General features: G+C 40.0%; 1 long non-coding RNA gene across 2 annotated transcripts; it reads left to right on the top strand.

Annotated features, from left to right (window-relative positions):
* Positions 1-43,855: 43,855 nt before the first annotated feature.
* Positions 43,856-115,033, top strand: LOC139592465 (uncharacterized). Of its 2 annotated transcripts, none has more exons than XR_011680017.1 (4): positions 43,856-43,998; positions 46,119-46,155; positions 51,439-51,585; positions 114,679-115,033. It is a non-coding gene; the product is annotated as an uncharacterized lncRNA (long non-coding RNA). The 2 variants fall into 2 exon arrangements; XR_011680027.1 differs by lacking the exon at positions 114,679-115,033 and adding an exon at positions 94,225-94,844.
* The last annotated feature ends 12,580 nt before the right edge of the window (positions 115,034-127,613 follow it).

Genomic DNA, 127,613 nt, shown 5'->3' with positions numbered 1-127,613 from the left:
GCATATAGATACTACATGAATATCGATACTATTTCAAGACAGATACTATTTAAAATGCATACATACTATTTAAAACAGACTAAGCGCACACACCCGAAGCACGCAGCAGCACCCGGGGCCGCCACCGCCCCACGGCGCAGCGCGCACACGCCAGCGCGGTATGGACAGCGGGTTGCGCGGCAGGATGCAGTGCTGGGGGACACGGGGGGGTCATGGACGGTGTTGCGTCACCGCTCGCAGTTTTGTGACGCGCGGCAGGAGGGGCTAATGGGGGAGCGCAACGACGTGACGCGCAGCTCCCTCAACCGAGCACTTCGCCGAAACGGGGGGGTGGGCGACACAGCCCGACAGGGTTTACTGCCCCCTCCCCCCATTTTTAGCGCGCCCCCCATCTTCTCCCGCCCCGGGATGTGGTTAGAGGTGTGGGGCCGCTCGGGAACCCCCGAACCCTGCACTCCCCCTCCCTCCGCACACCCCGGGCGGGGGTCCCGCCGCGCTGCGCCCGCCCCGTCGGGGCGCTCCCGGCCGGCGCAGCGCAGGGCACGGGCGCCCCCTGCCGGCTGCCGCGGGGCCGGCGGGGCGGGGGCGGCTCGGGCTTTGATCCATTGCCCACATTCCCTATGGCTTCATTGCCTCCATTCCCGATGTGCTCCTCACGCCGGGGCACACACGGAGCGCGGGTGACTCCGCCCTGGGCCCCGTCGTGCGGCAGTGCCGCCCCCTCCCCGTGCCGCTCAGGGGGCGATAAAAGTGTTTGTATTGCTCTGTGTCAATGTGTTATAAGAAAAAAAAAGAAAGTAGAAAGCTTTTAAAGTACGAAGTGTACAAGGGACTGCAGCTTAACAGCAGAAGCAGAACGTTGTACGTCTGCCAGCATATTGAATAGGGTTTGCCAGCTTATTCCTTTATATAAAATAAACATTCAGAGTAAGCGGCCGGCTGGCAGGGGAGCCTGTTGAGGGGAGCCTGCAGCTGGCTGCCGGGAGCCTGGGCCACTGGCTCCTGCTGCTGGGCACAGGGAGCCCCCACTTTGCCCCTGGAGCCCCCACTCTCTCCATCTCCTCACACCGACCTGGGGCCCAGCCGGTGACAGGCGAGGGCAGGGGCTCCCGGGAGTCCCACCAAGGGCACTGCTTGCCTGCAGCACTGAGGCGACACTGCCCTCCCTGTGCAGCTGGAAAGCTCGGAGAGGTTAAAACATAACCCCATTCCCAGACTGGCATCACTCAGGTGAACCACAGTTCACTAGGGCACACGATTTAATCTTTCAAAAGGGGTAACTATCACCTTATTTATAAGCAAATTGCCATTATCAGTAATCAGCTGGATTACTGATTTCTAGAGCAAGGACAAAGATCAGACTTGGAGTCTCATCCCATATTAAGCAAGGCCAGCTCCAAGAAACTGAGACAATTTCCTGTCTGGGAGTAACCAGCATTTCATTTAAGTTGTGTTTCTCAGCATGTTGAAATGAAATTTTAGCAGTATTTTGAATACTGCAGAATGTACCAGTGCATTCACTACATTGGTCAGTAGGATTTAATGCCTATTTTATGTTGATCTTGTTTCATTCCCCCATGAAGTGTGACTTTTGACCTCTTTTAAGTTGCTATCGTTTGCCCACTTGAAAAATGGGCAGAAGTTCATAGTGGAGAACACTGATTTACTAAAGGTAAGGTGAATGCAATCTCAGAAGGAAGACCTTTACACTGCTGGGTTTTGCTAAAGGAGAAGGGCTAGCCAAGCCCTCTCCTCACCTCAACCTCCCTTTCTCAGTGTAAGCACCTGCAAATCACCTCCCACTCACTGAAAGAAGAGAGGAAATAATTTTCAGTCAGAATCACTGCATTTACATTTTTTCAGTTCAGAAATCTGCAAAGGAGGGTAATCATTACACTCTTCATATAGATTAGGAATTATTTGCTCTGATGTGCAGTTCTTTTCACTTATCTTCCCTTAATTAATGGACACCAGATAAAGGGTATTTTATATATATCTATTTTAAGTAAACTGTGTAAATAGAAGAGAAATAGAACTCTATCAGTGCAGTACTTTACCTAAGATATATACTCATTATAGATTTTTGCTCCTCTATTCTACTTGAATGTGAAAGCCCTCATCACTTTAAATCAGTAGAAATCATTAAGAATTGTAGCAAGAAATTAAATTAGGGTGAATTACATTATGAGAAACTTAGAAATATTTGTATGAGTTACAGAGATTATTCTAATTACAACTGATACTGGTAATGCTGTTGCTAATAAAAACATTAATTCAGATCGTGAGCACGCTCTGTCCCTTTAATGACAAACTTACTTTTGGAAGGAAAAGGTGGGAGTTTCTAAATTGTCGGTGTGAGCAGTAATTATTTGACAGAATTTTGATTGTATTACTCATTCAGGTTGTTTATGCTGCCCAAGCAATTAGTAGGAGCACAAGATGCGTGATGTGAATCATGTCTTTCTGTATGTTCGCACAATATTTTTCAATTAGTCCCTTCATTCCCACCCGTACTCTCAGTCCTGCTCTAGAACAAATGAAAATTAATAGCAACAAATGTGTTTCTCATGTATGCATTTGTGTATATTTGCCTAATAAAGTCCTCAGTGTGAGCTCTTCATTCAGCTTGGCCACGTAGCAGAGAGTGTACTCTCCAGGTGAGCTCTGCTGAATTTAGGAATTTAAGTAATTTATTGACTGAACTACATCAACTGTGACTGCAAGGTTGTTCTGCCTTCCTTCTGCCCGAGTCATGGTGCCTAAAACAGGAGCGTGCTCTTTCTGGCAGAAAAAAAGAGCCAGAAACTGTGACTCTTCGTCTGTGCCTAGTCTAGGAATTGGTTCCTGTTTGGTGCCCAGCAGGGGAAAACTTCCAGTTTAGTTTTTTCAAAGAGGAAATGAGTTGGTGTGACAGCTGTCTGCCAACATGTGTTACCTACAGACAGTCAGGGGATTCACTTCTGAGCAGAAACACTACTTCAGTCCAAAAATTAATGTTAACTCGGACAGAGGTGTTTGTTTTTTGTTAAAAACCTAACAAATATCACTGCTACTATCATTACTATGCATTAAAAGCAGCAGCCAGGATTGGTTTGACAGGAACAAAAAAGTCTAGGAATTCCAAAAAACAGCCTCAGAAGGAGTTCAGAAATAAAGATACAGCACAATTGTATCACAGTTGTGTCATGAAAAGTTTGGTAATGTCATTCATCCTTTCCTTTATTTTTTTCTTAATCCTTCTGTTAAGAGCAGTTATTCCTATTGGAGAGACAGACAGCAGGTACCATCATGTTGATTTTCCCTACATCCTTTTGACAAGGTTAAAACTGCAAATAGATGTTCATAATAATAAAAAAGCAGTAGTCTGTAGCAAGATGGACATCGAGAGCCCCATTTTGCAGGTGGCTGAATGTGAAGTGTGTCAAGTGTGGATGAGCAGGCTGTGCAGGGGAGCCCTGGGGCCCCTCGGCAGCCCTGGCTGCAGTGGGAATGCTGGCGGGATACAGCAGCACTGCAGCTTCCCACCCTGGCCTGGCACGGCAGCTCTTTCTGTCTCTGCTCACAAGTGCCTGAGCACAGCTGGCTTCCCCTATCTCATACAGAGGCCAACGGCAACTAAAACACTAAAAATCAGATCTTGACCTAAATTTTGTTCTCTGTTGAGATGGAAAGACATTGCTGGGCAGCAATCACCGGAAAAGTTCTTTATGTTATTCACTGTGTTGCTACACAATTATCTTGCCGGAAAGAGCAGCTATAGGACTGAAGAATATTCATAGTTGCTCTCCACCCAGATAGCATGTGAATGTATCAACTCAGCTCCAGATACCAAATTTCTGGAGAATGCAGGCTGCTGTACCCTTTTCCCTCCCTCCTCATCACCCCATGTGCAGCTGCTGGCTCCATCCCACTCGCCCCTCTGCTCGGCTGGGCAACCCACCAGGGTGCTGAGTGTGCCACAGCTCTTCTCTGCTGCTTGCTGCCCCAGACCAGAGAGTGGGCAGAGCTCAAGGAGCCATCAGCCAACAGGACAAAAGTTCAGAGAACTTGGCTTGGATGGGAAATCCTGGGAACTAACACAAAGTCATTAGATTCAAACAGAGCCCAGCCTCAGACAATCTGAAAATTAGTTTCATGAAAACAGTAAATGGACACTTGCTGGAAATACCTTTGAGTACCAAAAGGACTGGTACTGTTACTGACAATAGCACAGAATAAAGTGCCTTCAAAATAAACTCTTAAGGTGTTGTCTATACCAGACACACTTGCAATCCATTCCAAATTTTGTTTGATTCATATCTTTCCTCAGAATTAGTCTGGGCAAAGTTTGAGCATGGGTGCGGAAGCAGAGCTCCAAGTCTGGTTTTGCTGGGGTTTTCTTGTTTTGGGGTTGTTTTATTTTTGGTTTTTTGGGATTTGTTTTTGGGCTGAGGTTGTGGGGGTTTTTTGGTGGGGTTTTTTTTGGTTATTGGTGTTGTTGCTTGGTTTTTTTGGGTTTCTGTTTTGTTTTGGTTTCTTGGGGTTTTTTTAAATTTTTTTTTATCACAAAAGTATTCAAATCTGATTTTTTTTCTTTTTCCCAAGGGTTTTGTCTTTCTCTTGCATGCATGCACAAAATAGTCTTGATATTCTATAATTCACAATTATTTATTTCCAAAATTTATTTCCGTGTTTGACATTTTGTGATGGAATAATCAATACAAGGAATCAGTACTAGAATTATCAACTGCTGGAGTAGTCAATACAAAGGTACTTTGAATAAAGTGAAAATCAGAGATACTAGAAAATGGTCTTTCAAAGATAAATAAAAGAAATCTTTGTGCTTTCAAAGTACTTCTCTTTTATTAGTTTTATTTTCCTTCTGCCAGATTTTACTGGAAAGATGTTTTACTCATCCTGGGAAAAAAGTCAATGTTTGGACTAAATACTGTGATGTTTTGAAAAGGTGCAGTTTGAAGAAGGCCAAATTATCAGAATTTTCTGATGGGCCTGCCAGTTGCTTTTTGCAATGCTGCTGAGAGCGTGTTAAATGAAATAGTAGTATTCAACATGTGCATTGCTGCAACAGCCACTGGCCAAGTCAAGAGATCAGAGTACCAAAAAGTTCATCTATCAAAAGACCTATTCCTGCCTCATCTAGGAAATTCACAGCCTAAATACAACAGTACATAGCAGTAACTTATATTAGACAAACCCATCAGCATTTGTTCTTGAGTAGGATTTTTCAGAGCTGGTGCTGAAACAGAACAGGAAATGGCAAACCTCTCATCTCCTCCATGCCAGGCTGGCAGCCATCCCAGCCTGCAAAGCACAGGATGGTGTGGTCCTGTCAAATCCTTTTTCTCTAGGTCACCTGCCTAAAAAATAGCCATGCTCTCAGGTTCAGTTATGTTTTTCACCCAGATATTGTTATGATTTTGCCCAGGTTGGCCTTTGGGATTGAAATGCAATAAAAATGAACTATACAAGATCTTAGATATTCCTAGTCATATGGAAGTCAAGATTAAGACTTTCTTTTTCCTTTTTTTTTCTTTTTTTTTTTTTTAAGAGGCCACATTTTTCATTGGTGTGTAGGAGAGTTTAAAGCCTCAGTATTTCTACCCCCATAGGAAAGACACCCCTGCAATGTTTCATGACTCATGCTTTCATGCAACCCCTTTTGCTTCTGACTTCTAGGATTTTATGCTGATTTTACCTTTCCATGTTTTGTTTACCCTAAAATGCATTAAGCTCTTGTGGGAATACTCCATTGGATTTCAGCATTCCGCCTTTTATTTGGGGGAGATGAAGAAACTTGTCATTTCAGATTTAAACAAGCTGTTCTGCTTTTGGAACAGCAAACTGAACAGTGAAAATACTCAATGTGAACTAACAGAAATTGGGTTACTGTTCATTCAGACAGAATTGGTTTCACAGAGTCAAAGACATAATGTAGTTTCACCCACTACAAAACAAATGCTGCTTTACCAAGTGCTTTCACTTCCAGGACTATGACTCCTGATGGAGTCAGGATACCTTTCAGTCTAGATTACAGTCCATAAGTGCTGGAAATTAATAACTGGATTGCTACTGAAAATGTGGCTTATTACCCAATTAACCTCACTGTTAAAAATGTGCATTATATTCCTAGTCAGAAGTCAAGTTTGCACAGAACAGGAGTGTTTGCATTGAAATTTACTGTACACTGAAATGACATGCTTATTCCCAGAATACTATTCTTAGCATCTATAAAAAAGTGAAATATAATCTCCAGATTTGATGTTCCTCCTGTTACACTGCCTGTTGAAGTAACATTGACAATACCTGCATAGAGGCACAATAAGAATTCTTTAGCTGTGATCCCACATGGCTTTTCATCTCACCCAAGTCTGCTGAAGGTAGCAGGCTGCTCTTAAATAGGGTTGCCTATCTCTAGCTCTTCCCAGGGAGGCAAAAATAGTTTAGAGCCAATATATAACTGTTAACACATATTAGAGCAGATTTTGGTTATCTGGAGTTCTATGGATGGATTTTTGGCTTAAAGGCAAAGAATCAAAATGCCATGAAGATGAAAGAAGGAAACCCAACATGTTAGGACTCTGCAAGTGGGAACACAACCGAACTCTGTTGGACCTAAAGGTGTGAGATCACTCATCCAAAGAAGCAAAGAACTGGAGAGTATCACAGTCTGTTTGTGCATCTTACAAGGGATGACTAGGGCAGCTGATGGCTGGAAAACCACAGTTTGAGTCAGATGTCTTAGTAAGCAATAACTTTGCTGGTGCCTATGGAATGCCCCATGCTGGGCCAGTGACCACTGTCATTGTACCTGTATCCTGGTGCTGCCTTGGCTTTTCCAGAATTGTGAGATGCAAAGTTGTCCCTTTTCAGGTTTTTTTTTTTCCTTCTTCTTCTTAATTTTTTCTTCTTTCCCCATCACCAATTATTCTCAGCTCTCTCTATGCTGATGATGGCAGCTGGAGCAAGGACCTGGTTTGGAATTGCACTGCTCTCAGAAACAAGAATACAGTGATATACTTTGCCACAGCACCAACTACAATGCTGCTTTCTTCTTCCATGTGTCTCCTTTTCTTTCACAGGAAAACCTGCTTCTCCATACCATGCACTGTTTTGGTACACTAAGTTCAAAGAGTAAAATGATGACAGAGACGAGTGTTTAGTCAGAGTACGGAGAAAAAATGAACTAGGCAATTTATCAAGTACATTTCAAAGCAAAAGCAGGGTATTGAAACAAACAAACAAAACAAAACAAAACAACCAATTTTTTTCCCTAATTACAAAGGAAAGCATGTCATGGGTGCCAAAAAAAAGAGGATTTTTTCCCATGGAGGATTTTTCCTTCAGGAATGTGAAAATTATACAGAATAGTACCTTAGGCAGCTTATTTTGTAGCAGTATGCCCTGCCACCACCTCAATAGAAGGGAAGAGAGCCACCTCTAATGAGGAGAAGGCTCCAATCTTTGCTGCCAGTTCTCTTGCTGAGACCCTGCAGGATCCCAAATAGAATGAGCTGCACCAAGAGCCATCACCTACCACATCTGCAAGTTACCACCAATGTTTGTGCAATGCAAGCCAAGGACCCTGGGGCTCCTTCAGCCCTTCCTGAGCACCATCAGAGCATTGCCAGCACTGTTTACTGCTGGGAGGGATGGGCAGTGGCACAGCAGCAGCTGCAACCCAGTTTTAGCTCAGAGAGAACTACAGACTCTTGCTGTGCAGATGGGAGAGTTGTTGCTTCCCTAAGGAGCAGTTGCCAGAGCATAGATGTCTTGACTGAGCTGTGCTACAAGACATTGGTCTCACTGCCTTTGAAGATCTCAGAAATCAGCAAGACCCAGGAGCCAGGAGCCTTTCCCTGTCTGGGAAATGACCAGACCAGCTCCCATGGCCAGCTCCCACTGAGTTTGGAGATCAGCTGCTGCCCCCTTCCCAAGAGGCAGGAGCAGCCTCTTCTTCAGAGCAGCAGCTCCAGCTCCTCAGTCCTGCTGAGCTCAGCAATAGCCCAGCTGAGCTCTGAACCGTAAGCTGGCTTTGTGTGTGGATAAAAATAGTGCAGCACAAATAACATTAACACCAAAATAAGGGCAACTGTCACATTTATGCTCTTTTTTTTTTACTGTGAAGCCCTCACAAGGATAAAAGGTCAGAGACTAGAAGCCCGAGTGCAAAAAGTCACTTAGTTGTAGCACTTCAGAGTACTTTTAGCTCTCTTATTTTTTTTCTGGACAGGTTCCTTGGACATGCAAACCTTTAGGCGGGCTCTGCTAAGGAGTGAGGAGGAGTCATCACAGTGTGTAACCTCAGCACAGTGGAATTGCAAAAAGGCACTGAACTGGGAATGGAACCTTCCTTTCCAGCCCTGATGTTTAAATGTTGCCCATCACAGTGAAAATCCTCTAAGCTTATCTGAGCCAAAATGCAGAGAACAGTTTGTGAAATTTTGTCCTTCTGAAATAGAGCCCTGAGCTTGCCTCCTACTCATATCAAACCTAATCTTATCCTGAGCAACAGCCTCAGCTCCCTTGCAGTCCAGACTCCTTCTCAAGTCTTTTCCCCCAACATTAAGAAATTTCTTGTGATTGTACCACTATGCATCTGAAAGAGCTGCCTGCAAAGTGACCTGGTAAATGAAACCAGAGTGAGTGGTGTGTGAATATTATAGGTCTATTTCTTGTTCCACTGCTGAAGAATAGTCTTTGTTTTCAGAATTAACCCCCAGAGGTTCTTATTTATCAGCATAACTTTTGTTTCATTTGCCACTGAATTCCAAATATTGCTTTGCCCTGGGGACCTGTTGTACTAATGCAGAGCCTCAGAGAAAGATTTCTCTTCCACATGCCAAATGTTGCTCTGATTCCTACTAGAATAATAGGGGAACTATTTTGGCTCTACATACAGAGAATTTTATGAAAAGACAATATGTGCTTTTACACAGAAGACCCCACAAACAACCCTGGATTATTTCTTGAGGTGGTGCACAGAATTTCTGTATGTGAGAGGGTTGATTCCCCATCAGTGTCTTCCCAGCAATCTGAGGACATGTTTTTGGTAGGAGTCTTGTGTCTCTGACGAGCCCACTGATGAGGCAGCTTCATATGAAAAAGCTCCCTGTGGTAGATGTTGCTCTGCCAGCCATCCAACGTCATAATCCACAGCAAGGAATCAGAGGTGCATTATTCCTTTTCTGCTGCTTCCATCACACTGTGTGCCCACTTGAGGCAGATAATACATTTTTATCTGTCTGTGATTTTAATATCCACTACATAATTTACAGCTCTTTGTTGCTCTGAACAATTGCACCTTGATTGCTGTTAAGCAGCAGATGCCCAATAAACGCTGGTGTTGCACACATCCTTCCAGCATCTGTCTTAAACCACATCATCTTTTTAAGTAAACTAGGAACCTCTTAAAAGCAGCCAATCCCCTGCAGGCAAAGTCACTTGGTGTTCCTGTTAATCAAAGTGTGCAGCTTTTCATCACTCACCATCTTCTTCACCTAAATTTCAGTCTTACAGAAGCTCCGTGTTTAATTACTAACCACAGTTGCCCTGGTTGTCCCCAGAGGTCAAAGAAGCCCCATGTCATTCTGTGCCAGTCCTGTGAAGAGCCAGGGGAACTGGCATTCCTCATTGTGCCTCCACTGACCTCATGACAAGTCAAAGAGAAGCCCAAAGCAGGCAGCAGGGCAGGTGAGCAGGCAGAGGGAGGAAGAAGCCCTGAGGCTTAGGAGAGTGGGCTGCTCCGAGAGGTGGTCGCCAGGAGCAGAGGAAACCCAGATCTAGCTGAGGAAAATACCAATGCCATTTCTGCTTTCACAGCAGCTGCAACTGCTCCGCCAGCTTTCATCTCTGGCTGCCTCCTCCTACGTTTTCTCTCCCATGGGCGGCGTGCCGGGGACTGGGATGGAAGTGCCAGGAGCCTTCTCGCAGCGCTTCCAGCAGCTACTCAGCGGTGGTTGCCTCTGATTGTTTACATGCTCATGTGCTAAAGGCACAGAATTACCATGTGCTCTTCGAAACACCACACCTGGGGAATGCACAAAACCAGGGATGGGCAAAACTGCTCCGTGCTAACAGCTGCATGGGAGTAGTGGGACAAAATCACAGCCTGGAAATGATTTCGCCATTTTGTCTCTCACAAACTGTAATCCTGAGCTGATTTGTTTTTAAGGAGTTCTGGCGTTACTCCAAAGGGCTGCATTTTCCAGAGATGAGCTATCCATTTCCTCTGGTCTTTTTAACATGGCTGCAGCTGAACTTTTAAGCCAGATTATCCCAATTTACCGGGCATGAGATTATTGCTGGTGTGCAAAATGAGGCGGAGAATTAAAAATAACCATGCCAGTAAATGTGCAGTCAGTTGGTTTAAGGCTTAGAGGTTTATGTGTCTTTTGGAAGTACATGAGCTCCAGAATAGATTGTTCAGTAAGTCTGTGTGGTAGGGAGCCATGCAGAACTGACTCCTTTGATTTTCACAGATCATCTTAGGATATAGAAGCATGAAAAAACACCCAGGCACTCATTTTAGAACTGAGTAGGTCATTGCTTTAACTGCACGTGATGAAAGCCAGAAGTGTACTTGAGTATTCTTAGCTCAGCTTAGCTCAAAGTAATTGTACTGTGCACATGTTAGGCTGTATCATACAGTGTAGAATGTGAAGTCCTCAAAGGCACAAGTGACTGACTCCAGCCATGTAGAAAAGATGCTGATGAAATTTCAAGAATCTGATTTCCCGTTGGTTTGTTCATTTTTGCAAAAAATTGACTTTTTAGATGAGACCATTTTTGAATTCCTGCTTTTTACTGCTGCACAAATGCCCTAGGTTTAAGAGCAGTTCATTAACCTTTTGTACCCACTAATGAGGAAAATGTTTGTAGCCCTCAGAACACAGCCCAGACAAATAACAGTCACCCAGCAGCCACAGCTTTTCATGTATTTTAAGTCCCTCTTAATCATCATCTCTTTTTCTGGTGTATGTGTTTGTATTCCTGTATAAAGAAATGACACTTTCTCTGGTCTTTCAATGCAAATTTAGTGCAGAAGATATTTACTTCACATATCTCTTGTGCTGTTGAAAAGAGGCTCCTTAAGCTAGTTTTGGACACCAGAATACATTAGCAATTCATCACAAAACATATGTAATTTAATATATCATTTTGCATTCAGATATTGGTCCCTTTTCTTAACATTAAGAGGCTTGCTACATTACAGTCAGCCTGCTGACAACCCAGGTAAAGAGCTCCTTGTCACCTTTTGTTTTTGATTATGGCTACCTAAGGCCTCGTGTGCTTGGACACCTTGGTCACTCTTTAGCCAGCAGTGGTCATTTGGAGCAGAAATGAGGAATATTTATCTCCGTAAAACAGTTTTATTGGAGCTGAAGTCCTAATTTAATCCTTTTTACTTAATAATTGTGCTTTATTTTCCTCTTCTTTTGGTGTCTGAGATGTCCAAAATATTAAAACTAAACTTTTTACTCACCCTGAATAATACAAATGCAGCAGTCACCGTTAGACATCTGTCAGTTTCTGCCCTGTTCCATCTGAAATATCCACCAAGGATTTAGTATTCTGATCCTAATCCTAAGAAGTGGCACAAACCACAAGTGTTTGGGTTTGTTGTTACTATCCAACAGAGGAAAACACGTCAGTGCCCCAGGAGTGGACCCAGGATTTAATAATCCTTCTGCATGGATAATTTGACTTATAATTATTTAGTTTTTAGGGGCTTTCCCCAACCCTGGTCCTCCTCATCCTGACCAGAGTGAACACACATCTTTACAGCCCCTCTTGTTCCTGCCAACATTCTGGGAGTGGCACCTGCCCAGCCTTTGTTCAAAGCCGGGGTGTGCAGATGCTGCAGCCGCCAGGGCACTGGCAGCTCGGGGCAGCAAAGCCTGCAGGAGGGGTGACACAGGATCTGCACAGGTGGGTTATTCTGAGCAGCCCAGGCAAAAATACATCCATTGTTCAGCAGTCCCCAGAACAGCTAATCTTGCTCCCCTGTGCCAGTTGCTGTCCTATTAAATGTGTACTTTTCACAGACGTAGTTCTGCAAATTCCATGTGATACATCAAGATCAGTAAAAATAAGGTCATTTATAAACACTGCCTTCTCCTTCTTCCTCTCCCTCTCTGCCCCCCTCCTAAGATATGCCTGTGGGCAGGGTGAACCCTGCCTGTCACACATTTCACCCGCTTCACCCAAGACCAAGCAATGAGGCATGAAAGGCATAACAGTGGTGAAACGTTAAAAGTAAAAAGAAAACAGAAAAAGTAATATAAAAGAAGCAGCTGTAAACCTGTTGGTGCATTTACAGCTCACCCAGTATGCACTAGAACCACCAAATACATTTCTGCTGTTCCCATCTATACTTATTGAATGAACTATTCTTTTTGGACTCACATGTATTTTCCACAAGGTCTCACCTTCCGTTTTAGTTAATGTAGCCCACTGATTTCAAAACTTGACATAAAAAAAGGCTCCACTGAGGCCTCAAAGTTATAGCAAGCTGTGCAATCTCAATATCAGACATTTTGGTAGAGGCTTCCTGACACACAGTGGGTTTCAATTCTGCCAGGCCACTGCTATTCTGGAGTGGTACAAGGACTGTGTACAGAAATATACCATTGGCTTTGTCTGCCTCTCCCATCTACAGTCACACCAGCTGGAGACTTGGGCTTCTGACAAGACACCTGGACTCACCTGGCAGGGACTGTGCAATGTCAAAGTGCCATCTGGGTGCTTTAATAATTCTGATAATTCACGTCATAGGGAAACCCTGAAGAATAAGACAGCATTTGTATGCTGTCCTCTTTTTTTGCTCTTCTACCTTTCTGCTCATGTATTGTATTGCAGAGTTGCAAAGGGTTGTCATTCATAACAGTAATCTGGTGCCAATCATGTAAAAACTTCCTTTTAACAGAGATAAGATTCTTCAGTCTACCAGTTCTTTAACTAAATAGGATTAATTAGCAGGAAGCCAGCTGCTTAATTCACCACTGACCTGTAAACCTGATAAGAATGAGGTCACTGGACATAATAGAGCTATTTAGGAGTTTAGGTCAAACTCTAATAACATAGTTATTATAGTTATACATATAAACTATGGAAAACATAGTTTAAAGATCAGTCTGATATAATAAAATTCTGGGGTAACAAAATACTGCTTATTAAAAGAGATCTAGTCTTTAAAATAGTGTGCTCAGTATACTCAAAAGTACATTCCTTCCAAAACAAGCAATTGCAACATCTAAGCACAGTCAGTGGACACCAGACTTTGACATTCAAACCCATCAAGCTTTTATATCCTTTCCCCCCAAATTGTTATATAAAGCTCACTTTTAGTAACCTTAAGATCTCACAGGAGCTTCACATTATGAGAGCCTTGTTTCATGTTTCAATGAGTAGGAACCAGTGCTCCTCTGAGCTTATCCTGAGTAATTGTCTTGATTAAAAGAAGCTTGTGTAAGGATTAGAAAAAATAAATAGTGTGCATATATTTCTACAGCTCTCCAATTTTCCTCCAACTTCCACCTAAGTTTTCACTATTTTTTTTCCGAAAGCAATTGTTTGCAAATCGCAATTTCTATCACTAATACACATGTGTATTTGTATATTTCTGCTAAAATTATGTTCCTGTTTTCCCCCAGAATCCCTGATTTCTTCCCCAAAATTGTGTCTTGCCTCTTCTCCTCATTATGTCAGGAATAACAGGCAGGGTTTCATTGATTTACTGATAGTGAATCATATTATAGTGTGCAAACTATAGTTTGCAAATATAGCAAATTGTAGTTAGTGTGCATGAACTTTCAAAGAGCTTGGTCCAGAACCATGTACAGATCAGAAATACCAACTGAAGGCACTTTTGGAAACTAACTGGATGTATTTTAAAACCTTGCAGTCACGTAAAAACCAGACACAACATCTGAGACAAGGAACTCAAAAAAAAAATTGATTTTCATGTATCAGGCCAATTTGTGCTTCTGATCCCAAAGCAGAAAGAAGAATGGTTACACCTTAGCTACCCATCTGGGAACAAGAAGATTTTCCTCTTTAATTTTTCTCCCCTTTTATTATTCCCTCCATCTTCAAAGCCTTCCTGTAGTAACTGGCTAGTGTCCCACCTTTCCTTGGCAAGGAAGTTTAAACATATTTCTTCAGATAGCCAAAAAGGTTGTTATGGTTTGGAAGAAAACATTTCTTCTACCCAGGAGCTCAGCACACCATGTTCCCATTTCTTCAGACTGCTGCCAATACTGAAAAGTGAGATTGCTTTTCAAGCCCACAGCTCAATAACGAACAGTTTTCTGAGTCTACTACAAAAGATCAGGAAGCCAGGCCCACTTTTTTATTTAATATACAGAGCCAGATTCTCAGCTGGTGTAAACTGAAGCAGCTCTACTGGTGTGAAGGAAAATATACCGATTAACACCTGCCAAAGTTCTGCTCTACATATTATGTTTGCAGAGTCAATGGCATAAATAATGGAAAATGTACTTAGTTTTTCCATTTTGAGACATTCTTCTTCCAGTACACCCTGGGAAAACATTGTACCCTTTAATAAAATGCTAAAGAGTCAATTAAAAAATGTAGGGCCAAAATTAAAGAATATTCAAAAAATATTCTAGACCAATTCATCACAATTACCTCCACAGCCACAGAAACAATGGGATGAATAGTTTCTCATCCAGAACTTTTCGCTCCTGTCTAGTATTAATATGCCAGAACTGGATTTGTGAGAGGAGGGATGCACACACATGATACACTCCTTCTTGTTATGCACTGCTGTCATTCTGTCTGGTATACAGGGCTCAGCTACTGGAATTCCTGTTAGTTCAGTCTCTTCAAATGGCCAAATGATTCATCCACAGAAAAGGAAAACTTATAAAATTTGCCTGTCTTTTAGAGAATGTTATTTGTAAAAAGTGTTGCACATATGAAAAAAACCCATGTGCTGCTATCTTTTATTGAATTAATCTGTCTTTCATATTAACAGTGCAGAAACAATATATATGCAACTTTAAACAGGTGATGTCAAGGGTTGTTAGAGCTGAAAACTAACATGTTTTTTTAGTCATATAGAATTTCATATCTTCAGAGTCTGCTACTCATGTAACATTTTGGGGTATGGATGCAACTTTACAAAGAGGAATGCTACTTGGTGGTATATTATTAATCCTTTGATTCGATTTTTTTTTTAAAGTAGACATACAAATCACTGCAACAATAACAGTGAGTAAACAAATACTCCCATGCTGCCTGAGAAGATAGGGATATGTGCAAGATGATAGCACAGCTAGTTTACTTTGAACTTCAGATTAAATAATATTTTATTTTTACCTTTTTGTAGATACCTGAGATGGCAAAATGAGAAGGAAGAAGGAAAGACAAAGCCAGGTAATGGAAATTTTGAGAAAGACTGAGTAGTCTTTCCAGTCATTCCTGCCAGCCTGGGATAGGGGAAGAAGGAAGTAAAGACAGAAAGGGATCATCCTTGTGTTGCTACAGTCTGTCCATGAACAGAGAGAACCTTTCCAACCATGCTTTGAAATGGACACACTCGCAACATTTCCAGTTCCTACACACATATGTCTGTCATCCTAATTAAAAAAACAAACCCAAACAAACTGTCAGTGACATGAAGTCTCATTGCTTGAGATTAATCCTCCCCTCCATGCTCCAGTTGCTCAGGCTATAGGTGGGAAAAGTTTAATAGCCTTTGAGAAAATCCTGGCTATGCCAGATGCAACACCAATCCTAGGAGAGAGCCAGGAATTCAGAAGTGACTGAAGTCTGCTGACGTGCCTGGTTCATGCAGCACCTCACATTCAAAATTATTGTTTGCCTCATTCCCATTGTTACGAGCAGGACTCAGCTTGGTGAATTTGTTCATTCCAGCAAGGCCATCCATGATTATCCAGGCCTTGCACACTGAAGTTCTTGTCCAGGGCTGGGCTGCATCACGCCCCAAGCCACAGCCAGGACTCGTAAATTGGATCAGCTAATGGGAGACCTTTCACTGGTGTCAGCAACTCCCTAGACACTTCCCTTTGTGCTCAAACTGTTGTACAGGCTCCACAAAAGCAGAGGTCCTCATCTTGCCCCAGGATGGCCCATGCCTCAGAGACACCCTCTCAATGCCCTGAGGAGGGATATCCACCCCAAGCTCCTCCTGAGCACTGTTGGGGTACATATATAGCAACTAAATACTCAGTCCAAGGCCTGGTGGGGAGTTTGGACCTCCACAGTGGTTTAGCTTCAGAGATACACACAGCTGTTTGAAAGTCACTGCTCCAGCTCTTTCACATCCAACTCTATTTTTTTTTTCTTCCTTGCTGTCCAGGAGATATTACATTTGTCAGCTCTGTCAGCACCAAGGTTTTATTTTCCCATTTTGTTCTTCCCCCTTGTTACCCGTTCATCTGTTTTCTTCCTGCCGTTTCTCTGCCCTTATGAACTCAGGAGCCTGGAACTAACACTTATTTCAAAAGTGGTGGTGAAACCATCAGCTGAAAGCAGATTTTTTTTTTTTCTCAAGCCTTGAACATCTGTCAGCAAACATTACGGGGGAGTGCTTGTTGCCATAATAGGTTGTGTGGAAAAACACAGCCATGTCTCTATCATCTTCCCACAGTCTTCCTTGGATTTGACAAACATGGACTGTCCTTCATCTAAGGCCTACAGTAGGTAAACTGTAATGTTCATCAAATCAAGATGAGTAGGCCATACAGCTAAAGAGACTACAGGCTAAAAAAACCAGCCCTGCTCTGGCTAGCTTAAAGCACAGAAATAATTGTGGCATGCTGCTACTATCAAATCTACAAGACATATCCTCATTTATTACTCAACATGTTGTCATTTATGAGAAAATGAATGAAAATAGCAAAGAAAATCAGGTTTCAAAAGAGAAGTCCTGAAAACAGGTGAGTGATGTATCCCTCTGGGCACATGCTTGGTTGTAGGATCATTTCTGGCTCAAAGCCTTGTATGTAAGAAACCCCAGTGATGAAAGGTCATCAGAATATACAAACCCTTCAACACATCTGTTGACCTGTGTCATCCTCACATGAGCCTTTTGTTTACTTGCCTTTTTTTAATTAGAGATACAAGATACAAACAATAAGCTACACAAGATATTATACCCAGGAGGATAACAACGACCCCATCTCATGCACAGGAGCAGCCCTGGGTTTTAGCTGCAAGTTTTGTGACTAAGTATAGTTTATTTAACCTCAGTGACCTTTCACAAAGGTGCTCTGTGCTCTGCTCAGCAAAGGAAAAGTAAACATTGTCACTTTATTAAGACCATTTATCTTAGGGTGTAAATGACCAATACCCTTCAGGCGTCACTTCTTGCACGCACACTCTGAGTTTGCACTTGCACAGCAAGTTCTTTGATTTAGAAAAGGTCTTTCCCTCAAATCCAGAGCCATGATGGAAGGTCACCAGAGTACTTCCCAGAGTACTCTGCTCGTCCCCCCTTACAGGTATGTTACAAAGGACATTGAGACCAGTGTGTGATTTTCCACCCACGCCACTGGGCTCCAGACCAGGATGACTGCACCTTTGTCTCTTTGATTCCCCAGTGGATTTGGCACTGGCCCTACCCAAATGTGGAAATTGTCTGATAAAGGCTGACTGGAAATTGCATGATCTTGGCTTAGAGCAGCTGGCTTTTCCATGCCAATATTCAGCTTTTTCTGCATGCTTAGTTTAATGGAGGAGCTTGTTGTTGATAGTGTATTTACTGATAGACATTTGCCATCATGATTTTCAAGAACTGGGCTCCTGAGCTATGAAATGTCAGTTCAGAGGAGTTCTAGTGGGGATTATTGCTCCTCAAGAGTGCCATCAGACTTGCAACTGTGTGGAGACAGCAATGGGGAAGGAAGGTGGCAGGGAAGGAAAGAGATGGCAGGGAGGAGCAGAATATTAATAACCACATCAATTTCTCTTCTCATAGCTTTCTGGACAGTTTTACTGTAACTGGACTTCCATAATACCAGCAAGGTCCACCCACTTGCACTGCTCTCTGTGTCCCAGTGCCAGAGAAGAGCCAGCATTAGTAGATGACATACTTGTTTTGCATTGTGTGTGCCATAAATAACACAGAGACGTCATCATGTTCTGGGGCTGATTTTGTCCAGTTGCTGTTCCTCTTATATGAGGTAAAAAATTAAAATAACAGTGAAAAATACAGAGGAAGCATGTGACCTTTTCACCCAGGTGCTGTGCCTATGTGCTACCTGCTCCCCTTTTCCTGAGCCAGGAAGCAGCAAGCTAGATTTCTGGGGATTGTGCCAGATTAGATCTGTGGCACTACTGCAGGTGTCCAGGCTGTGCTCAGCTTTGGTAGTGCCACTCCATCCTGGGTGGAGGTCTGAGCACTTCAGCAGCCAACTTCTGGGGCAGCATTAGCACCATGGTGCTCATGCCTCTGAGCAATACAGTGCTCTTAACTTCTATGCCTCTTCCATTGATTTTTCTTAGCCTACATATGTGATAGAGCATTCAAATGCAGACTCTATTTCCAGCACAGGTCATTAATCCATTCTTTCCTTGGCCCAATGAGATGGATACACAATGCTGTTACTCAGTCTCTATTTCCCAAACTGCTTTGGCTTTCCTCTCTGTGGTGAGCTCTCCAGCCAAGGTAGCACTTGGTTCCCCATGAACAGCCCTTCAACCACCAGGCAGAGTTGTTCTCAATGGGAGTGTCCTCACTGAGAGTGAGCAAAGCCTTATTTTTATACCTGTGTTCTCAAACTTTCCTCATCAGGCAGAAGAAAAAATGCAACTTTGATTTTTTTTTCTGCCCCACAAAGTCTTAAATGACAACATAAATTCTAGAAAAAGTTAAATTTTAAAGGCTTGGAAGGATTGAGAAAACTGCTGCCTCCCATCTCTTTCTTTCCTTCAGATAGGTGAGACTTGAATTTTTTACATTGGATACCAGAAGCAGGTTTTTTCAGCAGAAATCCTTTGAGTGAGTAAAATATGCAAAATCAGACAGTTTTCTGCACGGGAAATAAGTGAATCATTGCTGCTTTTATTGCTCATTCTGTTTATTAAAACTGCTGGGCCAAGATTTATTTTTAATGAACTCTGATCAGTCACAGCCAGTGATTTCACAATTCATGTTAGTACTGTAGGCATTTGTTGCACTGCAAACAGCACATTTGCTTATTTTCTGGAAGATTTTTTTTTCATCTGAATTGAAATTGGTAACACAGACTTCTCTGGGATTTTTCAGGCTAAGTATATTTGTTCCCATGGATAGAAGCCATATGTCAGAACCCTTTATTGTCACCAAAGGAAAAAAAAATCTCGCCTTTATTCTGCTAAGTCTTTTCCTTTTTGTTTCCTTTTTTTATTTTTATACTATGTCTTGACATCCTGCCTCATTAAACTATAGATCATCCTCAAGTTTTCTCTAATATGAATGTGTGTGTATAAGGGAAAATACATACAGATGAGAAAAGATAACATATAAATCAAATTGTATGCCAAAACGGGGACAGACATAATGAAAGCTGTAGAATCACATGTCTGCATTATATCTTCCATATAAATGGAACTGTGAAGTAGAAATCAGTGTGCTCAGTCCTTGACCACAAAAAGCTAAAATTCTGCAAAATTTTGTCAGTAAAACTGGACATTTTGGACTGGCTTTTAGAATGGCAAGCTGCTGAAAAGCAATGCAGAGGTGCTGCACAGCAGGGCTGGGCTGACAGTGCCTAGCCAGCAGCACTACAGCCAGCTCCTTTTCTTCCTGCCTGTTTTCCCTGGGATCCAGGAGAATGAACCCACTCGCTCCAAAGGGATGTTTACTTTGATTTTCTGAAACAATTTTAAAGCAGCTGCTGGAAGATGATTAAACAAAGTATTTCAGAAATGCTTCAGATGAGGTGAGGATCACACTGTGTGGTGCTGAAACCAGATGCCTGTTTGGGACCTTGGCTGCAGGTGCTGATCAAAGTCCCCAGCTGATGATAGGTGGCCACCTGCAGGGCTTCACTCACAGCTCAGGTAGCATCATGTCAGTACCCTCATCCTCTCCCAGAGTGCTATTAAAGTTTGTTTTAAAGAAACAAACGGTACTACAGCTCTGCAAAAAAAGCACTGCTTTAATAGGATATTCTTGCCAAACCTCCCTTATTTCTTTTCCCTTGCCTCCTCCTGATACGGTGCAGCCTCATCCTTCATGGGAAACCATGGCAGCTGGATCATTTGGTGCAACAACTGCTGTATTTAGTCATTTTCCACACCTTTTTCCCTATTTTACTCCCTGAGTGTCTGTGCCAAGGTTGCCTGCACAGCCAACAGCAGTGGTATCTAATAGTGTGACCAAAGGGAACAGGATTGACACAAGGATAATTCATCTCTTTGTCTACTCAGAGGCTGAATTGTAGTCAAGATACAAATTTGGAGGATGTTAGAAGTTTAAATTCCTCTACCCCCACTGTAGAGTCAAATACCTGCTTGCATCCCCATAGACTTCAGCATTTATTATGTTTTCTGTGTCATAATGGGTATCTACTAGTCATTTGAGTAAACTCTCAGAGAATGAAGTTCTACCCTCTCTGTGTGGAGCCTGACTCTGTCAAGGCCTCAAGTAGTGAATTATCCCCTCTGTATCCAGGAAAATGAGCTGGAGTGGTATTCAGAGCAGAGTGGAGTTTCCAGCCTGCCTCTGAGCCATGGCCAAGGTATAGACACCTTTTATGTGGAATGGGTTGCATTCTGTCTTAACATCTGGCTATCATCACCCTGAGGTGCACAGAAACATGGGCTCCCCAGGTAAAACCCAAATATTTGGCATTTCTAGCTTGTCACTTGGGCTTTGTACTAGCTTACATTTATTTAGGACTACCAAAACAGACAGTTGTGCAAAATGTAAAGAAAATAAAACTTACAAAAATATTTAAGTATTTAAAATTGTATGTAACACAAGTATTTGCACAGCAGAAAATTATTAAATAGATATATCCATCTATTTAAAACACTAATATTTGCTTTTACATTATAGTACTCTAGCACTTTAGAGATTTGGGAAAATTAAAAAAAAAAACATGTTGGCAGCAAAAGGCGTGGCCTTGCTTGTACTACAGAAAATAATGCCTCTATTTTCAGACACCACATCAGAGACAGTCCTCTGTTTTGACTTTTAACATCAGTGCATAAGTTCACTTGACATGGGAATACTCAGACCTGGCTAAAATTCTGATTCATTCTTACTCTGTTTTCACAAAATATCGTTAACAGAGTTTTTCAGCCTTTCTTTTCTAAGACGTTTCATATTGTCTCTCAAAGAAAACTCCACATTTTTCTCTTTTTAGAGTTCTTTCAGAGAAAGGTTTACTTTTAAAAATGTTAAAATAAACAGTGTAAACTTCTAGCCTGAGAAGTAAGTTGCTGTGGGTGCTAGAACTACAGCTGTAGCCACAGGATGACCAGATATTAAGGGACAAGAAAGAGGACAACTCCTTCTGCTTTGTGGGATTGCAGGACTGACACTACACCAGCAGTCTGGCAAAGGGATGTAGGACCAGAGTAAAAACCACTGCCATTTTAGGCACTCCTTTTCTCCCAGAATAGCCTGTTAAAGTCTAATGTCATAGAGTGGCTGAGTAGGAGTAATGCAAACTGAATTGTTCCTGACGCACATGCAGATCATCAGTGCCGAGTTAAGGGATAGCTCTCCTAAACCTCTTCTCACGTGGGTAAGTCCCTCATCCCTTGGGTAATCCCATTAACTTCCTCAAAGATCTAAATTCCCAGATAGTCAAAGATCTCAGAATGTTTATACCTATGGTCATTTTTCAAGTTGGGAAATGGAGAAAAATCATATGGGCTTTAGGGAATATGGGTCATCAGGTAGAGAACAGCCTCTGTACTGGAAATCTGGACTATCACAATTTTCTCAAAGTTAATGCTGGCTGTGTTTGACCCGAATTAAGCCCTGTTTGCCAATGAGAGACTCAATGAGAAAAAGGTCAGAAATGAGGAAACACCTTGTGCTCTGAGAACCTCATCAGCTTTTTATTGCAGAGTTCATAGTTCTCTGTTGTCTCAGATAGATGTAACTTTTGGCCGAGGCAGAAACTCCAGTTCTCACTTGTATGCTCAGCTTTATTTAGAGTACGGGAGAAGTTCTCATAAACTTTTCAACAAAACCCAACTAAATTTTAAATATGTAACAAACCAGCTGAGTTTTGGGTTGTTTGGAAAGTAACAACCTCAAATCTGGAAGTACTTTATGTGAAACATGCAGATCTGTTTTAAAACAAACATTGCAATAAATTCAGCATTGAAGTAGTTGGGCAGCTTAATAGACCTAACTTCCTCCTCTATTAAATGAACTGCTTACATGGGATAATTAGTCTGAGACTGCAAACAAAACTAAAAGAAGGCCAGAATTGTTTTCTCCTTTCCCTGCTTTTTCAAAGCATTGCTTGTTAGCTTTACAGAAATCCATAGGAACGTACAAAACTGTTCCAATGCTCCCCACTGCCTTTTTGTCTTCACTTCTGCAAATTGATTTGCTGCTTTATTATTTGCCTCTTAATATCACAAGGACATTAATTAATGCTTTAGGCTTCCCTGCTTGCCAGGTAGCAAACAAGTGTAGAGACTAGAAGCTCATTAGCTCAAAGTGGCATATTTTACCACTTGGAGCCAAGATTCAGGCTGATTCATTTGAAAACACTAGAATAAAAAGTGCAGTTTTGCATTGGAAATCTTGGTCTTTTTTCTATATACTACACTGATAATTTAGTGTCCTGTTCTTTCTCAGATTCAGTCTTAACTCTTAATTTTAAAATTATCAGACAAGCACCATATGACTTCAAGGCAACAAACATAATTTATTTGTGGTTTGATCCCAGAAACCTCATTCGGTTAAAACTCCTACTGTTCCCTGGGAGGTTTTGCCAAACAAGGATTCAGAACAGAGTGTGAGAATCTTCTCAAGGCACAGGGCAGAGCAGTCTTCACAGGGTAAGTGGTGGTCACCAACAGAGCTTGCTGAGAATCAACTCACTGAAGGGAGTCTCATCATCATCCACATGCCTGAGTTTCAAATGAAATGATGATCCAAGGTGGCACTTAAAATCAGAAAAGTGAGCAAAAATTGCCTGGACCAGGATATTAGACTGACACAGGAGCCCAGGATTTCAGTAATGGAGACCATGTGTTCCTGCTGCTCAGCAGGCAGAGAAGACACTTCAGTGTGACTTTGTGCAAGCCAAAAACTCTGGTTGTTGATAAGTTTTTTCCTTGACAAATTAATTATATGACTTTCACCCTAATGTAGAAAGGGCTTACAGTGTTGCTATGCACTGGAGGCAGCATGTCTTCAGTCCATGATTTAGTTACTTCTTGTGTAATTAAAGCAGCAAATAAAATTTTTAGGTGGATCAGCAACTTCTTTTGCAATGGCCCTTTTGGTGCTTTCAAGGCAGCATTTGTCCAGCATTTTCCTCTTGGCATAACAGTGCAGTTTAGAATATGGAACAGAGGGGTTGGGTGTCTGAAATTGTTTTAGTTGCAGAAGTATACTGACAGTGTAAAAACGAGAATTGTGAGATAATTCAGCCTTAGTAAAAAGTCACACATTTCAGTAAGAGCATAAATATTTTGACTGTAGTTGACATAATTTCTTTTGGAGCAAGTAGAAACAGTACCAGTGTGCAGAACAGCAGTGACCTCCCACAAGTGATTCTTTTCCGACACAGATTAACTCCCCTTTTCCTTTCTCCACTACAATATTATCTGGGTGATTCTAAAATCTGAACAGTTAATACCACTTGACAAACAACTCTAAGTCCTGACAAAACTGTGGTAATGTAGCTTTATTGAGTGTCATGACAGTTTAGCTGGGATGTTTCTGAATTAGTATTTAAGTGTTTTGGTCAGGAGATGTGCAATAAAAGTCCAGAAGAAGCAGTTTCAGCAGGCTATTGATTGTTAGAGCTGGGGAGGGGGTGGGTGCTAGCAAGACAGCAGACTCAAAAGGCCTTTCTGAATACTTGTTCAACATTGATAGATAACCAATGCTGGGAATATAAGGCACAACTCATCTCTGAAATAACACAAGACAACAGCCTCAAGCTCAAAGGTATTTTACCATTCCCAAATTAATTTCTTCAGTTCAGCATGCTGTCCTCTAAGCCTGCCTTTGTCAGGTTAGACACTCATGTAAAGTGTGCCACAGAAACAGGCCACAGAAAATAATCTGGAAATGATCAGCTGCCTTTTCTTGTGCACATGTCCAGTGGCACTCAGGGAGATCCTCAAGAAAAGAAGGCACAGAGCAGCAGTGTCCTCTACTCTGGCATGGGGCAGCCCTAGGCAGTTTATCTTTCCACTCCCCAGTTTGCTTTTCCCACTGGAAAAGCCAGAAGGACTGGAGATTGTTGTCTCATCCTGCACAGAGATGTGGACAGAGGATGCCTCCAGTAGAGCTGCCAATGTGCAAATACATGATGGGCAGGAAAATTTTGTTCTTTGCTTAGGTTCCCTTTCAGCCACGCAGAACTGATCACATTGTCCCTGCTGCTCTCTAAGCATGCATGCTCAGATGTAGACACAGCAGCAGAATATTATTCAACTTGAAAAACTCTGTGCAGACCTTCCTAGGTCTTAATCCCTGCCCCTGTTTTTGAAACAACTCATCCTCTCTCTGTTCCTTTTCTATAATTAATTCGATTTTTTGCCCCATCTACACCCATTCTGTTTAAATATTTATTTCATCAAGTATTTATTTTATTGATTTACATTGAACAATATGGCAGAGATCTGGAAGGAGTGCTACACAAAATTAAACACAGTAAAATATTTTTTAAGAGTGATTAAAGACCTTCCCTTTTTTGCTGAACTTCAGCAATAAAATGAGTGTAATTTGCTGCCTTTGTATTCAGAATTTTCAAAGCAATTTGTGAATAAGTAGATTCCTGTCTCTTTACAATATGATGATGCAGGAAATTAATTTGGTGGAAATTACTCTGGGAAAGATGGATTATACCCCTTGAAGTTAACTTGGTAGTGTTGTCATCAGAAAGGTTTACTAGCATAATTTTGCAGCTGGGCCTGAGCTCCTTCACTAGCTGGAGACAGTGTCAAAAACAGGCTTAAAGATCATCATGTTTAATCTATTTCCTAGCATTTAGTATAGATATAAGTTTATAGTATCTGGTCAGTCAGTCTATGAAAATCCTATGGCAATCACTGAATACTCAAAATAAGTCACAATTATATTAGTCAGCAGGCAAAACCCAGTAAAAGCTGAGGAATCTGAAAGTATTTGAAGTAGCTTTGAGGAAAGGTATTTACCTTTCCTCAAAGCTACCTCCTGGGTACAAGTTTGGAAGCTAACTCACAAGCTGCTGTTTCAAACCAGTGAAATAATGATTGTGAGACAGGAATTACTGCGGTCAGAATCAGGAATTGCTACACTCACTGGGAGAGGAAAAAAAAGCATCTCCTCCAAAAAGGGCTGTAGGATATTCAGGTCAGTAATCATCCACTTCATCTTATAGAATAAGTAAGCAAAAACGGAGGAAATGTGCTTCTTCTTTCAGCTGACAAAATATGTACCTACACTTGTGTGTGCAGAACAGCTGAGAGACACCAGCTAATGAACAACCACCCAGTATGTAAAGCCAAGACAGCCCTAACTTCTGAAGGCCCCTGCTTAATCCCTGCTTGTGTCCTGTGACAGAGCACAGAAGAACCCCCAGCTGGAAGGAAGATATCTGCCATGATCTTTTAGAAAGTACTAGTGGATGCAGATGCAAAATCTGAGCCCCTTATTGAGGGACTTGGTTCTTGTAGGGTGATCAGTGCTTCCTGAAATCAAAGTATCTTTAAAGTGCCCCAAGCTGAATGCCAAACCCGAGAAGTTGGTTCCAAATTACAGTGCAAACATGTGAAGCAGATAGGCACACAAATGGCTACATACATGTGGGCATGGGCCTGCAGTCCCATCCTTGGAGTGAATTTGTACTGTCTTCATATGGGAGAGTTAAAATAGGACAATGATTATTTAAATCGAGTGTGAACTACACAAATGCTGCCAACTAATTCTGAACAGCTTCAGTACTGGCTAAAATAGTTGTTTGAGGATTAGAAGGCTTAGTTGTTGAGATTCAGTATAAACAGATCACAGCAACAGTGCAATTGCTCAGAGAGCTTTGCTTCAACACAAATGCTGTGTCTGTAAAACATACACCGAGCATAAGGCATGGAATACACATGAAAAGGCAATGGCAATCAATGGCTGGATGCTGGATTTCTCTTCTAACAGAACACTGGTATTCCAAGTAATGGATATTCTCCTCTTCACATGTATTTAATTCTTTCTCAGGCTGGTGTGGCAGCCCTAGAAGACAGCACGTCAGTGAACCTGTGCCAGAGATATATTCAGTCATACCTATTCCATTTAATCCTCATTATCTGCAAGGCTTCAGGCTGGGCAGGGAGGGGGAGGCAGCCGTGTCCAGCTGCAAAGAGCAACGCTGGGCTCATGCCACACAAACAACCAGCAGAGATTGCCTCGGAGGTGATCTAAGACCTCTCTGGATCTATTCACATACACGTGCTTTTTTGAAACAAAGCTAAATCCTTGGAGACAAGCTGTCTGTGTACAGAAAGGGTCTCTTTCTTGTTTGATCTTACAAGATGTTACTGTTAACTAAGGCAAACAACCCACACCCCGTATTTAGTGTATTTTTTGTTAGTTTTAGCCTGTCTGAAATGCCTGGAGCCTGGTTGGGTCTGGCATAGACCTGTTGTGCAGCATTGCACAGGTGAAGGGCCTGAGTCCAATGGGTCTCATAGGGCTAAATTTCCTCCATGAAGAGCATATACAACAAAACAGAGGATTGCAGCTACGCACATGCAAACTTACCGAACTCTGAAAGGCCATCTATTCCCAATGAAATAACAGTGTTTGTGCTCTCAGTAGGCAGAAAGTAATTCCATTCCTTTTTAGTACTTTGTTACAATTATAGAGAGGCTTTTTGGTTTTGGATTTGCTTTGAAAAGCCATTTGGTCCCCACTGTTTGCGCCTGTCCAGTTAGATTATCTTTTATTGCATAAGAGTACATAAAAAATTTGAAAAACAAATGGAAATTCAGCTATTAGCACAGTTAGAAAAAAGAAAGCAACACAAACCCTGGACGTGTTAAGCATCTCTTTCATCAGTCCACCCTCTTGTGTTGGACTATGACCAATGAAATAACGTAGAACATCAATCTTTTCCAAAAAACAATGTAATTCTTGCAATGTCTAGATTGCTTCTGGGATTTGAGACTGTTTACTACACTTTCTGAATTGTTCAGACAATGTTTATGTAAATGAAAATATTTATCTAGGTTACTGCTGTTAAGTACCCACTGAGAAACATTTTGCATTTATAGATGACCTTAAGCAACAATAGCAGAAGAAATTACTAGCAGGCAACATTTGGGATAGGCATGAAACCCTACATAAATCTAAAAACAATAGTCCAGATTCTGCTGTGAGGGACCACCTGGTCCTCTTAGTCACACAGCTTTAATTCCCATTAGAAACATAGAATTTTGTTTCTGGATTGCAATGTCCAACCACAGAAATTTAACTGCAGCCTCTTTCCTGACAAGCAGCAATGCTATTTCATGTCATCAGTGACAAGTTTTGTAGAAAGTTACTGTCTATACTTTTAGGCAGAGCTGAGGAACTTTTTTAACATTCCAGTATATCAGAATTATACAATAACAGTACAAAAATAAATTAATATCAACTTACCTGCTGGGGACTGCTGTGATACTGTAGAGCTGGATGTCATGTGAAATAAAGTCATGACTACATTTATACCAAGGGATGCAGTTTCATTAGCCTTATAAAAGGATTTGCCTGGACGAAAATAATAAAGACAGTTAATCTAAGCATTTTAAGTGGGCTTGTAAAACTTTTTTACAACAGTGAGCAGACAGTAATGATGAGAATTAAAGCAGTTCTCATTAAATTTAATTTGTTTCACTTCCAGCTGAGCTTTCAACTGATGATAAATATGAACTTGTTTCCCTTTTGCAAATTTTAAAGAGAAAGACAGTGTTTGAGATCAAGCTATAGGCAGACAGTGCTTTATATCCACTTCTTAGATGCCTGCTTTCTGGCTGAAACAATGAAAAGTCAAGAAGTGAAATTATGGATACAGATTTGTTTATCTCACATACATAAAATGGCCATGAATCTTCTTGGGAAATGGTGATGTTGTTTTGATTGTTCTTCAGTCCAGAATAAATTGTGTTTTCAGGATGGTGATCAGAGAGCTCAAAGCAGCTCATGCACAACCAAGAGAGGAGAAAGCATGGAAGCAGCACCTACATGCTCATCTGCATCCTTCAGCCCAGAACTGCTCTCCCAGACCACTGTGCAGGATACCTTTCTCCAGCTGGTGATGGAGATCCAAATGTGCCTGCAGGAGTGGTCCACACAGACTTTGCCCATACCACCTCATGCTTCTCTGCTGCCACTGCCAGCACAACTGCTTGTGCAGCACCCACGTGGGCCAGGTGGGCAAACCATTAAGGATAAATCAGCCAAAAAAAAAAAAAAAAGAGTGTATTATTTCTCAGGCCAGTCTGTTTCTCAGTCTGCAGTAGAGAAATCCAAACACATGGTGCTGGCACTGTTGGCCAGTGGAAGAGAGGAGAGGTGGCAGAAGGTGATGGCAGCTGTGTGGATGGCAGTGCCCAGCATCAGGAGCCTTTTCAGCCCATTGTCATTCTGTTTGTGTCTCAGTGCTTGTATTTATAATCTTTTATGCCACCACACTCTTCCAAGGCTGGCATGACACCAGAGGTGTCTTTATTGGCCATATGCTTTTGCAGACAGTCATCACACTCACACCTGTAGTTTCCATGTGGCTCTTCTATCATAGAATCATAGAATCATTAACACTGGAAAAAACTTCTGAGATCATTGAGTCCAACCTTTGGTTGAACACCACCACATCAACTAAACCATAGCATTTAGCATATTAAATGCCTCATCCAGTCATTTATTGAACATTTCCAGCAATGGTGACACCACTGCCCTGGGCACACTGTTCCAATGCTTAACCATCCTTTCAGTGGAGATATTTTTCCTGATGTCCATCCTGAACTTCCCCTGACACAGCTTGAGGCCATTTCCTCTTGCCCTGTCACTAGTTCCCAGGAGAAAAGGCTGAACCCCCAGGTGGAAACAGACTCCTTTCAGGGAGGTATAGAGAGCAGTAAAGTCTTCCCTGAGTCTCCTTTCCTCCAGGTTAAACAACCTCATCTCTCTCAGATGCCCTTCTAGACCCTTCACCAGCTCCATTTTCTTTCTCTGGACATGCTCCAGCACCTCAGTGTCCTACTTGAAGTGAGGGGCCTAAAACTGAATACAGGATTTGAGGTGTGGCCTCACCAGTGCCAAGTGCAAAGGGAAAATCATTGTCCTGGCCCTGCTGGTGACACTATTTCTGGTCCAGGCCAGGATGCCATTGGCCTTCTTGGTCATCCAGAGTACCTATGAGTACATTCCCTTTGGCTGACATTTTCCCTGCCAAGGTGATAAATCCCAAAAGCATCTCCCACAGCTCTTATTTGATGTGAGAAAGAAACAGCCTACCTCCATCTATGGAGCACTGAGCTGTTCCAGGCACTGCTGCACTGCTTGTCTGCAATGTCCCTTACCCTTCCTGCCTTGTCTTGTGCTGGCAAGTGACACTGGTTGCAGTCTTGGTAGTCTTTGGGTCTGCCCATGGTGCCTTAACTTCCCAGAATAAGCTGTAATGTGTGCTGGCAGACCTGTTGTATGTGTATATATATTTACATGTATGTGTGTATATATATATTATATATTATATATTATATATATATATATATGTATGTATGTGAATATATAATATATGTATGTATGCATGTGCATATATAGATATATGTATATATGCATGTAAATATATACATAAAAATCTACAGATGTGTGGATGTAAATATGTACATCCATATATATATATTTGTGTGTGTGTGTGTACATTTATATAAATACATGCAGTCACATAGATGACAACAACCAAAGCACTTGAATTCATAGTGGTGCCAGACATTCTTATGAGATTTGTGACAATGTGGTTTTTACAGTCCTATTTCCACCTATAGACCACTCCTCTGGTGTCATAAACTGCTTTCTTCCCCTAAAATAAAGGAAATGTATGTACAATGCCTAGAAGAAAATGGAAGTGTAAAGCCATTTAACCCTCATGTTTAGGAAACTTCCACTGGCTAAAACTCTTTAAATAACCTTGCTTTCTGAGACTGCCTTTTCTCAAAAAATACCACACTCTGAAGAAGGCATTTTACAGAAAATTCTCTAGTTAAGAGATACATTTTTCAGTTATTAAACAATCCTGACAACATACTCCTCACCACGAGGGTGGTCAAAGAATGTGGCAGGCTGCCCAGATAGTCTGTGCTGTCTCCATCCCCAAGGGTTTTCAGAACTGGACTCAGCATGGCCCTGAATAATTTCCTGCCTGGAGCAGGAGGCTGGACTACCCCACCTTGCATTTTTTGTACAAGTCTGTGATTTTCAGCTAGTTACCACACGGAGGAAGCATGCAGTTTATGCTGGCCATATGGCAGACTTTTGGGCTTTAAAAAATGAAGAGCTCTTTCTGCAGCCCTCAGTGGTGACTAGCATATTGTTAAGCTCGCAAAAGATCCTGACAGATTCCTATCCTCAGTTGTCATAGAATCCCATATTGAGCCATGTCTAATTTATTATTTCCTGGCTAGCAGCATGCTGAAGGATGAGGACCTGGCTGAAGTGGTCCAGTCTTTTGTAGCTCTCAGAATCTCACTGAGGCACATGAAATGGGAGTTGGCAACAAGCTCCTCAGAAACCAACTCAGCTGTTTCAGTATCCTGCTCAGGAACAGAGACAGGAGCACATGTGCCACTTGCTGCCTGTGCTGGTCTCACAGAGCTCTGGATGGCACTTGCAAGGCCTTGCTCCCCCTGTCCAGCCTGACACAACACCTTTTCAACACTGCAGCCAGTGAAACTCGTTCCTCAAGATACCCCAAGTCGAGCTGAAGGACTGCAAGGGTCAGTTCTCTGTCAGGGGACCCCGAAGGTCCCAGTGGGTCCATCAGGAGGATTTTCAAGGGCCAACCTGCTGCCAAAGTGCTGAATGATTGTGTGGGGTACATGCTTTGGCTAAACTTCACATTTCTCTTGACACTTTCATGGTTTTTATCTCATACTGTCTTTTTGTTTCTGTATTTCCCATCTTTCATTTTCCACTTGTGCAAATAAACAAAGCATAGTATTAATACTAATTCATTTAGCAAAATTGTAGCCTTGGCAAAAAGGACCATTTTCAAAGAGAACTGGCAGCAAAATAAACATGGAAAAGAACAAAAAGGCAGTGCTGCTTTTTTCCTGAGCTGCAAAAGTTGCCTTTAATCTTACTGGAGGTAATTTTTATCCAGAAGACAAAAAGAAGACTCAGATGCAAAGCAATATGGCCAAGTTTACCTAGAAACTCTGTATCTTACAAGAAGGCAACCATATAATTCGAGGTAGGAAAAGTCTGACATTCTTCAGACATTGTGGTATTGAAGGGAGACAAATTCCCAAGAGAAGTAATGTGCAGGAATGAGCAGCACAACACCAGCCTCTAACCACTATTTGTTCTGCACTTCTTCAACAAGAAATGAAATAGTTTGGTAACAGCCAAGACAATCCTGGCTTGCATGTCACCATATAAGCAGGAAATTCCAGTAATGAAAATATAATCCTGCAATAAAAGAACAAGCAGATAAAATAAGAAAAACATATTTTCAGTTCCGAGGAAGGAAGGAGAATTATGTAAAATTGAAACACCTTTCTTGCACCTGTTAAATGCAGTAGCAAAATCCTGTAGGATATTACTTTCTTCCCCTAAAGGGACTAAATACTTTAGCTTTTTCTTATTGACAGTGACTGTTATAATAATCCCTTTGATCACATCCTCCTAACATTATGGAAAAACAACTCACTATGGGGACTAAAAATTCTTTAAATCTGGTCCCAGCCCAGAGACACTTCTAAAAAATTGAACAAGATCCTGTCAGTTGTTTCTGAATTATGTGTAAATGTCTGTCAAAACATATATTTCTTTAAGGCTTTCTTTCTTTTTTCCCTCATTCACAATTTACAACAAGGCAATTTTTTAGCATAAAATTTCTCTTCTATCTCTATATGCTTTCATGGACAAATAAATCATCTTTTTGTGAGTGATTTGAAAATTATTTTTGTTTATGTGTAGCAGAACAGTATATTCAAAATATCAAAAACTAAAAATGGCTATGATTGCCCAATGAACTTAGAAATTGTGGAAGCTGTCTGTGTCAAAAAAGTCCTTTCTAGATCTTCACCAGTTCAAAGGGGCCACAGTGAAATACTCTTTTTATTTAAATTCAAGTTTCTTTAAGGAGCTTGTGAACACTGGAGATCCTTTCCTTCCTGCAGAATTAGAAATTTTAGTGGTTATGAGTACACAATGTACATCTGCACAGAAATAACTTTTTTTTTTCACTAATTGAATCAAATTCACAAGGCCCATGCTCAGTGGAGCATCCCCAGGCTGGCTCCATTCCCTGCTTGCTGTGTCTGTGAGGCTGCAGTGTGGGGCAGAGGCAGCCTGGAGAGCCCTGACACAAGGGGTCTCCCAAAAGAGCCCCAAAATGCTTTTATTCCCAGTGAAATGTGTCCATGATGCAGGAGCTGGAACCCTGCTCTTACTGTAAGTGCCCTATGATTTTCAGTGACCACAAGTGATGAAGATCTTAGTTTTAAATTTCATCTATAAGTTGGGACAGGTTCACCAAGATCAAAAAGAAGGAGGAAGGGGAGGGCCATGGATGTCTGGGAAAACTAGTCCTTAAAGAAGAAAAGAGCTGAAATTCCCCAGGGACTGTCTAGCTTTGTGTTTTGAATGCTGTTCACTTAAATTGGTCTCCTGGTGTAGCTGTATCTGCTATAATTGCAGCAGATTGCAGTTGCTGAAGTATATCTCCTGTATGTGTACCCTTTCATTATGGCATATAAGCAGAGCATTTCCAGTAATTTAGAGGCAGCTAAAATCTCCTGTTCCTTGGAAGCTGCTTTCCCCATAGTAGCTCACACAGCATAACTGGAGCAGTACAAACTGAAGAAAAGTACAGTAGTTGCTGTGTTAGAAGTTGATGTAACTAGTTAGAAGATCTTAGTTGGCATTAAAAAAGAAAAAAACTGTTAAAATTCAAAAAAGTAATACACAGAATAGTAATACACTGTAATACACTGTACTCAATACAAGTAATACACTGTACTCAAAGTTCAATTAGAAGAAAACAAACAAACCACTGGTTTTCTCTCTGTCATTGAACTCCAGTGTCAATTTGACAGTTTCTGTCTAACCCACTGAAGACTTGTGATACATGGTTTTTCTTAGCATCCTTTGAAGCAATAACTTGGTTTCTTAAGGTTCTTTGCCATGATATGCTTTCCTAACAATTTAAGAGATAGTATGATTTATGACAATAAAGATCTAGAGTGAGCAGCTTGAAGCAACCAGATCATAGTGATCTCTTTATCATTAATTTTTTTGCTTTTCAATGTTTTGAAGAATCACCCTCTACTGAAGGTGTCCTTCATTAAAATGAGGTAAATTGCCAGCTTTCACAGTTTTGAAAGAACGCTTGAGAGTCTGAAGTGACTTCAGAAACCTTTGAGCAATTAAAAAAGAAAAAAAAATATTTTGATTCTCATGAAATCTTAAAGCAATCCCATTATTTCTTAGGATATGCTTCATGAGTTTTGTTCTCACACAGCTGGCAGCACTGTACTCTTTCCATAACTATGCTGTGGCTTATTTTCTTCTTATTGAAATGAAATATTTCATGCTTCAATAAAGAGACAGCCTTTTGAGTTATGCAATTATAAGAAAAAATGCTGGATCCCTCTTTCCTCACTCCAACACTGCAGACAAAATCTTGAAAATAGAAAGCCTAAAAATTAGGGCATGTATGAAAACAAAAAGTCCCAGGACCAAATAATTTGCTGCCTTTTTCTTTTAAAATAACTTCTCAATGCTTATAATTTAGTCTTGTGAAAAGCCAGCTTATGGTTGACACATGAGGTGAGTACTACTGTGAGTTGGCATCCAGAAGAGGAGTTACATTGTATTTTTTCTTTTGTAGTGCTTGAAAATGGAAAGCACTGTTTTCCAACAGTGCCACATATTGTTTATACTTTTATATCCCTTTATTTTTTGTGTTACTGTAGAGTCATAAAGCCTGCAATAATCAGAAGTCCATTAATTACTATGCACAGCACAAACAGGCCTCTTCCCTAAAGACCGCAGTTAAAATAGAATGTCGTGGCCAACTTGTTCAAATAGAGAGATTTTTATTTCACCTGTTTTTGATGGTTAATGGATACCAATTTTGTTTTATTCAAAAATGGCCCAGGAGGCTCAGAGGGGGAATAACTTCAGGCAGGTAAAGGGAGGCAGCACTCATCCCTTACTGGAAGAGGTTCTCAAGACTGGCTGAGTTCTTATTCCAGGTGAAGCTGGCAGCAGAAGGGAAGAGCAGAGGGCTCTGCTGACTGCTGGGGTACAGCAAAGCACAGCAGCATGTACAGGAGCTTTTGGTACTCTTTGCTATGCTTTATGCCATTCTCCAAGGACTAGATACACATATATAGAGCATAACCCAGAACAGAGCCAAGATATGACAGAATCTACCTGCTATTGAGGCAGTACCTTGTGCTTCCTACAGCCAGTGGGGCTTCTCTGTTGGCTTGGATAGGGGCATTCATGGCAGAACAAGCACAGCATACAGCCTTTGTGTCCCAAGCAGAGCAGTTGTGCCCTCTCTCTTCTGCTATCTAAAACTAAATACAGGGAGTTTAGATAGCAGGAAATTAAAAAAATACCCCCAGTGAAATACTAACCAGAATAAGGACCAGCAGTGTAATAAAGTTATTGATTTTCAGTCTGATCCTAGTTAGGTTTGGCAAGACCTTGGAGCTGCCAGCCATTCACAGGCTACTCAAAGCAGCTCCAAGCCATGCTCAGCTGAAAAGCTAAAAACTAGAACTGTTAGCACAGGAGCTACTGGTAGGGACTGTCATCTGCCCAGCAAGGAAGATATTTATTTATAGAAAAGCCTTTGAAGCAGACCACTACATTTTAACGTAGTAATAACCAGTTAGGCTGGACTCAAGGAGCAGTAGGGTGTAACACAGCCATGCATTATATACCTCATTGTAAATGGTCTCAGAGGGAAAGCCTGTAATTTAGGGAGGTTTGAATGGCAAAACCTGGGTCATTGTAACAGATACTTTTTCTTAGTTATTTTTATGGAAAGGGTGGAAAAGAAATACTGGCCTGAAGAAGTCAGGCAGCGTGTGTTTTCATTCAACCTAGCTATGAAACCTCCCAGAGCCCAATCCCCCCTTGCCCAAATATTTGTTTTAAGATTAATTGTTCACACAGGAACTAAACAGCAACTTGCTGAATGCAAAGATTTACAGAGGATTTCTTTTCCTCCTCAGGACATTTTTCTCATGTGTTGCTGGCTCTTTTATGTGTTCTGTCACCTTTGGGGAGTAGGATTCATGCAGAACCAAGGAAAGGGCTTTTCTATTTCTTTGTGTGTTTTTAAAGTTTATCCACATATGAGCTGGTTTTAGGATTAATTTTACAGGAGAACCTCAGGGCTCAGAGGTCCTTCTTGTGTTAGATCATTTCACTGCAAGCACTCAACAGGCAGCCACCACACCCCAGAGCACAAGGAGAGAAAAAGCCAGCAAGTGCTGTCCCCACAGTGCAGCACCACCTCATGTAGGTGCCCTGGTCAGGTTGAAAACCACAGGCAAGAAAAAAAATCAAAAACATTTGAGGAGGGAAACAGAAGCTCAGGAAGAGAAATCCTGGCAGCCTGGAAGACAGTGGTCCAGACCAACTTCTGTAGAGCCAGATTTTTGACCAGGGCATGTCACCTAAATCGGGCGGAGAGCATGGAGAAAAGCTTGCCCTTGCTCCTTGTACAGCCCATGGTTTTGAAAGACAGATCTTTCAAAAGTCAGCTGCACTTTAAATCCAAGCTCCTTGAACCATATGGTCAGTTTGGAGCAAGGTATCCTTTGCCTTTTCTGGCCAGATGTACATATTCCCTGCCTCATTCTAGTCCTTGTACTTGCACATTAGGGTTTTTAGGCAATTCATTTTTCACTCCCTCTCTTCTCTATGCAGAGGATATGTATCATAGGCAATTCTCCTTGTTTTGTCTGATGCTGTAAATACATATTCCTGAATAAGTACTGTCATCAAGAGGTGAAAGTTACTGTCCAAAACCCTGCTGTGGGTAGGCTTTGGTGTATGGATCTAGAAACACTGGGGCAAATGTTCCTTCACAAATATTAGAGTTTAAAAGTGAGAGAAACAACCAAAAAAATCTAAATACTAGAAACCAAGAAAGGAAGATTTCAGTAATTCCATAGAGTTCTTCCAGGTTATTATTGCAAATTAGGAAATTAAGTGTGAGCACATGTAGTACAACTCTGCTTCTTTGTCACTAGAAATTATCTTCAAAGGAATTTAAGATCTCATCATCTCCACCTGCCTCTTATTTAATGATACACTAACCAGAAGAGGTCTGAATTTTGTCTGCATTATTATTTTCAGCTCTCTCATGCTAAGTTCCTGATGATACAGAATAATCACAAGTATGAACAGAAATTCTTGTGTGAGAATAATACGAATTTAGTCTGTTTTTCATGGATTATGTTTATACACTGAATAAATTAGAAAAATAAAAGGAAATATTGACTCAACCACCACTTTTATTTACCCTTGCATTGTACAAGAATTCTGCAAAGCCCTTGTTCTCTTGCTTCCAAAAAACACTTGATTTTCAGCCAAACATTCAAAATCAGCATTAAAATATTGGGTTTTATCATTTGACCCTCAAAGTACTGAAAAAAATCACAGTCATTTAAAAACTACAGAACAAGATGCTGCCATGTTTTGTAGTTCAAATCAACATTTGTAGCATCAAATCCAGTAGAATACTTGAAAATTACAATATTCATTTTTTATTTTCTTTCCTTTTTCTTCTGGGAGATATGCCAAATGATAAAACTATGCTGAATATCAGCAGAACCATAAGCTGAGGAACCCAGTAGTCACCTACCCATGACACCAGCTGAAAGGGAAACTGTCTTTTGTAATCAGGTGTTTTAAAGTAGGACAATACAAGGCATATGCTATGGTGAGTCTGACTCTCATTAACTATAAATCAGATTCATTACTCGGCAAAGCAACCCTCCTGAAAGTGAATAGTAGCATGAAATGAGAACTGGGCTCTTGCTTATTGAAACTGAAGCCAAAACCAACCAACCAAACAGAATCCAGCCATCATTCAATACATAGGGCATTGTTTCAGATAATACCCAGAAAGTGATAATTAGCTGCTCTTCCTAGAATGCCTTGAGCCCCTGCTGTGTAGCCTATTGATATTAGCATTTTCTTTTGTGGTAAAAAGACTATTTGGATCTAGTAATTGAGTTAAAGGAACAAACCACCGATTCAATTTCACATTCACTAACACCATTTAAATGAAAAACATGGCAAAGTCCTGCCACAGCAGTCTGGCTTGAGGCTGGGAAAGGATAAGCAGACTCTAAGTGGCAATCAGCATCTCTGTGGGTTCTACTGGCAGAGCGTGGCTTCTGATGTGAAACTCATCTTCATGACTGAAGTCCAGAGTATGAGGTCTGTCTGCTACATTGTATGGTTTGATTTGGTTTGATGAGCATGCTTAAATAATTTTTTAGGATCTAAATTAGTAATATTACCATCATGCAGTAATGTCTGAAGCTTTTCTAACATTCACAGGGAAAGCACAGTTGGGTTTGTGCTCAGCATGAGTTAAAGACCTTTGCAAATGGAGACTGGTGTAGCTTCACATGCAGATCCCTGCTAATGTCTCCCCTATCTCAGCAGTCCAATTTAACAACGCACCAAATACATTATTCATACTGTTCTAATACAAACAATTCAATTTGCACTAACAATCACTCAGCAACAATTGTTTTCTACCTAATCTCATGTTAATATTGATATTATATAAATACACTAAGTGATCAGAAACTGCTAACAGCCAGTGCCCTGCAGATGACAATAAGAGTTATTAACAAGAAAACTTCAAATACATTTCTTTTCTCCCACAGCCTTCTGAGATTTAAAAAAGCAGAGAAAAACTGTGACTGCAAAGTGACTTGAATTTGGCATAGCTAGAGACTGAGATCTGCTGTGTGAAATATGGGCTTTATTTAAAATAGGTCATTAGTGCAGCTGTTGAAAGTGTTTAAATCTAATTGCTACTAAGCTATGTTTTCAGAAAGTAGTATTTTGTGGGTATCATTCTGGTCATAGAGCTGTGACATGGAGCTAAATATTATTTAAAATATTTATTTTACACTCCAGAGGCGCAACAAATACATCTAAATCAGACACAATTCCTAGCCAAGATGATGACTGGAATTGATCCAAATACAAAAACAAGTGCAACTAAAACCATGCAGCTATTTTCTTGATTTGTGAGTGAACATGTCAGCCTTTGCCTTTTATATGCTGCTAACTTCCTTGCCTTGCCTAGCCTCCCTTTTTGCATACAATGCATGCAGGGGGCATAAATTGTCAATAGAAACAGCAGCTCCAGCCTTGGTGCAGGGGAAAGATTGGCTCATGCACAGGAGAATGCTTGGAATGGCACGATAAGCAAGGTTAATCATGTCTAACCAGCTGCACTCATCTGCCCCACTGCAGCACAAAAAATCCTGGAAAACCAGGTGCTTCTGAAAATGAGACCATTCAGGGCAGTGAAACTTGTGCCTTCGATCAGGAATCGAAACCAGTAACGTCTTGTTTCTCTTCGTTATCTGCACAGGGAGACCTGCACAGCTAGGCTGGATTTGGACAGTTAATTTTTAACTTCTGAAGTTAGGTGTGATGAAGCCAGTCTGAAGTCAGCACAGGGAAAAAAACTTGCAAACTGCATCATCCAGTTCTGGGCTGCACTAAGGTGAGGGTGTAGCTGCAATATCACTCACTGGGAGCAGCCAACCGAACCATTGGTTTCAACATGTGACTTCTGCATCATAGTCCTTTTTTTGCATACATAGTGTTACATAAGTTTTGGCCCTGCTCAGGAGAGAAAAATACAGACTTCTACAGGTCTCAGACTGTACTGCCACAGTGCTCTGAGTAGCACAGTTCTAACCATCTGAATCATACTTCCACCGCTGCTTAGGCTTCAAAGTCTTTCTACACCAGCACTCCCAGTTTCACCAATACAGAGAAGCATAAAATACCACATAATGCAGGGCAAAAATGTTCTTTAAATGATGGCATTTAACTCTGAAGTAAAATCAAAAGACCTAAATGCTAGAAACTGGGGGAGGCTGTTTTAGTTGTGGGTTGGTTTTAAAACTCTCTTAAAATCAAGTAACACTGGAAAATTTTAAAATTATCTGTCCTGTAAGCTAAGAAAATTCCAGACAATTCATTGAGGGGAGACTATAAAGATATTGTTAATTCTCCAGTGAGCCTTGTTATTCTGTAATAAATTGATTAGTCATCTGGCAGCCCCTGGATTTGATCTAATCATCCACAGAACACAACTGGCAGAAGAGCCAAAACACATCTCCTGTGCATGGCGATCTCTCAAGTCTGAAACTTGATTCCAAAAATAACAAGAAAAGAAAATTAGACGTACTTAGTACCAACACCAAGATGAAGCAGGGGGCAGGGGGGAAAAGGAAAGATGGCTGAAGATTCGTTGCACATGATTTTTGCACATCTTTTCACTGGTACTGAGGTTAGTCAATGTTCAGCCTTTGTGGGTCCTCATGGGAAGGTGGATGCCATGAAAAAGCAGCTGCCTGAGTGTTTGTTATGAGGACAGCTCTCAGATGAGGCAATTCTGACAAGAAAATTCAAGTTAAGCCTTCAAAGTGGGTGCCAGGGAAGAATAGTGAGTGCAGTAGCTATATATGGAGACTCAGGCATGGGAACAGGGCATTCCACTCTGCTGCATATGCTTCACTGCTTCCCTGACAGCTAAAAATAGGATGTCACGCATGGGCATCAGTAGAAGCAAGGTTTATTAAGAGAGAGGAAAAAATAATCTTTTTTTCTAGTTATCTTTCTTAACTTAACTGCATTAAAATCTAACTGAAATCTCCATTCAAAGACCATTTTTAAAATAGAGATTTTTCTCCTATTATATTTAATTAAATTCATCCATAAATTATTCATCCATAAATTTTCTGTAAGTCCATGTGATGCAGTCCATGTGATGCTATTTTTTATATTATATCCTAGTTGATTCCAATATTTCAATTTTTTACAGCTTAAAAAATAGTCTAAAATGCCAAATTGCATTAACAGCAATATTTCCACTCATGCCATCAAATCTTAATCTCCAGATTTAAAATATATTGTTATCCAGAGAACCATTTCTTGGGAAAGAGTAGATTTGGTTTGGATCTGATTTAGTGGGAATTGCTTACAAGGAAAACAAACAACTTCAAAATTTATTTTTAAAAATAACTGCTATGTATGAACTAAATACATCCAGGAAATTATATGATAATATTTCCCCAAAATAAGCATGAAATATTTTCACCAAAATGAACACAATAATTTAGCATTATTTGATCAAATAAATCTGCTGTTTCTGAATCACCTCTAGGGCAAGACATGAGATATTGTTAATTTAAGCTTTGAAATACATACTATCCCTGAGCATTTCCACAATAAATATTGTGTATGTATGTAATACCTGTTATTAAATGAAATAGAAAATTCTGTTTTGAGAAAAAGCCTTTAGGCAGAACTATGTCACTTCTGCAGTAAGAAGAAACTTCTCTTTGCAAGATACATTTTTTACTTTGCCTTTATAGGCATTTTGTACTTTTACCTTCCTGGCTACCCTATTTTGTCACCAATATTGGTGCATACAGCCTAGCTTGACTCCTCTCTAGGATCCTTGGAAGGCTGATACAATTTGTTCTGATGCTAATCCAAGCTGATAAAAAGCTGGTAATTCACTAAGTGAACCTCACAACTGGCCAGGCTGAAGCTGGCTATGAGTGAGTACCAGAGCTTTGAAAATTCAGGGATGACATCCCAACAGAAAAAAAACTGGTTCATCTCTTTGGGTCTCCAGAGAAGAAAAGCAAATGGATAATCAACATCACCTTTGGACAAACTCAGTCCAACTCTGCATGCTCCACTTAGTACTGGTAGTGATTCGGACACTCAAAACAAGCCCTATTCTGAGTCTGAAAGTTCTAGATATTTACATAACTTTACATGTAAACATGGTGCCAGAAAGTGACCCAATGATGTCATCAGGGCTGTGTGCTGTAGGAAAGCTACAGCTTAGGCAAGTGTTTGTAACCTTTAGCTTAAATCCACTCAGGGATGGGACTGCAATTTTACTACATGGGCCCTGATCACCTGCTGAGCCTATGGGGCTTCTTCCATGATCCATTTCCACACAGAAATGCTACTCCATAGGAGTAATATAATGGCACAAGACAGAAAGTCTGAAGGACCGTCTAACAAAAATTGCATTCAAATTACTTAGGATTCCCTCTCACCTTAATTATTAAGAATTAAAGTGTGGACATGTGATTGTGTGAAGTGAACAAAAAGGCAAAGCAATGGTGGTACAAAAACAACACCATTAAAAATTAGATGTAATCATCTAAATGTAATGGCTGCAACCCTGACTAACTTACACTTTCTCTGTAACTATGCTCTAACAGCTCTCATGCGGAATTTTGAGTTATCATCTTAAAAAAATTATATTCTAAAAAGCCTTGTTCTTATTCTACTCTTCTAAAAAGCCTTGTCATGGGGAAAAGTACTCTAATTATGTGTGTTCTCAGTGAGCACCCAAAACATGCAGTAAAATGCTGAAAAAACAATGTTTTCCTGTAAGCACTTATTTGCTAGCTAATCAGTCTGGTTTTATAAATGAATGTTCCACAGGATCCTCTTTCATGGCAGCTACAGCATTTTGTTAAATTATTAAGTGTCAGACATAGAGGAATAAATTTTCATACTTTTCTATTTAAAACTTGGATTGCAGGAAAATAAAGGATACAACTCTTTGCCTGGGATTAGACCAGTCATGAATATTTCTAACACATAAGTTACTTCATATTTGTTTTGTACAAAAATATGATCCTTTTAATTCTAGAAATTGAGAGTTTCTGTCAGTAAATCCATTTTATTGCTATACTTATGGTATGTGATACTTGCTCTCATGACATTTCACACATCAGATAAAATTTTGCTTTTCTCATTTCTCATGTTGTTCCTGCCATCATAAAGTGTAACACCATTATTCAAGGCACAAGGAGGAGTTGCTTATTATCCCTTAACTGACTCACACCCTCAGCTTCTGGGTTTCAGGCACTTAAGCTCTCTCAGATAAATAACATACAGTATTTTAAATTCTTTTCTTTCATTCTCATATAGACCTTCACATACACTGAAACCCAGAGGAAGATTTCAGCTGGCTTTGCTAGGCTTTCAGTCAAACCCAAATCACTTTCAATATCAAACTAGAAGTACACCAGGAGATTCTCTGTTAAATAAGTCAGCTCTAAAGCCAGTGTGCTCCTATATTAACATCCCAGATTCATCACAGCTGTTCATCATGCTGCAGTTCTGCCCTTAGCAGATGCACACAGCAATTACTGTATGAGAGCTGAAGTGCCAGAGCAGACACACACCTGACTCAGGATTCTAGAAAACCTCAGCAGCAGCCCAGGAAGGAAAACAGGATAGGTCACAGCAAGAGTGTAGCTGTCCTGAGCCAGCTGAGGAAGCAGCCTTGCTCACTTGGCTGTGCTTGTTAAATGCCTGGATAAAGCACAAACGCCCTGGTGTGACCTCCCTTTGTGCAAGTCTACTGTGCTGCCTTATATGATCACCATACTTATGTAACATATTCTGCAGCTGAAGGAGGAGAGGAAGCTGATAGATTTATTTTCCTGGCATTCTTTGGCTCTTCAGAATTCTGTTACTGAACTGCTGAGAGATGGGGTCAAATCTATGGATACCACTACCCCTCTTCATCCCCCAGGTCTGCTTTTAGGGGCCAGGAAGCATACAGGTCTATGGGACCCAGTAAAACCTCCCCCAACACAGTTATTGTCATCAGGTTTCAAATAGGGACTTGCAAACATCTTCTTCACCTCTCTGGTACTTCAGTTTCCCAGTCTAAGTCCTGTCTTGCAAGTTTACAGCAGGGCTTATAAAGGGCTTTCACATCCAGAAATCTCAGTATTAAAAATATCAAATTAATGAATCTTCAGAATTATACTCAAGTACATCCCTGTAAGTTTTCAAAGCAAGGTTGGATTGAGGTCTGAGCAATCTGGTCTAATGAAAAGTGTCCCTGCTCATGACAAGGTGTTGGAATTAGATTTTTAAGGTCCCTTCCAACCCAATCTATCCTACATCACAAAAATGAGAAAGTTTCTTTCTTTCTTTCTTTCTCTCTTTCTCTCTTTCTTCTGCATAAGGAAGCAAGAATCAGTTCAGACAACCAAGCATGTAAATCATCAGTACAAAATTACGCTAAATCCTTGGTAATTAAAAATACTCATGAAACACTTGAATGATATCTACAACTTGCATGAAGCTGAAACAAGGTTACATTTTCCACAAGAATGCCAACTATATTCCTTCTTCCAGCTTGCTCTATAAAGAGGAGTGATTTGGCAGGTCTCTTAAGGAAAGGAGACCAAACAACTTTGTTGCATTGCCATGGAAATACAAACACAAACAGAGCACCTCCTGCTTCCACAGGCTCCCGTCATTCACAGCTCCAAAGCACCATAGAGCATGAGATGTAGCAGACCCAGGTAACAGCAGAATTCATTTGCTTCCCCCTTTCTGAAACTTTTCCTGAAGTGTAGATCACGTATGTGAGATCCAACACGCCCTTACTGCAATGCTGCCATTATTTTGAATTTGTTTGTGACTCTATCTTTCTCTGTTTCAGCTGGGAATAGAAACAGGAATACTGAAATGCCATATGAAAGGCTATGTATATTTCCTTTTTTTTGATGAGAAATAGAAAATTCCAGAAACTTCTTGAGTTTTTATAAGGTTCTTAGCCTGGTTTTTTTTGATAATAAAGTAAGTCTTTCCTTCATTAAACCACCAAGTATTTTGAGGGGTGACCAATGATCCACAATACTCAACCTTCAAGTTTTCTTCCTGTTTTTACTTCTGAAGTTTTGTGGAACCATTCCAGCCTGTTTCAGCAGGCACCCTAATGCCTCCTCCCTATCTGTATGCCATGAAAAGGAACTTAACCAAGTATTACATGGAAAAGTTATCAGTGAGATCAAAAGGCAAGCAGGTGAAAATCATTGTCCTAGAAATTAATTGGAATGGGATGTGTAAGAAGTTGTTAAAGTAAAAGAAAATTGAGGAAAAAAAGTGCTTTGTTAAATGCCTTCACTGAAACTACCTGTTGCTGTTTTTTAGAGACAGAAATTCTAAACTGCCTGTAAGTTCTCCTTATCTATATTTTCATTTATGTAGAAGGAGGAGGAGCTGTAGTGTCACCCTGCAACTAGGCAATTTGCATCCCTTTTCATACATTTTTGCTATATATAGAACTACTGATCTTGTTCAATCTTCAGGTGTGTCCAATGCTTCAGACTAGTTGGACTCTCCCCCCGATCAGTATTACGAGTGTTCACTGTGGAAATATTAAATATTTTATATACAACATTGCCCCCTACACAGCTACAATCAGCAGCCTGTAGCCTTTTAAGAGGCTCTCCTGGGCTTGGCAACACCTTTTTTAAACAGGCAGTTTATCTTCTGATAAGAAACAGAAATACTTCATTTACAATTGTTTAATGCTCTTAGAGCCTATGCACGCAGTTTCCATAACAAGATAGGAAAAACAAGCCAAGTCTTCTGCGTGGGATTTTTCTGATCTCCAGGATATAGGAACACACCTATGGTATCTTGGTGTATGAGTCATTGGGTTGCTGATGTCATGCAGTGTGTACTGTTCGGCTCAAGTAAGCGATAGGGAGAGTTCACTACAGGGCAATAGCTTCTGATACCCTGACGTATCACCTGCCTGTTGCAAAGCTGTAGCCAGGTATAAAGTTACTTTAAACATATAAAAATTGCATTTAGAAACAGGAAAGCAGCATTCTATTTTCCATTTGTAATGCCCTGTGACTACAGTGCTGAGCATGGAAAATCAAAATCTGCACTGCCGTTCGTCCGTCCCTCTACCTCGCTGCCGCTGGGCTCCCTGGGCACCCTGCAAAGCTGTGGCAACCAAGGTGTGCCACAGGCAAGGAGAACTGCAGGAAGGGTTGCCAATTTTACTTGTTCCTCAAGGTCTTGGAAAGCGCTTTTAAATATGGCTCAGCAAACAAAGCACAAGCCGCACTCCTGAAGGGTTCGCAGCATCTAAATAAGAGTCTCACGTTACTATCCAAACATGCATCGGTGTGGGTGTTGTCAGAATGTACACTCACACATCCTGACACACACAGGATGAGGAGACAAAGCAGTTTATTTCAAGAGAAAAGGCATCAAGACATTGCTGAGCACTTGGACAAGTGAAAATGAGGTTTTGCAGGGGTCCCCATAGCAGGTGGGAACACATGCAGGGTTTCAGTGGTTTGCAAGGACAGCTTTGACTACCGCAAAGGAAACAAAAATAAATGCAGCTGGCTGCTGCTGTGAAGAGGAATTGTTTGCCTACAAACCTGTTGGACATCGTAGAACATCCATCAGCCAGCTATTCTCTATGCATACACTATAACAAATCTTCTTTTAGACAAAATCTAGTAAAATACAGTGACAGTTCAGTGTCAAAGTCAGGTTTGTTTTTTTTCCTTACTTCCAATACTGTCTCTTAAACTCTCTGTCACAAGATCCAAGACCTGCTCCCTGGCATTTCCAAAGTGGTTTTTTTCTTAACCTCTTCTCTCTTATCCTATAGAAAAAGAAACTTCAGACACTTCCTTCTGGCTCTTGAGGTGAGTCCATTCCTGTATCTTCTAGGTTCCCTTTTTTTTTTTTTTTTTTTGCAAATAATCCTTTTCCCCCGTTCTTTATGCTTTCACCTTCTAAAGAATTGCCACCACAGCAAGCAACCAAATTCTCATTTGCTTAATTCACTGTTTCCTTAAAAATTAGGACTAGTAGGGAATAGTTTGAAAGAAGCCATGCACTCAGCCACATCCTAACCTTCATTCTAAGTAAAAAAATGCATGTTATGTCTTAGGAATCATCATCTTTTTCTGGATAATTTGCAAAGAATTACTAAGACTAACAAATATTCACTATTAATAGTTTATCCTTGACTATTAGATGCATGGATGATTAGATGGAGGAGCAGAATATTTTCTTTAGAGGACCTCTAGATAACTCCTTGAATACATATGATTTCACAAACTGCATAGGCCCTTCTGCATAGGCCCTTTTTACTGATAGCAGATATAAAGATATTAGGAAAAATTTCTTCGGCAAAAGAGTGGTCAAGCATTGAAACAATCTGCCCACGAAAGTGGTGGAGACCATCTCTGGATGTATTTAAAAGATGTTCAGATATGGCATTTGGGTTTTGGCAGTGCTGGGCTAAGTGTTGAATCTTAAATGTCTTTTCCAAGCTAAACAATTCTAAGATAAATTACACAAACTGGGGATGTATTGTCAGGAAAGGATCTGAACAGATTCCCTACAGAAGAAATTGGATTTCTTGTTTTGAAAGGGAAAATAATTTAAGCAGAAAGAAATAAAGAACAAATTATACCTTGAAATGAATGGTGAGGAAGAATACATTGCTTGATCTCAGGATAGATTTGCATTGTTGATTTTAGACAATTGTGAAAAACAACATTAAAAGAACACACCAAAAAACCAACCAAACAAACAAAACAAAACAAACAAAACAAAACAACCAAAAAAATACACAGCCAAAATAAACCCTTACCAAATACAACCCCAGAATGCAACAAAATAGTCATTTCCATTTCTGAATTACTAATAATATTCATTAGGCTCTCATCTGAAATACCTTGATTATGAAAGGAAGAATAGTAGCTGGGGTAGATGCAGAGAAGGCTACTGAGATGTCTGAAAAGTGAAGAGTCAATCCAAAAGGAGAAGGCCATAGAAATTATTGTACCTGTTTTCAGCAGGTTGACTAGCAAGATAAGGACTGCTGTCTGACAGTGCCAGAAGGTAAACAGGCCAGTCACAGAAGTAATCTCAGCTCATCAAAACTAGCTGTGAAAGAAGCATGGTAAGGAATCAGATAAAAATTTTTAACCTAAAGGCTGATACTCTATAGAAATAATAATAGCAGAAAACTAATTTGGTTTCAATCTTGAGTCGATAATCAGCAAGGTGAAAATGTTTTTATTGTGATAGCAGAAAACAGACCTTGAAAATTCAGAAGTTCTCCTCCAGTTGTCTTATTTAATATTTGTTGTACTATATTTGCAAACCTGAAAAGAACATCAGCAGAATGCAGAGAAAATAAAGGAACCACCCCAGTGCAGTTCATGTGACTTAGACAAGTGTTTAAATATGGCCAGTTGGACCTATATTGGAAGCCAGAGTTGCTCTCAGACTTGTGTGATCCTGGAGTATCTCTTTGTTGTTGATGGATGCCTGCTGGTTCTGCTGAGCAGGGTAACTCAGAGATGTGTCTCTGCTGGTGTTCACATGCAGATACCATCCTTCCACCTTCAGCCCCTCCCACCACCATAACCTTAGGCTGCTTCCCAGCAGGAACAGGCATCCTTCAGCAACCACAGGGTGCCTGACTCCTTTAAACTGCAGATTAATTCAGGGATTTGTTAATATTGATTTATGGTTGAGAACAAAGTGTTCGCAATTAATTTGACGAAGATACCCGTGTTCATTTTATTAGCAAAGATGGCCAGAACTCTGCAAGGCTGTATGATTTTAAGTGCTTAAAACAAATTAGGACCACTAAATTTCAGATGTCATAAGTAAAATCCAGAATTTTACCCACACATCATCTATTAACTCTTTCATAATCAAATTTCTTTGGCTAATGCTAAATTAACTATTAATACACATTTCAGAGTTATAATTCCGAAACAAAACCAGTTAAATAGATATCAGGACACATTCAGGGATCTTACTAAATCAGCTGGAGAAAACATTTGGGAACTGCTGGTGACAACTTTCCAACAATTATTCAATATGCTATTTTTACACTTCTGCCAAGATCCTGATGAGTTCAAATACAAAGCCCAGGTTACATAGTAATCTATAAACCAGGAAACTAGTGAATGAAAAACCATAGTGGAGTGAAATCCAGAGTGAAGTCATAGTGGAGAAAAAAAATAACAGTGAAATATACCACAGTGAAGTACTTAGCATTAATGGGTCCTGCAGTACGAGTGCAGAGTCTGCAGTTAGAGAAGACCTGGAGAAAGATGAAAGAAAATAGCCACTGAAATAGCAAAAATTTTAAACCTGGAAGACCTACAAAGTGTGGAACCTTAGGCCTTTGAAAAGCTTCAGAGAAGTTATGTTTTCATTTCTTGTCAGAAGAATAAGAGCAGCAAGACATTTATCTGTGTCAGGAAGTGTCAGATATAAATTTTGTTATGCAACTTGATCTTGGAATTTATTTCTCCAGGATGTCAGTGATGCCAAATATCTAGGTAAACTGAAATAGTAAATATATTTTCGGAAAGGGAAAAATATCCGGTGTAGCAATCGATGTTAGTATTACGAAAGTATATGGGTATGAAAAGAAAAGGTATGAAATAATTTTTCATAGTTTATTCCACATTTCCTAGGGAAAAAAGGAATTCCCATCAATCAGATGAGGTTATTGTATCTTTTAATTATTAATACTTTTCATTTTCTGGTTCTACTCATCTTCAGAAAAGGCAAAGAAAGCTATTCTCTTATACTGGCAATTTCAACAGTAAATCTTTCACAGAGAGTAGGAGGAGGCAACACAGAAATATGTTTGTTAGCAGAAAAGAAGATGAATAGTATTTTTAAAGCCTATTAATTCCTCTTGCTCTACTGAAGGCAAGAAAATCCTTACTATGCACTCTGCTGAGAAATAGTCCCAAGCTTTTTCTGTGTTCCAACATTACAGATTAATGAGGATATGATACAAACAGCTATGAGCATTTCCCTATTAACCTTGCAGGTTTACCAAGACACTTAATACATCAGACTTGATGGCAGTACTTGGTGATAGTAGGTCAGGGTTTTTGCCAGCACTTACCCACAAAATGCATTTTTAAAGAGTAAGAAAAGTAAGAGAAATGGCTGTCAGGTCAAAATGGATATAAATTGGAGGGACAGGTGTCTTTAAATAAAAAATCACTGGAAGAGCAGTCCTCAAAGATTTTCTAGAAGACATGTATTTTAATCTATTCATTCCTTCTCTCCAATCTCAAAGAAGTTATGATGTAAGCTTGTTTGGGGCAGGACTGGTATGTTGACTGGCCATAGGTGTGGAGTGTCCTGAGATGCCATCTGAGCTAGTGGATATAACACATGACCCATGGAAGGAAAGCAGACACCCATCTGCAAGGGTAGTCAGAGGCCAGGCAGGCTCCTTGAGAGTATCTCATGTGGCACCAGATGTGTTTGGGTGACTTAATCTGGACCCCAGGACATACAGCTTCAGTGGTTTCATAGAAAAACATTAATTAATGATGTCTGAAAGTGTAGCTGAAAATTTGATCCAAAACTATGACACTGCATAATTAAAACTCATCTGTTACCAAAATTTTGTAATAAAGAAACAGGTAGAGAAGTATGAACACCAGTCTTGTATGGTTTGCTAATGCCATTCTGGGATGAGACTTTAAAACTTTAGTCTTCATTCTGCATTAATATCTTATGCTGTTTATCAGTATAAGGATACTTCCAGTTCTTTGAAGCCTTACAAAGGAGGAGAGGGAAAACAAGAATTCTGATCATGTTATTAACCTTAGGAAACTGCTATAAAAGAAACTTCTATGAATTTCCTAACAAATAGTACATAATTCTAAAAATACTGGTTAAAGCTAAACCATACTCTCACAGAGATGTTTGTTAAAGTGTAATCTGTCAAACCTATTATGCCCAAAGGAGAGTTTTTAATGTATGTGCCTTTTGATAGCCATCTTAATATTTACTGAATTTATGACCAAAATTGTGATCCAGGAAGGCAAAAGAATCATGGATTTCATCTTAAAATACAGTACCTTTCATCAAGGGAAATATGTGTCTGGGAAACAAATTATATACCCTTCCATTGATATGATTTTGTATATTGTTTTATTCTGATAACAAGAACTGAAATCATAATTTATAGAAATCAAAGTGTTACTAAAATCTAGTTTAGGGTCAAACAATTTCATGTACAACACTTCTCTCTGTATCATGTAGGTTTTGTGGCTTAGTAATCATATTCTCATCTCCCTATTATAAAAGATACTTTCTTCTTGCTGCTATGATAAAAAACAGCACAAACAAGGAATTGAACCTCCAGGGGAAATAATAAACCAACTGTAAAAGGCACTACAGCATCAAGAAGCAAAAGCAAGAGAGAGGAATAAAAAAAGTGGAAATATGTATTCACTGCTGTTTTGTAAGTGTGTGTGGTTAATTGTGACAGAGGAAGGAAAATTTTTTTACAGAATTGAAGAATATTTTGAAAAGAAAAATATCTCACAAGCACAAGATAAGGAATTACAATAGTGCAGATCAGGAGGGTCTTCAACATGAAGCTTTTTCTTGTAAAGTGAGATTTCATTTTAGTTGTTTATAAGAAGTCACATCAGTTCGATGATCCCACCAATGTGCAGGAAATTAGTGCATAAAGACAAATAGATAAATCTATAATCAAATTGTGTGTGTGTGTGTGTGTGTGTGTACACTCACATGATGACAACACTGAAGCAATCATGAAGACTCCTGATGACAAAATTGAATAAAAGCCCATATAAAATACTGGTAACAGATGTCATCTCCTGTGAGTGTCCTGATATTTTACCCTTTTCCTCACTTGACATTATAATTTTCTGCAGCAGAACATAAAGCTCTACAAATTCTAAACATATGCACCAAGCAGCAGAAGCAGCCAAGAACCAAGTCCCTATCAATAAGTAAACTTTGAGCAGAAAAGCACACTTCTCCCTGTTTTCAACCTTTCAACATGCTTATCTGGAAATGGACTTTCCTCCCTCCCTGTTTGCCAGTCTCCCCCTTCCTCCCCACCCAGGAGCTGGAAGAGTCTTGCTGATACCAAGGTGCTTTTTCTCATTCAGTGCCTACAAAGCTGACCTCCCATCCTAGAAGAAGTCAGCTGCACTGCAAGGAAGCCAAGAGGGCCCAGTTAACCCAGGTGCATGGGGAGCATGACAAAGCACCGTGGGGCTCCTGTGGGTCTCTGCTGTCCCTCCTCTCAGGCAAGGGTAAGTTTGTTTGCCTTCACTAGTTCAGCAGCCAGCATATAACTCACTGCTGTCCTGAGGGCAGCCTGGGAGGGCATTAGCCAAGAGGATGATGGCTCTGTATAAAGCAATGTAAAGAACTTCCTTCTCTGACTTCTGTCATTTCTAATGGAAAAGGTCAAAATATAATATTCATTTTTTTCTTAATTCCCCCAATGAAATTTTGCCTACGTGTGAGAAGACAGGAGCAGCAGGTTAGGGCTCTCTGTTCTGACCACTGACCTTCCACCTGCCTTACAGAGCAAAGCTGCAGGAGTTCTAAGCTTGATGAAAAGTTGCAGCTTAGCTCTAAGGCCTCTGACATTACATCAGCAACAGCATACTTAATGGCACACCCTTGAAAGAACTGAACATCCTAAGCATAAATTAATCCACTTGGGCATTTCAGAAACATCAGGAGAAACTCTGAGCTCAGATTTGTTGCTCTTATCAAGGTAGTCAGACTTACCAATCATGATGTCATTATCAAAAAGCTAGATAGGCCAACAGCCAATTTACTAGTACCTCATGCTAGAAGAATAAATCTCACTTGAATACCATGAAGCTGTATAGCATTTTCCTTGCCAAAGCAGCTTGTGTTCACAAAACTTAAATGCTAATTATTTAAATACTAATACCTGAAAATATGTTTAGGACTTGGGAATTGTTAAGCATGCATCCCACCTCCAACAAGAAATCTTCCAACAACCTGCAAGAAATCTTCCCTTGCCAAATACAGGCAGATGCCTGGAATTAAAGACTCAGGGTTTCCAGCCCCACCTTCACAATGGCCTCTGAGCCTCATCTTGAGCAAATCCCATGTCCACTCACTTGTTTCTTTTGCTTGAAGTAGGTAAATTCTGTCCCAAGATTCACAGAGTTTTAAGGGGGATCATTTATTTGTCTCTGGCAGTGTTTTGTGTGCTGGCATAAGAATCAAAAAAAGAGATTTAAATAAGACGGCTGTGATTTAGGAATAGTATTCTTCATTTTAGTGTTCCCACTGAAGCATTCCAAACCACGCATCCCTCACTCACTCACTCACTCACTCACTCACTCACTCCCCCCTTTCAGTCCCCCTGTGGCAGGATGGAGAAGAGAATTGGAAGCACAAAGGGTAAAGATCACAGATTGAGATAAGAACAATTTACTGGAAAGAGCAATGGAATAAAACAAACAGTAACAGGAGTAATATCAGTGACAGAGGGAGTTGGCACTACCTGACCTCTCTCTCTTCATGCCACACTTACTCAACCAGAAGGGACCCCATCCTCAGAAAATGACATGAGCTGGTATAGAATAACCTCCAGGTCCTGGCCATGTCCTCTCCTGGCTACTGCAAAAATGCACCTTATCCTGGCTGGAACCAGGACAGACCTGATACAAACACACATGAACCTCTAACATTTGCACCCAGGAGAAAGAGGATGGGAAAACCAGCCCTCCTCACCTCAACACATCTGGGTAATAAAAGAGTTAACTCCTGCTCCCAGTCAGCAAAATTATGTAGCATAGCTGTCCTTTAGTCAATGCAGTTTTAGATTACCCTCTCTAGTTGGCAATATTATTACATTTATCTTTCCACTTATCAACCAAATATCTAATCTTCAAACAGCATATCCTTTCTAGTTGAGTAACAGAATAAACAGCATAATTATATTAAGGCAATTAAGCAAACATTGCACAACATCACCACCTGAGGCTGTCAGTCTACCCGATACCTCATACTGTCCCAGCTAAGCTAACTGACTCTTGAAATAATTAGGAAATAGAATGAAAGTGACTCCTGAGCTGTAGACAGGAACAAGAAGCAGCACTAGACAGGCACAGAAGATGGATGGTAACGGTGGATGTTGTGGGTCCATGTCAATGATAGATGGAAGAGGCTGGAAGAGGATGTCATACAAGCAGGGAGCACATGTCATTGCTGCCAAGTCTTCCTGTGATTTTGGCAAGGGCAACCTTTGGGTTAGGTTTTCTGTTTAAAAAATTGCCCAGTGAGCAATATCCATTTGTCTTTTGACCTTCCTATGTTCCACCCTTATGCAGGCAAAAAATTTTGAGCCTTGAGCAAAAAAAGGAATCAAATGATATGTTAGTGCATCTTTTGAAGCAAAATGTTTAGGAAGATTGTTGAGGAAACTAATTCTTGGTTTTATGTCAGTCAGAGCTAGGCTGTCATAAAGCATTGGGATAAAACTGAAGTACAAGAAGGGAGAGATTACAGAAGAGGCAGAATGAAAGACAAAGAACACTTCTGTATATGAAAAGACAGTAGAAAATGGTGCTTTATTTATCAAAGAGATAGGCAGATGTTCTCTTAACAGGAACAGAGGTCATATAGGATAAAATGGAAATACTCAGCCCAAAGGAGTGCTGTACACACCTGAGAGTCAAGCATTAACTAAGGCTGAATTTCAACCTGGGGAGACAAACAAAAAAAGCCTGACTGTACTAACCAGCATATATAAATGGAAAGATATCTAGAATTTACATAAATGAATGCACAGAAACCTAATTGATTCTTTAATCAACTACATATATCAAGCACCTCTAAAATAGTTTGATTTGTTTCTCGTTCTTTGCTTACCCATACATTATATTTTTCAATTTTGCTGAGTCTTACTTTGAATGCAATAGAGTAAAGGGTTTTCCATTTATTTCTATTGAATGTCTTGTGATCGGAACAGACTTTCTCTATATCAGCCAGCTTAAATATTCCTCTCTGTTACATTTGTCCTTGCCAACAGAACAGGTCAAAATAGGATGATTTTTCATCTCTTCCTTTCCCCATATTGAAATTCTGAAAATATTCAGGCAGTTCAAATTCCTAATTACCTCCTTTTATCTCCTTAGATTACTCATCTGGTAATCTTTGCAATCCATTTCCTTCAAATACCATAAGTAATTAGGTGTCCCTATGGAGTTATTTACCTGTGATTTTTGTCATTTTTTACCAAACCATATCCATTACAACTGCATTGCCCTCTCCAGGTTTTCTGCAAATTTTCTTGCTAAAGAAATGCCTAGAAGCAGCATTTCAGGAACAATTGAGTGTGAGCTGGCATAGTAACACCATAACACCTCACTTTTCTAGGTTCCACTCAGCTCCCCAAGCGCACATTAAAAGGGCGCACGCAGTGTATCTCCCAAGGGTGCCTCTCTGCACTCTCCTCCATTGCATCTTCTCAGCCAATGCCCTTCAACTCTGATGCATGGGAAACTTAGACCATAAATTGGTCTAAATGGGGATAAATTGGTCTGCTTGGGATAATTTAACACAATTGTAGACAAAGCCTTCTCAGCAGGCTTGGTGTCAAAGCAGCAATAGTTTTACATTTGCTGTTACACTGCAGAACTCGCAGCATGTGGTTTCTCCTCCAGAAATTTGGACCTGCCTGGGTGCCAAGTTCCAGTCTCTGAGATGGATGGATGTTGCTCTTCCTCCCCAGCTGGGGTCAGCTGCCTGTGGCAGGACTTACCCCACACTCCCAGGTGTACATGGGGTGTGACAGCACAGCTGTCTCCCCGCTACGTCCAAGGAATGAGCTTATCATCTTCAGCCATCCTTGTGGGCTCCCACCGTGCCCTTTGCTACCACCAACAGCTCCCCAGCCACAGCTCATTCCATGCTGCCTCTTCTGGAAGGCACTCCCTGCCCTCTGCCAGTCTGGGAATGGCTTTTGGTTCACATCTTTTCATCAATCTGGGTAAACGTTGCTGGTGTAAGGTTGCTGCTGCTCACAAACCCAAGACTTTTAACGTGTACCAAATGTTCCTGCAATATGACTGGCTCACCCCACATTAATATAAAAAATACACACTGTAAACACATCCAACTGCTTTTAACATCAAAAGGAAGTTTTCCACTGATTTTTATAAGGTCTGAATTGGGGTCTTGTGACCCTGCTACCATGAAGTATTTACATATATGCCAGACCCTAAGTATGTGAAGAAGCCCTGTGAATTCAATATGCTTCTCAGATGCTTAAACACTTCAGTCAAGGCCTCAATGTTTATTTTAAGCTGCTGTAACAGTGCCACTGTTATATAAAATAAAATCCATGTGAGAATTCCTTTGTTCCTATAAAAGGAGAAATAGGCCTTTACATTAGTATAGATACATACATATAATGTGCCTGTTTATATACATATGCACACATATTTACATACATATATTGGCATCTTTTCTGCTCTTCATATTCCTAAAAGTAAAAGTTTTTTCTCGTTCATAGAATTAACTGCAAAATGCAGCATTTGAGTCCACATTTTTACAGTGGAAAAAAATTCCTTTTAAATGCTCTTGTCCCAGTGCTGATGGATGCTTTCCAAACCAGGAAACTGTCACACAATAGACAAATCAAAAGTCTTAACCTGAGAAGTAGGAATATTTGCCTGGGAAACATATATACAAAAACTCACAACAACAAAAGGAAGAAAGAGAGTTGGGCAACGTAGTGAAAGATTTACCTCAGAGACCATCAAAAGGAAGAATCATTTCCTTTGCTGCTTTAGGGCAATGTTTATTTATATTAAAGTGCAAAAGGTACAGTGGAAATAAACGTCCTCATTATTGTCTATAAAACCTTCAAATAACCTTCATCTTATAATGGCATTCAGGAGACATTTTAGGTCTTCTCTCTCTATTCCTTTTCCTTCTTTTATCTCTTTCCTTTTTTTTTTTTTTTCATTTTGGTTTGATTTTGTTTTTTAATATATAATATGCAGGGTTCAGCCTAAAAATTCCCTACTGAAATTGAGTGACTTCATGCATATATATGCTGAGCAGCTGCAATCACACGTGACTCAGACAGGGCCAATGCAGCGTTTCAATGGCAATGTCTCCAAAAATTAAATAAGAAAAATGAGACTTTACCTTGGGGTAAAGGCTGGCAGACTAACACCGGAAGGGACAGAAACAGTATGTCCCCAGTTCTTCAGTCTCTGATGGAAAAGACTAAATTCTTGCATTGCTTTACAGAAGAACAGATTCCTCCAGATTCACTGCAAATCGCTTAAAGCAGTATAGAAACAGATGGTTAGGTAAATACCATTTTCTCTATACTAGCAAATTGTTTCTGCTCTATTATTATTTGATTCTTTACAATTCATAAATAAGATTAAATCAATAACATCTGTGAACATCACTGCACTTCCGCTCCTCTGAAATACCCCATAACCCTCCATAACTTTCTTTATTGCTATTGAGCCTCATGTCGGGCTATCTTGAAACTCCTAGCCCAACAGGAAATAATGTCTGAATTACAAACACTTGGGGATTTTTTATGGTGGCAGGCAGGCAGGGAGAGGACATAACACTGAAATTCAGGAGTATTAAGAGGATTATGATAACTCTTGGAAACTGAGGGGTTTCTTTGGAGTCTTATTTCTCCTTCAAGTGCAAAACACCTGGAAAGGCAGGCAGCCAGCAGAGACAGGCTCTGGAAATGTCAAATCATCAGAGAAGAGCACCAATTTATCATGCCACATCCTCTGTTAAAAACTCTTCAGGGAGTGTACTTCCCATGCAAGTGGTCTGTGGATAATGCAAAGGAAAGAGCAGCTGGTGTCAGGACCTGAGAGGTTCATCAGTGGCAAAGCCACTTCAGTACCCTCTGTGTCTGGAGAGGTAATCACCACAGCAGTCCAAGACCTAGCCCAGTGTTCCATCTGTGCTGTGCCATGTGTCATCTGGAACTAAAAAAGCACAAAAACATTTCCAGAAGGTGAAATGTTGGCAGAGGCAAAGGCTGATAGGGAGAGACTGCTGTTGCTGGTGAGTCTTGTAGTGTGGCTTAAGAGGCACGTTGTGTTACAGCACTGTACTCATGACTCTGCTGGGACTGGGACTTCTTAAGAGACAATAATATTTTTTTCTCTCTTCTCCATTTAAAGTCTCTGAAATGAGAGGGATGGGGTCAGTGTTCTGCATGCCCTGGCTCCAGCAAGAGGACATGTTTGATGGTGATGAGGTTTGGGGGGAAGTGGAAGACTGAATAGGATAAAGGAAGCTAACTTTGCTGCAATTTCACTCATATCAATGGTTGGGATCAGTGTGCATGGTGGAACGTGACATTAACCATGTTGAAGTGCTGTCTAGGAGAGACGTGGTTGGGGCTGTCAGAAAGCAAATTAACAGCTAACTGATGATCTAGGATCTAATTCTTGAGCTCATTCCTTGGCTCTTCCTGGACATGCCATTTTGCCCTCTCTCCACTGAAGGGAAAAGCTATTTTCCTTACTGCTATTAGTTTTCATGCCTTTAAATACCAGGTATTTATTTAGAGATCAAAAATCATTTGTGGAGTAGATGTGGTAATGAAATGGATCTACAGTCTGCTTTCTGGATTAAATAAAAATGTATAATGTTAATGGTCATATTTTTTCCCAAAGTTTATTAATTTCTCCATGAGAGATCTGAGCCTTTTACATCCATTTACACACATAATCTTTTTTTCCTGGGTAACTAGCTTCTGACTTTTCACAGGAGAATCAACAGCCATAAATCAAAACCATCCTACACAGTTACATACATCCATCTCTGAATATGAACAGGGAGCTAATCACGCAAAAAAGTCATAGGCAAGTCAATTTGCATGCAATCCTGATAGATAGTTGAATCTGTTCAAGCCTCCCAGACCTATGTTTGAGCCTCCTGTAGCTGTGTTAAATCAGACACAAGCATGCATAGGACACGAAGGCCAGAGAGTTTTCATTAAGAGATTGTGCTCTCCACTGTAATTCCTGAGCAAGACAAAATGGCTGAAGAATAAACACAGGCAGTGACCACCAGGGAAAAGGCAAGCCCAGCACTGGGAGCAATTTAGAATAACCTCTGCTTCTTAGTCCTCAGCCCACTTGAAGCACAGGTGTGTTAAGTTCTATTATGCGAGACTGATGCAGTAGCTCCCCAGGCTTCAGTCCCCATTTCCCAGCTGAAAAACAGTATTTGGGCAGTCTGCACTAGTCAGGCTTTGTGAATGTTAACATACAAAAGATGGGTGTATTCCAGACATTTTTCTTCTCTTGAATGACTTCAGGAACCAGCGCTCCGTGTGTAACCCTGCAGCCATATCCATTTTTAGCAGATTTTTCCAAACTCACAAGTTACTATTTGCCCCTTCAAAAGTGTTTAAGCTTTATGTATTAGCCCCCTCCTATATTGTAAGAAAGTTTGAATACTTAATTACACTGATCTAATTTGGCTAAAGAAGTTCACAAATGCTCTTATTTATTTTTATCTGTGCAGTTTCTGTTTGTCTAATGATTTTGAGCATATGCTTCAGAGACACTCTGGGGCTGGACTCTCCAGATCCATAAAACGTGATCCAGAAAATGTAATCTATTTTCAGCAAGCTTAAATCAGTTTTTGCAGACATCCACTAGAGATTTCTAGTGGTTAGAAAATGAAAGAATGTAAAAAAAAGTTAGTTCATGTCAAAATTATTCATTTCTCTTGATAATTATCAGGAACAGATGCTGTATTTAGTTATCTATATTCTGTGATGTGTTAATCCTTGTTTTTCTAGCCCTTTGTTTTTTTCACCAAACACATAGACATTCTTTCTGAAACAAGAAAAGACATCATATCTCTACAATCTGTTTTGTTGGAAAGTTCAGAAAATAGATAAATGACCCGAAGCCATGGGCTTATTTCTTCTAAACAAAAGGTTATCACAGAATGTCAAGATTATTTTTTCATGCCCCTCTTCTTTCTTACATGCATACTACCTCCCACACCCACCTCCTGGCAAATCAAGAAGCTCTGAGCAGTCAGTCCTCACTTTCGTGACTCAGTCTCAGAGCATTAAAGCCGTAAGCTTGGCAGGTGTCCAGGATGAAGAAATATTAACAAATCTCCCACAAAGAGCACTCTAATCATAGCAAGCACTGAAGCCTTGAACATAATATTTCCTCTATGTATAAGATTTCCAATTTGCTTAATGGTCTCTCAAACTTTGCACTATGATATTGCAAATGTTCTTTTAAAAACTCCAAGTCCTCTCCAAACACATAACCAGCATGTACATTACATTATAAAAAAATATCATTTACTCTCCATTTTTGGCTTCCACTGAGAAATCTTCTTCCAAGTCATCATTTATTGGAAAATAAAAAAGAAATACCATGTTCAAGTTATCGTTAAAAGATGCCTCATTTTGTAATTCCCATTGCAACAAGAGAGGCACACACTTCCATGAAACATTGTTGTTTATCTCTTTTTGGATGACCTCATCGAAGGTTAGTTGGAAGAAGATGGAAATGCAGACAGATTTATTGGTAGCTGGAGTGCAAATTTCACACAAAAGTTCAAATGGCAGATTTTATAACTACAGCTAAATGGTCTCAATTTTGTGTGTTATGAGTAATTTCCACAAGTCGTTGTTCTGTTGTCTGCCCCACATCACACACTCAACTCTCCTGCTTTCTCTTAGGATATGAGCTGACACTTTTTCCAGATAGCTACATTCAGAGCAAGGATTTTTACAAAAAAAAATGCAACTGCACCCATTTTTCTTCATACCCAAGAGGTGTGAACAACATCCAGCTAAATCCAATTTTACTGCATCATCTATATTTAGGCTATGGTAGAACTGTAGCAAATACTCTGAATATTGCTTATCTAAGGCCTTTAAGTTTATTTCTATGAATAATTACAATTTAGTTACCAGGGAAACACATATTATAGCAGTCATTCTCCTTATTCATTGGCAGAGAGTTATGTCTGCCACTTTACAGACAAAATGTGTCTGAGTGTAGAACTGCATTAAACAGTAATTTCAAAGGACTTTTCAACAGATATTTTTCCTAAAATAAAAATATTTTTCTAAAACTTTTTTCTTTAAAGTTCCCCAGTCTACACTACTGAAACTCATAAATTGTTCTCTGATTTGGAACATTATTTATTCTTTGAGAATCTTTCTTTAGTAAAAATCTACTCTATGCTGTGAATAAGAATTTTGTAACATGAGCGTGATTAGTCTCCTAGAAAAGACAGGCTATTGAAAGCAGAAGTGTCAGAAGAAATACAAAGGTACAAGAAGAAAGAAAAGCATTACAATAATTTATGCAGTGTATAAATTCAAGTCACTACAAAAGAGCACAGCTCTCCCGCTCATAAGGATGCATGCTAGTCAACCTTACTTAGCTGGGTTTATTTTAAGAAAGCAAGGACTATGGCCAGCTCTGGAGGAGCAGGAGAGAATCCAAACTCTTTCATTAAGGAGGAATTCTGCACATTCAAACCATGTGAAGTGGGGAACACTTGCTATGTCAGCTAGTATTAATGGAGAGAGGAACAACTATGCTTCAGTTACTTATGTGCTATAAAATGTCCCAGTTTTGTTCTTTAAAGCTGCTTAGTTACATTAAAGGACAGCCCTTCCCACATTCCCTAAGTCGGGCAAACACATTCACTTCACAGGAATTCCATGCTATGCCTGATGTTCTGCAGTCCCAGGCTAAATGTGAGCAACTGCAATTCACCTTTGAGCTGGCTATGTTTCACTCTTTAACTAAAGTCAACATAGCTCTGTGTCTTATATTGTTCTTCACATTTCCACAAATTGCTCATGCTAAATATCTGGTTTTCCTTGTACCATTTTTTTTTTCACATCAGTGAACAAAAATGCCTTTTTTAATTTTTACCATTTTAAGCATGGAAAAATAGTGTCTAGAACACTTCATGCAGACATCTCCCTGAAATCTGACACAGTCATTAAAAAAGGGTACAATGCACAATTCAATAAATGTGGGAATTAAAAATTTTAGTAAGTCTTGAGTCATCAGTAACAAAATTAATGAATGAGATGTTTAAAACCCACAATTTCCAAGTTCAAAACTTATGAGCAAGTACTTCCCTTAAATGGTTCTGACTGGTTGCCAGTGGCCAGTTCCCCACATCCTAGACAACAGACATAACTTCAAAATATAAATAACCCTCTTGGTAGAATTGGCATACACACTTCTAGTAGGGTAATAAATTTGACAATGACCACTGAGAAATAGATTTGTTCCTTTCATGTAAAAATGAAGCGTGTTTTAATATGAAAACAAAATTGTTGGTTTGAAAATCCCATATCCAAATTACATCTAAACGTATTTAGATAAACACATGTTCTTAGGAAGCAGAGCATGGAACTGGAGAATATGAAAGACCAATTAAAGAGCTAAGGAAAATTAAGCCCCTGGGTTATACTAATAAAAGAATGATAGTGATCATCTCCCCATCTAGTCTTAATAGCTGTCTTTCATAAATTTTCCATTAAAATCAAATTAAAGTTTGAGCATTGCCATTTCAATGAAATTCTTTGCAGCTGCATTTCTCTCAGCCCAGTGTTAATATTAAGCATTTAGTGAATTTCTTTTAGAAGTTAATTCAATATTGCTTGCCATTATATAGCTACAATCTCATTTTCATTTAATCACCAAGATGTTATGATCTTTCAGGATGAGACAGTTTCAAAAACTATAAAGATTGTTTTCTGAAGTTTAATAGTACCCACTTGGCCATGAGCATTAATTTCAATGAATAGTCAATATTTTCTACATCATACTTTCTACATTCTTCATCCTGACATTAAGTACCCAACTATTCATTTGCAAGACACCATAATCTTTTTATTAAGCACCTTTTGCTGCTTTATGTGCCCCTTTCGAAGCAACATAATTTATGAGCGTCTAAGTATGATCTAGTCATTGCATTTAAAATAAAACGTATTTCAAAATTGGTCAGATCATTCTTGAATTATATTTTCTGGAAATAATTTAATATGACTAGTTCAATAAAGCATTGAAATATTAGGGAAAAAAACCCTCACTGGTTGATTTAAAGTGCTTTTTATGTCAGCTCTGTCTATAAATGTTGCAAGATTGATTTTTCTCTTAAGCAGTTCTTTCTAACAATGTGGAAATGGGGATCTAGGTTTCTTTTTGTATCCTGACTATATACAGGGATTTTGAGATCATTTTCTTTATCAAATAATTTAAGAGAACACATGCAGAAATACTACATTTTACAATGTAACTTTTTCTCAGCTACCTTCATAGTCCCCCCAGCATGGTATTAGATTGCCACTTAGCCAAATGCAGCCCTTCAGAAGCAATGAAGCTCATCTCAGTTATGTGAGGTGGTTCTCATTTCACAGCACCACACTTGTGGAAATCCTGGTGTGAAAAGGAGTCACAGACTACTTTAGGATGGGAGGGACTTGTGGAGGTCATCCGGCCACCCTTCCAGATTGTAGGGTGCTGTAGGGTGGCTTTGACCTGCAGCCCCCAAATCACCTCTGTAGTCTGTGACCTTTCTGAGCTGGAATCCCATTGCCCAGGTCACTGATGAGGATTGCTAAGCAGTGTCAGCCTCAAGTATAACCCCTTAGGAAAATCACCAGTACTCTACAGCCAGCTGGATTTCAAACCACTAATCACAACTTTTGGGTCCAGCAGTTCAGGTGGGTTTCACCCAGCTGTAATTCACAAGTAGTCCTTATCTCAACTGGCTGAACTGCATCAATACTGTGGAGAGAGACTGTTAAAGGCCATCGACTGTTTTTCCCTCCTCTCATAAAAGATCACAATTGGGCCAACCAGACATATTTTTTGCCTTGTGCTGCCTGCTCCCTCTCTTCTTATTCATATGCCTGGACATGACTTCTGGGATCATTTGCTCCACAATCTCACAGAGACTGAGGTGAGGCTGGTAGTTCCCCTGGTTGTCCCTTTTGCCCTTTTATTTGGTTTCTTCTGAAGATAAGTGCGATGCTTGACTTTTATAACCTCCCTCAATTGCTCTGACCTTTCAAAGAGGATAGTTAGCTCCCTCAGCAGTCTCCATGGATTTGTATACGTTCCCTTATTTGATCCTGGATGGGATCATTCACTACTGTAGTCAGTACATCTTTCCCATAAACTTTGCACAAAGAACTTGGAGGCCTGAAAACAGACCTTGCCAGGAAAGAACAAGAGAAACACTGAGCACATCAGAATTTTTTAAGCCTTTTTTCATTAGATTGTCTTCCTATTTAATAGGGAAGTGTTTTTATATAAATCTGCAGGAGGACTGGGAGCCAAACAGAGGCACAATACCAACACAAGACCACGAGAGAGTGTGAGAAATGATTCTTTAAATCCTTCCCTGAGACTTGAAAGCTTAACCTTATAGTCTTCTTTTAAAACATGCCAAGACAGCTATTTTAGTTTTGGTTGTGTTGTTTTTTTTTTCTTTAACCTACAAGTCCATGGCTAACACACTAACACAGACTATGAGAACCCTGGGTCCTAGGCTGTGTTCTGTGAAAGGAGTTTAAGTCCTCCTCCTCTACTGCCTGGAAAAGTGGTCTCATAGCAGATCTACAGACTACATGGGGTTGAAGAAAATGTGGTGGGTTTAGTTCTTTCTACTGGAGCTGTTCCACCTTTGTAAAGGAATTCAATATTTACTAGTCCAGGAATGTTACTTTCTAGCCAAACCATTGAGGACACTCTCTGGAAAATAGGAAAACCTGAGTTCCAAACTCTTCTTCTAGAGGCTTTTTTTTTTTTTTTTTACATCAAGCTGTCAATTGATAAAACATACAAAGACTCCAAGGCAAAGTACAATGTGTCTTGTGTCTCTCTGCTGGTACCTGTGTGGCAAAGTTTTGGTTTTCAGTCAAACTAAAAACATCAGCCTTCAGGCAAGATGTCTCCAGACACCCAAAGTCTTCCTTCCACAGATTTTTCTATTTTTTAAATCTAGTTTGAGTGATCTGCTCCCATCCAAAGAGTCAGATTCCCCTGCACAGCTAATCCATTCTCACTGAGTTGTTCTGTTTAGCCTGCTCTTTCCAGCAGTGACACTAACTAGGGAATTGATAGATTTTCTGGCAGGACATGTGGAATGTACCTGTTGCTTTCAAATCACAGTATGTCTAGACTCATATCCAAAAAAAAATGCTTCCCTGCTAAAAATAGAAGCACGGCATTTTTGGAAAAATACATTAAAAAGGAAGTAAAAAACAAAGGATTAAATATCTTTTTAGATTTGTGAATTACATAGGATGTGGTAAATTGTCTAGTCAGCGTTTGTCTACATGTGGTCTGAACATTTTTTATGGAGATCCTGGGTTTAAATACATATATTTTTTGAATAAAGTTTTAAATCCCAAGAGTTGTGATGCCCATAGCAAATTACAGGGCGTTTTCCTCATCTACAAGATCACTAGTTTTTGCCATTGGTTTTGGGTACTGATTTACCCATAAAAATGAAATGGAAGAGTCACTCTACCAGAGACATATATTGTGTTTTCAGTACAGCTGAGGAAGTTCAAAGAAAAACACACATAGGAACAATTTCTCTGTTCCCACTGCAGTAAATGTACTTAACTTTAAAACTACAGGGTACTTTTTCCAAGGGTGTTCCAGGAATTAAATATTTTTCTGTAGTAGTGAAAGCTTCAGAACCATTCAGAAGTTTTTCATTTTGATTTCTAATTTTAATCCTGACACTATCCTTTTTCTGAAATGATAGAGTGAATTTTATCATTTTGCACTTTCCTAGATAAAAGAAATAACCCCTTACATGGGCAAGGCAAGATGCCTTTATTCATATATTGTTAGTCCCCTAAAATGCCTCCTATTAAATTTCATAAGTACTTCTGATGCCCCATTATCTTAAGTAGGGAAAGGTCATCTTTGTCTGCTTAAAGAAATTCAGAAATGTAGCAAACCCAGAGTTTAAAATATTCCTGGCAGGGTGAGGTTGTTCAGGCAGATTTAGGCAGATGCACATAATTCACAACATTCTTTGGGAATTCCTACCCAGTGAGCATCACTCACAGAATCTGTCCTGTGAGTTTACATTTATTCTTAGTATTGTATCTGTCTTTTCCATCCTGTAAATGTTCAGATTTATATAGTTATAATTGAGCACAGGATAATGGCTCCAAACTCAAAACAGGCCCAGTCAGAATATGAGAAACAGCACAGACAATTCAGTAAGCAGTCTTATTTCCCCGTCTTTCAAACTATTTGCCTTCTTAAAAGTTCACTCAATGTGTACTCTATACTGGAAACAGAAGGATGAATAACACACCTGCAATAGAAATTAAAACCATATCAATACTATTCAGGACACTGCATACTTTTTTTGCCCTAAATTTGGGTTGTATTAATATCACCATTAGTCTGCATCAACAGTAGATCTTCCTTCAGCTCGAAACCTGCTGCTTTAGAGCAGATTAATCTAACTTGGTTACTCAAACCACTTCTGCTCTTTCAGTGCCCCACAATGATTTGTGTATGTAGTATGTTCATTTTAGAAGTGGGATTTCCTTCCTTTTTTCTTGCATCAGTTTAATTATTTTGAGTGGAGAAAATGCTACAGACTTACTGAAGAATACTAGCAACCACTACAGGTCTACAACCTCCCACTAATCCTTGCTTTAATGCAGTCCCAAATTGCTCAGCAAGCTATTTCTGTAAGTGGTTCATACACTCTCCCATGCTGTGAATATTTTTCAAAACAATATTTTAAAAAGAGAAACTCTTTTTTTAATTTTTTCCAAACTTACTAGAAATTAAATTTTTCTACTAAGACCTTCTCCATCCAATTTTTACATGTTCTTTGTGACCCTTTTTATGACTTGACTAAGGGTAAATGGGTTCCCAGGCCAGCATGCGTCCTGGGATAGCATTTTCACAAAATATAATCACCAACACTACCATGACTCAGAAATTGTACACAGGCACTACTACTCTGTACTTACAAAAATCATGGCCATAGGAAAACAAAATGCACTCATTCAATATCACAGATTATAAAAGTACTCATGACAAGCTGAGGTAAAGATTTTAATCAGAGAAAATTTCTCAGAAATTGTAAAAATTGTTGACAGGTCACAGGCACTGGGAATGCTGGATCAGATGCAGGAGCTTTGGGGAGCATGCTCTAACTTTGGAGGGTCAGAGGAAGGTAGAGGCATCCTAACATCCTAACATCTCATCCTAACATCCATATGAGACCAGTGCCAGAACACCTTGGAGGCAAAGTAGAAGGCTTTCACTATGAGGGGTGTGTTTTGAACCACCTCTGGGTAATTGCTAGTTGGGATGGTTCCCCACCTTATTAAAATGAAGGAAGACAAAAAGACCGGTGAGAGGAAATTCAGTACAATTAAACATACAAAGCAGAGGAAACACAGTTCTGTGTTGCTGCTGCTCCATTGCTGCCATGACTCACTACAGTGTCCTTGTTCTGCAAGGACCACAGCTGAGAATGAGATGTGATGTTCCACGTCCTTGTGCTAAACCCACGCACAGCAAGACTAAGACACAGAAAACAACTTAGTTATCCTTGTACTTATTTCTGATAAGTTATTATTTTGTGCCTTTTTTTTTCAGTTGCATTATCAGTTTAGCAGGAATTTCATAACTTCAATGTGAAAATAAAAATACTATGTGCACATGAAAATAACCCATAAATTATGGCTGTTGCAATGGATTAGAATTACCCTCGAAAAATGTTTGTGACTTGCTGGGCTTATTGTTCATTAGAGATGTTTAATACAAGAACTGTTTGAGGACTAGGCTTGAACAGATCCTTCTAAATCATCAATAGTACCTATACTTACTGTATTGGTTACACTTTGCTTGTCTGATTGCTGAAGCAGTATATTACCTTCTTGCTGCAATCCAGTTATATCAATGTGTATTTTCATATAGCATTCCCTAAATTGTGTTTTAAATTTTTGCTGTTACCTAAGTTGTCTCTCCATTTCTAAGAGCCCAGTGGGCAAAAGCCTTCCAAGATTAGACTTTGCCACTTCTAAGTGGAAGAAAGTGAAATTCTCATCAGACAGACACTAAAGTAAAAGTTGCCTTTTTTTCTTTTTTGCAACAGAATTGGAGAATTAGTTACTAAGCTCCAGCTTCATTTTGTTGTTGTTATTCTTAATTTTTTAAATCAAATTTCCTTATTTGCTTAGCACAGTACACATCTCATGTTCAGACTTCATCTTGCTGATTTCCCATTGCCACCCCAGTTGACTGCATCCTTCAGGAGGGTTGTGTTATGCCATGCAGGTGTTTTGTGTAATCACTAATGACACTACTGTGGCAATATTAGCAATTTTTCTTTCCTTGGCTTTCTAGCAAAGTCAGCATCTTCAGTTTTAAAAACTACTTCCAGCTACCTTCAAAACGGGAATGATATGTACATAGCAAAAGAGTGCAGAAAAAGACTGAATATTAAGGAACGAGATAAATTAACAAGGCTTGCCTGGACCTTGTTGTACCCCACAACTTCCTACCTATTTTTGATTGTAACAGATGCATATAATTTCTCAGAAAAAGCTGACAGCAAGGAAAAGCTCTCAACATATCCAACAGGTACAACTACTACAATTAGCATTTGGTTAGCTAACAATAGTTTCCAAAGTTAAATAATAATAATATTCCTGTGCATGCAAGTTAGCCTTACACAAGAAAGATAAAGAGGGAAGTGCAGCCCATGATATGAAGAACTTGTATCACTTCTTGTTAGTAATGTTTGCCAAAACTGAGAGCCTAAAAATATTCTTTTTAGTATCAAGAGGTGTTGAATATATATATATATATATATATATATATATATATATATATATATGTAATAAGAATTCTCTCTTAAAAGAGAACTACAGAAATAGTTTTCCATGGCCAGAACTTCCTTTCCTTCTTACACCAGTGTAAGGCCAAGTAGTGTGTAGGGAGTGAGGAACAAGCTTGAAAAGGTGATCATGTGGGACACAAAGTAACACAGATTCACCAGGAGCAGCAAAGCTGTCCCCATTTACTCTAGATGAAGGATTGTCCAGAAAAGAAACAGTAGACAAAATAGTAGTAGTTCATCAAAAACATTTTGTTGGATTGTAGTCTCTCAGTAACAAACAACAAGGAAATTTCAGTTAGAAGGAAAAGGTAACTTTAATATAAGCAGATGTGTAAATAGAAAATTATACAAACAGAGAGCAATTCTGGGGAAGGAGAGTGGTGGAACAAAGCAGCTTTAATCTGCACTTTGTAATCTTGGATAGAGATACTTCAAGCTTACAAGCTCCGTGTAGCTCATTTTAGTGCCGGCAGAACTGCTACTTTGATTTCTTCTCACTGCCAAAATGAGGAAATCTTCAGGAGATGCTGTTGAAAAGGTTCTTTTTGCCCCTCAGAAATCTTCAAATCACTTTAATCTGACTCATTTTACAATACAGAAATGTGTGTTCAAGGTTCAGAGAAACAAAACAAATGGTTATGGAGGCAACAGAGAGGGTAGGAGAGAATGGGACCAGTTTTGATTGATATGCAGGGCAAGATGGGGGAGGTAATTCAAAGTCCTGCTGATAGAGAATTGTGTCAGAGAAAAACAAGTAGATGCTTATATTTTCTCATATTTTTAAGACGTATTTTCGTATTTTCCTATTAAAAGAACACAAGGCAAAAACTGAATGGAGAAATAAATTTGAAAAAAACAACTTTGAAGGTTTCCGTGAATAGTGATACAAAAGAAGAAATATTTTTGAATTATCCTAGACCAACACACCAATTACTCCACCATCAGGAAACAAAGTCAGGTTTATCTCTGCATTTCAAGGAAATCAAGCCCAAAGAGGTTAAGGAGGTTGCTAAATGGGTGAGGGAGCAAGAGAACAATTTACAAAATCATCCTCTAATTTGGAGCCAAGGTCAATGATTTAAACTTTATTGCTCATCTTGAAACCAAATTCACAATGAGCATAGGTGGAACCATCCCAACTAGCAATTACCCAGAGCCAGGCAAACAAGAGCTGCAGAAGTAAGTATAGCTGCAAGAGAACTCATGTTTTCAAAACATGAGATCAGCCCTGCCAATTTGCTAGCCACTGCTCACTTCTGATGGTGATAACTTGTTAAGCCACAGCACTCAGCCACATGCCGAGCACTGAGCTCTGTCGGGAAACTGCCACAAGTTGTGGTGCCACTAAGAAGCTTCAGCTGCAGCCAAGATTTCAACACTCAGCTCTCCTATTCTTCACAACCTAATCCTCTATGCCATGGTCAAAACCAAGTGAAAGATGGCCTGGTTACTGCTGCCTATATGGAGTTTAGTGCATCTTTACCAAGGAACACACCCAGCTTCAGCCTTATAAATATGTCAGTGAAGTGCTTTGTTTGCAGAGATAAATGGTCTTGTAGGAAAGAGAAGAATGCATAATGATTGCATTTCAGGAGCTCTGATGAAACCTTCCTCTCACCATGCAGTGGATCCCAATTCTATGTAATTATATGGTTCACTGATCCTTTCTTTTGGCCCAAATTTAATGCAGCCCACGCAAACTGGTGTCATCTTCGCGCTTATTACTGTAAAATATTGACCTCAGCATGCTGAATCATGAAACAGAGTTTGTAGAAAAGGTTACAATGCGCTGTGTGTTCTGGAACCCCACACCCAGTCAAGTTTCTGCTATAGACATTTTGTTTCGGGTTTGGAGGGAAACTGAGGGTTTGAGGGTTATGTTCCAGAGTACTGAATTTAGAACTTTCCCATTCAAATGACTAAATGGATGCCAAATACAGTGAGATTTTATCTATCTAGACAGAAAATAGGCACATCATTGAAAACACGCTTGGAAAAGATGTGTTTTGCAGGGAAATCCCTAAATTATAAACTTGCAACAAAAAACAGGCTGAAGTGAGATTGTGAATATTGGAATTAGCACGTTTCTAAATGGGCTTGTTAGGAGAGTGTATCACAGAGTGGCTGCTGTTGGAAAAGATCTCTGGAGATCATCTCCACTTTAACTAAACACACAGTGATCTTCCAGGCCTTTTCTTTTCATAAACAAAAATATCTTGTGAGGGAGAAAAAATTGCAGCACTGTTACAATCAAAGCATGCTGAAGCTATGGCAACAGCAAGAAGAAAGAAGCATACTTTCTTCCTTCACCTCACCTCCTGTATTCTACCCACATCAAGAAAAAGTTCAATGTTGCATTTGGCACTTCTAAGTTAAAGAAGAAGCAGTATAAGATATGAGGTCAGATTTTCCTTTTCTTTCTAGCCCTTCTTATATGAGTTTCACTTTTGGAAGTATTTAGTGTTTTTCATTAGTAGGAGAAATAATAAAAATTACCTGTTGAATTTATACAATTGTAACAAGAACTTAGTTCTATTAAATTCTGTTTATGTTTTTTTTTTCCTTCAATTAACTGTTACTGATAATATATTTTCTGAAGTTAAAGTTATGGAGTTTTTGGTGCCAAACACTTTGAAAATTATACAGTCTTTTGATAGATATTTGCCCTTTTAAAGCTGAATCAGGACATTAGGAAATTGTGATTTCTTTGAAAAGGTCAACAAGAAGTTTTGGTATATAATAGGTAAGAATGCCAGCTTACAGACAGTCCTGTCTTTGAGGTGAGGCTGATGTGACTATTCCATTCTCAGGTAGCACACATGTAATAGCTAATTCTTCTAAAATAATTCTCTGAAAGATACCAAGGGAGCTTTTAAGCCTCCCATTATCCATAACCATGCAGTTCTCCAAGAGCCAAAGAAATTTCTAAGCTCATAGAGTGCTACATAGAATATCACCATGACAAGGCTGCTGCTGCTGAGTGGTGTTTTTTTCATGGCTAAACATGAGGAATTCTCAAAGGACAGTAACAAGCACAGTCTATGAGTGTTACTGACATCCATCCTGGGAGACCCTCAAGACATTTCTTGCCTCAGCCATACTCTCCAATTAAACATATTTAAATATTAACCATGTTACAGATCAGGCTAATTGATGTTTCCAGAAATAAGACAGTCTGTCAGAGCAGTTAATAGAACTGAACATGCCAAAAAGGCATTGTCTTGTTCTTCAGTTATAGGGATGCCTTTAGCTCCTTTATGCCTTTGTCATAGAAGCAAAAAAAACCCTGCACTGCCAGCTTCTAACTTCTCCCTTGGAAACCTAGGCTCTCTTTGTATGAAACTCACAATTCATTATAGAATTAGAGGGAAATATTTAATAGACCCTAATGAAATGTTGAGGGAACTATGCTAATTCTGTCACTTCAGCAGAAGAATAATTTCACTAGAGAACTAGGCAAAGTCAAAGCTGCTTGTAAAAAAGGAGGAAACAGTAGAATTCACCAACAGCTGCTACCAAATAGAAATGCTAATAGAACTTCATCACAGTATATTTTAAATAGTGTGGTTTAAAATATTGTTAAGATAAATTGCATTTGAACCCAAAGTCTCAGGGTCCATGGGAAATTAGGCATGAAAGATGAGCTATAACTTCTATATGTAAGAAAGAGCCATTATTGTGGTGCGCTCACTTATCCAGCTCACTCCCAAAGACAGGGACCTTGAGAGTATTAAACAGGGTCTGATTCAACAATGAACATTCAGGAATAAGCCAAAAGCAAAGAGCTGAGGCACAACTGAGGACAGGTGTGATCATAATCAAAAATGCATCTGATGATTACCCACTCAAATACACTATGTGAGAAAAGAAACCTCTTGATAATTAAGACTATTACTTTTCTAAACACATCAGTGAGGGAATTTACACACAGTGTTTTCTGAAATACAGAGAAGAACATTATTATCTTTTACACAATCTGAACCCCTCTGGCTGTGCTGGGCATCCTTTTCTGATACATGATGTTGTTAGAAAGCAGTACAGATTTCTCCAATGTCTAAACAAGCATATGCTTGTCGGATTTCTTGTCAGTTTACATACAAAAACTGATTTTCCTACTTCAAGTGAAAACTGCAATCTCCTACTAAACAGTATGGTTTTTATCACTAAAGGTCTTTAAAAAAATTGGAACAGATCTTTCTTCCTCAGCATAGAGCAAGGAAAAAATAGGGGTTTTTTTCTAGAAAAAAAATATTAAAACAAGTTAAATTCAGTACTATGTGCACTTGTTAAACCTCTGGTTCCCACCAGCTTCGTATTTCGAAATAATCCATATATATGTAAGAGCAGAAAGCTGTTCAGGGTTTTACTGTGTATCCTATATTGACCAAGGCCAGTTTGATTTCAGAAGGGAATCAATAGAGAGTGAAGGAGGCCAAAGTTGAAGGTTTCATGGTTGTCAGTAAAGCAAATAAATGGCAGACAGCACACACAAAAGGGCAGGAGATATTTAAATCTCACTGTAGGTGTAACAAGGTATATTGCTTTCTTAACTATGAAACCCTTTCCTGAGCTAGAGCACTGCCAGCAACAGAGAAAGTGCTGCTGTGAAGGAAGAACAAAGTGAAATTAGCTTTTGCCCCCAAGCCAGGTCCCTGTGGTCCCTGACACCCCTGCCTGTCCCTGCCCTTCCCTGGCTCCTCTCCCTGCCCAGGCCCCCAGGACTATGGGTCCCTGCCCCACTGGCAGCACAGCAGGGTCAGTCCCTGGCTCCCCAGCACGATGGGTCCACAGCCCACCCGGGCCTTTCCCCAAGGAGATGCCCAGAGCTGGGGTAGCCACGGTGCCCTCCTGGCTGCCCTGCTTTCCTGCTGGGCTGGACCAGGGAACCTTTGGAACCTGTCCCAGCTCTGGGTCACTGACCCAAGCACTCTGGCTCCCTGCGACAGGGAGAAGACACAGTTAAATGAAGAAAATAGGGCAAGCAAACTGCATCTGGAAGGTACACAGCCATTTGCACAGTTAACAGTCTTGCCCTAAGAGGAGCCTTGGCAGTGCCAGCCAGGGGGGCAGTGATGTGACTAACCTGCTTAGACAGAGAAGCTACCAGAGCAGAACAAACAAAAAAACATGGCAGAATTCAATTATACCCATGTAAACTTGAAGGAATGTGATTGTGAGAAATGATATAGAGGTACAAGTTTTAAATATCTTAAAATGACCACTTGTTAAACTTACTGCTCAGAAAACCCACAAGTGAAGAAACAGTTTGGCTTAGTCTTAACCAGACGACATGTGGTTTGCAATGTTACTTTTGAAAAGTTTCTCTGTAATTATGACTACTATATATTCAAATTTAGCATTTAGAAGAATGAAGTAGATTTAATTTAAAAAAAAAAAGAACAACAACAAAAAAAAGAAGCTTGTTAAAAACAAATTAAAAGGAAGACATAGAAGTCAGAACCACTGAACAACAATAAACAAAGGCATTTAAACTTGGAAAGATTTCCTCCAAAAAACAGAAGACTTATCTGAAGAAGGGAAACAGAAAAGATAAATTCAGATAAAAAACAAATAAAACTATAAAAGGCAAATGAAAACAGATTTTGAAGATTAATTTGAGTAAATAAGAACTGCTTTCCTCCCTGGCAGAAAATTTGTACAGTCCACAGACCTAATAGAAGTAAAAAAAAAACGTAAAGTCAAAACGAAAAAGTTAGATGAATTCTCTTTATCCATATTTGTTTAAGAAAAGCTTAGAGAGATTCACAGACACTTGCTTTATAAGGGTCAAGTTTGGTGAACCACCAAAAGGTCAGTAGGGAACATTTGTGAACAGACCGATAAAATAAATGCTAAAGAATCACTTGGGTTCCATTGCATTTAACACCAAGTAGTACTATATTCAAACTATGAGACCACTGAATTTCTGCTGTAGTGGTAACCTACTGACTAACACTTCCTCAGGAGTAGAGAGTATCAGCTGTAAAAAACCTCCTTTAAAGGGGGATTGAGAGAGGGTAGAAGCAATGTACACAGGAAAGTCTGACTTCTGTACATATGGAGCTGTTAGAAATTATGAATCTGCTCAACATTTGATATCCTGATTATACTGCAGCAGCTTTTGCAGTAGAAAATCAAGTCATAGGTATTATATATACAGAGGTATTAGGATTCACTGAAGGGTCAGTAGGTATATTGACAATGACTGTCTGATTTACAGAATTGCATGAGTTTTCAGAAAACTGTTCACAAGGCACCTCTCCATCAAGTCTCAAGAAACAAGCCAGTCATGATACAAGACAGAGAGGTTACTTGTATGTTTGTAACTAATTAAAAACTGAGAGTGGGCATAATATAAAGAAATTATCTCAGGAATTATTTAGAAACAAAAACTGTTCAATAAAGTCATACATAACTACTGAATAAATCATGAATTTGTAGAGGATATATAAAGTTAATCAGGTTAGTAAAAATTCAAGTTGTCTTTACAAAAGAGTTACATCATATGGCACAGCTTTTTGTACTCTTTCCAAGCATTTGTTCTTGATGACGGAGACAGAAATCTGGAATAAAAATGCCTATTGTCTTGTTGTCCTAACAACTGAACTGCTGACCCAAAAAGACTGACACAAAGATAAAAAAATTACAGATGAGCTAAAGTGCATAGCAACATTTCAAGAAGGGAAGGATGGAAATAGATGAACATTCTTTCTTCAATATAACCTCTGCTCAACCAGCTTTTATGCATAACTTACTGTCATTTATTTTGAAACTGCTATATTGAGCATTCAAGGCAGTTAAAGAACATGTTTCCCCTTTAACAGTTTGCCCCTGCATGACAAAAAATAAGTATAGAAATATTTTTAAATTACAGAAATTTAGTGCACTCATTTTCCAGCCTTCAAATTACTAGCAACTGCCAGGCTTTGTCACAAGGACAGGTTTTTTGGATACTCAGCCTTCCCAGCCCCTTTACCCCAGAGCAGCTCCAAAAACACCTTCTGAAATAATAATTGGTTAAAACAAAATCAGTTTGTATTGTCCCAAAAAATTCCTGATACATCAATCCTACTGAAGATACTGAAAAATCTCACATGATAGTCAGACAGTCAAAACAAGAAGCAAGGGTTTTTTGTGTCTGTGTAGACACTTGTTTCTTTCCTTTTGACTTTGCAGTTTTGTCCTCAGCAGCAGGTGACAGATGCTCACCATTACTCACTAAAAACATAAAAGAGATTCAAAGCTTAAGTCCATGTTCTATAAATACTCAAGACAATGACATTTCCGTTTGCATGATAAGCAAAACAAAAGGTCAAGGCTTAATGTCTACTTTCATGTCTCAGCAGTGCCTGTTCTTATCTGTGGTCTTTCCCAGCCACTGTATTTCTTTCTATAATGTGCATTGCTGCGTAACAACAGCTATGTGATGGAAAATAGGTTTAGTTTTTGGTTTACAGGACAAATGTGTTTCTCATCAGCCTCACTGGACACTGGAATTCACATCATGCTACCAAATATTATGAAAAATACAAAGGAAATATAGTAAAAAGTGTAACTCCACAGCTGTGGTTGAAAACAGTTGCATAAGTGCTATACAGAATAACCAAACAGAGGAGTTCTACTGTCACTGAGAAGTGTCTGCAGTACATTATATTTTGCAGGATCACAAGGAGTCAGTCCTCTTGACAATGCTTTCTTCTGCTGCCCTTGCAGAGGTGTCATGAAAATAAAGGAGTTGTGCAGAGGGAAAACCCAAGTGGTTGAAAATGTATGTGACTGTAATGTTCTTTAATCTTTGCATACTTTGAACAGTCTGTAAAACCGTCAGTGAGAGCAATGACACCCAGGTGATAAGCAGAGAGGAGGGAAACATTCAGTGGTATGGGTGGTTGTGACATTTCCTCACTCTGTGAAGAAACAACCATGATTAGACCTTTTGAATAGAAATGCCCTGAATGTCCTTGAAGACCCATCTTTCACTTCCAGTGAAATACTGTGGTCTGCATTCATACCAAATAAGGGTTGCTGACTTAAATTCACCTCCACTCACATTTCAGAAGATATCTTCATCTTGTGGCCTGCATGCAAATACCCAGTATTAAATCTCCAGGTGTCACTTTTAACTAATAGCCTGCAATTAGTGTTTGATGGCCCATCAATGCATTATGCAGTTCCTTCCTCTGGAAGAGTTCTCTCTTTCTTTAAATTGCCAGAATTGAAAGAATTATGTTCTAATCCCCTGACTTCATCTAGTTAATTTTGAAACTTAATGTTTTTAATTTAAATCCCCTATTGGGAACTCATTCACTTCCATGGCACCAGCACAGCTAGGTTGCCCTGATTAATTACTAGCACTTACCCTTCTACTTCAGTAAATCTCAGTACGATCTCTAATAACTGGAAAGATTTAAACAAATATTTTATGTCATTTCAAATCTGAAGCTCCAAAAAATTCTACAAAATTGAAGAAAGGCAGGGGGCTATAGAGAGCCTGGGTTTAAGAATTGAGAGTCTGTGAGGTTCAGAGCTCATTCAATTCCCAAGCTACTAAATCAAATCCCTACTGGAAAGCCAGCTCACATAGGTTATACAACTCATCAAATAACACAGGTTTAGGAATCAAACACAGGTTTAGGAATCAAATTACACTTTCAGTCCTGGAGATGCAACAGAGATCCAGATTTACAATTTCTAACATACAGGAGATGCATTTTAAATATCCATGGGTTACTGTAGGAGAGGAAGCTCATGAACATAGCAAAGATTAAACTTCCATTCATGTGAAGTCTACTGGTGGCAAACATGAAGAACAGTTATTCTAAGCCAGTTTTGGAAATGGACTTTCACACATGGATAAAAACTTACAAAAAAACCCCAAACAAACAAACAAAGAAAAAAATCAACCAAAAATGTTACCAAACAAACAACAAAAAAACTATTCCCAGCTGAAATTCAGCTTGATTATCCTTTACCTACAGGACAACCTAGGTAAAAATTCTAAGACTAATGAAAGGAAACAATCTAAACACTGAGTCTTTTAAGAAAAATGGAGATATTCTTTTTCCCAAAGTATATACTCATTTTGTTTGCTAATTAGCTGTGATGAGCAGATAAAGGCCCTTTGCCAAGACTTTGCTGAAAGTCTCTTTCCATTCAGTGGTTGGCATAGAGATGAAAAGAGAGTCTTCTTCACAGTGTTCAGACTAAAGCTGCATTTTTACTCATGCCAGTTAGAGCAGCGAACATTCCTTAAGGTATGAAGGTACCTCACACTATACAATCAAATGGTCAACCATGTTTTGATAAGTTTGATCTTCAGCAATTTCTTCTGCAATGAATTAGTTCACTAAATGAAGATTTTCTCCATCAATCTCCCCATTCACTCATCTCTGTCTCAAGCACACATTTTTCCCATGATGTATCACTGCCACCACCTCAGATGCTCTAAGCAGGGAATCACATACCCAACTTTGTGGCCAGCCAGTCCAAAGACAGGTTTGCCCTAAGCAGCTTTAAAAGTATAAAATGTACATGTAATTACAATCAGACCTTGATAAAGACATCTTCTGTATGCCCATTATGACTCTAGTGAGCTACCCAAAAGTCCAGGCTCAGATACTTCCTGAGTTGGAGCCTTCTTGGAAAGTAGAGAGAAAATTTCCAGGCTAATTTCATAAATGTGTGTTTAAAAAGTATATTGTTACAGTGACATACACAGACCAATAAAATTAAATTCCCTATTTTAAAAAATTAAGATTATCCATTTTGTTTTTCCTAAGTGTCATTGTTAGTTGGCTGTTGTGTCATATTTTCCTAAAACTAACCTTTTCAAAAATCAGTAATTATCTTGAAATGCATTCCCTGATTTATGATAAGGAATGGATTATATTAAAAATGGGATGATGATTTAATTTATATCCCAGGTCCAATTCACCTCTAAAACAGTCTTTGGTTTTGCTTTCTGGGTGCTCAGCAAGATAGAATATTTTTCTCTAAGGACATGATTTAATGATTTATTGAGAGTCCTTAATTCCCACTGAGGTCAAAACTATCACACAAGGCCAGATCCCAGCAATACCTTAAAGGGAACTGGAAAATTTCTGCCAAGGCATCAGTACATTAGAAACAGATAAGAGAAATAGTGGCTTCCAAAAGAAACTTTCACTTCCCAAGCAAAACTGCACCTTTCTTGGATTGTATTTCTTTTTGGTCACTTTTTTTGGACAAATGCTACCATTTTATCTTTTTGGAATTCAGGTGTATGTCTATAAAAGTCAAAGTTGACAGAGCATTTCTTTCAAGAAATATGTGTGTGTGTGTGTGAGAGAGAGAGAGAGAGAGAGAGAAAGAGATGGAGAAACAGTTAGGAAAGGGTTTATCCTGGTGTGCTCCCCTGAGGATCAAAAGAAGCTTTTCATCTTTCCTGGATGCTACAACCTTGATGCTGCAAAGTCATATACTGATATGCTACCAGAGAAGTCAAGTGCACCCCTGGCCCTGAGTTGTGTTTGCATCAGGAGCACAGGCAGCTTGCTTCTGCCTTGTGGTAGCAGAGGGGTGACACTGCTGACTAACCAGTGACTCCCTTCATTGCAACACCCACAAATAGCCCTGCTTTCAAAAACTGTAATTATCTGCTTCCTCTCTGATGGGCTGATAAATGGGACTGGCTTTGGACAATATAAGAACAAGGGGGTAGTGCTGGACTGCCAAATGAAGCTGCCACAGGGAGCATGAGGGTAGGATTCTTCATATGGGAACAGTGCAAACAAAACCCCTTGGCATTTGCTCTAGAGACTGTTTATTCTGTACCTCTGCTTTCTGCCATAGAAAATCCATGGGGCTCTGCTGGGCTTTCCTCATCCCAGTGACAACTCCCACATACTGCTAAGCAACTATTCACAAGATATTTGTTTTCCTGCTCCAAGGGCAAGTTTCCCACCAATGTCTTCATGCACAGTTGAGCTACATAAAACCGTTACCAACCAACTAGCTCAGCTTCATTAACAAAAATTTATTTTCATTAGATCCTTTTTAATTCTAACTGCTAGACTAGCAGCCAAATCAGTGACAATTACTTATGGACTGTGGAATTGGTTATAGACTGTGTCACCCATGTAGACACATACATAAAGACAGCACAAATTACTTAAGCCTAAATATCTGCCAGCAAATAAGAATCTCACTTTGAAAAGGCATAATACTGTTAATAGGCTCAATCCCAGAAAGATACAGAGTGTGAAATGAATAGATCTAAGCTCAGCAGGAGTGCCTTTTTTTATATCCACTGCTAAGGTGAAAAACTGTTCCTGAAGCATTGTTCCTGTTCTCCTCCCACTCCTGATGTTCTGTGCCCTACCAGCATGCATGCTACTCAGGGAGACATACTACTCCTGTATAATTTGGCTATTCTGCCTCACACCTTAACATCTAGGAAGATAAAAAAAAAACAAAACAAAACAAAAAAAAGCATACCACACACACAAAACACAAACAAATGAATAAACACATCAACCAAAAAACACCCCTCAATTCACTTCTATTAAAACCTCAGGATATACATAACATGGCATAAATAACATAAGAAGTTTACAAACTAATCTGTCTAATTATGAAAAAAATTGAGAGAAATAATTCTTATATCAATGAAGCCAGCTGCATATCTCTCCAGACAAATAACACCACCATCACTACTTAGGTACTCCTTTGTACTTAGCACTTTTAAATGATGCTGACCTATAGATGTTAGTTACATCTATATTGGTAAATTAAACTTGTTAACCATGACTGTGTTAACAAATTGTTGAGAACTGATTATTGAAATTAGACAGACCAAATTAGCCAGGGGGGTTTCTAGTTATTTAACTGAAAAAAAGGTCAGGGTCCAAAAAGAAGCTTGAGTATTCCCAGAAATTCATCTGCAGCAAATCAGCCCTAATTGCAGAATGGGCTGCAATGGCTCTGACAGACAAAGGCAAATCTTGCCTTACAACAATGTATGATGAAAACACACAGCTCTTGAAGCTTGGAGGTTATGATGAAAACACACAGCTCTTGAAGCTTGGAGGTTATGATGAAAACACACAGCTCTTGAAGCTTGGAGGTTAGCCACAGGTTTTGCAGAGCTGTAGCAAGTGGTGTTACAGGGAACGGTCGCACTTGGGCTTGCTTCACAGGAGGTGCATGTCTGCAGGGAGAGAGAGCTGTCTGCAGCTCTTTGCCCAGAAGTAACTTAAACTCAGTCACGTGGGTCTAACTCACCCCTTCTCACCTTTCTGCACTGTACCAGAGGTGCTGGCAAGCAGTCAGGGGGGACAGATCTTCCTGCCCTCTTTTAAGTCTGTTTAGAAACAGGTGCGCAGCTTCAGATCAAGGAATCCACCTCCATGCCAAAAGGGGGGGAAATGCCAGATTGTCAGTACTCCTTTCTGCCCACCTGAACCATACCTCTAGCTCCTTGTTGAGAGCTATTTATTTATTAGAAAGGTTTACTTTAGGTAGCTACCAGTGCAATATAACACTGGAGTGAGCTTTAGAAAGAACAAGCTTTATCAACTTCATGCAAGCACCCTTTGAGTGCCAATCAAACATCGAAAACACAGGCATGAAGAAGAGACAGATCTGGCACAAAGCGTATACAGTACAACAAACCACTCTGGGGAAGTGCTGGGCCAAATTCACAACCACCTCCACTGACAGTTTTTGAAAGTATACCTGTCTGAAATAGTATTTCTGTCACTTTAATTTCCCCATTTCTACATTTGTCATTTTCATCATCTCCTTAAGGATCATTCCCACCTTGTACCAAGATTACAAAATCCTAATGATTATCTCCCTTTTGATCACCTCATGTCCCCCAGCATGGCCCCATGCACCCTGGGCAGCACTTCTGTTACACTCATCCTTTCAACAACATATTTCCCCCAGTACTTCTGGCCAAGTCTGGCCACCAAGTTGCCTGGTTTTCTTGTTGAAGAGTAATTCTGATCATTATCTCATTTGGAGAAAAGAGGAAGCAGAGTTAAACTATAACAGGGTCTGTTTAGTGACTGAAATGTGTCTTATGCTTACAATTATTAACACTTGACTGCATATTATCAAACACCTCCCAGTATAGGGAGTGTTGTATAGGGCTGCTTGCTACTGCCAGAGCCATAGCCAGCATTTTATAGCGGACCTGTCAATTATCAGCAGTTTCCTACCAGCAGCTTATTTTAATTTTGTTTTTTAATACCTCCCCTTATTTTTCTTCTCACTGAAGTCAGCTGTGAGTCCTCCCACCACTTATGGGTTTCACACTGGTTATGAGGACTGGCAGTACTCAAAGCACAGGAAGTGAGGTGCAGTGACTGTGGATGTCACTGCATGCGTGTGGAACATGACAGTTCATGCGACAGTGGGCATGAACCTTAGCTAAAGCTATGAAAAATGCTTTTTTTACCCTTCTCTGTGCACTCTTCCCCTTAGATATATTAGTTTCAAGCAAAATAAGTTTTTGGGAAGCTGCAGTCAGAAAAGCCTTCTTTTGCACCTTCTAAACATATCTAGAGAATCATTAAGGAAATAAGAGCTTCTGTTTACAATTTTTTCTTGCTCTTTGTAACTCTCATGATTGTAGTTGGGTTACATTGCACATGAATGTATTTATTTTTTTCTATCATCTGTCACTATATAATCTTACTGTCCAAATTTATTCTCCTTATTCAGAAAAAAAAAGGAGGGAAGGGAAGGGAAGGGAAGGGAAGGGAAGGGAAGGGAAGGGAAGGGAAGGGAAGGGAAGGGAAGGGAAGGGAAGGGAAGGGAAGGGAAGGGAAGGGAAGGGAAGGGAAGGGAAGGGAAGGGAAGGGAAGGGAAGGGAAGGGAAGGGAAGGGAAGGGAAGGGTTCTTTAACTTTTTTAAAGGAGGATCATTTTAGAGAAAAAAAGTTCTGAATTTTATAAACATAATGAAGTCTCAGAAGTTGAAACCAAACACAGAAGTAGAAATGCATATATATTGTTTAAAATATGCGTGTTATTCTTTGTTTGAAACATCACAAATAAAATGAGTCAAGTCACAGTTAGGCTCATCTTTCACAAGCAAACTGCAGTATGCACCAACATAAAACTGAGACTATCCACAAAGCTTAACCACTTGATTTCATAAGTAACTGCCTTCTGTTTTAAAGACTTCAATTTGTTGGACAAGAAGGAAGTGGTAAGCCAAAGAGTGATTGAAATCTATGATCCATCACCACAGACAGAGCTGATGCATGATCAGTGTGAAAATAGAGAGTAGTAAAACAGAAAATGAGATAAAACAGATAGTGTGAGTACAAGATGGTTGCTTATTTGTCTGTGAATCATGAGAAAGTGGTGACTTCATTGCACATGAAACATTGTAAAATGATAATACTTAGGTCTTAGCTTTCACATGACCAAAGGACTGTGCAGGCTGTGAAACTGAAATTGTTCTTGGGAAATAACGCGATTACATCTCAACTGCCCACTGGGGCAGTTATTTCTGGTGGCCATGGATTGCAGGCATTTAGAGGGTAAAATATGCATCTGAAATGATTCCTGTACCATTCTCAGTGGAATGCCTGGTGCCTTCTTTTTATATAGCAGTGCTTAATACAAATACTCAACTAAGAGTTTGTCTCAGAGCACACCAGCAAATACTTCTGTATGCCTGCAGTATGACTCCTGTACATACCCTCAAGTGCCCATTATACCAGTCTAATAATATTTTTCCATGGAAACAGAAATAAACACACTGTTTAAGAAGATGACAAAGGCTATTTTCCTGACAGCTTTTTATAGCAAAAAGGTGTATAAGAAGGAGTCTTGACAGGTTAGATATATTTAGGTCATGAAGCCATTTTTTTTGTCCAGCATTTCTTGAAATGTCTGCATTTGGCATCTATGGGTGACTTTGACTATGAAAAACTGCCGAAGTTAATATATGCTGTGTTATTCTTGAGCAACATCAGAAATTTCTAAAAAGTATTTCCAAGGCACTGCTAGCACTCCTGCAGAAGTGGTGGAAATTTGGCAATTGCTGTATATGACATGGAAGAGGTATTCACATTCCCTCTGTTATATAGTTGTCTTGAAACCATGTAAAACTTCTTTAGCCAAATAAATACAGTTGAAGACTGCAATATTTCATTCTGGTATCTCCAGGACTGTCCAACTTGTTCTGAACTGAAAATTCAGATTCTTCTCAAGGTAGCCTGACCTATCCTGCTTCAGTAAAAAATACCTTCTTTTCTTTGAACTTCAGACTTCACTCTTCACAATCCCCTCTATGAAGCAAGAATAAGTTGAATACTGATGAGCCACACTGAAAAGTTGGGGGAAAAAGCCCAAAAGACCACTTTAGTTATCAGAAAAAGTATCAATATTATTTTCTTGCTGACAGATAACACACACACACCACCTGTCACCTTTCCCTGCCAAACAAGTACTGAAAATGTATCTCATATTATTAATACAGCTCTTTCTGACATGATGATTAACTATGTTTTCCTCTTTGTCCACATCTGTCTCTAGACACTGGCTGGCCTTGTCATGTCTTGATTTGTAGCTGGAGAAGATACTGTCTCCAGGCACCTCCCTTTCCCCCACCAAGTTGAGATGTGTACCTCACAAATCAGCTCTCAAATAACATATTGAGATTAACCTGAAAAAAAAGACAAAAATTCAGAGCAGCAAAGGATTTGCCCATTCCCTGAGACGTCTTCAATATCTGAAGTTAAAACAAGCTGCTCAATGCACAATACTGCAATGTACTACAGTGGCCTCTAATCACAAAAAGCTTCTCTCATATACATACTCTCTGTGCTCTGTCACTGTTTGCATGCCTATCCCTGAATATTCTCCAAAACTACTGATTAAAAAAAAGGCTAATAGGACTAATCATTGCTAATTATAATAATTATTAACATTATTTTTTTCACATCCAGAATAGGTTTTATCCTCTCAATTTTCCTTAATTAGAAGGTTTTCCTGAAGTGTTCTTTATTTAATGTGAACATACTGTAGCAAGGTTTCTTATTCCACACACATTTGTGATTTTGAAAGAAAAAATTTCAAAATGGTAGAAGGGTTTGAACATAAAAGCCTATATATATATGATCTACTGTATAACTTAAAGACTGGGGATAAAGCAAATCTCAGCAGAGTTTATTGGTACCCTGCAGTGGAACTGGAACAGTTATAACTCAGCAGACACCCTTACAGGCCTGGACATCCATGTGTTTTTCAGCAGATTTAAACTGTTCAGCATTTGACAATTTTTATTACTTGAGCCCCTGGTAAGGATACAAAACAACAAAGGAATCCAATGCAGAGATCTCTATTCTGCTATCTGAGTTTGCTCTGCATGTAAGAAAGTAATTCAGCTCAGAGATTTCACAGAGAACCTAAAACCTGCAGGACTTTTCAAGAGATTAGGATCTCATGTCCATGAACCCAGCACCAAGGGGTATGGTTGTACTTTTCCGTAAGAGAGGGCCAGTGTGGGAACCACACACTGGACCCCTGATCAGTTTCCCCATGAAGTCACTTCTCACCTCTGGTTTGGACTACTTTAACAAGCATTCTGCTGGGCAGTGCTTGGGCATCATGGGAGCTGCTCTCAGTTCATGATGGTCAAGGGTACATTTGTTTTGGCTCTCTCCCAACAACGCAGCCTTGTAACAGCATCCTAGTAGATGCTGCATCTTTGAACACACCACATCCTAAAGCATAAAACATACACCTTCTAATTTGTATGCTAAAAACATTCGTCTGGTGGGTTGTAACACAGACCCTGTTTTATTTCAGGCAGTCTGAACAGCTAAGAGACATAAACATGTCTTAAGGCCAGAGGGTGCCCAGGAGACCTTAAAGCCAGTTTATACTTAGTGCCCATTTGAGATGGTGCATTGGACATATGGTCCCCGGGTCTGATCTGTGCCTGTGATGTTTTCAGCAATACAGGGATTGCATAATGCCCACTCTGTCTTCCTGGATGCCACAAAGTCCCAGCCAGAGGCTGCCCCTTGTAAAATCCAGTCTTTCAGGTTACAGTTTCTTAACATGGAGATGCGCACGTACACACAACTCAAGCTATCATTTTACAGCACAAGAGATCCTCTGCACGAGCACATGGCATATGCAATCAGGCTGTGTTTATTCCCTCTGGCTCTGAGGCCATCTGGCACTAGTGAAGTCTATTACCATCCAAATAAGGGTGCCCACATCCAAACTACATGTTAGGCATGGTGCCTGGCCCGTGCTAATTCTCAAAACATGCCCAGGAACTGTTTGGAAGAGGCCTGGGCTGACTGCCCAGGGACAAACCATTCCAGGGACTGCTCAAACAATTTAACAGTGTAGACAATGGAGTTAGTGCCTGGGTCTGTCTTCTGGCACTGTGTAATTTCCAGTATTAGCAGAGCCTGCAAGTGCAAGGAAAAGGCTGATTCCTTCATGGGGCACACTTCTCTCTGACTGGCATAAAGTACTTCAAATCTACTGCATGTTAAGAGTGTCTTCAGAGATCAAAAGATTTCTGGAAGTCAAACTGTATCCTGGAAACAGTGCAGATTGAATACTTGAATGTATAATAATGAACTGATACAGGAAAGATCCATTTGTAATATTTGTCTCTGTATGTTCAATACAAGTGGGCAGAGCTCAAGAGGAGCGCAGGCAAGCCAAGGGGTGTGCAGAGGAACAGGCTTGCATGAGCAAAGACATAAAAAGCATTCACCTGAGGAACCTAAAGCCAAACAGCTTTCAGGATGTTGGAATATCACATCCATAGTGGTGAGCATGGTTTTCACTCCTTTGGTTTTCTCAGATTTGTGAGGAGACCACTTACAAATAAAGGGAAAGAAAAAAAAAAACCAGAGAGGCTTTAAAGGTTCTTCATTCCAACTATGTACCCTGTAGCCATTTTAAACAAAGTAAGACTGGCAAAAAAAAAATCATATTTTCACATTTATTTTAGCTTTTCTAGCTTGAATGCTAAGAAACTGAAATAGAAGTTTCTATAAATGTGAATGTTTTTCAGAATCAACATTCATTGATATACCAGAACACAAGATGATTTCAAAACCCCATTTCTTCTTTTTTGTAGTTTGTCCTAGGAAATGGGATAGTGGATGGCTTCTGTAATAACCAAAGGCATTTTCTGAAACAATCAAAAATATAGTTGTCTTCTTCACTTATCAGCACCCATGTAAACCCACAGGACAGTGGCACTTCACATGACAATAACCAGTGTACAGAAACTTGAGTGTGGAAAGGATTCCCCTGGGCTCAGCTGTCTGCGACTGCAGCTGACCATGCCAAATGGTTCCAGATATTTATGAAGCTCCATCTTCATAACTAGGTCATTAGCCTCCAAGAAAGAGATATTACTGAATTTTAACTCTCTGACAGTCAGAAACCTGAAGTTATTCACAGCACCATTGCTCCTCATTGTCTTTGCTGAAATCTTTGTGCACCCCCCTTATGTTCACAGAGACAAGGCCTTCCCACTCTCAGACTTGGGACAAACAAAATCCAAAGAACCAAAGTTCTTTGCACTGTTAATGGCAAACCTTCAATAACTAACACTTATTTTCGACAAGAGGTTATCTCGTTCGGTTATCTCGTTCAGATACAGAACAGCTTGGCACAGCCATCCTTTGAAAGATAGGTTGCATTTTTTATCTTTCACACCAACAGCTTTCACTCTTTTTTCTAGTACTCTCAAACTACTCAAGTCAGACTAATGGACATTAAATTTTTGCTTTCCCTTTCATAGATACGGGTATTACAGCAAGTGTGAATATAAGGATAATCTCATGAGCTCACAAAAACAGTGTTAATGAAAATCATAGTTCTTCTTTATCCTTTATATTTCCTTGGTTTTTTTTTTTCAGGTTTATTTCTGGGGATTTTTTGAAGTTTTTTCATTGATTGGGGGTTTTTAATTATAATTTGTATAAAGGAAGTGTCAGAAAAAGAAGCTAGTACAATAGTGCAGAAAAACATTGAACATTTAATTTTTAACCTTAAGCTATGCTCTATCTTAAATTATAGAATAAAGATCTCCCAGTTAAAAGATAAGATTTTGTCACTGACATTTTTATGAAGAAAAACATACAAAATCCAGGGGTTTCTTTGAGAATTGGCAAATCCCACTGAATGAAAATCCACAGGAGTCTCATTGTATTAGTGCAGTGCAGGTATTAGTCAACTCATTCAATTCACTTGCAAGGCTCAGTATGTGTCCTTCTGCTTCTAAAGCTGAACTGGTCTTAGCAGATCGTAAAAGAAAAGGCACTTCTTTCCCCCATTACTGAAAAATCCCTAAGTAGACTCATGGATTTAATTTAAAGTATCTGGCAAAATAAGCGTTCAGTGGAGGAAGTTGCAGCTGAAAACAATTTATTTGTGAATGCTATAAGCAATTAAAAAAAATATTTGGACTGGAAGTTAGACTCTAACCATAACTAGCAGACATTCATCCATCCATTTGCTGAGAAACTGTTAAGGTAGAGCTGCAGGTACCCTAGATCCGTGTGTGCTGACCACTACATCGTGCATCCCATGTGTGGGAATCACGTGAGCTGTATCACACGTTGGTCATCTGAGCTTCTGACTGCGGGCGCTGCTTTCGAGCAAACCGCAGGCAGAATTGCTGTCACAATTATGCCAGCATTTAACCTCATTTTGGTTCATTTATATTTAAGTTTTGCTGTCTTTCCAGAGCCGTGCATCGCTTACGACAGCTACTGTGTTTGGGTTAAGTTTCTGTATTCCTTCCAAGTTTGTGTAAATCACAAGCTGTGGCTGTCTGGTATCCAAATGGACTTTTTTTGCCGTAAGCGGCTTCTACCATTTCCATCAAACACAGGCCTTCTCTTACTTTTGACACCTATATAACTGCAATTATTTTTTTCTCTCAGTTCATGTATTCTTTTGATTTTCCCTAAATTTTTCTTAATATAATTCTGTGTGCCTTTTACCTTTCTGCCTCCATCTGCTTTCTGAGATTACCAGACAATTCTCACACTTTCCTTTCCTCTGGTGTCCTTTCTTAATATCATTGTCTTGTATATTTTCTAAAAGTAGACAAACACCAAGCTGCACATACACATAGGTATTTGCATTGATTTCCAGTGTAACTACATTATCTACCTTTACCTACCTTTTGTTTCATGCTTTTCTGGTCGAGGTTAATTCTGTTTGGTTCTTTGTGGCCTACCTCTTCAGTGAGCACTCAGATTTATGCAGAAATTCATTCAATATTTCTGTGAAACTGAATAGATAAACTCTCCAAGGTACGAACCATTTGCTTCTCTCACATTTGTCTTTACTTGTTTTTGTAGAGTGCTATGCATGCCTAAGTTTAAAATACTAAGCATAAGGACCAATGCCATTAATTCCTCAAACCCCAAAGCCTCATGGCAGGTTGATTTTCAGGTGAATACTCTGTGTAAGCTCAGTTTCCCTCAGTCTGGGGGACAGGATAGCTCCAGGGACTGGATTCATGCCTCTCTTCATTTAAACTTGGTGAGGTATCAAATGTCTGGATGAACGTGGCATATTGCAAATTGTTATGTTAACCTTCTTGAGAGATGCCCAACGAAAGCAATATTTTGAACCTTTTTCATCTTCAAGTGACAAAACTTGTTGTGAACATGGTATCCAAGTTGACATTTCACACACACGCACAAAACTCCCAGTGACACCTGGTGCTGCTGCAGACAAGAGTCTGCAGAGAAAGATTGCTTTTGGAAAACTATTCTGGGAGCTGATTTTGTCATCAGCAGAATCACTGTTTCTGGTTAATATCTATAGTAATTCAGTACACAGAAGCAATTTATATCAATGATACCGAACTGTCTCATATAGAATAACCTTTCTCAGAACAGCTATACATATCTAGAAAAAAAAAGAAAAAAATTATCAATCCTTACTCCAAGATTAATCTGCCAAAAAGACAGAGACCAGAGATTACTTACGAGCTGTGTACAAGGAACATTCTTCTTCCCATTTTGGAGGTGTACTCGGCAACAGTGTTGAGTCCCCATCTTGATGAACTCACTATTGCTCAGGCCTCCCTTCTCTCACAGCTCTTTCTGTGCTTGTGGTTTGGCAGCTACAGCCCTCACCCTGTAACCTAAGGTGAGACTCAGTGCACACTTAAGAAGAGCTCTCAAAAGGAACAGTTGAAGACTCTGGCATGATGGGACCTCCCTGAACACTCAGCTCTGTGGAAACACTGGCATCCCTCAACCCCATCAGTTACAGACTGAGAGACCCTTCCCCATCACCCAATCCTTCCACCACCACAGTTTTCTTCTGTTCTTGACCTACTTTGCACAAATATTCGTTCACTCCTCACTGACAAAACTACAAATCGCAGTTTCCTTTCTCTCCTTGCCTTTCTCTCCTGAATCCTTTCTCTAGATGTACATCATCCTTTTCTCAATTTTAATGTTGTGTTTTGTCACTTATAAATAGACATCTCTTTGTGTCTGACCTTGGTTTGCAAAGCCTTCTCCGCCCTATGGCTGAGGAGAGGCCATTTTGGTCTTTCTGGTTTTGCAGTTCTCCCAAGAATATAATTTCCTTGGGAAAAGGAAGAAGCAAAATTAAAAAAAAAGAAAGCAAATCTTCCCCTTCATATCAAAATCCATTCATCCACTTCTAATTTTAGTTTCCCTTAGTGAATGAGACCCTGTAATTAAAACATTGGCAGATGAGAATATTATAGAGCCTTGTAGTTGAAGTGAACATTATTGTAAAACGTAATAATTTTGTGTCTGACAGTCTAGTAAACTGACTGAAAACATGTAGGACCATCCAAACTAAGGCTTGCAAGGACCAGCTTACACTGCATTATTCAGACTCTGTTTCCACAGGTAGTATTTGCAACAGGACTGAAACAAACATCCAGCTGATAGAGGCCAAATTACCAGGGCCAATGCTGACCTCTACCAGCAGATGTTTTAACTTCCTTTTCACAGGACTGCCATATATCTTTCTTGGAAACCTTTCATTCACAGATGTGTTGAATGTCAAGTTACAGGACCTTTGCAGAACAAAGCTGCCAAAAGCATTTCCTCCCACCACCTAAGCATCCATATTCCACATATCTGTCATTTTCCTAACCTGGTTAAAAGGATTCAAATTACTAAGTGCCATGCTCAACAAAACAAATGCCAGTGTCCATAAGCATTTTTGTTAGTAGTTCCACTTACAGGAGACTCCCTACAGGCACTCATTCCTATCCTTACTGCCTTTCATTTCATTAGCCATTCCTTCCATCCCCAACCCCATTTCTGTTCTAACCCTAAACACAGTTGCACCAACAAAACTGAGGCAGCTGTGAGCAGCACTGCAGAGGAAGGAACAAATGCCTGGGGAAGAAGATTTTAATGTGCAACCTCTCTTAAACATGCTTTATGAAGACCAGATTGTTTCAAAGAGGAACTATCCCATGACACAGAAACAATCTAAACATTTTACAGATGACATATACCTGATCTGTGACAGAGCTAAACAGGGATTTTGCCCTTCTTACATCAGCAAGATGCAAGGGTGCAAATCCTAGTCACTCTTCTACCCACCTGTTCTAGAGATTTTAGCCTAACAACTGAAATAATACAGCAAATACTTTTGTCAAGTAGAAAAAAAAAGGAGCAAAGCTCAGGAATATGGGTAAATGTCAAAAAGCAGAGCCTAGAAGGTCATTAACAGTTTTATCAATCCCTAGAAAATTAGCAAAGATGTGAAACCCCAGAGGACAGTCTGTTAGTTCTCAACTCTTTCCCCTCATCTGCCTTACAATGCAGAAGATATAGCTGCATGTATCATCATTACATCGTTAAGTTTTTTGTCAGACTGAATATGAGTCAGAATTTCTCACAAAGCAAATCAGGCCTTAGAGAAGGTGGAAGGAGAAATGGATCATGTGTCTTCATGAGGAAGAGTATCCTTTTCTTATGAGGAGAGACAACAGGAGCTGGGCCTGTTTAGTCTAGAGAAGACTGAGAGGCAATCTCATCAAAACATGCAAAAATCTTAAAGGTGGGTGCCAAGAGGATGGTGACAGATTCTTTTCAATGGTGCCCAGTGACAAGATGAGGAGCAATGACCATAAAATAAAACACAAGCAGTTCCACCTCAACATGAGGAAGAATTTATTTACATTGAGGGTGTCAGAGCCCTGGGACAGGCTGCCCAGGGAGTTAATGGATCTTGCTCTCTGGAGAATTCCAAACCCACCTGGACAGGTTCCTATGTAACCTGCTCTAGGTTACCCTGCCCTGCCAGGTGAGTGGAACTGGATGATCTCCAGAGGTTGTCTCCAACCCGAACAATTCTGTGATTCATGTCACACTGTCTGGAGATAGGAATGCAGGGCTGTGCTTTCTTCTAAAATAAGGAGGGAAATGGAAGACACTGGTTGCTTTTTGCTAGGATTTATGCAGTTTAGTAATTCTTGGCTTTGTTGTAAATGCAGGGGAAACATTTTTATATAAAGAAATAAAATAGGCTTATTTAAATGGAAAATACAGTTTGTTTTTTAAACTTTCCAAACCAGTTTCAAAAAATCTCTACCTCTGCACTCCTAAATCCCTATCTTGCATTCACATTTTACTGATGCAACACACTGGAGTAAAACATGAATAGAAGTATTTAAATTGTGTTGTTTCAGTTTTAATCTGATTCCTCTGTTAGCACCTTAACAGCTCTTTCTGGAGGGGAATTCTGTTGTCACAAAGCTCCTCTAGGGTTTTCCTGGTAAATTTGCTGGGCCTCCCTGTCCCTGTACAGATGATGTGCTGTCCTGCCCATTTTGATATTAGCTATCCAAAGGGGATGGTGTATTAATTGATGATGGGCTTAGTTTTCAACCTTCAATTATAGTTTTCACTTAAATGTTGCAGGACCAGCCTGTTTAAAGTCTCCTTAATATTAAAATTTGGGGTGTTTTGCCTGTAGTCAGTGAATCTGGGCTACAGCTGAGAGACGTCCAGTATTTCTTGTCTCTAGTGATCCACAGAGCAGAAGTTCAGTCAGTGGAAGCAACTCGCTGTCATAAATATGTCTTTCCCCTGCTCTCAACTGCATGTATTGCATCATGCCAGGAGGCAGACAGTTCTCTCACCTATTCCTCCAGCCTTCCCTGGGAGCCTTCAGTCCCTTTTACAAACTCATTCCTCATGCCTGGAAATAAAGGGTTAGTCTTCCAGATTCCAGCTGAAATAATGCGTTGTGCAGACTATGAAATCCAGCATCTCTCTTGCATGTCCCCTCCTCCTGAGAAGGAGTTCACTGTCTTAATCCCAAGAGATTTTAATGTGCAAACTACATGCCAGAGGAGAACACTACACACCCATCCAATGTGCACAGAAAGCAGGATGAATCCACTAATATGTTGCTACATGACATGAACTTGCTGCTTCTTCCCAGGAATGTTGCCAGTGAAGGTATTCAAGGTCATCTTGCACAGAAAAGAGACATATCACACTCACATGAATGATTGTTCCTTGAACTACAGCTAACTTCACAGAAAGATGAGTTAATCTTGGCCAAGTTAAAATAAAATATTCCAGAGACTAAAAGTATTGTGCAGAGGGAAGCTACAGAAGCTGTCCAAATGGATAATTAACAGTACAAGGAATAGTGGATAAAATATTATTGGTGGAGAAGAGCTTAGAAATTCAGTTAGAGACAAGAATTTAATTGTATTCTATCATTTCAAAAGCAGGCATCTATAGCACCAGTCTGATACATGTGGGTCTCCTTTGTTTTGCCCTGAAGGATATTCCCCAGCTCATCTAGATACTCCTTGGCTTATTTTTAGTTTAAGTCTACATTAAGTTCAGATGTGTATGTGGACATTCTTGTCAGTCATATTGCTATAATTTGTTAAAGAACACTAAAAGTGAGGCTACCTTAATAAAAGTGTACAAATCATATTAGACTCAGTGGGAGCTTCTGCTCAGTTTGATCCAAACACAGTAGTTTATACAGCAATAATGCATAGTAAAATAGGTAGAACAGATTGCTATGAAATCTCAGTGTTCAGGTTATGTACATGAGCTTATATCTTATCATCTAGGATTAATATCTTTACAGTACAAAATCATTTCCTCTGCATCCAAATTTCTAACCATTAATGTCATTCAGGCATCCTGAATTGCTGGTCTATAGAAGTCAAACAGTACTTTAAATTTACTTCTGGGTGCATAAAGATTTTCATAATCAGAGCTCTTTGTATTAAATGTCATTCATATTTGATAAGTAAGTGGAAGACAGCAATCCCCATCCAGGGGTATCCATCTCATCAGCTAGTGTTGAATCCCATAAATTTTATATGCACTAAATTACTTTTCTTGATTTCTAACATGTAAAACCTGTTCAATACTTGCCATATTGTAGCTACAGTTATAGTTTCTCTGGATTAGTCCCTACCCTGGGCAGAGCAGCAGTCACAACACAGATCATTAAAATGGATCAACTGTGGCCCTAAGGTCTGGATCCACTTTGCAGGAGTAATTCCTTCTGACATCCTTGCCTTCTCTTCAAAGTCTCACTACCTCTTAGCAGTTCTCCTCCCTTACAGGAGGTAGGTCCTTCTTCTGAGGAAATAGCTCATGGTATACATTTCAAGTAATGAATTCCAAAAGGAACACAACCTTCTACCCCACAGGCTCTTGGGTATCTGACCTGAATAAATGGGACTGCAAGCCCCTCAAACTGTGTAATCATCTCCCTTGGGCACAAACCAATTTAACACTAAAATAAATTCCAACATGATTCACAACTAAGTGTTTCATTTGTTGTGAGCAAAGAGTTCTCAGAATTTCAGTTCCCATAGGGAGAGGGAGAAGGGATATTTTAACTATCAACCACAGTTTGGGGCAAAATAAGCACTGAAACACTTCCCCAGAAGTGATATGTTGGGGTTTTTCTTTCTTCTGTTTTTTTTTCTCAGCTTGATTTTTCCATCTGTAGGTGAGAAAGATGGTGAGAAGGCAGCAGAACACAGATATGGTGATAGAAGCTGGAAAAGAAGTAAGAAGGATTTTGTTAGCACTTGCATCCAGTCTCAACTACAGAAAATATCATGAACTCCTGTGGACTGAAATGCTATAGATGTGTACAATGCATGCACTTACACAAGCCAAAGAAACTCTTAGCTTGGTTTTTCCTTTTTTTTTTTTTTTCTCTCAGCACCAGAAACACAAGTTTCGGAGTTTCGCCCCTTGCTAGAGGCCTGAACTCTTCTTGCGCACATTTTAGAGTATGATTCAGACTAAGTTCTTTTTTTGTCACTGGCCCCATTACCTAATGTTTTGCAGTCCTGCCCAATAAAGATTTATTCATCTCATATGTTCCTGGTTGTGACCTTATGTTCGGCCGCAGTTGGACTGCTTTACACTCCAAGCTCTTTCCTCAGCATTCCAAACCTGGGAGCTGCTGTGCCTGTGAAGACCAGTCTGCAGAACCTCACTGGACAGTAAATCAGCCCTTGAAGGCCCAAACTTTTTCAATCAAACATTCAGCCTCACCTGTTTTGTTATTACACTAATACTGCCCTGAGGAAAATCAGAAATAAGAGTCAAATATATTTCAAATATGTTATTTAACTGAAGCATGTTTTCTTAGATTCGGTTTGAATATTGCAATGCTTAGCTTTTCTTTGAACCCCCCTATGTGCTGCTTATGATGAAAGTATCAAAACCAAATTTTCACTGAAAATAGGAACCCACCATGAGGTTTTACATGACTGAAGTGGGCACTGTACTCAGTGGGCCAGCCCCCTGATCCAGACTTATTTCACACTGGAGTTTTCTGCAGCAAAATCTCATCCTTTCACAAACTGTGTGCAGCTGTGCAGTTCAGAAAATGTGACTCAAAAGTTTTCTTGTAAAGCATTTCCCTCCTTCACTCTCCCTTGCTGGCCAGAAGTTCATGAGGATCATCCCCACATTTGTTTTAATCCCTTCAGCATTTAGTTCCTCAATCCAGCTATTTTTCCCTCCTGGTGAAACCCCATGGCAAATCTTGTACTGAGAACTACCAGCAACACTTCTTTCTCTGCTCAGGGAATATCAATGATTAACACAGGAGAGGCTCAGTTCTCACATATCTTAGGAAAGGTGGTGTTTCAGTATCATGAGATACTCAGCTCCTAATAGTTATTTGACAATGATCAAAAGATCTGTGATATTAATTGCAGCTAATTTCTCCTACTCACTATGCCGAAAGTGAAGTTCAAACTGTGAAGGATTAATGGCCCTTTGCTACTTATGAGGTTCTTTATGGCTAATTTGTCCCCATCCATCAAGCTTGGTTCACTCATGTATTCAACAAAATGAGCAAGGCTTTAACTATCAGGGAAGGTGAGTTAATACAAAATAATGAAAGCTATTTCTTAGACACTCTGAGGAGCTCAGTACTTGAATCCTTCAACTTGCATTTATTTACCCAGATGACCATTTAATGCAATCTTCCATTTTCCTCTATTCATTTTGCTCAATATATAGTTTTCTCACATATTTCACTATCTGTAAAAACAGTCTAAGACACCAAGAACATAAAAAAATAAGCCATCATTATTATTATACCAGTGGTTTTGATAGGAGGAGGTGGGGCTGGTAAAAAAGTTGTTTAATCTGCACTGTATTCACTGACTTTACAAGGGACCTATCTTTTGCTCTTGGCTTAAGTCACAGAAAGTTGTGGTTGAGGTGCTACCACTATCTGAAAAGTACTTTTCATTGATCTGAGAAAGAACATATATGGAGACTGCAATCATTGTGTATTTCCTCAAAAAAATCATAATATCAAACCTTTCCTTCAGATTGTCACTGTGAGAGAAAATTCAAGTGTTTCACGTAGAAACCTCAGACTTAAATAATAATAGTTGCAGAAAAACAGTTTTTAAACAGGATTGCATTTCACAGCTTCAGAAAAAAAGTGAATTCACCTCACTTTGTGTGGGTTCTCTAAACAGGGAAATCAAATTCCCTTTGGATTCTTCCCCTCTGAGCAAGGGTGAGAGTGAGTCATCCTCCATTTGTTTGTCTTTGATGACAAATATTACTCTCAACTTACAAACAATGTCAGCAAGAAAACAGAGCATCTGGAGCTTGTTCAGTTATGCTCCTACCTTTCCAAAATGCTACATAATAAATATGCATATGGTTAATTTTGGACACTTGAATACCTCCACTGGCTTTAGCTGGGATGATTCTAATACTAAAATTCACTGAATGAAGACCATCATACTTATTGAAGCTGTGCCACATTTGTGGTAGTAATGTGGCATTCATGGCAGCAAGACAGACCTTGAAATTCTTTAGTTTAGACATGCTCCTCTGGGAGCACCATGACATTCAGGATTTAACATAACTACTTATGCTGAAGGTGCCACCTATACCCGGATGGGTAGGTTTTTGGACAAACCACACTGTTCCCCTGCAGAGAGCATTGCTAAGACTGCCACTCTTGCCTTTGAAAGCTGGTAATTCCCTTTGTGCACCTGTGAGTCCAAAATGCAAGGTATATGATAGAAACCTTGTGAAAACATAGCCCACTCTGCAGCAAGCAATGGACCTAGTCTGGAATTTCATGTCTTCTTTCTTCAGTGATTCAATTACAGTGCTATCTGAAGCAGTGACGAAAACAGAATGCTGGAACTTCAGCTATCCAATTTAAAGGCAAATAATTCCCTACCAGACTACAAAATGCTGCAACAGAAACTATGAATATTAATGTATTGCAGTTTCAGCACTCAGAGTCTTTTCTCCTCGCTGTATTTTGCCCTGCTGAGCAATGAAATAGGTGTTCTGTAGCACCAGGCTCTTTTCACAACAGACAGGATGAAATCGTTTCCTTGGTTAGACAGCTCACCCTTGAGGTATGCTCTAAGCATATCCTTTTTTGCACATCTACACTGCAACTTCCAATTAGGGAGGAATATAAGCAGCAAGAGTCAGCAGGGGAGAGAATAAGATGTTCTTTGTCACCAGACAGAAAATTCCTTGCTGAAAAAAGGTTAGGATTCGGCATGTCAAAGTTCCTTTGCTTTTAGTCATGTGAGAGAATTCACATACATGTGCATGACTGACTTCTTTCCTAGAGCCTGTTGGAACTACAGCTCTCAGAACTTGGACTATTCAAAGAGTTGGGAATGTTTGTTTGATCCTCTGCAGTAACACTTTTATAGAGAAAAGTTTTCTTCTCCCAAGAATATTTTCATCTGCAAATGCAACACAGCCTCTTCTCCATCTGATAGAGGTTTTCCACTAAATTCAATCTGAGCAAAATAACTAAGCAAATCCTACTACCTGTTGCTGTGTGCTGATCTTTTTTAGTCATTCCTAATGCAATACAAGATGAAAAAAAATTATACTTTTAAAGTAGGGGACAAAAATACACTGCATGGGAATATTTCCAAGTTGGTGCCCACCATCAAAGGTTGAGATGGCTGGACAGTGCTAAGGCAACACCAAGCAATTAACAACTCAGATTAAATAACCAACAAAGCTCCATCTCACCTGGGATTCTAAACCATGCCCTTGAGCAAATCTTTGGGGAAACCACCAGTAACACTCCTTTCCTCATAGTTCGTGACTTTTTTCTGAGAATACAAAATTATTTAATTATTTTCAAGCTTCACAATATTCTAGTCCTTATTCATGTTTGCAACAGATTGCAATACCTTAATGATGTGCCTGCTGTTTACTTGGAAGCAGAAAGGCTAAGCAGCACCTAGCTCAATCTAGCACAAAATCTGAAGCAGATTTGGGGTTAAGTTTGAGCCCTTCATGCCACCTTTACAGTTTCTGAGTTTTTCTTTAACTTTTGGCTTTGTAGCCTTGAAGTAACTTCAGTCAAAATATCTGAGCATTGTCAGGTTTCAGGTCAAAAGTATGTCAAAAGTAGAGTTTTACATGAATCCGACCCAACAGTAAATCCCTCTCTGCACTTGATATTAAACATACTTCCTTGAAAAGTTTTAGGTTTTGTGGTGAATATTTCTCACAGCTCTAGGTTGAATAAAGCTGGAATGTTATACTCCTCTCAGCAGGTTTCATCCAAAGCCCAGCTACTTTGACAGACAACCTCCTGACTAGGAGGAGAATGGTTCAAGGCAAAGACTTGCTTGGTGTCCAGTCAGATTCTCAAGCATTATGCACAGGACAGTGCCAGCCAGAACAATAAAATAAGACACCAATGGTCACTCTTCTTTTTCACTTACTATTTTCAAGTAGCAAATATTGAGGGGGAATGCCTCATGAAACACTTATCTTCTTTTAGACTCATTACTACAATAAACAACCTTTTAGAGTCACAGCAACAAATAATTTCTGCAGTCTGTTAAAAATAGTCAATTTTTCACCCTTAGAGGGAGTCTCAACTCCCCATTTCAGCTGCCACCTACCTTCAAGAATGCCCCAAGCCTCTTCTTTCTTCTGTGTATCCCAAGAAAGTCTACTGGATGGTTAAATTTCTGTAAATAGGTACCACACAGCTTCCTTTCTCCCAACTACACAGAGCACCAGCATAGGCAAATTCTGCACCAGAGGGACCTTAGAGCACAGATTACAGAATCACTGAATGGGTCAGGTTGAAAGGAACCAGAGTGGGTCATCTCCAGAGAGAGAGGTTCCACAGCCCCTTTGGGCAACCTGTTCTAGTACTTGGTCACACACGGAGTAAAGAAAATTTTCCTCATATTCAGGTGGAACTTCCTGTGCTTCAGTGTCTGCCTGTTGCATCTTGGCCTACTGCTTGGCACCACTGAGAAGGGCCTGGAAACATCCTCTGGCACCCTCCTTTCAGATACTCAGAGACATTGATGCTATGCCTCTCAGCCATTTTCTCTCGAGGCTAAACAGGCTCAGATCCCTCAGCACTTGTAAGAAAGATGTTTCAGTCCCTTAATTACCTTTGTCATCCTTTGTCACCTGCTCCAGAAGCAACTGGATGCACAATTTTCCAGATTCAAACATGCATAGACCAGCCAACAAAAGACCTGACAAGATTTTTGTCAGAGGTGTGATACGACCATGCCCAACCTATGCCTGTGCAAGGGGATTCTGGTGGGTCAATCACATGAGCGAAACTGTAAAGACAGTAGCTTTGGGTGGCAGGTAGGCCCCAAGCCTCAGGACAGAGATCACAGAATCACTAGGTTGCAAGAGACCTTCAAGATCATCAAGTCCAACCCATGCCCTAACACCTCAACTAAACCACAGCACTGAGTGCCACACCCAATCTTTTTTTAAACACATCCAGGGATTATGACTCCACCACCTCCCTGGCCAGACTATTCCAGTACTTTATCACTCTTTTTGTAAAAAACTTTTTCCTAATATCCAACCTATATTTCTCTTGGCACAGCTTGAGACTGTGTCCTCTGGTTCTGTCAGTGGTTGCCTGGAGAAAGAGACCAACCCCCACCTGACTACAGCCGCTTTTCAGGGAGTTGTAGAGAGTGATAAGGTCACCTCTAAGCCTCGTTTTCTCCAGGCTAAACAACCCCAGCTCCCTCAGTTGTTCCTCACAGCGCTTGTGTTCCCAGCCCCTCACAGCCTCGTTGTCTCCTCTGGACTTGCTCAAGCATCTCAAGGTCCTTCCTAAACTGAGGGGCCAAAACTGGACACAGCACCCAAGGTGTGGCCTCACAGTGCTGAGTACAGGGGAAGGATGACCTCCCTGCTCCTGCTGGCCACACCATTCCTGATACAGGCCAGGATGCCATTGGCCTTCTTGGCCACCTGGGCACACTGCTGGCTCATGTTCAGCAGGCTGTCAGTACCCCCAGGGCCCTTTCTGCCTGGGCACTGTCCAGCCTCACCATGCCCAGCCTGTAGCACTGCAGGGGGTTATTGTGGCCAAAATGCAGGACTTGGCACTTGGATTTATTGAACTTCATCCTATTGGAGTCTGCCCATACATTCAATCATTCCAGGTCTCTCTGCAGAGCCACCCTACCCTTCAAAAGATCGACACATGTTCCCAGATAAGTGATGTCCACAAATTTACCAGTGAAAGACTCAATCCCCTCATCCATGTCAGCAATAAAAATATTGAACAGAACTGGCCCCAGCACAGATCCCTGAGGGACACCACAGGTGACTGGCCCCAGCTGGATGCAGCACCATTCACCACCATTCTCTGGGCCCAGCCATCCAGCCAGTTCCTAGCCCAGCAAGGAGTGCTCCTGTCCAAGCCATGGGCTGACAGCTTTCCCAGGAGTGTGCTGTGGGAGACAGGGTCAAAGGCCTTGCTGAAGTCCAAACAAACATCCACAGCCTTTCCTGCATCCAGCAGGTGGGTCACCTGGTCATAAAAGGAGACCAGGTTTGTCAAACACAACCTACCCCCCCAAACCCATGCTGGCTGGGTCTGATACCCTGGCCATCCTGCAAGTGCTGTGTAATGGCACTCAATAAAAACTGTTCCACAACCTTTTCGGGTACTGAGGTTGGCTGATTGGTCTATAATTACCAGGATTTTCGTTCTTACCCTTTTCACGAATGGGCGTCACACTGGCCAGCTTCCAGCCATCTGGAACCTCACCAGTGAGCCAAGACTGCTGGTAAATGATGGAGAGTGGTTTCACAAGCTCATCTGTCAGTTCCCTCATCACCCTGGGAGGGATCCCGTCTGGTCCCATGGATTTATGAACATCCAAGTGGCTCAGCAGTTCTCTGACTACCTCTTTCTGGGTAACAGGGGGACCATTCTTCTCCCTGACACCATCTACCAACCCAGGAGGACAGCTGTCCTGAGAACAAGCTGTCTTTCTACTAAAGACTGAGACAAAGATGGCATTAAGCACCTCCACCTTCTGTTAAGCACCTCATCTGCAGTTACTAAGTTCCCTCCTGCACCTAGTAGAGAAAAAACGTTGGTCTTACCCTTCCTTTTGCCATTGATATATTTGTAAAGACATTTTTCATTATCCTCTATGGAAGTTGCCAAATGAAGTTAGAACTGAGCTTTGGCCTCCCTAGTTTTTTCCCTACATGCCCTAGTAAGCCCCTCAAATACTTCCTGAGAGACCTGACCCTCCTTCCAAAGACAATACATCCTCTTTTTATTCCTAAGTTCCTTCAAAACCTCATTGCCCATCCAGGCTGGATGTTTGTCTTTTTAACTCATCTTTCGGCACACAGGGACAGTCTGTTCCTGTGTCCTCAAGGTTTCTGTTTCGAAGCACACCTACCTTTCCTGGACTCCTTCATTTTAAAGGACTGCTTCCCAAGAAATAGGCCAAAGTCTGCCCTCTGGAAGTCCAATGTAAAAGTCTCATTGATATTCCTCCTCATTTCACCAAATATCAAGAACTCTGTATTTTCATGATCACTGTGCCCCAAGCAGCCTACAACCACCACATCTCCCACCAGCCCATCTCTATTTGTAAACGACAGTTCTAACATAGCCCCTCCCCTGGTGGGCTCACTCACCACCTGTGACAAAAAGTTGTCCTCCACACACTCTAAGAACTTCTTGGAGTGCCTCTTTTTCTGCTGTGTTAAGTTCCCAGCAGGTGTCTGGTAAGTTAAAGTCACCTACAAGAACAAGAGCTGGTGATCCTGAAACATTCTCCAGCTGCTTATAGAATAAGTTGTCCACCACTTCTCCCTGGTTAGGTGGACAATAACAGACTCTCAGTAGGATGTCAGCCTTGTTGGCCTTCCCCTTAATTCTTACCCATAGGCATTCAACTATGTCTTCATTAGTTTCAATACCCATGGCATCAAAAGCCTTCCTAATATAAAGGGCCAGCCCTCCACTTTTTCCTCTTTTCCTGTCTCTCCTGAAGAGCTTGTAGCCATCCAGTGCAGCACTCCAGCCATCTGAGTCATCCCACAACATTTCCATGATGGCAATTGCATCATAGTTTTGCTGTTGCACCAGGGCTTCCAGCTCTTCTTGTTTGTTACCCATACTGAGTGCACGCATACATTCACCTCAACTGGGCTACTGATTTCACCCCTAACTCAGCCTTACCACTCTTGGGCCTGTTCCCAGAGAGCACAGCTGCATCCCCCTTCCTTCCTCAAACCTAGTTTAAAGCCCTTTCAATGAGTTCTGCCAGTTCATGAGCAAAAATCCTTCTGCCCTTAACAGAGAGATGGATCCCATCCAGTTCCAGCAGGCCAGGTGCTGTAAATGTTGCCCCAAGATCAAAGAACCCAAAATTCTGCTGATGACACTAACCCTTGAGCCACTTGTTGATAATGTGGGGTCCTCTATTCCTTTCATTGTTTTTCTCTGCCACCAAAGGGACTGAGCAGAACACTACTTGTGCTCCTGCCCTATCAACCACTTGACCCAGTGCCCTAAAGTCCCTTTTAATTGCCCGGGCACTCCTCTTTTCAATCTCGTCGCTGCCAGCCTGGAGTATCAGCAGTGGGTAATAATCAGAGGGCTGAATCAACCCAGGGAGTCTCCTGGTGATACCCAGGCCCCAGGGAGGCAGCAGAGCTCCCTGTGGGATGGATCCAGCCGACACATGGGGCCCTCTGCTCCCCTCAGAAGGGAGTCACCCACTACCACTACCCATCCCATGCCAAACTGTTATTCAGAAGGCAGATTGCCTGCTTCAGACTCGGGCAGCAGTTTTCAGTGTTGGTATCAGTATTGGAGAGTCCCTGGACACAAACTTCCGAACACATAGGAACCTGCCTCCTCAGTTTTGTGTCTCATTGTCATGAAGAAGACCCAAAACAAATATTTTTCAACTATTTTCCTTGTATTTTTCTTCACAGCCATTACCTAAAGGCAATAAAAACAAAAGTAGTTCAATATTAGAATTCATATTCCTTCATTTGAAAATTTACATTGTTGACACTTTTCTGTAATGAAAAGCATTGTGCAACACTACTTTTAATTTGTCATGCAGAGTAGATTAAAATATCTAAAGAAATTATACTGAAAACACTGCAAAACAGAAAAGAAACCCTTTGCAACAGTCCTCACTTGAATTATTTCAAACATAACACTTTATATTGCAAGTTCCCTGACATTCTATCCGTATGTTTGATCACTGGAGGCAAACACTCTCCTTCACAAAAGAGAACATTCAAGGTTTTCCATCATTCAAAGTGTCCTATAGGCTTAAGAATAATAGAGCTGCTGGTAAACTGATGGCAAATTCTAGTCAGGCATGTATTCAGAGGACAACTTCCTGATCCCTATAGGCTTAAGAAAAAATACAGCCTGTTTCACCAGTCAAAAAATGAGGCCCTGTGGGTCAGTTCTGCAAAACCACAAACAGCACTAAATAGAAAGGATTACTAGCCTCTATTCAAACAGGGCTCTCTTGGTAGGTTGTGTTACACAACTTTTCCAAAAGCATGTTAGATATTGGCAGACACTGAGAAATATCATCCAAGTCCTGTTTTCGTTCTCTCTCTCCCTCTTTTTCTTTTTTCTTTAATATACTCAGTCAATTTGGTGTCCTGGAGAGAGAAAAAATGTTCCATGAAGAAATCACTTTGAAGCTTAATTTTTCACTGCCAAAGTACTTGGGACACTTGTTTTTTCCAGTATTTCTCTAAGTCTTGTTATCACTACTGCTGACTCATCTCCTGATGCTGAGGGAAAAACAGTTTTATGGGAACACAAAGAGGTCACGACTGAATTATTTTGGCTGTTATAAATGGCTCGGCAACTCATTCTCTGCACTGCCATTAAACAGATTTTCATAAAATCTGGATCACAGTTAATGTTCCAGAGTAGAAAGATTCCCAGAGAGGTGGAGAAGCATGCAGCCTTACCTCTCAAGCAGAAGCAGCATCTCTCAGCCAGTGGTAATGAACATCACTCTTCTGAGTACTGATGAAAGCAATTCCATTCAGCACTCCCCAGTGGGAAAAGAATGTCTCCAACCTTCCCTACAAGTTCTTGAAAGGTGCAGTAAATCAGGACTGATATGTCAAGGCACTGCTGGAAAACATAGAAGTTCTGCTCTTTGTTTCTCTTTTTTTCCCTGCCTCCAAAGTTTGCATACAGACTTTGTTTGTATAGAAACAAAAAAACCCTTTGAATTATTTCTCCCTCTTTCATAACATCCCACATTCTCTCTGCATATGCATATAAATATATTCAAAAGCAAATCAAGTAATTGCAATAAATCACTATTTCAATGAATTTTACCTGCATTTGCTGTCTATTAACAGAAGTTATTTGTAAATTCCTTTAACAAAAACTTGTTTGTATATTATGCTGTTTGTGACTGGTTCAGTGTACACATTTATAGCAACATTATATGCAACTACATCCCATTAATCAATCAGATGGGTTGTATCTACTTCTTTATCAGAGGCAGAACATTATGTGATGAGAACATGGACAGACTATGCAGCTAAACACAACATTGACTGGGAATCTTCAAGTCTTTCTACTTTTCTCAAGATTTTAATCAAAGTAATAATCAAGAATATTGATCAGATGGCTGTGTGTGCATGTTCATGTGAAGATAGCAGGGATAGGTTGTGAAGAGACATCAAACTGAAAAGTCCCTTCTATTAAGAACCACTCCTGGATACTTTCCTTACCCTGAGCTAGCAGGTTGTTCAGCTAATCCTCATCTGGTGAGATTAAAGAGCATTTTACAGTTCACATGCTAAAATGAATGTCTAATTATTTATAGGCAAAGGGACATAGTAACAGAGGGGAAGCTTTCTCCTGACGTGAAATAAGTTTGCCTTGCAATTCTCACCCTTGTCAGACAAAATATCTCACAAGCAGAGAGAGAAGCACATGGGCTGGACTGCTGTATTAAAGGAACACAGTGGCAGCCTGAGGGCAAAGCCCATTGCTGCTGCAGGCTGTGCCTGAGACCACCCTGGGACAGATGTGCCCTTTTCCCACCAGGTTCTGCAGCCACACCTACAAGCAAGGCAGACAGAAGGAAGCTGCTCAAGTTTGGCATCTCCTTAGGTTTTAGGCATGGAATGCTTGCTCCATAAGTACTATTAGCACAAAGAAAGTTGTTCTGGACAGGGAAAAAGTCAAATTTTGGGTGTTTAGAAAGTCAGAGACTGGATTGCCAACACAGAGTAAACATGTCCAGCTTTGGCTGCAAGCTGAGAGAAGGTCTTGAGGATTGCAGTATCAGAGAGAATCACCTGCATCTCTCCTAAACCCTACCTCAGGTGTCCTCTTCCTTAATAGAGTTCTTGGTGAACTTTGTTCCATCTGTCAGTTACTTGGAACTGTCACTGAACTTTGGAATATTTTTCATTAAGGCCTGCTGTGGGAAGTCTGGAATAAGCACAATGAAAGAAAAGCAAGAATAAATCTTCTCAGTACATGTTCAGCTGAGGGCTGATGGCTCAGATTACTGTTGGCATCAGCTTCTCCTGAGCCTTTCTAGTCCTGGCATTCATGAGAGTAGCGATAAAATATGGCTAACGTCTGTCAATCCCCATTTCAGCAATGAACTTCACAGTTGAATAAACATACTTCTGAGCACTACAGTTCAATTTTCTTTTTAAGCACGTAGTTTCTTTATTCCTTCACATAGAAATTACTTTCATAGGAAATTTAAAATAAATAGAAGAGAAAGTTCAGTATAGACATGTGGTGTTCATCAAGGAGAACTTCCAAATCAGCAGGAGCTTTCCTTCACAGAGCTGGAAACCATTGCCATGCCATCATCATATGCTCATTTGGATCCCACCAGCTACCATGGCTGAAGGCCATTAGCCCCCTTGTCTGCCAGCTTGACCAACAGCACTTTCAGCAGTTTAGTCTCCAGAGGCTGATAAAATGGGGAGAAAAAATAACCAATAATGATGGGTATTGTCCTGTTTTTGTTCCTAGGAATGGGTCCTGAGCCATGGGTCCTAAATGAGGTCACTCCTTTAGTTGCCATTAAAATGCCAGAGCACCACCACAATCATAGTAGGAGCTTGCTTACTACAACACTTAGGATTACTCTTGGCCATGCATCCTACAGAAGCATGGGACACACTTCTCTCCTTCCATTAGATGAGTGCACATGTGGCCACTTACAGCTTCCAGTGATGAGCAGTCTTTTCCTTTAAGCTTGGAAGGCTTATTTTGAATCAGTGCAGAATAAACATTAGATAGTATTTCAACAATTTACCATGTCTCTCCATCCCACAGAATTTTCAATGCCTTAGAAAGAATTAAAAGCATCACTAGCTCGTAGTTGTACTCCAGAACACATTTCTAATGAGAAGCAGTAAGTGTCCTTTTGATATATTTATCTATACTTGTACATTTCTTCTGAAATATTTTCTGGTTTTACCCTGATGTTTCCATTTAATTCACTTATTCTTTCTTTTCTCATGATTGTATCAGGTCCTGCCAGTTTTCAATTAACTTCTTTCAGTGTTCATATCCCTTAACATTTGTAATTCTTTTGTTTCTCCCATTATACTCCTTTCCTGGTTTGCATGTTGCATATAGTTACACTAATTCAGTAGAGACTTGTAGTTCCTCCACCTGATGTAGGCTGAGGCATAGGATTCTCATATGCCACTACACAAAGGAGAGACATACCATGAAGGAAATTTCTTTTGCCAGCATGAGAGATGCTTTCCACAGCCCCCATCTGTGGGATGAAGCAGGTTTGGTTGTGCCAAGTAAAATCCTGGCTCTGTCAGAAGAACATTTGTCATAGCTACTCTTTCTCCATTTTTCTCTCTCTCACCACAGCCTTGAACTTGCCTAATCCAGAAGATGCTGAGAAAGTTTTCTAGTTTGATTCCTTCCCAGTTGTTTTCCCAGCTTCTATTTCTCTCCCTCTGATATGCTTTGTCCAATAGGAATTATCATTGTGATGTTATTTTGAAATTAACTTTTCAGGCTAATGTTATCAAGTGTACATGTAAGGAAAAGGTTTGCTTCCTAAAAACTGCTATTTTTGGCAAACATATAATGTTCTTCTACAGTATTTATAACATATAAACAACAATACCTGATTATTTTGGAAGCTAGGCTTGAAAGAACCTTTGATATCAATATATTATCTTTACAAATCCTTTGAGTATTTCAAAGCCTATGGACATTTTTGTAATAACTTACATTGTGTCTTGATGAAAGTCTCAAGCCAGTATTTCAACACCAGAGAAGCCCTCCAGGATAAATAGCACTTCACATACTGCTGAACAAAAGCCATTTTCTTTTTCTCTTTCAAGCTTTCATAGCTAGAGGATACAAGAAAAGTGACTGTAGCACAGCCCCAGGCATAAATGATCCCCTTGCCTAGCTACCTTGCTAATGAAGTGGATCCAAAATGGCAAAAAACCCATCAGTCTGAACTTTTGTTCAAGCAATGTTCAGTCCAGCAGACACAGTGGTTACTCCCCATGTCAGCAGTCACTAGCATCATCCTCTGCAACAAAACTCAAACCATTTGTTCAGCATCTGCACCCAATTAATTCTGTGCTTGAGCTGTGGCAGGGTGCAATGAATAATCTCTCTACAGTTGCTCATTTGTACTTGCAATAACCTTCACGATTTGTGCACGTTTTCACTTGTCAGTAGGGCACTGAAACACAGATCACAAAAAATTTATTATAGTCCAGCAGAGCAACAGATAGACCCTACAACAACATCATTTCTGTTCATACCAATCCCAGTTCATTATTTCTTCACACTGCAAGGCAGAAGTCTCAAACCTGGAAATTTTTTGAGATGTCAAACTTGGGAACTTGGGATTAAAACTCATTTTGAATAACCACCAAGTCTGCAAATCTTTTCCATCTCTCTTCTCTTAGAGGACTAGTGGGGTCTCAGCACAGTCAGTTAACCTAGATTAGGTCTTGATTTCAGACTTTGCCACTCTGTGATTTTGAGCATATCATTCAAGTTTTCAATGTTTTTGCTCTCTTGCTTAAAGCTAAACATTCAAATTGATCACTTCATAGAAATTATGTGAAGATTATTTTTCTGTCATGTTCACCCACTGCAGGCAAAAAGCATCAGAGAATTTTTAAAAAGGAATATTTGCTGTCTTAGAGCTGCAAGTTATATTAAATCAATCTAGTTATCCCCCTTGATAAAGAGTCGACTATAGCATCCATGTGTATAAAAGAACAACATCTTCAAGAAGAAGTTCTGCTGTGTTAGAATTTCTCCCATAATCAGTTTGTTCACATCCATTAGGAATATTAATGGTCTGCTCCAGAAGTAACAGCTTTCAACAGTCCAGGTTTTGCACAATCATGCCTCTACAAAAACTCTTGAAACCAATATACACAGTGGGCAAAGCAAAAAGTAACAAAAGTCCATGTTGAAAAGAACATGTTGAATGAAAAAGTACTGGATTATTTCTTTCAAATGATGAATATAATGTTGTATTTCACTGAAAAATATCTGCATTTGGATAGTCTCTTATTTCCTGTTTCAGGGCTAGGCATGTTATTTCCTCAGGTACTGAGAGGTTTTGTTTCAATTTTCAGGAGCCATAATCATTTAATATAAGCTTCCCCCCAAAGTAATATATGCTACACTGAAAGCTTACCTGTCATCCATTATATAAGAATAGGGAGACTAAAGGCTTTCTGTGTGTTTTGCTCTCAGATGTCAAACTGAAGCCACAAGAAAGCAGTCGGGAGAACTTCAGATAAAGAGTATTCACCATTAATGTGAATATATGAGTCTGGATTATGTTCTAGTAGTGAGTCCAGCATACCTCCAGAACAAGTCTTCATCAGCTTACTGAAGAAACAGCTTTTGAAAGATTTAGAGCAGAAATTAACTGAGTCATCTGGAAAACTTAGGTTAGTATGGATGCAATTTCCCAGGGATCTATCTTCTCAATGCAACAGCTTCTTAACAGGAATCAAACTTCACTTTAAGTTCAGGTCCTGTTATGCAAAGCACTTCAAGAGATTGGCTTAAGTTATCTGATAAAGGAATTACCTACCTATCCCAAACCACCTTTGCCATGACGTTGCATTCTCAGCTCAGCAAAAAACTGTGTACCAGGGCCACAGACTCACCTTCCACCTTGGGCAGCCTCTTAACTGATGCCCCACATCTAAACGTAACCCCTACTTTACTTGAATTTACTGCACATTCACACTAAAATAAAAGAATATTAAAAACCACCTGAAAACACACAAAGGTATTTATTTCCTAGAACATGGGAAATCAAAATAAAAAGCAATTATCTGGAAGATGCTCAAATGCTGCAAATTATACCAAACCATGCAGATTTTGTGTTAGAATGACCTTCAGACCTCTGTAAGAGATCTGTCCTCCTGCTCCCTTTTTACTTATTTCATGGAAAGGCTCAAAGACAAAGTAAAAATAAATTTTTTAAGCAGATATGTTTTAGTGTACTGATTAACATTCATATTTGCTGTGAACCAGATCAAACTTATCTGGGAAAGGAACTTACACTGCAGTAACTTGAGGATGCTTTTGCAGACCTTTTCATTTGAAAGATTTTTTAAAATAAGATCTAGTATTGCATTAATTAATTTGAATTTCAGGTTTTCATATGATTCTTGAGTTGCCTGAAATTCCTATTGTATTCTTAGCAACAGCTTGAGCCTGTCACATGAATTCTTTAGAAAAGCCAGCAGTTCAAGTATATTTTTCCCTCACATCTCACCTTTATATATATCCTAGTGTCTTCTTATCCTGTGGTTCAGTCCTGGGTAAAATTTGGGTTTGAAAGAATCAAAAGCTACTACAATTTTTAAGTTTTTTGCAGCCACAAATCCTGTAGCTTTCTGGATTCCAAAGTCCTTAGTGTGAAGACACGGACCAAGGAGGGTCCTTTGGCTGGTACCCCTCTTTGGTTCTAACTCCTATGTTGGAAAACCTTATGGTTCTAACTCCTATGTTGGAATTTAGTGCAGCTAAACCTATTCTCCAGCCTTTACAAATACAGGCATAAAAGCTGCACCTTCTGCTACAGAACAAAACTGCTGAAAAGAGTGGTTTCATTCAATAAACATTGCTCCCTTTGGAGATCATGAAACATGGAATACTTCCAAAAATCTGCTGTAAGTCCATGGGCATGCAGTGGCTGTGTTTGAAAATGTTGGTCTTCATTTTTGTTTGCATCCAAGCCCTTTCAGATCTGTTCTTTCCTCTGCTGGAATCACAGTGTGTAAACTAAATTCTGGCACTTACTAACTGTGCTGAAGGACAGCAGATCTGCTCTGCCTCAGCCCTGGTCCTTGCTGCATGTTCCAGAACTGCCTGGCAAACTGCAGACAAAACTTAGGTGGTGATGGAGAACTCCTGGGAGCAGATGTCCCTCCAGTGAGAAAGACAAAGGGATAGATGAACTCCAGCCCTGCTCACCTTCACTTATGGCCACTTTTGACAAAATTTATACACCAGGAGTGTCAAGAAAGATCACAGCTGCTTTTGATTTCTCAGTGGGAGGGTAGGTCTCAAAGTCCTAGATAAAATCCAAATGGAGATGGTAACAAGCTATTACTAAATTAATGTCCCCTGCTGGAGTGGCAAGTTTATTTAGTACACTTTCCTGTACAGAGAAATATTTCTGCAAAACAGACCTTGGAAGACAACATTTGTGACCTAAAAACCAGGAAGGCAGGGCAAAGGGAAATAGGAAGGCATTAGGTATAAACAGGGAGGAGCTGGCAGTGGGGGCTCCAGCAGACTCCCTGCAGGGCACAGCTGAGCCAGCAGCTGGAACCTGTTAATTTTATCCAGGTTTGCTCAAATACTGTTGGAGACAGAAGAATCTTGACTCACCACTACCATTCAGCATGATGTGGTGCATCAAAGATGTAAAGAGTTGTCACAACAGCTGAAAGGTCTTCTCAGTATCACTGAGACAAAACCAATATAAAACCCTCAGCTTATTGATATGGTGAACTTCTGTCTGCTGGGCACCTGATCCTCATTGTGCTCAGTATCTCACAGGATCAGATCAAACAAACAGGAGTCAAAACATTGGCTGTGTTGAATATTGCTGAGTATTTTTCTGCATTATGCAGTCAGTAATTTACTCTACACACTTTGCTTAACCGAGGCCTTTGTCAGACAACCAAGAATATTGTTTCTGTCCAATTGAGCAAGTACCACTTGCAATTCATTCTTGATTAAAAATCTGAAATGAGGATCCCAAACCTGTTTTCATACAAGTTCACGTAAAAAGCATGATCTCCAATGAGGATTAAATTGTACAGCCCTGATTTCCACCTGTCAGTTTACATTTTTTTTAATTTAGAGATAATGTTGCCTGCAAGTTTGCTCCCACATACAAAGCAGAAGAGAAAGAGGCATAACTGATAATTCATCTTTGGCTCTCAACACATTTGTTTTAAAGCAAACATCACTTTACTTGCTGTAGCATATAATAGCAAGTAATTCTTTTAAGAGAAACAATATATTTAATTGGAGTCACTGTAGCCACTGGATAATAGATAAGTTTTCAAGCACAAAAACACTTCTCTGAAAGCGCCCTAAATGTTCATCTGTTTTCCACAAGTCTTTCACTAGTAACAAATAGAGGTAAGATGATAGCTTTCCCTAAAAACTCACCCTTATATTTACTCTGAGATTTTGTTTAATGTTCAGTATCCTAGTGGACAGTGGCAACCCCACAGCAGCTGCAGAGCAAAACACCACTCTTTTCACCTGAGCCCTGCCTGTTTTCACCTGCTGAGAATGCATCCCCATGCTCTCTCCCTTAGTTTTCATAGTGCAGCAAAGTGCAAACAGAGTGCAAGTATTTCTGTGTGCTTCGGGGGATTTTCTGTTCCACTGAACAAACAGGTCAGTCAAGCCTGTGGCCATGCAAACATGAGGAACAGGCCCTGCATTTGGAGAGCTGCCCCACAAGGTTGCAGGGTGGTGAGATCCCTGGCTCAGGAGGGAACAGGGCAGCTCCCATCCATTCATCCATACATTTGAAAGAATCTATTTAAGTACATTTGGAGTGTAATGTAATTCATAAGTAAAATTCAAATAGGAAAACAGTTAATAAGACACTTTATGGAAGTAGGCTGTTTAGACATAAACTACCTCATGTTGAAAAGGCACATGGACATAGGAGTAATTTCCATTCAGATAAAACAGGAAAGTGTTTCTATCCCAAACACACAATATTCATTTACTGCAGTCACACATATGCCACAAGCAAGGAAAATACTACAATATTGGAAAATTTGCAAAGTGTTTCAAAAGCATCTAAAAGGAATTGACTTATTTACACCAGATGTTACAAATTAAATGCAGCCTTACAAAAGAAGATGAATGCTGTTCAAGTATTCAGTGTTTTCTAAGGTGTGACAAGAGCATGGAGCTCACAAAAACCTCCCAACCATTTACTGCCTGCAGTTCTATTTTAAAATGCTCTGGACCAATGACATGCAACAAGAACTTGAGAAACTTGGGATCATAGAATGGTTTAGGTTGGAAAAGACCTTTAGGGATCATCTAGTATTCAACATGACTTTGAATACTTCCAGTATCACTTCTCTGGGCAAACCTTTGCCAGTGCCTCACTACCTTCATCATAAAAAAATATTTTCCTGTGTCCAATCTAAGCCCACTCTCTTTGAGTTTAATACCATTGCCCCATGTGCTATCACTACAGGCCCTTATAAAAAGTCTCTGTCTTGCTCAAAAGCTCCCTTCAGGAAGTGAAAGGATGATATAAGTTCTCCCTGTAACCTTCTAATGATCTAGCCCTCTGATTTATATATTGATACCTTCTTTGTGGCTCTCCTTTGTTGCTCTGTCTTATAGCACCTCACAAGAATAAAACAGGAGTGGGAAAATCCCCTCTCTCTCAGCCAGCTGGTTACACCTCCCTTTATGCAGCCCAGGAATGGCTTGACTTTCTGGGCTGCAAGTGCTTAGTGCTGATTAACCTTCAATTTTTCTTCCACCAATATCCCTAAGTGTTTCTCATTAGGGCTGCTCTCAGTTTGATCACCTCCATTCTGTATTGATACTGGGGATTACCCAGCCCAGGTGTAGGATCTTGCATTTTGCCCTGTTTGCCTTAATGAGGTTCACACAGCCCCACCTCTCAAGGCTATCAGGTCCCTCTGGATGTCATCCCTTCCCTCCAGCATACTGCACCAGCCAGCTTGGTGTCAGCCACAAAATTAGCAGACTGTTTCCCATTTGGTTGTGTCTTGTATGTGAAAACAGCAAGTTGAACCTCCAAACTTATTTAATTCAGCTCATTTTACCATGCTAATAAATATTTCTATTAACATTAAACTATATACTTGGGCAGGGCATGCAATATAGATAAATGTGATCTACTTCAGACCTCTGTGAGCTAACTTCTACTTATTCTTTGTAGGCTGGATTCTGCAGGTTGCTTTAGTTTGCCACAAATGTCATTGGTCCAGATCATTTTAAAATAGAAGATAACCCAGAGCACAGTAAAAACTCTGCTCAATAAGAGCATCTCTCAGCTGACAGCATTGGTACCCAGAACCTCCATCAGAAAGAGCTGTTGTCCTAAAATTAGAGCTACAAAGGATAAAAGGTCTCCCTGAAAAATGTCTCCCTAATCTTATTTTATCTCTTTTAGATGTCTGGAGAGAAGTGTAATTATCTGAAAGAGTAAAATCTTGTCTATCTTGATTATTGGAGACACTGTGTAGCCAATGTGCTGTGTTCTCCCTTGACAGTTCAAACCAGCAACAATTCAGCATAAGCTCCATTTAGTAGCTGCAGAGAGTATGCTTTCCTTTTCCAGCTTTGCAAGAAAATGCAAATTATAATTTTATTCACAGCTCTTCAAGCCATGTGAGTTTTGTCAAAGGTGTAGGGCCTGGTCTAATTCTGCTGGGCCCAATGGAAGTTTTTTTCCTACTAACTTGCTTAAACATCAATTGGACAACAGGAATTCATTGGACCTCAGGCATAACCATCACTTTCTGAATTTATTAGTTAAGACTTTCACACACAAACACAGAGCCCCAAAATTACATTGGGTAGTAAGAAAATAATACTAAAAAGATATTTATGGTAAAATTTAGTCTAGCTATATGCTACATTGACTAAGCTGCTGCCCTTGGAAGAGTCTAAACACAAGAGCCTGCAAAGAGGTTTAAGGAACTTACCTGTGTAGAGAGAGGGCAAAGTCACACCAATAAATGAGAAAAAGATAATGAGGTCTTTGCAAAGATCTCTGTTGTTGACTTAAGTTGCAGTCTGGTGAATGACAGAAGGGAATATGAATTTTCACTGAAAAAAGTCAACCTCAAACAAACAAAAATCCCTAAAACGACCCCCTGAAAACTAGATCCTTATTTGCCATCAAAACAAGTGGAAGATGGTGAAAGTGAACTGAGTCTTATGACTGTAATTTGTTACACAGTCAGTAAGCTAATATCTGAGCCTCAGCATCTGCTGACTGCTCACGAAAACATTCTATTTAGCAACAGTTTTGCTGATACTGTATAACAGATTTGCTTTTTTTTCTCCTCCTTTTCCCTTTATTGCAAGGGCTATTTATACAGAAATAGAATGCTTGCTTCTGAGGAGTTCATCAGTGCCTTCTGGCGTTTCCATCCCTCTTATCACAAACAGATGATCAAGACCTGACACAGAGCACCAGCTGAGAGAGCTGACTAACCCTGATGAAGCAAAAGGCCTGGCTGGTGATTCAGAACAGAATATTCTCTCAGGAGGACTCACAGACCAAGGCTTCTGGCCACTGACCTACATTTGCCAGAGAGTTGCTAACTAATCTGTCACCCTAATTTGTGCATACGTGTTGGTGTACGCACACGTATTCTCTAGTTCATACATGTCCTGCATATAATTGTTTGGTTATTATTACTTCTTCTTATCACTAATAAAAAAAACAACAAGGAACTCTTTGACTTATTGATGTTGTCATCAGTCCTGCCATTATATGGGGCAAAAGGTTACTCAGATTTTGGTCAAATTAGTTGCCATGGATTTTCCCATGTCCGTTGCATCAAGCACCCATCCAACCACTCATCTTCCCCTGGTACATCTTCAACAGCCACATCTGTATTCTTTTGATTTTACCTGATGCTGCTAAACACAATTCTGGCAATAAAATGGATTCCATCTCATTCCAAATACAAGCCAGTAGCAATCTCCTAGGATTTTCCACCACCTTAAATTATTACTATTACACTGCCATAATTTGTCATGGTGCAGAAATGGTTTTAAAAGCTGATGAAGCTACTATCAGCTTCATAGCTGAAGTATGAGTAGGTGTATGCTCCCTAAACAAATTCAGATACATATTTTAAAATAAAGAGACATGCCTGACTTTGATTTTCACTGGGAAACTGAACCAACAGTAAGGATACCTTCAACACAATGTAAAAACACTCTCAGTAGAAATTCTGCTGTTACACTAAATTCAATTGCAATTGCAAAATTGTCCCATGACATAGCCCCTTGGGAGAGATTTTACTATTAAAAATCCCCAGTCCTGGTTCTCAGACAGCAGGGACTGGCTCACTGAGCATCCCAGAGCAGTTAGATTAAGGGTAGCATCTGGGTTACTGATGAAAAAAAGCATCTAATTCTAAAGACTTGCCAAAATCAAAAGCTCCCACTGATGTCTCATTTTCTAAAGACTATAGTGAATCATCATAGGTCTTTGCCTTTTCAAATTCAAAACTCCCTGCAGTCACATTCTTAGGAGGAGAACCTGGTTGCTAAAAACTTAAAAGAAAGGAGGGGGCTGTGACATTAGTAAAAATATAAAGGCAAGCCTGGAAGACTGAATGCTCAAATGGTGGGTACCAATTCAACCAAAGTTGAGAAAAATAAGCTCTTTCTTTTTTTTTTTTTTTTTTCCTTTTCCCTAAGAGAATAAAAAAGCTGTCTAGGAAGTAACCTTTCTGTGACAGACTGCAAATCCCATTTGTTATTCCACTTCATCCAAGGAGCTGAAACTCACTAAATACACTGCAAGATGAGGAAGAGCACAGCCCAGTGAAAAGAGCTGTGCAAGCAAATCTCTTCCAATGCCACTGCAGTTCAACAATAACTCAGAAGGCCCTTTTTCCCCAGTGGAGAACAGTGACTCTTTTCCAATGGGAGCTATAGAGACCCCAGAAGTTCTCAGCCCTTCTTACATATCAAAATCCTCTGGAGCTCACGTACTCCAAGTGGGGATCATTTGGGCATGGAGAGTAACAACTGACTCCTCCAGCAGGACCCCACAGCCCTTAGAGGAGGCCAGCACATTCTAGCTGAGTAGAAATGGGTAGGGCACAGGTTAGTCAGGCTTTTTCAAATTGCACTGTAGCATTTCTGCCTTCTTCCTTCAGTAAAAATCTGTTATGGTCTTTTTCCCAACAGAGCACTAGTAAAGAGGAAAAATTCCGCTTCTGGGAAGCCTAGGCTATCTGATTTTATAGCAAAGGCTTTGGGGTGAAGTAAGTGAACCGAGATAGTTTATGTTTTTTAATTAAACTGGCTGGAAAAACAGAGCTCTGCTGCTGACCCTGCTGCTCAGTGACTCAGAGGGGGTTACAGCTCATCTTATCTTTGCATTTTAACAGCTTTTACCAATCACCTCTCCTACATCTCAGTAAAGTTGATGGAAATTCACACAACTAAGACTCAAAACATTTCAACAGTATAATTCTCAGTTTCACATTCTTTCCTCCTGCTCTCCTTGTGGGAAAATAATGGAAATCTAGCATGAGATCTAAAGTTGCACAAATGCGGAGTGGAGGCCTGACTGCTGGGATTCAAATGGGGACGTGACCCTTATAGAGATCATCATAAGCTTTTTCTGAGAAGTGAGGGATATTGTGGTATAGCTCTGACACATCTGATGACAATTCAGAGCCACCAGAGATTCTGACTCAGTTCTCACCACAACTGCCACGCCTGGATGGCATCCAGCAAAACAGATTAGCACTTGAAAACTAGTTGCTAGAGATGTAGGTGGGTAGCAGATCACAGTTGCCACCTCAGAAGAAACTTCATCTTTGGAAAAGAATTAGTAATTTTATAACTATCTCCAAATTACATCTGCATGTGTCCCAAGTGCAAACAATACTGCATACTGGGACTTCCACATGAAAACTGTGCAACTTCTTTGCTAGCACTCTGTCATGAATGCACCAACACAGAATTAAGCAACAAGAGCAGCAGACCAGGGGTGTACCAACCAACCAGACACTGTCTGTCCATCAGCCTAGGATACGATCACTCTCAGAAGGTCTGACAGTTCAGATTTCCAAGGAAAACATAAGAAAAGGCATGGGTGACTTAATAACTGTGACTTTTCCTTCTGAGTAATGGTCCAATTCAGTGGTTCTTTCAAAATGAAGAATCTTTCCATTGATGTCAACAGATGTTGACCATCACACCCTGAGAAAGAGATGGTGAAACTTCTTGGTCTCTGTGACTACACTGGTTTTAAGAAACAGCCCAGTTTCCTTTTTGGCAAGTCTTGGCTAATAAACTGTTGCTTGTGCTAATGGTTTGCCATGGCTGCTGAGAAGGGGACCAGCTCTCACTGCAGGTCTCTACAAATTTTGTAAACCAGCTGATTGCTGTTCAGGACATGGAGGCAAACACTGCACAGCACTTCAAGGAAAGGAGGTCATGAAAAGAAACTAGACCTCTAAAAAAAGTGAAATGAAAGTAAAGAAAAGTCATTGCAAATAACAGAGTTGATTGATGAAGTCACTTTAGGTGAAGATGCAGCTAAGAGTCAGACCTGTCCCTTACTAAAGCAAACAAGATGTTTTTACATAAACCTGGTAATCAAAGGCTACACAAAAGTTGGATTTTCTGACTCAGATTTTACACCGCACTTTGCACCTCCCTTCCATACCCCATCTGCCTCTCTTTTCTCCCACAAAAGAGTATTCCTGTCCAAATTATTTATCAGGAATTATCCTGGGCCATAACATGCCTGGATCATATCAGAGTACTACTGAGACACATGTTGGTCACTAGTGACCAAAATCATGCCTGAGAGCATGCTGGCAGTCCAATGATCAAAGGACAATTCCCTAACCTCTACCCCAGGACTCCCCTTACCTGCTCATATAGACATAAGTAGGAAAAAATGGGGGGAAAAGCCTTGTGAAACCAAGGCTCCTTACTTGTCACCATGAGGTGTTAAACTGTACTGCTGTCTGCTCTTCAGGAGGTTTCCAGTTTCACCTCACCTTTGGCTTGAGGCGCCAGTTCATTCATTCTGAAGCTGTTTTTATGTGGAATGAGAATACAAAAACCAAACAACGTGTTCACACCTTTAAAATTTCACTAAATAAAATAATAATCAATTCTCTCATATCCAGTAAGGAAGGATCACACCAAAAATGTGCACTTTGCCAAAAGACCCCTTGGGGACACAGATTAAGGCTGGACTCCTGCCTCTCAGAAGCTGTGCAGCCAGGAACAGTGTGGTCGCATCCCCAACTCTGATTTGTTAGCCAGAGTCTTTAACCAGCTGTTTGAGATATTTGAGAAAAGACATAGCTGCTAGCAGGCTGCTAGAAATTACATACATTGTCTTATGACAATAAGTTCTGTTTTGAAATTTAGCCCTGAGTATTTCTGAGGGAATAACAAGGAAAGACAAGCATTGTGAAGACAAAACAGCACTGAGTCTCCGTTTCCATAGCACTTTATAAAAGCTGTGATTCTATATGGTCACTTTTTGAAAACAGTTTTAAAGGAAACGAAAGGTTCCAAAGCAAATGTAGTGGCCATGTTCCAAACAGAGGAAGCAAGGAGATTTCAAGGTACATTTGAAATTTACAACTCTACACTAAGCTTTGGCACAACTTAGAGCTGCTTTTTCACTGGAATCATCAGCTTGGAGGTTCCTTGGTTGTTGGTTTGATTTTTCTTTCATATGATTCTCAAGTCCGCTCCTGACACAGTAATTTCACCTTTCTGTTCCTTGGAATCTGCTCAGAAGAGAATATGTTCATTATAGAAAATGACAGACCTGAAACTTTATAATTTTGGGAAAAGAATTAAAGACTAGTGTCAAGATCAAGTGAACTTTCAGGACAGAAGGAGTTCCCTCTACTTGACATGACTTACCATGAACTGCTGCTTGCACATTGTTTGGATGTTGGCATTTGTTCAGCTGAGTTGATCTCTTATCACAGCTGGCTATCAGCCTGCTGCAGCTGCTCCTTCTTGACCTTTCACTTGCAGTATATTTTCTCCCCAAAATCTGTTAGGATGCACAAGGCTGGGCAGCACTTCCCTGGGGATGACAAACATCATTGGCAGGGCCCTCAACACCTGCAAGAAGGATGCCTCCTAGTATGATGTACATTATTAGGAGCAGAGTTCTACACAGCAGAGCAACAGGAGTGAAGAGGAAAATATTTAATGGTTCAGGTTGCAGCTCTCTCATCTATAAAATTGAGAGGCAAGCAACAACTGGAGAAACCTCAAAAGCAGCTACTAGAAAACTACAAGGGACAAAGATGACACTGACAGGGCCTATGGGAATGCAGTATTTCCCAACAAATAATTAATTAACAACAGCTTAGTATGATGGAAGGGAGAGAAATTTGGACTGCAATACTACTGAGAAAGTCTCTTTTTTTCCTTCTCTTTCTGTCTGCCTCTTCCCTTTCTGCACCCTAAGGCTCTTCTCTCCCTGGTAACTGCAGGGTAGCTCACAGCTGATGCCTTCAGAAAAGAGGGTTCTTTACTATTGAAACAGACCATCTCTGGTCCTTATTATGCCTGGAATATAAATCAGATGTTACAACCAATGGAATGTCTTTATATCTCTCTCAGGGAGAGGGAGTAGTAATCTACTCTGTAAAATCCAGCCTTACCAATAGCTAAAGTCAAAAATCAAATCAGTCTTCTGAGGGTACCACAACATTTCCCACTTTGATCTCTGCAGGGGAACTAAAGGAAAACAATATATGCCTGTCATATATTGTTTCTGGGCTCCTTGTTTTGGAGGGCTCCTAGGGTGACTCAGTGATATAGCAATAAGTCAGTATCCCACACACCTTACCACCAGGGATTAGGACATGGGCACCAGAGAACACACTTACCTGCACACATTGGCATTTTGTGACAGAATCTCAGTTAAACAGTGAACAACTGTCAAATGTTAAATAATCCCTCAATTTCAAAAGGAAAAATTGCTATGAGCAGTTGCAACCTCTTACAGCAGAATTAACCATGTCTTGAAGAGCTCCTCTCCAGGTGCCACAATCACTCAAGAAAGGATCCTTAAATCCCAGCCACATCTCCACCAGGAAGGCCAAGAGCAGATCCACTACAAACTGCAGGGGCAGGATGGGGCTGCAGTGGGCTCAGCCAAGACACTGCTGCCACAGGCTGCTCTGTAGCTATGGGGCTACAGACTGTGTCCTGACCAGATATCCTGGTCAGCCCAGGAAATCCAAGAATTCCAGATGGGGACATGGGTAACACAGAGAGAGCCATGCTGCAGCTTAGGGGAGGATGAGGCTGATAGTCCCAGCAGAAATGCAGCTTCAGTGGAAGGGAGGGAATCTGCAGACACATCCTCACCTCTCATTGCTCCCCAACCCTTTAATGGTGCCCACTCAAAGCTTCACAGATTTTAGGGGAGAATCCTGAATGTTCTCTGTTTGCATTTTTATTGTTAAACATGCTAAATATTCTTCATATGTTTTGAAAAGCTAACACATTGTCTAGCCCAGCCCATCAAGCTGCAAAATTAGATGATGTTGAGCTTTGAACCCATGTTAGTGATTACACCCCTTCATTTACACTCATAGCTGGGGAGACAGCTGCTGTCATACATGTGTTCTCAAGATGCTTCTGCCGAGAACTGAAATGCAAGCATCACAGTTTGTACCTTTTTTGCTTCCTTTTTTGCCTCCTTTTTTCCAAGCACAGTCAGATACTACATTAGGAGAAGAAAATTATTTAATTCTATAAAATTTTTATTGAGTTGCAGGGAAACAAGTCAATCCAGGCAGCAATGCAGATATATTTAACTTCTATTCATCCAGTCATCAGTATTCTGTTCTTTCTGTTGAAGCAGTCCTCTAAATATTAGGTAGCTAATGAACTTGTGCCTCTTTAGTGACATCAACATATTGAAAACTTGTAGATTGGAATTCACTGCCATTTTGCTTTTTTCATATAGCTTTTGCAATTTGCCTAATATTACTCAAAATATTCAGTGAGAGAAGGGGCCAGTTTTGGGGGAGAAGAAGGTATAAGGGTCGGTTACATATTTCATATGTATATATTCATCAAGGCTTCACTTCTGAGCATTCTGTCTGTAATTCAGCAAGACAGCTAAGAGCATTGCAACACAGCAATATGAGGGCACATGTATGCTTAGAATTAGACACAGACCTAAAATCTTCCAGAACTGGAACACATAGCAAGTGTTCCACTCAAAGTCCACTAAACAATGAAATTCAGGAAGTAAAAATGCATTTTGTAGTTCATGGTTCTTTTTCTGTCAGCATTCCAGGAGCAAAAGCAAAGAATAACTGTGGGAAAGATCAAGTGCTTAAAAGCTTCTTCAGAAAAGATATTTAGTCCTTAAAGAAAAATATACATTAAAAAAAATCCCCATCATTCCAGCATTTCACAATACACATCTCTTGATCATTTGCATTAAATATAATGTTCTGAAAAGGTCAAAGAATCACATGACTGTGAGACCAGGAGAAAAAGGCATTTAAATGGTTATACCAAAAAAAAATGCAGTTTATTTTATATCTTGGGACCACATCCTTGGCTTTATTCAATTCCAAGCTTTTTAAAGTACAGTGTATGGAAAAACTAGAGATATGGTTTATCAAAATTCATATATTTTTACAAGCTGGATACAGGTCTTAGAGTTGTAGGAGAATCATAATTTAGAGTAAAGAAAGGAGCTGAAAAATGCTGTTTGAAAATTATGCACTTTTTATACCATTCATAGTTATAGTAGAGCCCTAGTTTAATAGAAATACTACCTAAAAAAATTTAAAAACCAAACCAATAAACTTCACCCTAGAAACAGCAAAAGATTTTCTTTAATAATTTATTTGAAGCCTGCTACACAAAGTTAAATTTTCAGAGCAGTAAAATCACAGAGAGGGTGTTACTTTAAAGAATTTCTTCAGGAAATTCAAAGCAAAAGCTGTGTGCCTCTAAGTATACTATGAGTTTCCTGGCATTTGCTTGTCTGGTGCCAACAAGAAAGCTTAGGAATGCCACTATTCCAAGAGAACTGGCTAGAAAGCATCTCATTTTTCCAAGGCAATAAATCTTCTCCAGCATATCAGATAAGAGACAGGTCTTTCTCTTGACATGCAGACCTATCTGTTCTCATCCAAGTGGTGAGCTGGAAATCTCAAGACATCCGTTTACTCTAGGCCAAGAGTCCATAAAATTCCAAGAAATCTCTCTGGAGCTTACCTCAGAAACAGAATACCAAAGCAGAACAAAGAAAATAATTAGGAATTTGCTTTGCCAACAAATACAACATCTCTTTATTCTGCAGCTAACACAACCTCCCTTCCTATTGGCAGCATGCACAGAGTGAGAGAATATGAACAATATGAAGGATTAAAGATAAATTTGGAATTTTGTCCTTTGATTAAACAATGCTTGACTCCCTTTCTGAAACCAACAAATAAGAGCTAGTGGCAATGACCATGGGGAAATTCTGTTGAACTCCCAGCCCCCTTTTTTTCAAGAAATACTGAATGCACATGATAATAAGATCACAAAAAGTGTCATAAGCAAGCTGGAAAAAAATGAAACTTTCCTCTTACGAAGATGAACACCATCTTGGCTCCTTTAAGTTGCCCCCACTCAATCATTTCCCTCCTTATTTCCTCCTCTTCTTCATATTTCCTAACGTAATTTGGATTTTATGTAGTCCATTAACAATAACAAGAAATATGCCCAAAAGATTTGCAAACAAAAACTCCCCTGGACTTTGGTCTGAATCTTGACTTTTCTCAACTCCACCATCATGCTCAAACAATTCATCCATCATGACCTGAAACATGCATGGACAGACAAATGGGATTGCAAGAGCTCACAAGAGGAGAAAAGCAAAATGGCTGACAGACAAACACTGGACAGTTTTTCCCCTGAAAGAGTTAGCTGGAAAGAAAAGGCAAAGGTAAACACCATCCATCAGGCCTTTTCATTAAAGGAAAGCTCCTCTTGTCACACAGTGGTCTCACCCATCTGAGCTAAATGCACAAATTTAACTGTCTTCAAAGTCATACGGCAATTGGTTTTGTTGTATCTGTGCTACATACTACTGACAATCTATGCTCCATTACAAGATCCCCGAGAGAAGAAATCCCCATTCTGAAAAAATAGGCATAAACACCAACAATGCTGAGGGTAAATGGAATTTTTTTCTAGGTCCAGAGGAGCCACAGCACTGCAACCCCCATCCTGGGTAAAAGTGAAATAGTCAGGTTTGAAGCATACCTCAAATTTCCATAGGAAACCAGAGAGTAGAGCAAAGAATTAAATTCAGTATCAATTGAATAAATTTCATTCAGGTCTCAGGTCAGCTCTGTCTGACCAGCATGTCTTGTTTCCTTCAGTTCAAAAACCAGTTTGATTATACTACAGAATCTGCCAGAGAAGCCCTTCATTCTATTTGCAGTATCCACACAGTGGATGGGATACATTTGACTAAATAAACTTTCTCAATCAACCTAAACTCAAAGAACTCTTCATGAAGATAAGGCAGTCTTCAAAACCCTTCCCAATAAAATTCAGCCCCAAAGAGTGGACTCTGGGATCATTCATTTTATCGTCATTAATATCTGGTTTTGGCTTTAGATGAAATTATCTCATCCGAACACTCATCTAAACAACTGCACTGACATTCCAGAAGCCTGTGAACAAGATTATTTTATGGAGTTCAGTAACAAACAGTGCAGCACAGTGGGTGCTGTGGGAGAGGCAATCCCAGCTCAGGTTACACACCTAAGGTTAAACACATGGATAGAACTGTTGAAATTGGTGGCTTTATATGAGTGTTTACATATTTAACTTTCAAGTGGGTGCGGGCCAGAGCAAGAACAAACAGTGAAATCTTGATGTGTTGTAATCACCAAAGGTCCCACTGAAGTCAGTGCTGTAAAGATGCCATCTGTGGCAGCAAGAATTACACCCAGCAATTCCTGCAGACTTGGGATGCTCTCCTGCTGCTATTCTGGTCTGTGCCAGTAGTACTGAGCACATGCTTTTGTTTCATTACTTACCTTCTTTTTCTATTTTTCCCCCCAATAAAAGAACAGGTCTGAGACACGTAATTTGCATTATTGCAAATTCAGGGATTTTCTGGCATTATGGATAAAGTAATGCAATCTATATACATTGCACACTGGGGGATTTTCTGGAGTTCTGAAGAAAGTCATGCAATCTATATTAAAAAACTCTTTCATTAGGTACATGGTGTTGTTACCTTATGCTTGCCATGAGATTCTAGAACAAATTTGAATAGTTGCAGTGACTCAGATGCTCACTGTTACCTTGCTAGGCCAGTATCCTGGAAGAGGGGAGATCTCCCAGAATGTGTGCAATGTTGCCATCTGTCTCCCTGCCCTCTCTGCCTGCTGATAACTCACAAACACCTTAAGTACTACATCCATTTTAACAGACAGGGGAGAGAAGAACTTTTCTAAAATGTTTCACATAGCACGGCAGGAATTGCTAGAGAGCACACCAGGTCCATCAAGTCCAAGAGAGACCCTTCAGCACATAGGGTTCTTTTCTTATTTATTCCCTGATAACAATTTTTTTGGTGTCACAGGTTCAATTTCAGAATCTAGTGAGGCTCCAATATCTGCTGGGCAAGGCACTCTTGCATCTTAAGACTCAACAGTCTCAAAAATCACATAGTGGTACACTTGTTAATGAACACAATTCTGCAAACCCACTAGACATCAGTGTGCCAAAAGTATTCAGATGGCTTGTCCACAGCCTTGTGAACAGACACAGCAACAAGGGTGTCTGGGTAGCCCATATTTTGCATTCAGGGACATCCCTACAGATATTTGGCTTAAACTGTATTCCAGGCACTGACTGCATAGCCAAGGAAAACACAGCTTCACAGAGCTATTGTTCCTTCTCACTTGATTTATTTCAAAGTATGCATACATGCATACAAAACTCAGCAGATAGCTCCAACCATATATCTGTTCATCTGTGGTCAAGCAAAAAAAGACAAGATCCCTACGGTGCAGAAGGCACAGACAAGTATCACATTACATTTTTCCACTGGAGCAACCGTCATCATCTACCACAAGCAAAAAATGGTGATGCCAAAAGCATCACACAGATGCAACTTTCCAAGTAGCCTCATAATCTTCTAAACTTAAACATTTTCTAATAAGGAAGAAAAATGTATTCCATTGTCAGTCTCAATCATTGACTTCAAAAGAATATAACAGTCCAGGAACGAAAAATCAGCAGCAGCTTCTAATGATTCACAGCAGCTAACCAGTCTTAAACTTAAAGCCCTGGGTTTGGGTGCTTGTAATTTTCTGCCAATTCCTGCTTTCCAATAAAAGAAAATATTTTCCATGGTATGTAGGAGATGTATAGTGTCAAGGCCCACATACGAGCATAGAGTTATAGAACAGATTGGGTTGGAAGGGATCTTAAAAATCATCTACTTCCAAACCCTCTGCTGTGGGCAGGGATGCCTTCTGCTAGACCAAGTCACTCAAAGCCCCATCCAACCTGGCCCTAAGCACTTCCAGGGATGGAGCATCTCACACTCATTCCTGCCATTGTTAAACATTTCAGCAACCCTTTCCTCTCTAAATTGTTTCCTTCTATAGAGGAATAGGAGTCCTCAGAGTAGCACAAACCACCTTACATAGTGCTAGGGTATGTGTGCAATTATAAACACAAGATGAGAAGTACAAAAAGTGATAAGAGTGCTAAACATGTAAAAGCAATGCATCTGTAACTCGTGTGGAAGCACCATCCCAGTACAGGCTGAGTTGTCCTCCCTGCTCCCAATGCTCTTCTGTGGGAGCCAGAGGTCTCAGAGAGAACACAACAGAGCCTCTCACAGTCTACATTGTTCAACCCATTTCTCCTCTCTGGATTCACTCTCTCTTTAATCTGCTGATAGCTGTTTTGACACAGAGTAGTATTTCACTACAAACCCCTTCTCGGTGCTTCAGTGGCCAGAGCGTGGTGGCGCATCAATATAAATCAATGGAGATAAGCCGAGAGTTGTTAAGAGCTACAGCTGACATCTGTACCCTCAACAGCTCAACAATTCACTCATAAACAATAGCCACATTTCCTGGTTTTATGTTTTCATAAGTTAATGAAAAGAGATAGGTTTCCCAGGAGAGGTGCTGGAGCTCCACACAGCATTATTTACCCTTCTTTCAAAAGCATAATCATCGCCAACGGAAATTACTCAGAATGCAGTAAAACATGTTTTTCTAACAAAATGAAGTCCAAATCCTGCTTCCTGGACCAACATGAACTTTCCAATAGAGGACAATAAAGCTACCTCTCAGACCAGGAAAAACATATTTGGGCCTTTTTCTGAACCATCCAAGAGCGGTAAATAAATATGTAGAGACAAACATTTCACCTCATTATGCTTTGGTTTATGGAGGACTGGGGTGGTGCATGCACAGGAAGATTCTTTAATGATCTCAGGGTGATACTGAACAGACCATGCTGAAAAGCTTTTTTTGATTCACTAATCCCAATCAAGTAGTGATGTTACAATATCTTTCAACAAAAACACCCACATCTTTGTCAGTGCTTGCAAAAGAATTAGCTATAGATCAAACTAATTTAGATATACCAGAAGAAAAACAAAATCAGGAAGCCATTTTTCTTTCCTGTATATTTTTAAAGCATGTAAGAAGAGGGTTTTTGTAACTTAAGCAGGTAAAAGAGAATTTTTATTTCTAATCTGTCTGCCTCTATACTGTGGAGATCATTTCCAACTTTATCATTTCATGTCTGCACTAGAAAATTTTACCAGTTTTTGTACTGCAGGGTCTGAGTGAGATGATCTATTTCTTACTTAATTGACAAAGTTGTAATGGTTTTTCAATTCCTCCACAAGAAGGAAAGTACTTTAGTAAAGTATTCCTCAAGTGTATACTTACAATGCCATGAATTTCTGCAGGCAAAATTTTTCTGTTGTCATCATAAACTATGTTTACCCTAGATGAGTTCAGCATTCTGGTTAGAGACAAATCTTTTCTGATGAGACTATGAGGCCACTAAAACTTTTCTTATGCATGAATGGTGGCACTGTTTTTAAACAGAAACTTATTTCTGTTCAAATGAGCTCTTTATAGAGCATTTTCTCATATGATGATTGCAGATATTTGATCCCAGCAAGCAATAAAAAACTAAGTATGTTTAGTTCTTCTCATGTATCTTCAAAAAAAGACAAAGTTTTACATTACCCATTTTTTAAATTT

The sequence above is a fragment of the Agelaius tricolor genome, unplaced genomic scaffold, assembly GCF_023055355.1.
Source record: "Agelaius tricolor isolate 1412-34295 unplaced genomic scaffold, bAgeTri1.0.p SCAF_1, whole genome shotgun sequence".
Classification (NCBI taxonomy): Eukaryota; Metazoa; Chordata; class Aves; order Passeriformes; family Icteridae; genus Agelaius; species Agelaius tricolor.
The sequence above is the reverse complement of the archived record's forward strand: the minus strand, read 5'-3'. Positions and strand labels throughout refer to the sequence as shown.